At 38.1% G+C, this 144,179-nt stretch overlaps 5 protein-coding genes and 1 long non-coding RNA gene across 9 annotated transcripts in view; 4 read left to right on the forward strand and 2 right to left on the reverse strand.

The window, feature by feature from the left end:
* Window positions 1-6,515, forward strand: part of dusp8b (dual specificity phosphatase 8b) — a 10,141-nt gene extending 3,626 nt beyond the window's left edge. The window contains exons 2-5 of the mRNA XM_026914414.3: window positions 2,761-2,927; window positions 3,754-3,913; window positions 4,185-4,308; window positions 4,687-6,515. Coding sequence (XP_026770215.1) covers window positions 2,761-2,927; window positions 3,754-3,913; window positions 4,185-4,308; window positions 4,687-5,665 — 1,430 coding nt within the window. The 3' untranslated portion in view covers window positions 5,666-6,515. The remainder of the gene's footprint in view (window positions 1-2,760; window positions 2,928-3,753; window positions 3,914-4,184; window positions 4,309-4,686) is intronic.
* Window positions 6,516-17,661: 11,146 nt separating this feature from the next.
* Window positions 17,662-67,423, forward strand: mob2b (MOB kinase activator 2b). 4 transcript variants are annotated; one of them, XM_026913866.3, is made up of 6 exons: window positions 17,662-17,837; window positions 17,966-18,119; window positions 61,345-61,505; window positions 62,478-62,571; window positions 63,703-63,827; window positions 65,780-67,423. In XM_026913866.3, the coding sequence occupies exons 2-6, from the start codon at window positions 18,103-18,105 to the stop codon at window positions 66,049-66,051; spliced, it is 669 nt and encodes a 222-aa protein (XP_026769667.1). In that variant the 5' UTR covers window positions 17,662-17,837; window positions 17,966-18,102; the 3' UTR covers window positions 66,052-67,423. The 4 variants fall into 4 exon arrangements, with proteins under 4 accessions (XP_026769667.1, XP_034161082.1, XP_026769664.1 ...); XM_034305191.2 differs by having other exon boundaries at window positions 17,662-18,119; XM_026913863.3 differs by lacking the exons at window positions 17,662-17,837; window positions 17,966-18,119 and adding an exon at window positions 43,815-44,886.
* On the forward strand, window positions 34,018-41,441 carry LOC128318522 (uncharacterized). The gene is made up of 2 exons (XR_008301899.1): window positions 34,018-37,089; window positions 37,651-41,441. It is a non-coding gene; the product is annotated as an uncharacterized LOC128318522 (long non-coding RNA).
* A 47-nt stretch (window positions 67,424-67,470) lies between the features above and the next one.
* Window positions 67,471-97,100, reverse strand: abcc8b (ATP-binding cassette, sub-family C (CFTR/MRP), member 8b). The gene is made up of 39 exons (XM_053234816.1): window positions 96,975-97,100; window positions 95,555-95,714; window positions 94,566-94,707; window positions 94,116-94,237; window positions 92,908-93,074; window positions 90,853-91,095; window positions 89,624-89,812; window positions 88,568-88,732; window positions 87,839-87,994; window positions 87,297-87,431; window positions 85,497-85,659; window positions 85,021-85,061; window positions 84,752-84,903; window positions 83,706-83,814; window positions 83,463-83,597; window positions 83,303-83,375; window positions 82,856-82,961; window positions 82,698-82,730; window positions 81,996-82,034; window positions 81,797-81,895; window positions 80,072-80,318; window positions 78,660-78,797; window positions 77,694-77,807; window positions 76,757-76,838; window positions 76,093-76,319; window positions 75,321-75,487; window positions 75,124-75,193; window positions 74,133-74,290; window positions 73,120-73,212; window positions 72,913-73,015; window positions 71,812-71,925; window positions 71,592-71,712; window positions 70,725-70,855; window positions 70,550-70,628; window positions 70,364-70,472; window positions 70,070-70,173; window positions 68,924-69,057; window positions 68,778-68,840; window positions 67,471-67,819 (listed from the first exon to the last, which is right to left on the reverse strand). The coding sequence occupies exons 1-39, from the start codon at window positions 96,993-96,995 to the stop codon at window positions 67,682-67,684; spliced, it is 4,842 nt and encodes a 1,613-aa protein (XP_053090791.1). The 5' UTR covers window positions 96,996-97,100; the 3' UTR covers window positions 67,471-67,681.
* Window positions 97,101-99,229: 2,129 nt separating this feature from the next.
* scamp5b (secretory carrier membrane protein 5b) lies at window positions 99,230-104,934 on the forward strand. Its single transcript, XM_026913333.3, has 7 exons — window positions 99,230-99,373; window positions 100,208-100,260; window positions 100,358-100,477; window positions 101,072-101,228; window positions 101,979-102,080; window positions 103,914-104,031; window positions 104,266-104,934. Exons 2-7 carry the CDS (start codon window positions 100,254-100,256, stop codon window positions 104,464-104,466), a joined length of 705 nt encoding a protein of 234 aa, XP_026769134.1. The 5' UTR covers window positions 99,230-99,373; window positions 100,208-100,253; the 3' UTR covers window positions 104,467-104,934.
* An 11,987-nt stretch (window positions 104,935-116,921) lies between these two features.
* Window positions 116,922-131,947, reverse strand: loxl1 (lysyl oxidase-like 1). Its single transcript, XM_026913764.3, has 7 exons — window positions 130,443-131,947; window positions 126,991-127,099; window positions 126,621-126,758; window positions 123,597-123,753; window positions 122,188-122,283; window positions 120,396-120,511; window positions 116,922-119,113 (listed from the first exon to the last, which is right to left on the reverse strand). Exons 1-7 carry the CDS (start codon window positions 131,521-131,523, stop codon window positions 119,107-119,109), a joined length of 1,704 nt encoding a protein of 567 aa, XP_026769565.1. The 5' UTR covers window positions 131,524-131,947; the 3' UTR covers window positions 116,922-119,106.
* Between the last annotated feature and the right edge of the window lie 12,232 nt (window positions 131,948-144,179).

Below are 144,179 nucleotides of genomic sequence, written 5' to 3' on the forward strand. Positions count from 1 at the left end.
ACAGCTGGAATAATGGGTCAAGACTCTTCCACCTTACCTCAATTTACATACTTCCTTCCAGGCATCCTGTCTGCTAGTAGGTAAGCCAAGGTGACTTGTGAAGATGTTTCACACTCGTTCACATGGTTTCATCAGTTCCAGTGAGAAACTGTGAAGCACTATGGATTCCCTTTTCTGAGGAAGAACTGATGAAGCCCATGTGGATGTTTATACCAGAAACCCTGACCTTTTACATTACCTTGACATTTTAAATGATCTAGATAACTAAAACACCTCCACAGATGCAGAGTATTGATAAACTTTCTGGTTCGCCAACCACTGTGGTCTGTGGCTGGTTGTTTTCCAAATTAGGTAGCCAATCAGCAGTTTCGCTAGCCAACAAGTTAAAAAAAAAAAAAAAAAACAAGCAAAAAAAAAAAAGAGAAAAAAACAGTCTTAAAATATGCTGAAAAATATTGGGAAAAAAAAAAAATAATCAAAAATTCAAGTGGGGTTCAAATGACAGTGAACGCAGCAGTCTAGCTATACAGGAAAATCCCCTGATTTATGCCCTCATCATAAATTGTTGGTTTGACACAAAGTGGTTTGAACCTCCAACACATCCAATGTATTTTCGTGTGGAAATTTCATTAATTGAATTCAAATGTCAGTAGACACAGTAAATGATGTAATTACATTCAAGTGATTAGATCAAGACAAAAGACAAAGCCAGTTTAACAAGAAGGATCATTTTTTTGTAATGTCATATCATGGACATATTCGAATTAAACCAATCAAATGTCAATATAATTAAATCACGTTGCAATATATTGACTTGTTTACGTGTTTAAACCCGTGATCTTCCAGTGCAATGAGGATGGTTTGTTACGTCTGGATTCTTGGAAAACGTGCTTCCATTATCAAAGGACAGTACTTTTTCAAACACACTTTTCACCTTTGCACCACCTCGAGGTTTTTCACAGCAGCTTGCGAACCCGTAGCTGAAGAGTGAGTAGCTTTGTGTGTGGTGACTGAGGTTTGCGTAACACTCAGGCGCTCTGTGACAGGACCTGTCATGATGGCATTTGTGAGTCACGGCCATGAGGCTGATTATGCCTTTTGAAACTGGTGTCTTTGCTTTGTTTTGCCCGTTATCTATATTTCAGGATGGCCTTGCTGAATGATGTCATGTGAAACATCGCCGACAGAAAAGGGAACAAAAAATAATTACAGTAGCCCCCTTGATTAGGTAAAAAAGTGCATAACGGCTGATGTGTATGCTGAATCGCTAAAGAATGTGGTGAATGAAAATGTGAGGCGCAATATCAGGCTTCAGCTTGTTCTCATTTTCTCCCCCAGTCACATGTATCTGCTTACTAAACCTTACCTCATGCACATGAGCTCATCTTTTCTTTCATGCTTAATTGCTCCCTTGTCCTACTGTTTCTATCTTTCTCTTTCTTTTCTGCCTTTGTTTCATTATCCAGTCACTGTTTAAACACCTTCCCACCCAGCTGTACTCATAAGTGTGTATCTGTGTGGGCTTGTTTGGCATGAGTGTGTGTTTGTGCTTGTACATATGTCTGCAAGTGTGAGATGAATGATCAAGAGCCAGGCTGAAGCTCTTAACCTGAAGTGATGATGTCATTGCCCTTGCTTGCCAGCCTTACTTGGAAATTCAGCTAACGCTTTCCAGATTTTGCAAGATTCCAAAACATTGATAATTAAACAATGCTAACATCTTCTTGTTTTCATCCACTTATCTTCCTTGTTTCCTTACACACTAAATAAGGACATTGGAGATTTGAACGTGCACATTAGCTCAGGGCTAATTTGGTGCCGTGTTTAGATGTGATGTAATGCGTCGCTTAAGAAAGCGTGGAGGCCGAACAGGCTTTATTAGTGCTGCAAGATCCAAAAATACACCAATGTAGGTTGTGAAATTGACTGGCTCTAGGCGGATCATTGGTGTCCAAGTGCAGTCCACACATGGACTCTTGTATCTGGTGTATTTAAAGTTGTTAACTTTATCATTTTGAGATACACATCATACTAGTTTGGACGCATGTGCATAAAAGTGAAGAAAACTGTTTCTATGTACGTATGTGTGTGTGTTAGGGAGCATGCCCTTGGCCCGTGGTTGGGTGATTTGTTCTCGTGGTCCACTTCATTCCCACAGTGTGATGCTGGATACTGAGAGGAGATGAGATCATGCAGGAAGCCAGAGAGCAAGAGAGCAGAGAACCAGACACTGACACCGTATTTGGTCTCTTAAAGGGCCAGACTTCCAATTTCACCAGTCCCACCAGATTTCTCATTCCTCCTCTACGCTGTGAAAAAAATGCTGCTATCATTTCTTAAAGTACAGTCTATTGCTGACTATAAAGTTATTTTGAATTATTGCGAAAGCTCGGATGTTGACACTCTGGCAATTGATCCAAGAGCCAAGTTTACTAAAAAGAATGTAGTCTCTCATTCTCCATGGAGTTTCATGTTCTCTAACTCTGCGTCTGTTAGTCTACTTAGCGTCCCCTTGGACTGGCAGGATGCGGAAGCTCGGCTGTGTATGTGGAGCCGATACTGAGCTCTCATTTGACTTTGTGTTTTCGGATGTTAGGAAAGCCCCTCCATTGTTACTGTACAACAATAATGCTGTTTCTACTTCAGCCTACCAATACATGTACCCAAGCTGAATAGTGGATTTTATAATCACGTTAATGGATAATGTAGTTTTTTCACTTTATTTTAAGCCTCAATTTCTCTCTTTATGTCTCTTTTTAGGAGGCTTTGCAGCCTTCTCTTCATGCTTCCCGGATGTCTGTGAGAGTAAGCCGCCACCTTATCTTCCCCTCAGTCTGTCTCAGCCGTGCCTACCCGTAGCTAACCTGGGTCCGACTCGAATACTGCCTCACCTCTACCTGGGCTCACAGAAAGATGTCCTTAATAAGGTAAGATGTGGACTCTGCTCGGTTAGCAAGCAATAGATTTAACTCATCGTGCATTGCCTAGCATCACAGCATCCCTATTATTCGAAGACAGTCACATTGAAACAACACAAAAGGAAAAATGAACAATTGTTTACATCGTACCATCACATACTCCTCCCACAACTCAGTTTGTTCCAATGAGGAGCTTCACTGTACCCCTGAATGCCTGTCAACTATTTTTCTTCTTCCTGTATTTATTTCTACTTGTCAAATGGCCAGAAATTTGAACACTAATGGTAAATTCTCCAATAAACCCTGATTTAACATCCATTCACACACATACAAATAAACTCTCAAGCATTTCCAATCACAACCTATGAATGGCTTATCTAACAATTTGTGCAGTTGTCTTTTGTTGTGATTCTTTGACTTCCGTTAAAAGCTGTTTTATCTGCAGATCTCTGAACCAAATGTCAAATATCAAAGACATATTTGACATATTGGCATTTAACCTTGAGGGCGTTTTTTGCTCATCAGTAAATCATTTCAGCATTGTGAATATTCTGTTATTACCTTTGCTAAGAAACTGAGTATGAATTTGACTTGAGGCGAAAGGAAATACCATCAACCATCAAAACAAGTGTTCTTAGCTGACATCTCTAGCAAAATATTTTGTCTTGACATTCCATCATTGTGTATCATATCATACAGTGAAAGAGATAAGGGACTGTTGTATGATCCAAGATTATCTTGCCAGTTCTGATTTTCCATTCAGTCTTGCATTTTTTTCCCCTCAGGAAATATGCCGTTATGTAGAACTGATGTCGAGATCTGTTTTTTTAAACAGGAACTGATGGCGCAGAATGGGATCACTTATGTCCTGAATGCCAGCAACACCTGTCCAAAGCCAGATTTCATCAGCGAGAACCACTTCCTGCGCATTCCCGTCAATGACAGCTATTGTGAAAAGCTGCTGCCCTGGCTGGAGAAAACCAACGAATTCATTGGTAAGAATATTTTCCTCAGAATATTACCATATGGCTTGCTGATGCTGCACAGAGGGTCAGGCTTGACTGAGAATAGACTCAGAATAGCTCAACATTTCTGCTTACAGTAATGACAAAGGTTAGGATTATGTTAGACCAATTCAAGCAGCACTTTATGGGAGGTCTGACTGATGTCAGCACTCGAGCTGTGCTGAAACCATAAACCTAGTGCTGTAGTAGCATTCTGGTTCTGACTGTTTTTCCTTATCTTTCTCTTTCCTTTCTTGTCCAGACAAAGCTAAAGTGTCAAACTGTAGAGTCATCGTCCACTGTCTGGCTGGAATTTCTCGATCTGCAACCATTGCCATTGCTTACATAATGAAAACCATGGGGTTGTCATCTGATGATGCCTACAGGTAAATACAATTATGTAATGTCTTTTTTTCTTCAGTTGTGTCATTTACAGTATGTCATTCTTCATGTTTATTTAATGTTTACACACCAAATGACAGACCAAAACTAGCCAATATTTGCCGAAATTTAGAGGCATAATCCAACTATATGTATACCTGAAATATTGACATTGGAATTATGACTAATGCTGAGTATATCTGACTTGCTCTGGACTGTTTTTGGTGAAAAGGTTTCACCTCATGAAAGGCTTGCTTATGAGCCAATGAGTTGAACCAGCCACACAAAAAATATAGTGAAAGAGGTCTGGGGACTCACAATTAGGAACCACTGACTTGAAGGGAAATTAAATCCACAAATCATGTTTTCTTTACTTCCCCTAGGTTTGTGAAAGATCGTCGACCCTCGATATCTCCTAACTTCAACTTCCTTGGGCAACTCCTGGAGTTTGAGCGAGACTTAAAGCTCAAGACGCCCTTAACCTGCAACCCTCTGAGGTCAACAACTCACCATCCTGAGGTGATAGAGGTCAACACAGAGACTGTAGAACAGAGCAAAGAGAAAAGCCATTCTCATCAAAGAATGCAGGAAACTATGGTATTAAATGTCAAGCCACCATCACCTACCTCACTACGAAAAGACCTCAGCAGCCTTCATCTCTCCGCAGACCAAATTCTCCACAACAACCAGCTCAAATGTTCCTTCCAGCTCGACATCAAGTCTGTCTACTCATCAAACCAGCATCTCCGAACCTCCCCTAATAACTTGCAATCAGACTCAGAAACCATGCCCATGCTTTTCAAACTTGACAGTCCAAAAAGCACCAGCAGTATGTGTTCGTATTCTCCATCCCAAGAAAGCCCAAGGAGCCCCAAGCCAGAGTTGTGGCGATCATCAGTAAGAGAATCTACACAGAAAGACAGTGGCACCTTTGAGAGGTTATCGACCACAACTCTATCTCTTAACCTCAACCTGAATCGGCAAGTTCCAGTTGTTCAGGATCCTGTTCATAAGGCCAACGTCAAGTCGTCTTCATTCCTCAGCTTGCCCCTGACTACATCTTCTGTTTGGACCAAGCACAGAGGAGTGACTCAAGCCACGACGCCTGGCACACCCACTGAAGACCACCCGTGGTTCTTCAACTCAGATCTGGACTCTTCAGGGTCAGGTTCTGGGAGTGCTGTGAGGTTTGGAAGTGCTCCCAGCTCCGGTGTGATTCAAGTGGAGACACAGTTCAAACGAAGAAGCTGCCAGATGGAGTTTGAGGAGACCATCAGTACAACAAGAAGCAGTGAGGACTTTGGAAAGCTTGGGAAGCAGTCTAGCTTTTCAGGCAGTATGGAGGTCATTAAGGTGTTATGACAGAGAGCCTGAACTTACATTGGTCATATTAAAGCCTCTCTTGATTAAGAGATTAAGAAAGAGGACAGATAATTTATTACAGAGATTTATTTGCAAAAATCTGTACAGAGAGGTCAGTGTTTGGAGGTGAATCTCAGAAAGGACATGTTGCATGCATACTTGCATGCGTACATTAGCCCATGCATTATGTACTCCAAAGGACAGTAGACCTGAAGGCCTGAGCTCACCCTATTGTTATGATAGAAATGAAGGATGGATGACATAAGCCATACACCAAAGAATAAATATGCCTGAGGTACCCTTCACTTGAAGGATACATAGTATGAACTATTTATGTTACAGCATGGCTATTAAAAATACAAGTGAATGGGCTATTTACATAGCGCTGGATCATTTATGACCGAGAACAAGGTTGAGGTAAAATATTTGCTGTATTATATTTAGGCTCCGTTGGAAAACGACCTTTAATATTGTCAGTGGTGTTACCAACTGCCTCTGTGATTTAATATTAGTTTGTGAAAGTAGACCGCATGTGTTGAGCGGAGATGAACTCTCAGCTGTACTACTGTGCACTGGGCATGCTCAGAAATGACTGGCTACCTACAGACAGACAAGCTGCATCCTAGCAGTACAAAGCTTTATGTGTATCCAGAAGTACTTGCATATGTATATATATATATATATATATATATATATATATATATATATATATATATATATATATATGAATGTATATATATATATAAACATCAATTTCAACTGAGTATTTAATGTTTCATGCATTGTTGTTTTAACTTATTGTATCGGTTTCATTCTGGTAATGAGCAATAATATAATATTTGAAGACTTCTTCTTTGTCTCTGTTTGATTTTGTGAAAAACATGCAAATAAACCTGCACATTTATTGATTATACTATCAGGGATTCTTAGCATATCTTGCTTTTTAACCAAGGCCCAATGCCTGGAGCAAAGAATTACAAATGAACATGAACAATTAATATATAACAAATTAGGTTATGTGGATCACTTCATTTTCAGTGATAGCTCTTCTTAGTATAGTAGCTTTTACATCATTTTGTCTTCTACAGTTGGGGGTTCAGTGCCTTGCTCAAGGGTCTCACCTCAGTCGTGATATCGAGGGTGGGCATTCACTCCCCCCCACCTACAATCCCTGCTGGACCTGAGGCTCAAACCCACAACCTTCAGGTTCACCTTTGGGTTGCAAGTCCAATTCTCTATCCATTAAGCCATGACTGCCCCCTTAATGGTCTTTCAACTGGGGAGGAAACCCCAGAGCACAGGGCGGAGATTTGAGTCGAACCCCCAATGCCGGAGGTGTGAGGCAACAGTGCTAACCACTAGGCCACCGGGTCCACGCCCTAAATATGTGTATGTGTTCAGTCTTAGCCTATCTCTGCCTGGCCTTTAATAAACCCGAAATAGGTAGTATGACTAATTAGTTAGAGTTTTATTATTTTCGTTGTCTTGGACGGAAGTCGTGTTCATTTCACAGCCATAATGAAAACTGTGGTTGGTAAGAGAAATCAAGGCTGTGAGAAACTTCCAAAATTCACACTCGGAATAGACAATTGGAGCACGATGTGGGTTTTTCCTACTGTAGGTTTTCCCAATCAGATATGGTGTAATACCAGTATAAATAGTGGGGGCACTGTAGGATAGTGTGATGTCACAAACACAAGTAAGATGTTCCAGTGATGGCCAGGGATGTTTCAGCTCTACTCTGTACCCCTAATGCTCAGGTCACAATGTCCACTAGGGTGCAGGTCCTGGGGTACCACCTGTTCTGCATAATTTAGTGTTTTCTCTGCTCTAACACACCCACTCCAAGTCAGGATGGACTGTTAATTAGCTTATTAGTTGAATCAGGCATGTTAGAGCAGGTAAAATTATGTGAACAATGATGCTTGTGTAACAGCTGCATGCACTCTTATAGCATAATTGAGGTGTATTTGCAGCTTTGCAGGCGACATGCTGCTTATAGCCGCCGACCCATCATATGATTAAAATCTTTTACTAAATATCAACTTCAGCAATGTTACTTATGTTCAGGAAATATTATACTAAGAAAGTGTTTGTGATAGAATGCATAGACACGAGCTTTCATTCATTTGCTATCACCGATGTAGTGAGCACCAGATGTGTAGGTTGGGGTGTGGTATGGGTTGGTGCAAAGTGGGTCACGCTGCTTATATCTTTTCCAGAGAAATAAGAGGTTTCCCACAAATGTTGTTCATACTTATATATATAAATTTATGTGTGATGTGAGTCTGAATAGCTACCAGTTGCCAAAACAGAGGCTGAGGTAGTCAAGCTTGTAGCCCAGTTTTTTAAAAAGTATAATACATCAGTAAGCCAATTAGAAAATCTCAAATTTTGATTTATCAGTTTTGGCCAGTAATAAGAAAGCTGGAAAATAATGTATCATCTGGCCAGATAACAGTAACAACACTACAATGTGTTTAGCAGATGCAATTTTGTACAATTCACTCTCTTTCAAACACTATGGGAGACCGGTTCCCCCATATGACCCCTAAATCTACGCCTGCGCACATATAATTTAAATGTAGCAAAACACATTTAAAGATTAAAAATGATTTTTCATGTTTGATACAGAATGTGAACCGAACACATCATGTTTCAGTTTAGAATAATCCACAATGATGTCTAAGATCATCCAATCACAGGATTACTTTCTATTCTAAGAACAAAACACAAAAGAAGTGGTGAATCTGCTTTTAGTGTTTATGCCCCCAAACTGTCGAACTCTCTTCCACAAGACATACATCTTCAGATTGCAATTACAAAAACAGCTTCAAAAAGACATGATTTTCTCTCAGTTTGTTTCTTTGTGCACTTTGCCCTATTTAGTGTTCTACTCAGATCTAAGTGACACATTTTTTAAATTTTACCCAAACAAGTGCAACGCTAAAAAAAGATTGTTATTAATAATAATAATAATAATAATAATAATAATAATAGTAATAATAAATAGTATTTATACAGCGCCTTTCATACATTAAAATGCAGCTCAAAGTGCTTTTCTCTAGTTTATTTATTTAATTATTTTAATTATTATTTTTGCATTAAATTTTGTTTTCTAAACTACAATTCCCTGCTTCAGCTATTTTGTTATTACTATTATTATTTTAGCTTAATTAATTACTTAATACTTTATTATTAGTAGTAGTCGTAGTAGTAGTAATAGTAGTATAACCTTTTTTTGTTCTTTTAAAGCACTTTGAGCTGCATTTTAATTTATGAAAGTGTTTTTTCTTTCATTTTATATTATTATTATTATTATTGGGTCCCTACAGGCCTAGCAGTTAGGCCTCTGTGCTCTCACCTCTGCACACTGGGTTCGATTCCTGGCCAGGGAACCAACCCCAGCCACTGGGGTTGCAAAAGACAGTGCACTCCCAGTGCCAGTCCCAAGCCCAGATAAAATCGGGGAAGGTTGCATCAGGAAGGGCATCCGGTGTAAAAACTGTGCCAAATCAAACATGCGGGCCAATGATCTGCTGTGGCGACCCCTAACGGGAGCAGCCGAGAGAACAACAACATTATTATCGTTATTAGTATTATCATTATTATTATTATTAATTTAGCATTGCTTTATTATTGTACTATTTTGGGTACAATTTGGAAATGAATAATTTAGACAGAGAACTGAACACTGAATACTGAAGATGTATTCTAAAAGGAACAAAGTGGCCTTTTAGTCTACCTGCATGTAACTTTCTGACTCATTAGTACCTAAGAACTCCTATTCTCAAGCAAAGGTCATGTGGTGCGTGTCAATATGAGCCACTCATCCACTGCGAGACTTATTTCTGGCATTGCTCACTTGCCTGTATATTCATGCTGACTACACAGTTAACAAACACTATAACAATACCCAAACCGCTTCTAGCAGGCTGATTCAGCACCAGCCAGCAATAGATTAGCGCATGAGAGTTAATTGCTATTAACCATCTGCTACTGTTGCGATCAACATCTAAATCTAATTGTGCATAAGCGATATTTGTTGCAGTAAGTGTTAAAGTCCAGTGTGTTGTAGTGCAGACACAAAGATTTAGACTCGATGATTATGGACTTTCCATATTATTCTATACCAGTCAAATCCATGAAGCATAGCCAGGGGTCTGTGATTATTTTTGTTGTTGTTGTTGTTGTTGGTACAATGATGGAAATTATACTGCAGCATTATCAACCATCAAGGCTGTTATATTTATGATTGAGTTCTTTGAATAGATGAGGTTCATTACAAAATTACTGAGAACATCAATGGAATTAATTTTAGTCAAAGACTTAAAAAGGTTTAAAAACCCCTGCTCTATACACTTCATGTGCGTATGTGTGAGCGAGTGGGTGTGTTGATCGACCTTTGTAAGCAGAACTGAATGGAACCCTCTCTGCTAATGAGGTGATGTGTTTACGATGGATTTTTTTAGGCGTGTGCGCATCGCAACATACACATGCTTACTAATTTCAACCTGCAAAATTTACAACCATCACTGACTGGTCCAAATCTATGAGCACTAATTGTATGTTACATGCCAGATTCCTTGTTTCGTTGTAATCAGCGAGGAGACATAAAGTATGACTATGAATGTCGTAACTCAAATTTGGTCGTTCGCGGTTGGCATCAGCTGCCTAATGTACGCATTAGGTCATAATGGCATCATGCTAACAAACTCGTATAAGCACTAAACCGCTATTTACAGTAGATCTGCCATTGCAGTAGATATGATCTAATAGCTTGCTTTCACAGCAGGTCATGTGCAGTGTAAATTCTGTAATTCTGTCTGCATGTAATAAGTGTACAAGAATGAGAGAAGAGTGTGTGTGTGTGTGTGTGTGTGTGTGTGTAAGCCTGTGCGTGAGAGTGGGTGAGCAGTGGAGAATGGGAGCAGTTGATTGTAACCAGACGTGAGTGTGTAATGTGGCGGTCTGGCGCCTGGACGCAGACCTTCTATATGGAAACTGTTAAAGTCTCATTACGTCACCAGCCGAGTTGCTCTCCTTTCCATGATCCAGAGCGAGTGAGTAATGCGGCCTTAAAAATAAACAGCACTTCTCTCTCTCTCTCTCTCTCTCTCTCTCTGTCTCTCCCTGTTTTTCCTTTGCACTCCTCCGTTGAACTTATATAACCCCAAGCTCCAGAGTACTAGTTTTCTACTTGCAGCCATCAATCATAGCGAAAGGAAAATGAAGCAAGGACGTAAATGTGACAGAAAAGATTGAGCAAAGTTATCTGCAACGGATGGTGTGCTGACATTTCGGTAACACAACCTTCCCCCCTCCCACGCTCCACTTGTTAATAAGCCAGAGATATCGAGTCCTTTGCTTCATATGGAGGAATTATCATTCGCCTCGCAAACGCATTTTAGATCTGCGCTCTTGCATCACCTCTCAGTCTTCTCAAGGAAGAACGGTGCACTCATCACTTTTATGCTCCAGAATGAGTTCAGAAATTAAATTACACTGCTGCGTAGGCATGCAGCGAAACTAATATCACATTCGTTCAGCAAGTTGAAAAACAGTCTTTATCTTTATTCCAATGCTAAATCTTACTGTAACGCATATGCATACTTAGTGATACCAAGCATCAAAAGTTTTACACAATGGGGTTTTATTTTTGTCCCGTTCAAGATGCCTGGTTCCTGCTTCCTGTGCCTTTTCCTATGCCTGTCTGCCCTTTTCTGCCCTCAAAGTCACCCAAGCTTCAGGCGTCATGCCTATTTTTGCAGCCCAAGCGAACAGCGATAGCCCCCTGTCCCATTTATTATGGATGAGGGTGCAATGTAATGCTTTCTCAACCCTTACGTCCTTTAATGGGCTCTTGCATAACAGCACCATTTATGAATAAATAATGTGATTACAGTTTAGCTTTTGTCAGGCAGACAGAAGCATCAGACATGGCGTCAGTGCCATTCAGCTTCTGCAGGATTTATGGTAATCTATATACATACGTACATCTATTTGTGCAAACTGAACATAACAATGTACATAGATACATATAAAATTCATTTTTATACACGTTTGTATTCAAAATTATATATTTTTTTCTCACTGTATAGGAAATGCATAGTTATCTATATGTTTTCGTCTTTAATTATTTAATATCTCTTAAAATATTTTTGTCCAAAAGATAAATTTCCACTTTTTTTAAAATTAAAAGTAACTGAAATTCCAGATATATTTGGTGTATTAAGTTTAGTTCTTTAGCTTTTTATGCGTAGATACAAGGCTAATATAGCTAACAATTCATGAACGTTTAGCATTAGCTGCTAGTTTAGGTTTCATGCTGTAGTTATCTAATTATTTTGTCTTCCAAACCCTGATTATTAAAAATCTCTAAAAATATTTCAGACCAAAAGTGATGTTTATACAGTTTTTAAATTTACCCCAAATGTTAATGAAAGCCAAGTCATGTTTGGTGTAGCAAGTTTGCTTCTTTAGTTTTGTGCTGTAGATACAAGGCTAATACACAGTAGCTAACAATTAAGGATAGCATTAGCTGCTAGTTTAAGTTGGGGTGTTTTGCTGGATATATTTTTTTCCTCCCAAACACTAATTATTAACTATCCCTAAAAAAATGTTTCAGACCAAAAGGGAAATTTGGACATTTTTAAAATTTACTCCAAATGTGACTGAAAAAAAGCCAAGGCATGTTTGGTGTCTGAAGTTCGCTTCTTTAGTTTTGAACAGAAGCTAACATGGAGACTAATAATTGTAGCTAACAGTTAAGAAACAGCCGCTAGTTTAGCACTGTGCAAACCGCAGACCCAACTCCTTCCACACTCACTTCAAAAGACATTAAATTCAAACTTTTTATTGTATAACATGCAGTTAGATATATAAATCTATATACACTGAATGAACAGAAATGTATATAACTTAACACAGTTTAGCTAACTCCTGCTGCATGTTAGCAAAAAGCTGTTTGTCTGTGGGTCGGGGTTGAATGTTCATCATGATGTTGGACTTTTAAAATAGTATTTAAGTGTCAAATTGTCAGTTTTGCAATTTAGCGGGCTTGAGTGAACATTTTTGGTCTGGTTTGGGTTATAGGTCAAGGGTCCTCGTTTTTTTTTTTTTTTTTTTTTTTTTTTTTTAATTGCAGCCAGGGATCCCTTTGTCCATAAATTCCATCAGTACTGATTTATTTATGAACATAATCCAACTACTCAATTATTAGACTCATTACTTAATTGTCTACAATAATGTTCTGGCTATTTATTGAACCCATAGAGGTTTTGTTCCTGAACTTTTACAAAGCACTAGTTTTTAAGGTATTGAGGTTTGGATTTAACAAATTCACTTCAAGTGACCAGTCAAACAGGCTAATAAGTGTAAGAACTTAATGATAAATATAATAACTTTAATAATGGTAGATTGTGATTTTCAACACTGTAACAACAACAACATCAAATCACAGACTTCATTTTGAGAACCACTGCATCATGTATATTTGTATATTTAATCTGCCTATGTGGACTTATTCTGCTATTTTATGAAACCTTTTATATAGAAATAATCTAACTAAGGCATTTTGAAGGCAAGTGTGAGATGATTTGGAGTGCAGAATGCTAGCTATATTGTTTGGTAGCAATATTAGACTGGTAGGCGCAATGCAACACTGGACGCAAACATGTCTTGGCTGACTGACAGACTATATTTGTAAAAGGGAAAAATGTGCAAAAGTTTATTTATGGCCATACTGTGACTTTAACGACATATTTATTGACTCATAATACATACCATTACATTTCCATCCTTCTTGGAAGGTGATGCTAAGTGATGTTGCCCTGTGTGTTTGTAGAGGTTACAGAGTGCAAGTGGGTATATCCACAAACTGTAGGGCTGGAGCAAAGTGTTTGTGTGTGTTGGTCGGGGACGTCGGAAGTGAGGAGGTGAGGTCATCGCTCTGAATGAGCTGAGCTGGTAGCGCAAGCTCCGGCTGCAGGCTCGGATGTTTTGCGATCGATCGAGTCTGAGTGCCCTTCGTCTGTCCTGTAGGTGTTATTTCAGTCCCGCAGCTCGGAGACTGAAGTGTTTCAGTAAGTGCCGAGCGCCAGTCTGACACCAACGCTGCAGTGTCATCACACACACACAGAAAAACATCATGTCATCAAACTTCCAGCTTCCTTCAGTGCTTTTCTTTCAGGGGTTTAGTCTTTGTAGAAAACAGGCAGTTCAAATGGAGGTGAGCGATGCAGTGTACAGTCTTGGAGGATTGATCAGAACGCCAGTGAAGCAGAGCTGCAAGACAAGTTCTCTCTAGGTCCTGTTTCTTTTGCCCTCTTATTTTACAAGAGATTGTTTTTTCAGAATCTACATTGCAGCAAATACATTCCATACACACTATATGCAAATACAGGATAGGCAAGGTGTGAATATTATGAGCCAGTTTGACTAGTATGCAGGCCTAAACGCCAGGCTGTGTCCTGCACATACATATGCTGCATAACTATTCATCCCCCATGAACGTTTCCACATTTGTAGTGTTACAACCTGGAAGTGAAATGGACTTCACTGGGATTAGATGAAAAATTGCAGAAGAATTCAAGAGTCTCATTGCTGAGAAAGTTCTGAATTAGTTCTGGTGCAAACACTTGCCATTAGAGGTTAGATAAGTAGTTGAATGGAGTCCACGTGTGTGTAAGTGACACATGATCTCAATATAATTACAACCTGTTCTTGGAAAGCCACAGAGTTTGTCAGAGAACCTACCTGAACAAACATTTCCTGAACAAACAAAAGTGCTGCCAGTAAATCAAATGATTTATATTTGTTCTATTACATTAGCATTTATATTCAAGGATTTGCATGATGGACACATCACATTATGCAAAACTACAAATGCAGTAAATGGATTAAAAATGTGTTGAACAACGTTCACATGATGAAGCTTGTTATACGAGGAGACGTTTATTTAACATTTTTGGAATGTGTCTCCAGTGTAAGCATTTTGTACGTGTCAGAGGTAAAGCTGTAACTTTAAGTTTCCTGACACTGAGGAGGTGGCACTTTACAGTTTCTGGGAAATACGCTATTTTTTTGTCTTATGAACTTCAAGAGAAAGTCAGGGAATGACTATTTATATCCGTTATAACGAAAGTGATAAAATAACCTGTTTCACAGACATTACATGAAATTAAGCGTAACTGTAAACAGATACAAAATATCGTTCTTTAATAAAAATAATAATAATAATAATAATAATAATAATAATAATAATAATTACTGGTAAATTGCTGTAGTATAAGAAGAATAAAACACCTTAGGATGTGCTATTACAGGAAAATAATCAAGTTCGGGGTGGTAACAGTAACTCTGCTTCCCATGACGCTGTCTCACACCACCCTGATGTTGATTATTTTCTTGTAACAGCATGCCCTGCCATGTTTTATTCCTTACATATTACATTATTTTCTTTTTTTTTTCACACAGCAAATGGCTGCTATATGAGCAATTTCTGTCATGTATTTTGCAATATAAAAGAGTAATAGGCAGTAACAGGCAGTAACACTGGAATTCCCAATGCAAATAACTATAAATTAGTTTTGTACATCCAGTGTTCATCCTTACCATGCACTGTCCTGAGTTTTTACTGTCATGTGTATTTATTGTATATTGTGCACTTACACTCTTGTGTATTCACACGTTATGTAGTAGTCCTGTATTGTCATGTGCTGCACCACGGCTATGAAGAAACAACATTTGATTCCAGGGTATACAAGTTCTACAGCAGAATGACAGTAAAACTCACTTGTCTTGATTCGACTTGAATATGCTACTGTCATGCTTCTGATTATTCGCATAACTTGTGAATCCAAGCTTTCAGAGATTCAGCCTTCTGTTTACTAACATGGATGTCAGTATTTTATCAAAGCTGTGATCTAATTATTATAAGGGAAATGGAAAACTGTGATCACTAGTTTTTGAAGATTTTCGAGGCTTTTGAAGGCACACAATGAGATCCTCATGGAGTAGCTGCTTACTGTGTACGAACAGCGCCATCTGGTGTGTGATCGTGGTGTGGAAAAGCCTACCATTAACAGTTTAATAATGCTGGCTATGCTGGCTGAATGTTCGTGTTTCATTTCATGATCATTTTACCTTAGTAGGATAATTGCAGAAGATTGCACCACTTCCTCCTCATATGACCTAATGCTCCAAAAGTCCCAGAGCCTGTTAGCCCTCCCATAACCTGACTAAAGCCTGTTTTAGACTGTGTGATTACAGAGATCTTTAAGATTATTACTTGTCACACTGTATGAGATCCCAATAACATCTTGGCCAAGTTCTATAACAGACTGTGCGATAATGTGTTCTCCATGTCAGATTATGTTATGAAGATCCTCTAACAATAAACCTGTAATTAAAAAAAAAGTTACAAAAAAAAAGTTACTAAAAGTTCAGCCTGTGTCATCAACCAGTGTGATCCGGGCTCGGGCAGAAAAAAAGGGGTTGCATTGAAAGAAACATTCTTTAAAGCAAGCTTGAGGTTATAAGGATATTTGTTCTGTCCATTAGCATGTTTCGTTTATGTTTCACCATTACCACTAACATATTTGTATGGAGTCAAATTTGGGACTTTAACAGTGACAAGAAATAACAAAGGTAATAATAATAATATTAATAAATATCACAAATGTATCAGCAAGTTGCAAAAATATTTAAATGTTGCAAACAAAAGCAAGAAATTGAGACATGTTTTTGCCCTTACAACACTTTTTGGCCACTATTTATTTACAATATCATTTTTTCTTTGCATTTTGGTTTTAAATTTCTTTTTGAGTTATGCCTTTCCTTTTGCATTACTCTTCTCCTTTTGCTTTTCTTGTTTTTATTTGCATTTTTCTTTTGTCCACTCTGACATGCATGGAGTCATATTTGGGACTTATGACAAGTCGCAAAGGCAGCAAGTGAACAGTCAGTTCTCGAAGTTGATGTGTTGGAAGCAGGAAAAATGGGCAAGTGTAAGGATCTGAGGAACTTGGACAAGGGTCAAATTGTGATGGCTAGACGACTGGGTCAGAACATCTCCAAAAAGGCAGGTCTTGTGGGGTGTTCCTGGTATGCAGTGGTTAGTACCTGCTAAAAGTGCGAACCAAACACAGGGTGATGGTCACCCAAGGTTCACTGATGCGCATGAGGAGCGAAGGCTAGTCCATCTGGAACAGATCCCATGTTCATGCTGGCTATGATAGAAAGGTGTCAGAACACACAGTGCATCACAGCTTGCAGCGTATGAGGCGGCGTAGCTGCAGATCAGTCAGAGTTCCCAGGATGACCTCTGTCCACCGGTGAAAGCGCCTACAATGGGCACGTGAGCATCAGAACTGGACCATGCAGCGGTGGAAGAAGGTGGCCTGGTCTGATGAATCACGTTTTCTGTTACATCACGTGGACAGCCGGGTGTGTGTGCGTCTCTTACCAGGGGAAAAGACGGCACCAGGATGCACTATGGGAAGAAGGCAAGCCGGTGGAGGCAGTGTGATGCTCTGGGCAATGTTCTGCTGGGAAACCTTCTGTCCTGGCATTCATGTGGATGTTACTTTGACACGTACCACCTACTTAAACATTGTTGCAGACCAAGTACACCTCTTTATGGCAATGGCATTCCCTAATTCCCTAAAGTGGCCTCTTTCCCCAGGATAATGTGCCCTGCCACACTGCAAAAATTATTCATATTATTTTTATATTTACATATATATATATATATATATATATATATATATATATATATATATATATATATATATATATATATATATATGTAAAGTGCAAAACTATCAAAACTGCCAGTAGTTTTCTGAGGCATTTTCTGATAAAGTCTCAATAATAAAAACAAAACAGCACAAAATACTTGCACTATCGTTTGAAAAATACATATCCCATCAACCCCGCGCGCGCGCCGACCACAAACCCGGAAGTGCTTGCGGTTCGGCGCCGGAGCTGTGTTTACTTCCGGACTTCCTGTATATGGCAGATCTGGATAAGAGCGACGGCGACCTGAGCGAGATCTCGTGCGCTGTGAACGCACAGGCGACAGGAGCTTCTCGGAGGAAATGTAGAGTGCTTTTGTGACTCTAAGCTTCGAGACGCATCGAGACTCAGACTGGCTTTGGAGAAGAAGAAAGTAATCTCACTGCTCTCCTTTTTACGCCAAAGTCAATGCGCTCCATCATTACAGTGCTGGAGCTGCTTTACCGGCACTTTTCAAACGCATCGCATCACTAACACACACTGATCTGGGTTCAATTCAAGCCAGGGAGTTATCCAGAAGCATCTGAAGAGGGTACAAGAGAGCTTTGTGGTCGAGCTGCTTCACCTGGAGAGAGAGAAAACCCAAATAAAAGAAGGAAGGGGACGGAAGTGTGTCCATCCACCCCCTTTCCATCAGTATGGATTGGTTAATGGGGTGAGTAGCCTACTGTTTCATTTAGATAAGAATTAAAAATGGCATGTCATGCAGTCAGGAAGCCAATCAGAGTTTATCTTGAGCCTTGGGTAAACAGGAAACTGGGCAAACAAACAAACAAACAAACAGAAATGTCAGGGTTTGGGGTCCTGGTCCTGTCAGAAGAGCCAGCATACTCCTTCACCATTCTCATGATTCTTCCTAAATCTAACCGTCTGCTTATCTGCTGCAATTCTACACTGGGTTTAAATAAACAAATCCAACTCAATCTGCCACTTTGGCTTGCAAATTTTGCCCCCTGCTTGGAGAACCCAAGGCGGGTCAGAGCGTCCCACACCGGCGCATCTTCCCACAGCTATTTATACTCTACATCTCTCAGCTCTTTCTTCATGCGCCTGTCTTTTTCCCCTTCCCAGACAGACTAGTTAGCAGTCAGACGTCTCACACGTCTGTCTACTCGACTTCAGTCCACCGTTGTCATTGTACAGTTGAGTGCAAAAGTTTGCATACCCTTAGGACAAAGTGTAATTTGCACCATCGAGACATTTAGTGTGTTAGGTTATTTTGACACGTAGCAAAACTAGTCTAACGGTATATGTTAAAATGGCAACACAGACCATTTTCATCCCCGCTTATGATCTAAATGCCTTTTTAATCTGGCAGCTTTTGGAGCTTCTCAGTTGTACCTAGTTATTTGGCTCGTCCTTCTTCCTGATACAACTCTGGTGACTGAGGAGGATTTCTAACTTTTCGTTCATTTCCAATGATTCTGTTTATTTTTTGAATTGTTTTTTAAATATTATTCATCACTTACTTTTTAATCACTGTTGAGTGATTTGGGTGGGAGTGTGGGAGTGTGTGAAACCACACAGGGGTGCAGTCTAATGCTTTGACTTAACTCTGAACTCTGGGGAGAGACAACTCAGAATTATGTCATTTTCAGTTCCTGTGTTTGAGCTACAAAGCAGAAAACAAGGACGCCTGCATGTTTGTCTTTTGTTAGCACCGATCTAGCCAGCTAACGCTAGTCATATTGAGAATGTTGGCCTATATTTACCTCCTCAAAACAGCAAAACTGTATAGTCAGTGTTACAGATTTAACCAGGTGGTGTGTCTGTATGTGGATTGATCTAAAGCAAATACTGGTATATATGATATAATTTATTTAAAACTAAACAGGTGCTGTTGAGATGAAGTGAAGTGTTGAAATCTTAGTCGAGGAGATCCATCTCTCTGAGTAGGAATCCACTCTTTGTCTTTGCCTCGTTGGAGGTCGGAAATTCCGTGTTACGGGCTTTATTTATATGCAGAATAACCTTACGTTGACTCTAGCAAGGGGGAAAGTGGCAATTCAATGCACATTTTCTATGTACGTATGTGACATGGCGCTGTGATGTCAGCGAGAGACAAAGCGACGGTGCGTCAAGCGACATTTGAACTGAGATTTTCTTCATTCTGTGCAAATTCTCTGTGAAGTTATAAAGCAGTAAATCCTGAATGATCCACCACATGTGGTCCGACATTTCTTCAGTTCCCCACTCGCAACTTCCCATTTACTGTTTAAAAAATAGACGAATAACTGTGGTTTCATCTTATCTTGTCATTGACAACCTTTCCTCAAATGTATGAGAGACTTTACGAAGAAAAACTAAAACGGGAATGAAGTAACAGATTATTAGGGCTTCTGGTGAGTGTAAATAACTTGTACGGTTGCCTAGTCTGACAACAAAGCTAGTACAAAGCCAAGCAATCAACACATGAATCAAACAAACAGTTTTCATGCTGATTAGTGCATTATTTGACTCGTGTTTGACTAGCTAACTGGAGATTATACATATTTGGTTACTATCTTTTCTCAACGAGCAAGTGAACGAATGAAAGGTAACAAAATGCCCTGACTAGCCCTACGTACAAGGCTGTACTGTATATAGACAGGGTGTTAGTCTGCTTTCGCAAGTCTTCTGTGAGTTTTCCAGCTGCAGCTTTTCTCATGAACTCTTCTGGCTTGTGTGTTTAGCTCTACCGCATGCTATCATCATCATTAAACTATCTGGAGCAGTGTTGTTTACACACGCAAAAGATACGAGCGGCTGTCTGTCGATCGACTAGCCGAAGACTGACTCGACGTGATAAGAGTTAATCCTGGAGAAACGTTACTCTGATAATAGTATAGATAAACCTAATAGATTTTAACCCCTGACCTCAAACCAGTCGATAATGCAAACACATTCAGGTTTATAGAGATGCTGAAAGGGAAGGTCAGATTGAGACGTGTACAGTGTTCAAGCTTTAAGTAAGACAGGAGGTGAATAAGTGTAGCTGATTCTTAAAAAGCAGATGTAACCAAACATCTGTTTAATTTAAAAGTAAGAGCACACATGAGTATTTTTGTGAATAATCATAATTGTATTGTATAAATGTCTAGTAAAGGTAAACGTTTGGCATTGTCTTACCATAAACTTCCTATTTACTGTGTGTGTCTGTCTGTGTGTGTCTGTCTGTGTGTGTCTGTCTGTGTGTATCTGTCTGCCTGCCTGCTTTTGTGTGTCTGTCTGCCTGCCTGCTTGTGTGTGTCTGTCTGCCTGCCTGCCTGCCTGTGTGTGTCTGTCTGCCTGCCTGCCTGTGTGTGTCTGTCTGCCTGCCTGCTTGTGTGTGTCTGTCTGCCTGCCTTTCTGTCTGTGTGTGTCTGTCTGCCTGCCTTTCTGTCTGTGTGTGTCTGTCTGCCTGCCTGCTTGTGTGTGTCTGCCTGCCTGCCTTTCTGTCTGTGTGTGTCTGCCTGCCTTTCTGTCTGTGTGTGTCTGCCTGCCTTTCTGTCTGTGTGTGTCTGCCTGCCTTTCTGTCTGTGTGTGTCTGCCTGCCTTTCTGTCTGTGTGTGTCTGCCTGGCTTTCTGTCTGTGTGTGTCTGCCTGGCTTTCTGTCTGTGTGTGTCTGCCTGGCTTTCTGTGTGTCTGCCTGTGTGTGTCTGCCTGTGTGTGTCTGCCTGTGTGTGTCTGCCTTGCTCATGTCCATTCCGAGTCATAACTTCACACTCTAGTCAGGGATTAATATAATTTACCACAATGCCTTATTCTGGTGTTAATTAACCGTTTATTTTGCACAAACATACTTAATCACTACAATCTTACTGTAAGTTCCACATATAAGAGACAGCAGTGGTTTGAAATGTCTTGTAGCGTAACACAGGAATGTAACCGACCAGCATATTACAGTCATGAGACGTAAAGTTTTCATCTATCACTCAAAATCTGACGTTTGCGGTTTGTGTCTCTGCTGCAGACTGATGAGAGATAAACCAACACAAGAACGCACAAAATCTGGCTGAATATTTACATATGATTATGTATTTATGTATTCTTTTGTTAAACCCAATCAGACATCGCCAGTCATGTGTTTAATTTGACTTTACACCACACCTTATAAATAACCATACACACATTAGCCACTTCTCCATTAACCAAATAAAGATTTGTAACTTTGCATTTTAATTTGAAAGTCAGGTGATCAGGTTGAGCTCGCTTGCCATACCTGGATTGCCACATTTACACTCAGCAAGAGAGAATGAGTGTGTGTGTGTGTTTTGGCTCTGGTCATGTCCACTCTTGACCACACGCACTCCAAGAGTGACCTGTGACGCAAATGCGTCACAAATGGGATGCTCGCTTGTGTGTGTGTGTGTGTGTGTGTGTGTGTGTGTGTGTTTGTGTGTGTAAAGCAAGAGAAGTGAAGATGGCTACAAGGCAATGAGTAGCAGTTCAGTTCAGTTCAATTCTCACAAATCCGAGTTACAGAAATCCGGATGTAGATTTAGATCTTAAATGCGGTGACAGTGTTGAGGAAAAAACTTCGAGGTAACGTGAGGAAGAAACCTTGAGAGGAACCATATTCGAAAGGAACACAACCTCATCTGGGTGACACCGGATAGCGTGATAATAAATCATGATAATAAATGAGTAACTGTAGAAATAAGCAATCAGGGCGGGGGTGTCGTGGGACATTTTATTTATATATGTTTATGTTGCTGCATTTGTGCTGAGAATGGGTTTAAATAGTATCTTTAATACAGAGGGTGAAGACGGATCACCCGAGTGAGCAAGCATGGTCGTTAAAGCTGAGCGCAAGATGCCGAGAATTGCACCTTGACTCGCAAAGCGAACGAGTGGAAAGTAAAGAAGCGTGTCTCGGTGCTCAGTGCTCGCAGAACTGAAGTGCTCTCATGCATGGCGATTTCTGTGCACGCTCACTTCACTCTGGTGAGCTCTGGGTGGTTTTGCATGATTTGCATGTGATAGCTTAGTGATGCTTAATGTATGGAAATACTGATCTCACAGAAGATCAGCAGACACCTGCAGTTATGCAAGTATGCACATGGACACTTTAATAAATGTCATCGTGTTCCATGGGCAGTCTGACCATCTCCGAGATATGTTTTCTGTGCATTTTTTTTTCCATTTATAATAGTTCTCCACAATAAAAAAGGTCACAATAATGCAGGCCAATTTATAGCCATGATATCATAGGTTCAGCAGTTTGTTTTAAATATATCACATGTATTAATTGTGTGTTTTTTTTTTTTTGGTTTAAAGGTGATATTTTTAATAGTTGTTATACTGTGATGGTTTTCTACAGCCACTCCTATTCCTGGCATTAGGAGAGCTTTCACTTTCACTCTAGAGCTTAGGCGTGTCAGGACAGCCATATGGACCCCGTCTGTTAAGTTGAAGCATAGCTGCAGCTATGCTCCTAGACATAAAAACTGAAAGCACACTCCTGAGTCTCCTCCTCTTCCCAGAACTGAATATGATGATCTGATGGATTAGACGAGTGCAGGCATAGATGCAGATGCAGACAAGGTTGAGAGCAGGATGTAGTGGTTTACTCTAAACAGCAGTCATGAGACTGAAAAAACGGACACCTGCATACACGATCCAAAGAATTTTTTTTAATCTCAGCTGAATATCCCAGTTTGAGATATTCATGTGAACACACTTAGCAGTAACATGGTGCATTAAAAGTCATGAGAGATTGACAGATGGATTTCAGAGGCTTGTTATGCAAATGAGTGGTGAAGCAATGTGATGTCTACAATTCATTATTTTTTGTAAAGTCTTCTATTATTTGGTTATTCACTTTAAAGCATGTTATTTGGGAACTACAGTGAAGCTAACAGGGATTGTGTGTGAGGAAGAGTAAGGAAAGTAAGTCCGGACCCAATGATGAGTCCTCGGTGTTGAAAGGGGTTGAAGTGGTACGTAAGCGGCATTTAGTTTGGAGAAAGAGAAAAAAGCCTCAATATTCTGGGAATGTTTCTGTGTTCTGATCAGACTAAGGTTATAATAATTAAGCCAAAAATGTCTATTTCACTATTGTACTTGATACAAGTTTAAAGTTGCTTGCTTGCTTTCTTTCTTTCTTTCTGTCTGTCCATTAAAATAATAAGCTACAATTTTAAGCCAGCCAACCACGTTTTTCTTTGTTTTTTTTTAAACTGCTGCTCATGCTGCATCACAGGGTGGCGTAACACACACTGAGGAAAGTGCTATCCGCCCCCTTTCCCATGCACGAGCTCACAGACACCCACGATTGTGTTGCTGCAATTGATAGGGGTGAGACGGCATGCCATCCCTCCCACCCAGAGAGCATGGACGGGTTTGCTCTCTTGGACTCATCCTCATGCAATCTCCGGACGATAGAACGAACGCTTTTCTGTTGCGCCACTTGAGAGCCTTTATTTCACTTTTTTACTTGATTCAAATTTCAATTCATGCTTTATATCTGCCTGTCTGTCTGCCTGCCTGCCTGTCTGTGCATCTGTCCATGTATCTGCCTGTCTGTCTATATGTCTCTCTGCCTGTATATCTGTGTGTGTACCTGTCTGTGTGTGTACCTGTTTGTATGTCTGTTTTTCTATCTGTCTGTCTGCCTGCCTGTCTATCTGTCTACCCATTCATGTATCTGTCTGTCTGTCTATATGTCTATCTGTCCATATATCTCTGCACCTGTCTGTCTGTCTGCCTGTCTGTCTAGCTAACTAACTGCCTGCCTGCCTGTCTGTCTATATGTCTGTCTGTCTTAATATCTGTGTCTGTACCTGTCTCTGTCTATCTGTTTGTATATCTGTTTTTCTATCTGTCTGTCTGCCTGCCTGTCTATCTGTCTATCCATCCATGTATCTGTCTGTCTGTCTGTCTATATGTCTATCTGTCCATATATCTCTGCACCTACCTATCTCGGTCTGTCTGTCTGTCTGTCTGTCTGTCTGTCTGTCTGGCTAGCTAGCTAACTAACTAACTAACTAACTGCCTGTCTGTCTGTCTGTCTGTCTTTATATCAGTTTACCTATGTGTCTCTGTCTGTCTGTCTGCCTGTCTATCTATCCATCTATGTATCTGTCTGTCTGTCTATATGTCTCTGTCCATATATCTCTGCACCTACCTGTCTCTGTCTGTCTGTCTAGCTAACTAGCTGCCTGTCTGCCTGCCTGCCTGCCTGTCTGTCTGTGCATCTATCCATGTATCTGTCTCTCTATATGTCTGTCTGTCTTTATATCAATTTTCCTATCTGTCTCTGCCTGCCTGTCTGCCTGCCTGTCTGCCTGTCTGCCTATCTGCCTGTCTGCCTGCCTGTCTGCCTATCTATCCATGTATCTGTCTGTCTGTCTGTCTGTCTGTCTGTCTATCTAGAAAACTATCTAGCTATCTATCTGTCTGCCTGTCTGTCTGCATGCCTATATTCATTTATTTGTAATAAATCCGGTGGATAAAAGATGAGCTGTGTGTGTTTGTGGTGTACAGACTCAGCCATGCTCAGCCATGAGGTTACAAGCGGAAGAGAACATTCAAAAAAGCAAGTTTTATCTTGTAACCCATCATGACTCATGAAAATGTATGTCTACACACCTTTGTGTTGTGTCTTTCTGTTGCTCTTTGTGACAGCCGTCATGTTGTGAGCACACCCACATGATGCCTACATAGGCAGCCTTCTCCTTAATAGAACACAGGGAATGACGATGTTTTGGGGCTTCCATTAAAACAATATTGTTGACATTAATCGTTTATATTGTGATATTTTTCAGCACGTTCCCACTGACTGTAGCGGACTTGCAAATTCAGAGCCCCGGGTACTTTCTTCTATTTATGGAAAGTGCAGCAGCCACGAGAATGCTTTTGCTGTTAGGTCAGCGTGCTCCGTGTTTGCTGGGTTACATCTGAACCAGTGTTTGTCATCAGAAACTTGAGTAAAGGTCACGTCTTGGCGTTGTGACCAAATATCTGCAAGCTTCTCTCTGTCAGGGTTGTGTCAGCACCAGACATGTGCAGGCAGTGTGTTATGTTAGAAAGCGTGTTCTAGCACAGTGCTGTTGAATTCCTGTTTCTGATTGGTCAGAAGGCATTGATTGATTTTCTATAACAGCAGCTCTGACAGTAGTATCAGCTGTAATTCAAATCATATGTTTATATTAAAGAGGTTGTTGTAATACGTTAGCTTTCTATATCTTTCTAACAGAGTGACTTCTATGACAGACACTCCGAATAGTTTAAGTGTAATAATAAACATTATTTAAAAAAAAAAGTTTATTCGACAAAATGTCACATGTTATTGTATAATTGCTGACATTGTGTAGTTTTTTTTGTAGGGAGATGTTTGTTTAACATTTATGGAAGGAGTCTCCAGTGTTAGCACTTTGCAAGAGTTAGAGATAAAACTGTAACATTACGTTACGTTTTCCAACACGGGAAAGTCTTCACGACGGAGAACGTTGTGTTTTTTTAGTTCCTCAGTAAGAAGCTGCATTTTTTTTTTCTTAACTAAAAAGAGAGAGAAAAAAGAGAGGCTGGTGATGAAACGACTTCATAACTGCTGTAAGAACGTTTTGTGCAATATTTTATCATCTTGTATAAAAGGTCAGGGCTTAAATCTAATTCCATTCACTTTAGGTAGGTTGTGGTTTGCAGATGCAGAGTGTTAGTCCGTTAGCCAGCTTTTGCAAACCTGAAGTAAATCCATTATCGGTCCAAATCTGTCCATTGTCTTGATTCAGTGAAGTCGTCTGAGCCTTTATGAACAATCTAACAGCAGTTGGGAATCCGTGATTCTCTGTAGCCTGTCATTTGTCAGTCAGAAGACTCCAGCTTGTCAAGAAAACTCAAACCTTTGCACTTTGGCATCGATTCTACAAGTCTCTTGGAACTGGACTGGAGCGCTGAACAGCATTGATGATGGTGGTAGAGAGCGCTGTCTGACATGTCACTCAAAAAAAAAATCTCCCATGAGCGTCCAATTGAGTTGAGATCGGGTGAGTGTGAAGGCTGGAGCATGTTCATTGAGCCATTCAGTGGACCGTCGTGCCCTGCTTGTGGGGGCGGAGTCATCCTGGAAGAAACTATTCCCATCAGGATAGAAATGTTTCATCGTAGGATAAAGCTGATCAGTCTGAAGTTTGCAGTGATTCTTCCTGGAAAAGTGGACAAGTGGAGCCAAACCATGCCGCAAAAATAAATGCCTCGAACAGCATACCGGATTTTTCTTTAATAATGGTGTATATACTGTATAGCTATGTTTAGATTTATGCTTAACAAATCATATTGTGAGGTTTATGATTCATTTTGCAGCTGTACTATTATTCACATTTCAGAAATGGTGTTTAATTCCTATACAGTATTGCCATGTTATCCCTCAATGTTCTCTACATTTCAGCATTTTCGACCCATGTCCGAAAATGTCATATATCCTATGTGGGAAAACTTAATTATTGCTTTATCTCTGTCACAGAGTGCTTGACACTGGAGACTCCTTCCAAAAATTCTAAATGAATATCTCCTCATAGGAAACTTGGAAATGATTTTTTTTTCTTTTTTTTTTTTTTTGTTTCTTACAGAAACTATTTTCTTTCTTTTTCCTTTTTTTTTGATATATGTGAGAATTTACCATACAAGTCCCAGTGAATTAGCTGTTACTATAGAAACGATAACATAGTAGAGCAAGTGCATTAATATAAAACTGTCTTCTGACCAATCAGAATCGTGATTTCAAAATCTCTATATTATCTGACCTCCATTCACTATCGGTGCATGATTTGGAGGTACGGCTTGCATGCTGCTAGCTAGCTAACATTTCTGATACTATTAGAATGCATAGGCTTGTCGGTGTTCTTTTGTTGCCAGAAGCTGTACTTTTAGTTTAGCTAGTTAATATTAATACATGATTGGCAAGGAGTTAAATTTCTAACTGGCGTTTTTATTTTAAAAGCTAGCATTCGTTTTTTACTATTAAAAAGTAATAATGCATTGCTGAGTATTGGATGAAGCTGGGTAATGATTATGATTTGTATGGATACTGATGATTATTGTTTCTGAAAATGTTGTTGGTTTGTTGATGACTCACAAAATTTTTGATTGGCTTAAATGCTGCCAGAACAGATACACGGAGAACAGAAACATATAGGCATAGTATCTGTGTTTTTAAATAATCATAGTACAATGCTAATATTGCAAAGCAGTCGTGGCCTAATGGATAGAGAGTCGGACTTGCAACCCGAAGGTGAACCTGAAGGTTGTGGGTTTGAGTCTCAGGTCCAGCAGGGATTGTAGGTCGGGGAAGTGAATGACCAGCACTCTCTCCCACCCTCAATACCACGACTGAGGTGAGACCCTTGAGCAAGGCACCGAACCCCCAAACTGCTCCCCGGGCGCCGCAGCAAAAAAGGCTGCCCACTGCTCCGGGTGTGTGTTCACGGTGTGTGTGTGTTCACTACTGTGTGTGTGCACTTGGATGGGTTAAATGCAGAGCACAAATTCCGAGTATGGGTCACCATACTTGGCCACAAGTCACTTCACTTCACTTCACTTCATAAATTGTCATGATGTGTCATATTGTCATTTTGGCGCATGCCTACAGAGCATCAGCTCAGCTGCCCCTCATCTATCATGCAGTGGTTAAGGTTTAAAGGTGGGTTTTAGTTACTGCTCATAGACCTGCATTACTGAGAAACACCAGCTCTAATCACTCAATCCAGCCCGAGAGCTGTGGGGACACCTGATCTGAGCATATCAGTGGTGTCTGACACCAGTGAGTGCGTTAATGCTGAGCGATGATCTGGCTGAACGAGTTCTGTTTAAAAAAACATGACGAGAACTCGGACATTCCTGCGGTGCAATCTGCTGAATAAAGAAAAAAAAAATGCTGAAAAAAAAATCTGATTGCTTAAGCTGACTTTCTGTACTTGCTTCCCGTTTTGAACAAAAATAAATGTTAATGAATAGACAAGTCCTGCCTTCTAGTTCTCAATGCTGTTAATTCTCGTTAATGGTTGATCTTGTAGCATGCATGTTGCATGATTGAGTCAAACTCAGCATGGTGTCAGCTAAAGGTGATCTTTCTTTAATTAGCACAATTATAATCATACATTTAATTAACTAGCTTACAGCTTTTTGAGTGAGGGTGTTAATACTTTTGTTTTGCATACAGCATGTGGATGTTCATACTGTTCTTTAAAAGTATAGGGTTGCACACTAATAGCATATCATTTTGGCATACTAATATTTTTATTTATTTATTTATTTTGGTTTGAGACGTAGCCGTTGCAGAGTAGTGTGGTGGTATTGTAGATGCTTTGGAACAAAATCTTAGTACAGCAGTCGGGCATGTGGTTTGAGATGTTGCACTAGTACAGTAGTATGATAGGTGGTTTGAGACATATCCCTAGAACAATAGTATAGTATGTAGTTTGAGCTGTAGCCCAAGGCTGAGTATAATAGGAGGGTATGTGGGTTGGGGTATTGCTGAGTACAGTAGCAGGGCATTTGGGTTGCACTTGGCTGAGTATGGTAGGAGAGTATGGTAGGAGAGTATGTGGGTTGGGACTTGGCTGAGTATGGTAGTAGGGTATGTGGGTTGCAACTTGGCTGAGTATGGTAGTAGGGTATGTAAGTTGGGACTTGGCTGAGTGCGGTAGTAGGGTATGTGGATTGTGACTTGGCTGAGTATAGTAGTAGAATATGTGGGTTGGGACTTGGCTGAGACGGTAGGAGAGTATATGGGATGGGACTTGGCTGATATGGTAGGAGAGTTTATGGGATGGGACTTGGCTGAGATGGTAGGAGAGTATATGGGATGGGACTTGGCTGATATGGTAGGAGAGTATATGGGTTGAGACTTGGCTGAGATGGTAGGAGAGAATATGGGTTGGGACTTGGCCGAGTATAGTAATAGAATATGTGGGTTGGGGCTTGGCTGAGTACGGTAGGAGAATATATGGGTTGTGACTTGGCTGAGTATAATAGTAGAATATGTGGGTTGTGACTTGGCTGAGACGGTAAGAGAGTATATGGGTTGGGACTTGGCTGAGTAGGGTAGTAGGGTATGTGGGTTGGGACATGGCTGAGTACGGTAGTAGGGTGTGTGGGTTGGGACTTGGCTGAGTATGGTAGTAGGGTATGTGGGTTGGGACATGGCTGAGTACGGTAGTAGGGTGTGTGGGTTGGGACTTGGCTGAGTATGGTAGTAGGGTGTGTGGGTTGGGACTTGGCTGAGTACGGTAGTAGGGTGTGTGGGTTGGGACTTGGCTGAGTACGGTAGGAGAATATATGGGTTGGGACTTGGCTGAGTATGGTAGTAGGGTGTGTGGGTTGGGGCTTGGCTGAGTACGGTAGGAGAATATATGGGTTGGGACTTGGCTGAGTACGGTAGTAGGGTGTGTGGGTTGGGACTTGGCTGAGTATGGTAGTAGGGTGTGTGGGTTGGGACTTGGCTGAGTACGGTAGTAGGGTGTGTGGGTTGGGACTTGGCTGAGTACGGTAGTAGGGTGTGTGGGTTGGGACTTGGCTGAGTACGGTAGTAGGGTTTGTGGGTTGTGACTTGGCTGAGTACGGTAGTAGGGTGTGTGGGTTGGGACTTGGCTGAGTACGGTAGTAGGGTTTGTGGGTTGTGACTTGGCTGAGTACAGTAGTAGCGTGTGTGGGTTGCGACTTGGCAGAGTACGGTATGTGAGTTGGGACTTGTGGTTGATGAGGTGATTGACAGTTTTGAACATGATAGTCAAGTCTCATGAGTGTGCATGCACTTTCCAGCATGGACCTGAAGCTCTTGACTGTTCTGTATCAAAACCACACTTTTTTCTTCTGTAAACATTTGAAAGATGGCGACTCCCATTTTGACCCCAAAAAACTGCACAATGGGAGTGAATGGCGCCATGTTGTCCATTCATATATACAGTCATTGGTTGAGTCGTGGCTGAATATAGTAGTATAAGATAATAGTAATAATTAGTACTTTTGTGGTTATCAAAGTGGGGTCTGGGATTTTTTTTTTTTTTGTGTGTGTTTTCTGGCTCTTGCCACATAGTATTATGTGTCATTGAATGCTGGTATCGGATAAAATTTAAGAGCATAAGTACGAGTAAATAAGCAAGGAACCTGATTCATCCCTATTGAAAAGTATGTAGTTTTGATCGTAGCCCACTAGAATAGTTAGATATTAGACATGAATTAGAAATGTTTTTGGGCAAAGCAGTCACCATCATGCAACTCTTGTTTTCACATAGTGCATGCATTCAGAATAACTGCATTCAGTGAAAATCTCTTAATGCAAAAATGAAACCCAAAGAGAGAACTGAAGTGCTGAAGTGCTCTACTCGTCTTGGTATTCTTTTTTTTTTTTTCTTTCCAGATGTGTGAGGGAAGTTAAAGTGAGGGCTGCTATTCATACACAGAGTGGCGAGGTGAAAAAAAAAAAAAAAAAGTAGTTGAAACTATTCACATCCTTCTGCTTCCTGCCACAAGTCAAGCACCATGTCTTTTTAGAACACAGTGGAAAAACACAGCCACAACGTACTTTCACCATCAGTACACCTGCCTCTATGTCTGACTGAGGATGTGGTAACACACAAACATCCTCTACAGGGTGTGAACACTGTTTTTCACTTGGCTTTCTTATTATCAGAACAAAATGTTGCAATTCGTTACAAGATGTTAGTTGCCTGACCGATTTTACACGCGCACACACATTATTTATGTACATATATGTATATATATATATATATAATATATATGTGTGTATATGTGTGTGTATATGTGTGTGTATACGTGTAATATATATATATATATATATATATATATATATATATATATATATATATATATATATATATATATATATATATATATATATATATATACACGTATGTGTGTGTGTGCGTGTGTATAAGAAAGCCAGTTGCTCTGCATGCCATGTGATCCTTGTGATGGAAAAAGTGGGCATTAATGTTCTGATAGTGTTGGTTTTAACAGTAAGACAAGTAAGAGTAACAGTAAGAGTGATCTAGATTAACTTTTTTCAGTTTCTCAGTGACTCTGACCATGACATGTCGTTTGTGCCAGACGTGCTGGTTTGAGTATTTCAGAAACTGTAAATGTGACATTTTCACACACAACAGTCTCTAGAGTTTGCACAGAATGGTGCGGAAGATGAAAAGCATCTAGTTCTGTGGGTGGAAATGCCTTGTTGATGAGAGGTCAGAGGAGAATGGCTAGACTGGTTCAAGCTGACAGGAAGGTTACGGTAAATCAAATAACCACTCTTTACAAATGTGGTGTGTAGAAAAGCATCTCAAAAGGTACCGAATGTCAAACCTTGGGGTAGATGTGCTTCCTGTCAGCCAAGAACAGGAATCTGAGGCTACAGTAGGCACAGACTCACTGAAACTGGGCAAGTAAAGATTGGACAAACGTCACCTGATCTTTTTGAATTTTCAACCCTCCAACTGCTGTGACATGATTGGCTGATTGGATAAGCAGATGTACAGGTATTTCTAATAAAGTGGCCTGTGTGTGTGTGCATGCTGTACATGGGCACTTCTGAATCTATGAGTCAGCCACTGTCTCTCTCTGCCTCACACTTATCATTCTCTCACCATGTCTGTTTCTCTTTATATTTCTTTGTCGGTGTCTTTCACTGTTCTTTTTCCCGTGTCTCGCTGTCTTTCTTTTTCTCGGATTCTCTTTTTTTCTTACCATATGTATCTCATGTATTTCACTTTTCAGTTTCTTTGTTTATTCTCTCTCCTCTTCCCCTACCATCTACCACACTGTGAGCGCTCCATGTGTGTCTTCTTTGAGCCCTCGGCGCTTTTCGTCTGGAACATGTGTCCCCATCGCAGCTTTTTATAGAGCACAGCAGCCTCAGCTGGGGCGAGAGGCGGAGATTAGAGGAGGAATGATGGAGAATTTGGAAAGAGACGAGAGGGAGAGATTTACTCAGCATTCAGCGAGAGAAGCGCTGTTCAGCTGGTCTGCTTAGGTGTCGTAGATAAATAGAAATCATAGATATCATGCAAAGGTCATGTGGTATCGCATAGCTGCCATTCTGATGAATTGAAAATATTTTATTATTAATATTCTTATTGTTTATTAAAATATAAGCTAGCTTGCAGTGAGGGGCTGGAGATTTTGACATGGAAAGCTATAAACGCAGTTAGCAGTATGTGACCTGTAGGAGGATCAGCACAGAAGAAACGTTCCTCGTATGTGGTGTTTTTGAGTGACATGTCTGTTGGTTAGGAACGTGGAACACGAGTAAAACTCGTTTATCTGTTCCTGGAAAGGACATGCTAACCGTTTCTTTTATGTAACCTGGGAGGTATTTGCAATTGAATCAATGCCAGTGTTTCTGGTAACATCCAATACCACTCTCTCTCTCTCTCGCACACACACATGCACACACACACGCACATCATGTTTCTAATTACTCATTATTTATGAATATGACTTAACTTTCGTGCATTTATCACTCTCCTTTTATCTCTACCTAAATGTTCCCTTGTACCTGTCAGTTGCCCTGAAGTGGGTGTGACCTCTGTGCCTGTCAGTCATAATGAAGGAGGTGTGGCCTCTCTCTCCTCAAAGCTGACACTTAAGGCTGATTTATACTTGCTGTTAACTATGCGTACACATACACAAGATGGCCGCCGCACATTTCTTCCGGTCGTTTGGCACACGTCTTCAGAAATTAGCGTGACACGTCCTCAAAGTGCAATACGAACGTAAATAGTGGAGGTAGTATAGCAACGTCTGCTACTGAATAGACAAACTAATGTTCTGTCTCAAATCGCATACTTGTGTAAAATTCTAGTCCATTATTGAATACTAACAGTAATGCTTTTCCTGTTACAGTTAGTCTTTAAATTGTAAAAACCTTTTAAACCTACTGAAAGGTCTGTTCTGAGTACCAGGCTTCCGGATTTTCAAGATTAGTAAATAATTTTGAAAGTATGACCAGAGTTTTCGAAAAGTTTGAAAGAGAAACCGAGCTTATCAGTAAGTTTAACACAAAATAACTAAACGTTTGAGAAGTTTGAGAAGGACAGGGATGTTATTGCTCTGACATGCCGTTTAGTGGACATCACTTTTTATCCACCAGATGTACATACGATACGCAAGTGTGTGAACAATGCCACTCGCATACCAGCTGCGTGCACGCATGTACGCATGGTGAATGTGAGGTATGTTTGCACCTTTACAGAATGTTATCACAATACTGAATTACATCATATCATGTCATAATGCACCACATCGTATCACCATGAAACAGCTCTAAACCTTATTGTGTTGGAACTTTGGTTTGACTAGATATTCAGCTGGCTGACTCGATGCATAAAGTGCACATTATATCATCTCAGAAGGAAGGATTCACCTGTCTAGTGTAGTTTTTCATTATTTAAAAAAAAAATATTTATTTATTTATTAGATATTTATTTATTTAATAGATATTCTGATTTATTTATTTCTTTAATTAATACCGACGTCCATCTAAAGTGTTTCTATTTTGTATCCTTTTATTTATTTTTCTTTCTGTTTTATTTGCATGGTCAGTGTGTTTTTAAATGGTCACTTAATACCATAATACTAGGATTTTTATCATATGAAAATTTAGAATATGAAAGTTATCATATGAAAATTTCAAACAATATCAACTCTATTTGCTATAATACCACATTATAATAGTTTATAATAGTCTATAATAGTCACATTACACACTTGTTTGAGTTTAGTAAGGAACATTTTGCCAATCCAGTGAGTGAATTACACAGAGTGTACTTTTAAAAGGGTAACTGGATGTTCGGTACATCAAATCTATAATTATGTTTAATATTATTTTATAACATTCTTACAAAAATCTATATAAAAGCTACTTAAAATATATACTAGCTAGAAGTCTAAAAGTTGCTGTATATTTAAAAGCCCGATTTCATATGGCATCGTGGTGTTTTTGAGTCTGTTTGTTAAGCTAATACACATTCTTGATTAGTTTTTCAGCAGCCAATAAGGCTAAAGTGACGCAAATCACACATCCAGTCTTTTTAAATCAGACCTGAGCCACTTTGACACATGGTCCTAGAAATTCATTGGAATTTAAATGACTTTTCCGCAACACGCATGGACATTTTACTGTCGTCTTCACCATCCGGCGTCAGCAGCGCAGCAGAACAACAACAGAGGACAGCAATGACAGTGACTATACTCAGTGGAAGGATGTGGAAATTGGTGATCTACTTGAAATTTGGGGAATCGATTCAAGCAAAACCGGAAGGAACCAAGAAGCATGTAATGTGAGCGTAGCCTTTGAAACGTTGTGATTATTTTGACTTCCCTTTTCTGAACCTTGCACAGGATGTTCTAACAAAGTCGTAGCTATAAAAATGCAGGTAATATATTTCCAGAACTTTTCTTTCCTAAACCGCGCTCCTCTCCTGTGTGTTCTCTGTAAGGACCTGATAGCATCTCTGCACTGTCACAAATCACTTGTGCTGTTGTGTAATGTCTGAACCGACTTGTACTTTTGATGAAGGTGTGCTGTTGTGTAATGTCTGAACCGACGAGTGCTTTCAGAGAAGTAGGTCTGCGAATCCCGCCGGCCCTCAGCAGTCTCCATCCACTGACTTCAGCAGGAAGATAGGATTGCGAGTGTTTGGCAGGATGCAGTTTTATTTCTATAGCACTTTAACAATAGACATAGCAGCTTTACAGAAATCTGAATGTAAATGAACAATGAGCAAGCCAGAGGTCAGAGTGGCATGAGGAAAAACTCCCTGAGACGACATGAAGAAGAAACGTTGAGAGACTCAACAGGGAACCCATCCTCTTCTGTCCTCGTCTGAGTGACACTGGATAGTGCGATTATAAATCATTGCAGTATTCAGGTGTAGAAGAGTAAAGACAAGCACTATGTACTAAACGTGTGAAAGGATGTTAAGTATGAGCAGATTGCGAATAAGAGTTCTGGGATGAGATTATCCACTGAAGCCAGGGGATCTTCAGTAGCAGAAGGTGAGTCACAAGTGCAGAAGTAGAGCATCATGATAAATCATGCAGGTCACACGTGATGTGTGTGTTGATTTTTTATTTATTTTTTTTTTTGTGAACTGTGTTCATTTGATGCCTTTCAGCTGTGCAGCACATAAGCCGGTGTGTGCATACTGAAGCTCCTTTGGCCTTTTGCCCCGTGATATGTGTGTGTGTGTGTGTTTCAGAAGTCTGAGCCAGTTGTGGAATGCACTCTGCTTAATGCGAGTGTAATCCTGCAGTGCAGCTATTGTGGACACGGATAGATGGATAGATGACGGATGGACTAATTGAGGAGTCCTTATCTCATTCTGACTTTGCACTCACTCACCTTTTTTTTTTTTCTTTTTTTTTTTTTTCCCTCAAAAGCATGTACCTGGTATTAAGGGTATTTCTCCAACAACAGTCATCATGATAAGAAAGATTCATCATTATATCAAACTGCAATACATTTTGTTTAGATAAAAGAAAACTGTTCTTCCGTCTGTCACATAGCTCACATTGTGGTTTCGTGTTTAGATTCAGTTTGTTAGTAATGTAGAAGTGGGAGCTTTAGATGCATTTCAGCATCTTGTGTTCGCGCCTCAACCAGTAAGAAGTTATTATTTAGAAGTGCGAAACTCGCAGACGTGTTTGATCGGCTGTGGCAGGGGAAACACTGAATCGGCGTTTTCTGACTAACAGAAGAATAAAAAAAAAAACTGCCGTTTGATTGTGTGATTCTATCTGCAACTGACACCCAAGTTTCAGGGTTGGTAACTTCTGGTTTAAGTGGTTAAAAGGTGTTGCCATGACGATACCTTGTTTGCTTTTATTTTTATCATCTAATGTTGAGCATGAGACGGAAATAATGATCTTGACTGAGCTACTGCAGAAGATTTTGCATAAAACAAAGGTAACCTATCCTCTTCCGAGTGATAGTGGGATTATAAAATATTACAGTGTAGAAGAGTAAAGTCAAACAGTGCTAAATGATTACAGGATATTCAGTATGAGCAGATTGTGAATAAGTATCCTGCGATAAACACAGGACAGTCTTTATGAATACAGCAGCAGTTCTTAGGTACAAAGCTACAGGTGAAGCAAGGGTAAGTCTGAACTGTTTTTAGGAAAGTGTGATCTTTAGGGTATCCATGTAGGATCATTCACAGCAGCAGAAGGTGAGTTACAAGTGCAGAAAAGAAGAAGTATGACGATGAATCAGGCAGGTATGGAGAGGAGCCACAGCAGGAGACATGTGTCAGGATCATGCCAGGATCACATCAGGCAGCAGGGGAACATGTACAGCTTGAGACAGAGAGAGGGACAGAGAGGGACAGAGAGGGACAGAGAGGGACAGAGAGGGAGAGAGAGAGAAGCAAGCAGATTATTAGGTATGTTCTTATCTTACAGTGTTTTAAAATGGTGCACAGTGGCAACACAGGCATGAGAGAAACAAACCTGAGAGATGACAAGAGAAAGGGTGGAGACAGCATCAAAATATCCCACATTACAACATTTGTGACCAACTAAAAGCTGCAGTGCTATTTTTTGCTAAATAAGGCCTCATATGTAATTATCAGCAGGGAAGCATCTGCATTTCAGGTCGGTGCACATAAGCTGTGAAACGATGACACCCACAGACTCTTACTGATGAGGTGAGTTTTATTCGGCTTGTTTTATCATCTCAAAAATATTCATTTGGTCCATTTAAAAAAAATTCACTATATTCAGCTGACCTTCATGCATTTTGCAAAGGATCTCTTCACTCAGACATGTGCCAAAAGAGCTTTTTGTTTTTGCTCCAATAAAAGCCAATCGATATATAAATCTGGAATGATTGACAGTTTTGTCTCCGGTATTAATGCAGCATTTGACTTATCTTGGAAGTTGGAAGTCAAAGCTCGAAATGTTGTCATTTTCTACCTCCGTGCAAATGAGGTACAAAATGGAAATAAAAAAAAAAAACACACAAAAAAAAAAAACAAAGACGCCTGAGTGTTTTATCTTTCGTTAGGAACAAGCTAGTCAGCTATCTGTGATGAGTAACGTCCAATATATTTACCTTCTCAAACCAGGGAACTGTATATTCAGTGTTATAGATTTAACGAGCGAATATGTCTGTATGGTGATTGATCTAAAGCAAATGCTTGTATATGCAGTATAACTCATTTAAAGGTAAGAAGTGCTAGTTTGTTTACTTCTGATGCTGTGTGCAGCCATGTTGACTGGACGTCATTCCCTGACCTCAGAGGAACTCGGAGTCTTGGAGAAGACTACTCCGAGTTCATGAGAAGGAATTTCGAGTTGAGGGAGCATTTTCTTTGGCTTTTCCTGGTCAGAGATCAAGAATTACAAGTTATGACCTCTAGGCAGACAAAGCACAACCAACTCTCTGGAAGCCCCGCCCACATCCCCCTGTCTCTCCCGAGTAATCTTTTGGCTGGCGTTCTTTCTCAACTCTGTTTTCCTGCATGAAAGATGCACTGATGAGATGGCCTTGCTATCTGTCTGTAAAGGTTTTGAGTTCATTAACATGAAATAAAATCTATCAGTGTATGTTCAACTTCAAAATTTCAGCCACCGTACAAGAAGAAAAGATAGAAAAGTCTTGAATCTGACACTTTACAAAAAAAATGTAGTGGTAATGATAATTACAAAGTGATTAAAAACTAAAAAAGTACATAGTGAGTAAAAAATCCTGGTTTTGTTTACTAGTACATGACCTCGATTGATAAGCCGTCACTACGCAATGACAGTTTTACAATAACAATTTGACACTTCAAACCCTGCGACTGCCAGACAGCCGCTGTGGAGCGGTGAACCCTGTCCTTAACGCTCGGCTATGGAATTGCTGATCCTGTACTATGATCCTGGCTTCTTTTCAAGTGGGACAAGGTCGAAAAATGAGTCACCATCAGGTGTCGTCCAGCCAATTTTATTATCGACAAGTCACCATAGCAGCATAATTCAGCCTGTTAAACATGAAGTGCTGTTAAATGATGTCCATTAGAGGGAGCCAGAGCTTTGAATTAAAGTCAAGGCACACGTCCTCAGATTTCATCCTCGCATATGGATAGAAATATCCTCTCATTTGCTTTATTTGCTTAATTCAGTTTACCTGCTGAAGCTCTACATTTTGCACATTCAAAAAAGAGACAATTTTTCTGTTTATTTTAATTATTATTTTTTCCTCAATTCATCTCTCTAGCTCATAGTTTTAATCATAGCTGTGGTGTACGCCAGTCCCAGCTGCACTCTCGAGTTCCTGTCTAATGACTTGAAAGTGAGCGTGTCTGCCATCTTGGCTAGCGCAGGAGACAGGAAGTGGGTGAGACTGCGAGGAAGCAATGGGCAGAGGAGCTCAGGAGGTTTACAGTCTTTACAAACGTCTTTTAAGGAACAGCAGTACACCTACTTTGCTGTCGGGAACTGTTGCCAATTGCAGGTCATAATTTATCACTGTGTTAAGAGTAACTATAAATGGGAGAGCAGGAGTCATTTGGATTGCAAACATGAATCGCAGATTATACTGTTTCGACAGTTTATAGCAATAATCATCAAATTTTACAGTGTAGGTATAAAATATTTTAGATGAATACATCCATATAACAGAAAGAGTAATAAATAGGACCATGTGAGATGCTCCTGTCCAAATGAGACCAGAGATTAAGGAACAAAACACTTGTAGCATGCTGTTATAGAAAAATAATCAACGATGGCATGGTGTGTATGGTCTGACGTGAATCAGAGGTAGGGTTATCAATTTAATTCCCTTGACACCCGACCATTAGAGTTTCACAAAATTTTATATTGAAGTTGTTTGCAATTGAAATTAAACATTACAGCATAATCTGTGCATAAAACTACAATAATTTATGAGTTACGATTTGAAAATTTTGATCAGTCAAAATTTGCAGTAGTCAGTGTAAATTTACACAATCTCAGGAACTCTTATAGGAAACAAATGGTTTTCTGAACGAACTGGATTTTCGTGAATGCCACATTTCTTGTGTAAATGCTCCTACAAATAATTCCCGAAAAAATTCCTTTCTATCCAGCCTCACAATTGAGGTCCATTGTCTTTACTTCCTAATATCTGGATAAAGGTATTTTTATTTCAAAAGATTTTTTTTTTTTTTTCGGTAATGGTGGTAGGATACGTTATGGACACTGATTTAAACCTTTGACTGTTTTGAAATGTCTATTATCGTAACGGCAAAAGTCTTACCCTTTCTGAAGAACTGCTAGCAGAAGCTGTGTGCTGTATGGATGACAGAGGAGTGTACGTGGTTAATCTGAATCCTCCCTGTTGTTTTGCAGGGTGTGGAAGTCATTAGCTCGGCTCTATATTTGGATTGGGTGTCATGGTAAATGTGTAGTGTAAGAGACGAGCTTTAAAGCGGATGATTGCAACCGACATGGCTGCACATACTTATTAAAATATACAGCTGTGCTCTTTACATTGCAGTCTTACACAAGTGTTTGGGTGTATTTACACTTTACAGGTGATGATGTGTGTGTTTCTGATATAGCAGCCTGGATCTTTCTAACCTCGGCACAGTAGCTCTGGAAGAGTAGCTCTCCCTCTCTCCCTCTCTCTCGCTCACTCCAGTGTGTGCTTAGTCACTGCCGAGGCTAAATTTTGCTGTTTTTGGCTTTATAGCGCTGGCTGCTTTTGGGTGGAGTTGTGTATAAAAGCCACACCTCTAAACCAAACCTCAGCCTCTGTGTTCAGGCAAACAAAGTCTTCAGTGTGAGGGAACAAAGTCACAGTATGTGCATGCAGACGGAATTTGATTTAAACTCTGACTGTAGCAAATATGTTCTAAAATAAATCAAATTTGCCTTTGTGTGTGTGTGTGTGAGTGTGTGAGAAAGCAAAGCACTTGTTTTTGTGGTGTAGGCATGCAGAGAGAACGCTCAGGGGTTAAAACATGGCCGCTGCTATTCTTAGTCTGTGCTGTGTATGTGCATGTGATTTTTTTTCAGGCCTAAAGAATAACACATATAGACTAAACATATAGTGCATAACAAGTTATGCACTTTAGGGGAAAAACATAAAAACCTGGACATGCATTCAGAAATAGTCAAGTGTTCTGGATAGACACTCAGATTAATTATCTTAATTGGATTGTACTGCGTGTGTGTCCTTGTCTGTACGTGTGTCTCCACTGTCCATTCCATTGTTGTATTACTATAGAAATAGTCATTTTCTTGCTTTCGAGATCTCTCCGGCTCGCCAGACTGCCACTTGAAATGAAAAAGACGTCTCTTTCATGCCCATATTCTTTCTACTTTTCTTGGGCAGCTAGATTACCTGCTAATTCTGGATTATTTAATTCAAATCCTCTCTGCAGGAATGCGGTTTAGAAGGACTGGCTCCTGCTCTCTGAATAGGTGAGGTTTTTCTTTTTACTTCTTAGCCTGTGACTTCATGGAGGACTAGATAACTTTCCATAGGTCCGTGTTGTATTAAAATTGTTCGGGATACTATTCAAACCTTTCAAGAGTTAACTAGGTTAATGTTTTGGTTCAAGGGTTTTCATACGTCGACTTCCACCCTCGTTTGTTTGAATTTGCGCAAATTTTTCTTGAAAGCAAGTATTGCATAATTAGAGAGATATTATAGCACCTATTATTTTTTTTCATTTCCATAGTTTTTTTTCTTACCATGGTATTGTTTTTTCTTAAAATGATATTGCCAACAATTTGTTTTTAATCCATACTAAAACTTTAAGGTATAACTTTAATAAATAAATAAATAAATAGATAAATACAGTTCAATGCAAAAGTCTTAGGCACTTTTTTTAGTGCAAATCTTGTTATAGATTTTTTTTTTTTTTTTTGTGACTATGGCATTACTGAATCAGTACAAAAACATTATTTGTTCCAACTAAAAATTAAATGTTACAGAAAAATGTTTGAATGTCAGTAAAGAAAGCTGCATATTATGTAACAGGCCACTTTTCAGACCCCAAAAAAAAAAAAAAAAAAAAAAAAAACATAATGAAGGCTGCTGGGTTTTGCATGCAAAAAAAAAGAAAGAAGTGTGACAGTCAAAGTGTCCAGAAGAGCTGTAACAGATTGTCCAACATGCTCAGTAACACTTGCCAGCTCATGTCCTTATAAAACTGCACAAATTGTACCTGAGACTACTCATTTAGAAAAAAAAAATCAAAGGGTTGTCACAGATAATATTTATAAATGCTTAATTTCATTATTTCTGAAGGCCCAGAGAAATGTACAGGGAAATGTGTTGAAGTTATTGTTAGCAGCAATACACTACAAATGCCAGTAGATTAAGATTAGGTTGAAAAATCTCTGCAGTATTCCTTTAATGTGCTATCAGTATGATCAAAATGTTGGTATCGTGACAACACGACTCGGAGCTAAGGGTCTTTGGGAGATACGGCAGTGTTACATAACCGTAAGATAAGATCTCAGCTGATTAGTCTCCTCAGTGGAATGCCAAACGGAAAACAAAGACAAAACGTCCTAGGTAGTTTGTCTCTGTGTCTGGTTTGTCTCTGGTTTGAAATTATTCAGGTCTTCACTTGGACAACAAATGAGCTCCAGTTTCAGTAGACTAAGCATTTTTACTAATTCATTTGTTTTAGGAGGATTGGCACGCTGCCATGTGCTGGCTGTGTGGATTGACCTGATTTTACCATTTTTTGTTAAATGATATTTTACCAAAATCTTAGGAATGATAAATGCTCACATTTTAGGCTGCACTAAAATCTAAAATTATAATCATAATTAATTTACTCAATATTGAACTCACAATTATTTATATTGTATTATTAAAAAAAAAAAAAGACAGCATATATACATACAGTGTGGTCCAAAAGTCTGGGACCACATTAAGCACTGAAAATCTGGGATTTTTATTTTATTTTATTTTTTTAATTTAAAACTGGAAATAAACAAAGTTTTAGAATTTTGAAAATTCTTAAACAAAAAAAGGAACTGTGCAACATCTTGACTATTCAATTTTAAAAATATTGCACAATTTCTATACTATTTCAATGTAAGCAAATTTGTGATATTGACAAAGTTAACCCCTCTGTAGAAAATGTCAGATTTTCCGTGAGTCTTATCCCTTCCATTGAAGTACATGTTCAGACACGCCGATGGATATGATCTATCATGGATCATCAGGTTTTACACAGACTTGTGGTGTCTGTGTCAGCTAAAGTGCACACTCATTAAAGCAAAAAAAAAAAAAAAAAAAAGGGACATAAAAAATACTAAGAAATTCTGAAATTCATGTAAATACATCTAGGATTTTCCTTTTCACTCATTGAAAAAGAATGCCAAACAGAAACATTTTCCACTGGTGCTCTCAGACTTTTGGACCCCACTGTATATACAGACAAATATATATTTAAAAGCTTGGGCTTTAAGGCCTGTAAACCACAAACCTGGAAAAAAAAAAAAAAACCTAGAAAGAAGTATTCGATGAATGTTAGAGTTCAGAATCAGAAGTGGCTTTTTTTTTTATTTTTAATTGATGAGCAGATTACACAAAAAAAAAAAAAAAAAAAATGTAAAACCTATGCAGCACCTAAAGTTCAACTCCTTAATGGTCATTATGCATATACAGTAGTGAAAAGTGTAATAAAATAATTATTATGTTATTTAGTCCATGTGCAGAACATACAAATACCTAAACATATCCATGTGCAGAACATACAAATACCTAAACATATCCATGTGCAGAACTTGCAAATACCTATGCAATGATTCAGATGATTTATGTATAAATTTAGTGCATCCGGTTCATTGGGTTTTTTGTTGTTGTTGTTTTAACTTTATCTTTAAAAAATAAAAGTGTTCAAGACATCTGGTGTTTTGCTGGTAATAAATATGCGAGCAGTGACACAGGTGCACCACATGGACTCCGTCTCCTCCTCAAAGCCATTCTTTTCTCAGGAAGCCCACGGCTCTCTCTTTTTTGCAATAGTATTTGAGGAAGGTGCTCTGGCGGTTTCCCATCGAGCGCACAGCCAATGCAGAGCCTTATCGAGGCTGTGCATAAACACAGGAAAACTGTGTGTGAACATGCAGACGTCTCAGAAGAGGAAGCAGTTCTGAGGAGCACACAATACAGTAAAGCTTCCTGCATCTTTCATTTATTTTCATTAAGCGACAGGAATTGGTGAAAGTACTGACCTCCAAGGGTCAACGTTTAACCCGTAATTGTTCACTCAGCACTAAATAGCATTATATAACATTATGCTACCTTTCTTTTTCAATATTGGAGTACACATACAGAAGAAACGACTGCATGAGGTACATGCATATTATATTAAAAAAAAAAAAATAGCAATATAATGGGTGAGATTATGAAGGTTTTTCATTTAGCATTAATACTTCCTTGCTTGAAATACCAGAACGTGTTATAATAATTTAGCATTTCCTTAGCTCTAACATCTCTAATTGCGTTAATTAGCATGATGCACCTGCGCTGAATTAGTTTAAATTGCCTTAAGGAAAAAGAAAAAAAAAAAAAAAAGAAACATGGAGACATACATTTCCATGTGAGTCAGGGTAGAAGTGTCCACGAGTACAGACTAGTCTTGAATGCTGAAACAGACCTCACAAGTACTTTTTTAATGTTTTTTTTCCACCAATCAGGAAGAATGCTAAACGGTAACGAATCCAAACCCAGGACTATCCGTGTCCTGGCCAGGTCTCTAGGTCAGGTTCCTCGTTACATAACGCTATCGGTGAAAGTTTATCTGGAGCTTACTGGGTGGTGACTAGTGGCAGGCACGAGGAGTAAAATGCTACTCGAAATTTTTCAAGATAATTACGCATCTCATTTACATCTCATCTTGTTAAAGTCAAAATCCACCCTGAACAACTTATGTATTCATCTTTATAATTAATTAATTGATCTTTAGTGACTCCCAAGATTTATTTTGTCAAACAATTTTGTTTAAAAAAACTTCTTTCGTTGATATGTTGGGCTGTTTCCACCTTGGTAAAAAAGAGAGCAATGCAGCAGCGCTTTAGTTCTTCAGTCTGTCCAGCTCTCTCACCTCCTCATCAATACACTCTGCTCAAACAGCTCCCAAAGCTTCAACTTTCATGCTAATATCACCATCAACAGAAGATTTTAGCAGTAGGCAGTTTCGTCACTCCCTGGATACTCCAAGGCGACAATGACTAATCAGTAACTTCTAGGCCTCCTTATCAGCAAACGAGTGACTTATCCATGCACCGCAGATCCAGCTGAACTCTCAGAGCGTTTGTTAGTTTGCACTGTGCATGAGCGTGTGTGTTGATTGCTCTCAGACTGTTGGAGAAGTATGGAGAGGAACCTGTTTGTCAAACTTTGAGTTATGCGTCGGGAATAACGACATGGCAGAGGCGGACAGAGATCCAGCGCCTGATGAGAGCGGTCATGAGCAGTCTCTGCGTATTCTCAGAACACTGATTCACAGGTACTCTGTGTGTGAATTGCAGCTTGTGTGTATGTGGCCTGTGAACCGAAGCTTCAATAGCTGTATCTTGAGATCTCAGCATATGTCTTGGGCACACAATGTAGACAGTGTTCAGCAGAGGAAAAATTTTATTTTGTACTCTTCAGAGTGACCACCTTTATGGCTAAGTTCTAAGCAGGTGCCAATATTAATACGTTTAATATGTAGTTTTTATGTTGATTATAGGGAAATAATCAACGATGACACGTAGCAGATTACAGCACGTCCTGAAGTGTTTTATTTCTCTAATACCTGTAGTCACAATAATCAATGAGGCTGATTGGCTGAAGTACTTCAGCCAATCAGAAACACGGTCTGACACAAACAGGAAATGGTACATCCATGATCAAGGCACAGGGAAGCAGTTAGTCTTTCTCAATATCTCTTGAGTCATTTCAACCATATCCAAATAGATTGTGTTTTGCAATACAGTGGCTCTCGCGCAACACCACCATTTTAGAAACGAACAGCAGTGAAAGACAATCAAACAGCTGCAAACTTAATCTTCATTTGAATTAACGAGAACAATTTTCAAAAATGTTTTGTAATGTAAGTTGCCAATAATCTCAATTACTGAGACCTACTATGATATTTTGTGCTGGCCACATAAAAAAAATTATATATATATATATATATATATAAATAGCTGAATTATAGTTTGGCCCTGGTCATAGACCACAAAACGATGTCCCACATAAAGAACTCGTGTTTATTTACTAAGTATTTCCGAGTAGTTTTGTTTAAGTAATTTGTAATTAGAGTAATTGGAGCAACTAACTAATTGGTGAAACCAGTCCTTTTTCTGTAGACCATAAACTGGAACGTAGTAACCACTAGACTACGACAAAGCTTACCATCTACTGGTGAGACTATCTGCTGCTTTTGGTTCGAAAGTCTGGCGTGATTTCAGTTTTAGACAGATCTGGATGGATGACTGGATGGCACACTCTAGTTCAGGAGCACAAATGCTGCCTACATAGGCAGCCTTCTCTGGACTAGAACTAGTGGACTAATGGAGATAAAAAGATAATAAATGCTCACTATTGTACATCATGGTATGTACATTGTATACCTTATTATTAGCACATGCCCTCTTGATTGTTTTATTCTTAGTCTATGTTTCATTGTGTGTTTTTTTTCCCTTCTTTTTGTCAGAGCTCTAAACATTTGCAGATGTCTCCGTCAGCGTGTATCTAATTCAGCCTGCTGTAAGCCTGTATCTAATTCCGACAGCTGCTGTGGTTTTGGAGTTTTGGGGTTTTTTTAGAGGCAGGATATTTAGCAGTGAGTATTTTTGGAAAGAATGAAGTACTAGACGTGCTAGAAAGAATTCTGCTTGCAAAGAAAACACACAACGCCCTCCATCCTTCGTCACTGCTTTCGTAGGCTGGCTCCTTATTTTCTTTTACCTGGAGTTGCAGTGAAAGAGGCTTCTGTTCTGCCTCGTCTCTTCAGCAGGCCCTGTTCTCGCACCCTCAGCAAACATGTTTAACCTTTCTGACCAGAATTGGATGCCTTTCTTTTTCTTTTCCATTCCGTACCTCCTTCTACCTCAGACTTAAAGATGGTTGTGGGAAAAAAAAAAAAGGAGCCAGGAGTTAATTAGAAGGTCATCTCTAATGTAGACTTGTGCAGAGGTCTGATCTGACATCACCATTAAGGCAGCTTTATGAGCCAGCTGTGCACAACTGTGCAGATGATTCAGGCTCATTTCTAATTCGTCTGGTTTTAGGATGACGAGCTTTACCAGACAGCCATGCTGATGTCATGCTCCTCCGAGTGAGACAAGTAAAATAGCTGGACGGTATATTTTCTTAAAACTTGACCACTTCCTTAAGTTAGAGTTCTTATTTTAAAAGAGGGGAATATTTAACTTGCTTACTCAGGGATATTTATAGCTCATGGCCATTGCAGCCTATAGTCAGGTTTAAGACTGACCAGAATAGCACTGGGGAGTGAACACACATGAGGGTGTGAGTGTTGTGCATTCAGCACACATTACAAAGGGTTCACTAGCTTAATGATTTGCTTTTAGTCCTTTAAATAAATGCTAGGATATGGATTGATATCGCTTTTCAATGTGTAGTGGGTTACTATTACCACCCTGATCATTTTCCTATAACGCCACATCTACAGTCATCTTATACTACAGTAATTTTTGAGTGCTATTTTTTTATTTATTAAAGAACAACACATCATACTTTTTGTCCATTTATAGTTACTTTTAATGTTGTGGAATGTTCACAAGACAAGTTAGTTCCTGTTATCGCTTGCGTTATAGCAGCTGTAAAGAGTCGTTCCCTCACATGTGCCTCTATATTTTTCGTAACATTTTACGTTAATAACACGCAAACATCATGTTCCCAAGAAACCGGAAAGCGCAAACCCATCTGTCCTGAACACTTTCCATTGGAGGGAAACCTACTGACTGTTACAAAGCAGTAACACTGGAGACTTCTTCCACAAATGTTAAATCAACATCATCTTACAGATTACAGAAAGCTTTACCATATCAATGAGTTTGCTTTGTTAAATAACAGTTTGCTTTGTTAAATAACAGTTTGCTTTGTTAAATAACAGTACATTTTTTAAATGTTAATTATTAGTCTTCAATTCTGTGGCGGATTCACCATACAAATCCTTGTGAATTATCTGTTACTATAGAAACAATATGTAATGGCATTATCATGTTGGTACTGTTTTAAACTTCATTGTTACTCACTGTATCAGGTAATTGATTGGACATTAAAATATTTTTTCTTTTTACCAGTACTTTAAATTTAGCTGCTTTTCTTGTTTGAATACCTCACATTCTTGTAAAAGGTAAAGTCGCTTGTTTTTTCATAATCTAGCGCCGCTGTTTTGTCTAGGCGTCTGCTAACAAAATCTCAGCAAAGCTAAACACTGTGAAACATCTTGTCCATGTGTGGAAAAGGCCTTCAAGTATCCTGAGTTGATACGTTTGCCATTTCGACTATTCCTAACTTTACTCAGACGTCATCACTAAACCATATAGCTGTGACGGATATGTCGTGTTTTTGCCATAATACACTATGGTTACATGGTTTATTCTTCATTATACCACAGCGCTGCTGAGTTCTCGATTTTAACTGGTCAAAGCTGTAACTTGAAGATTTCCACCATGGACAAGTCTTCTGGATGGAGGCCTTTGCAGTTTTTCATAACAAGACAACCTGTATGTTTTGTGTTATTAACTTTAAGAGAGAGAATAAAAAGAGGCAGTTAAGAGAATGACTGTTGTAGTAGGAGCTAACTTCATGGACGTTCCACAGCAATAAACGTAACTGTAAATGGACAAAAATGTATGATACTGTTCTTTAATAACTTTAAGTCCATTGCAATTGTTGGCAAATTACTTTGGGATAAGTGGAGTAAACCACTACAGGGTGTGCTGTTATAGGAAAATAATCAAATCAGTAACTCCACTTCACATCAGGCCACCCTGTTTTTGATTATTTTCCTGTAACAGCATCTCCCAAGTGTTTTATTCCTCACATAACCCCCTTGTGCATTTCATTAATACCCTATATGGCCAGAAGTTTGTGGATCATAACACCATCATAACACTCATATGTGCTTGAACATCCTATTCCAGACTTAGTCCCCTCTTTGCTCTTATAATAATCTCCAATCTTCTGGGAAGGATTTCTACTAGATTTTGGAGCATGGCTGTGAGAACATTAGAGAAGAACGCTAGTGAGTCAGGCATTGATGTTGGGTGAGGTGAGGTCTGGGGCTCAGTCTGAGTTTCAACTGTTGTGTACATTTGTGTACTTCTAACTTTGTAGCTACGGTTTGGAGATGGGCCTCATATGGGTGTGAGGGTCGGGAACCTAGCGATTCTCAGCACTATTCAGAAAGAAGCTTGAGCACAGTTTCAAAGATCCATCATGTTGGACAGCTTTGATCTCTTTGGTAGAGGAATAAAAATTGGAAAAATGATGATACAATACTATGCAGTGTTCATGTTGTGAAAGTATACTGTACACCCATGCTTACTGCCTCCAAGCTATAATGCAGGAACCGAAACCTGGTTTTTAAAGAATTATTTTCTTGTCAGCGTTGTGTAATGACTCAGCTTGTGTAACAGAGGCTTTGCCTATACAAGAACACAGAGTTCCTTTAAACATACAATATGCAAGCGAGGCAGTAGATCTTCGTTGTGTGTGTTTGACTGTTAGGATGAGAATCCATTTCCCCAGGGTAGAAGCGTTCAGTGTCAAGTCTGGACGTGCCTGCCGGGAAATTCCAGTCAGTTGTACATTCACATTGTGATAACAGGTCTGCGCAGTCAAAACACAAAGTAGCACTGAGTACACTTCGGGGGGTTAGTGGGAATATTGCGCTCCTGCTGGATGGATCTTTGACCCCTTGAATGGAGGGGAAAAAGCATTGAATTTTCCTGCAGGAAGTAGTAGATAGCTGAGCTTGAACTTTAGTATTAATATGTCACCAAAATAAACTGCCATGAAGGGAAGTGTGTCATAGGGTAGAGGGGTGTTTGTGGGATGGATTAAAAAAATCACTTTTTTTATGCAGTGCTATTAATAATATATTATTGCAGCATTATATTATGCTACTTTAATATAGTTCCGTACTTTAAATGATATGATAAAGCCACGGGCGAACATTTTATACGTACGTGTGCAACACAAAGCCACTGTTTCAGTGACAGACAGGGTTGCCAGGTCTCAACAAACTTTCATCTCAAAAAGCACACAAAAAGACCCGAGAATAGGCCAGACAATTCTGCGATTGGAAAAGGGAGATTTTGTGTGTGTGCGTGTTTGTGTGTGCGTGTTTGTGTGTGCTGTGTGTGCGCATGTTTGTGTCTGTGCATGCGTGTTTGCGTGTGTTTGTGTATGTTTGAGTGTATTTATGTGTGGTTGCATGCTTCTGTGTGTGTCTGTCTGTGTGTTTGCTTGTGTCTGTGTGTGTGTCTGTGTGTGTGTGTGTGTGTGTCTGTGTGTGTTTTGTGTGTGTGGGGCAGTGTAACTTTTATGAACATGACCCTATTTATCCAGGGCAGCATGTGTTTATGCACTGTAGTAATATTGTAGTGATAAGAGATATGTGTTAATCTTTTAAAGCTTGTTGTGTTGCAGTAATAAAGTAGTAAAGTGTAATGAACCAACGCAATCTGCCAGCCTCCTGAGGCCACGCTTCAGCTCTGTGTTTAGCTTTTATCCTGTAACTGTTAACTGACGCCAAAGCGGAGCTGAATAACAAAATTAAACATCTAGTGCACTACATTCTAGCGCACTACTAGTGCGTGGAAGCCTCATCTCCTAGCGCATGCAGTGCGCGTGTGTAGGGAACAGCGCGCTTTTTGGAATGTTTTGCGTTTGTCTTCCGGGCGCTGCGCCTTGGCTCCGCCTCCTACCTCTCTTCTGATTGGTCTGAAGTTAGCCACCAGATCCAGCGAGCGCGTGCACGGAGAGAAGCAGATGAAAAGTAGCAGGACCAATCTGATCTCTTTCAATGTGAATGCGGGATCGGAGCCGGATCTGCTGATCACATTGCGAAAGAAAGAGAGGCACAGAAACAAACAAACAAACGAAACAAAAGCAGCTGGAGTTTGTGTGCAATGGTCGGAGATCACAGCATTTCCGGTGACAGCGCGCTCACTCAGCGGTCTAAAAGCGGATTAAGCTGTAAGATGGTCCTGCAGGCGGTCGGTAAAGTGCTCAGGTGAATGATCACACTTGTGTTTTGCCTGTAATAAGTGTTACACGTTGCATTAAGTCTGCTGTCCGTGAGCTGTGCATGGCTTTGCTGCTTTCTAATTTCCCACTAATGACATTAGAAGTTGTACAGAGTTTACAGCTGATGTCTGATTTGCACTAATGGCTTTGAAAGTGTCTTACTGTAACTGAGCCTGTGTTTATAGTGTGTATAAATGTCCAGTAATCTTCAGTGGGTTTACTGTATGCAAAAAAGTAGAAAGTGAGTTAATTGCTTTTTACATAAAGGTGCAATTAAAGCCAAAGGTGTGTGTTGATCTCTTATCTATGCACTTGATCTGTGTTCAGATCTTCTTGTTTAAACACATCTGTCCTGTCTTGGAATTACCCTGAGGATTTCACTGGAGTTTTAGGATACAGACCTGCTTCGTCTTGTGTGTTTCTGATTGTGTTAACCAACTGAAGTCCTGTCAGTGCATGAAAAAATGTGATGGTACAGTAATTACAGTAATTAACACACACATTTGTGGCCTAAAGCAAAAAGAAGGACGTGGATAATATTGTTACTGCTGACTTGATCTGGACTTTTAATGTCTTAAAATTAATGCATGTTCGTATGAAATTTTTGATACTTTTCAGTGTTACACAATACACCACTGTTACACAATACACAATATTAGTATTACATTACGACTACAATTACAATATTACTACAACTAAGATATATATATAGATATATATATATATATATATATATATATATATATATATATATATATATATGTATGTGTGTGTGTGTGTGTGTGTTAGTTTTTCAGCTACTCAGTAGATTTACCTTATTCAGTGCTGGCAAATCTTTTCAGGGGAAAGTAGCAAATCCATGCTCACCAAGTCACTAGAAATCACCAGTTGATGTCATGCTCATTTGCATATAAACCATTTACACGAAGAAGGAAGATTTACTGACGACACACAGAGTAGAATAGATTATAGAGTAAAATAGAGTAGAGTAGAATATAGAATAGACGAGAATAAAGTGTAGAATAGAATAAGGAATAGAGTAGAATATATTAAAGAACAGAATTGAATAGAGTTTTATCACAGTAGGACATATAATACAGAATAGAATATAATGTAGAGTAGAATAAAGTAGCATAGAATTACAAGTAGAATAGAAAATGAGTAAGGAATAAAACACATTGTGTGGTTGTAGGAAAATAATCCATGCTTGGGCAGTGGGCCACCCTGAAGTGGACTATTCTCCTATAACAGCATGTCCCAAAGTGTTTTATTTCTCTTACACCTCACAAATTTGCCAGTGATTACATTTTATTATCTAATGATAAACAACACATCATCCTTTTTACCCATTTATAATGTTAAGGTTAATGTTGTGGAATGCCAGTGCAACAATTATATAACTTAAAAACATGTTATAAACATGTTATAAAACAATATTACGATACCAACAATATCTCGCAATATCAATATTATATCATTATACTGTCCATCTCTAGTTATAACGTGATAATATCAGAGGGTTAAGGGTTTCTGATGTAATGTGCCACAGGATTATTTGGCTGTATTCACATTTACTGGAACTGATTTTCTTTTTAACTGAAAATGAAAAGTAGAGATACAATAAATTGATATTTAAAAGTACCTCTATTCAGTCATTTAAAAATGCCAATGTTGAGATGAAAGCTCTCTGTTCTTAAATGATTTAAATTGACTATATATTCTTAAAACTTTCATTTTAAGTATTTGCTAATTTCATTTTAGGTATTAACTAAACCTCTAAAATGGTGAAAATGAAGTGAAATATCATGCTACCACTACACAACTTGGCTAACAATCAGGATTTCTAAAATATATTGCTGATGCCAAGGATTATTAATTATCGCATCCCAATTTGAGTACAAACTCTAACCAGCTTACTGATTGTAGAGAAACTGTAATGACTGAAAGATGATGTGGAGCGGGCGTTGTGATCTTTAACCAGGTAAAACACGAGATAAAAGCAGTTAACACCGGATCCACTGACTTGATTGACTGTTTGTTTAGGTAAAAATGAAAGCCCTGATAAGTGAAAATGAAAATTGTACACAACAGCACTTTGCCTGATCTATATACTGCAGCATGTTTCAAACACAGCCCTTTTTCTTTCTTCAGCTTGGTTGCATAGTTGATTAGAAGACAGATATCCCAACTTATCTGAAAGCCCAAGTAATTAACCTCAATTAAATCTAAAGGCATTTTTGTGGTACAGAATAAGGCAATTAAAGATAATAACCGCAGAAAATAATGTAGTCTGTCTCAGTAATATCCCAAACATTTTGTTAAAAGTATTCTGGGTAATGCTTCTCTTTTTCCCCCTCTAAATAACAGTACTGGCATTGCTGTAGGCGAAGCATTCCCACACATTGTGGCTTTTCGGAGAAAGGCCTGATTTGGTACTTCTATAATGGGATTTTAAATGGCGGTTTGAAGGCCCCAGAGCGCTCATGGCAGCCACACTGGAGTCAGAGCCACTAAACGACACTCTGAGTAATGACTACAGCTGAAACACATCTGATGGATTTCTCATTTCAGCATATGGTTAGAGGACCAGGTTTGTTTGGACATCTTTTGATTGGCAGCTAAATCACATCCACTTTTGTTTTGGCAAGTCCAAAGCACAAGGCCAAAATTATATATTATATAACTGGCTTTTTGTGTATGTATGATCATTTAATGTAAAGATGTCTTAAACGGTCACTTAGTACACACATATGGCTAATGTGTTATTCAGACCCGCTGGGTTTTTATTAAGGGTCTTGCTCGTATTTCATATTTTGCCCATGTTTTGAAAGATGAAGGTTAGTCAGTGCGTAGGAGGCTTGTCTTTTGAGATTGTTGAAATAGTTAACATTCTGGCAAAGGAAAAAATTTAGATTAGTGTGCAATCTGTATTGCTTATAAAGACCTTAGAAGACATTGTTGATCACTAATAATAACAATACTGCCTTCACGAGAGCTAGCATACTTCTCCTTATTGGTGCACCTCCTTTCTTGTACATTGTAGGTTTTTTCTTTGTAGGTTACATAATGCATCAATAAAGGAAGGAATGCTTTTTATCATGGCTCTTGACGTCAGCAAAGGCCTGAGGAATGTTTCTTAGCATGTCTGGCCCATAGTTCTGCTAGTTTAAGGGAAGTATGATTATTTTCCAGAGTACATGATACAACAATGTAGTTTTGCAAGAGATGAGCCAAAAAAAAAATATTTTAAAATAATTTAATTATTAGTCATATCCTTTTGCTTCCATAGCCTTAAGCATTCACACACATTCATGGATGGAAAAATAAAGGGCTACTATTGCTCTCACTGTCCTGGCATCGCAGCAGTCCTATCATATGATCAGCATTTGGTTTATGATCAGCGTGCTCATCTTTCTGTACAAATGCAGCCACGAGACTCGGCATGGAGACCAGAATAGCTCCTGCATTCCCACCACCTTCGTCCATTCTACTTCTCTCTAGTATTTCTACTTCCCTCAAAGGGTAGCAGCTTTTCCCATGGAGGAACTTCACCTAACTTCAATGGCTGACGTATGGGCAGACAATCACTCTGAAACCCTTCAGGCTGCCTCTATTCCCAATCATATTTAACTTTTGTCTAAGAAAAGGAAACAGCGCTATTAAGTAGAACATTCATTGCTGCATTGTGCATCCCAAAACCCATTCCAGCTTTGATTGTGGTTTTATTTTAAGGAAAAGAAAACTTCCCCAGTGCCAGGAGTCATCCTGTTTTCTGTCCTCCACCCACTATTTCAACGATTAGCCATAAATGGAGCTGAATGTGGCCAGGTCAGGCAATAGAAAGCAGTCCTGCATGAGCTGAGGCCACAGGCATCTGAAACCGTGGTTAGATGGGCTTCAGTAACTTTTAACTAGAGGAAACATATCATGAAAAATAGTGATATGAACGAAGGACTATGATTAAGGGATTCTAAACACAGTCTTGGGTTTAGTATAATTTTTGACTTGGAGGTCTGAAAACTGGATTGAATTTGTATGTATTTGGTACACGTCCAGCATTGGTAATTTTAAGGGGTATGGAAAGTATGCCTCATTGCTATGAATCACATCACTGCTGCATTTTTACTAAATTTCTGAAATCTGCTCAGTGTGGTTCCTTTGACCTTGTGATCCAGGCTCACAAAGATCAAAGTTTTTTTTTTTTTTTAAACTTGCTCGATTCGTGCACAAGATATGAATCAACATCATGTCTTATCACCGCAAGTCTCCCATTTTGTTCTTTCTTGTTAAGCTTTGAAGTTCCACCCCAAAGAATAGGAAATGGCTAGACAGATCTGGGAGTGCCTATGATCGAGAAGGCACAGGATTGAACATGCACGAGAAAGCCGTTCTTAATCTCGCAGGAATGCGAGCAACTTTTGTGCAGGATACTGTGAACGCAGGGAACCGCTGAGGCTGTATAGAACTAGGTTATAACATATAGCAAGCAGTTCTTCTCTATTTGGATATAATTCCTTCTCAGTGCTTTAGATATCTCTTGTACCAGGCAAATCATTCATGCATGAGCTTTGCCGTAATATTTCGAGCTTTTTTCCTACCCTAATTCATACTGTAGTGCATTTATTAAAGAAGAAGAAAAAGAAGAAGGGTTCGTTGAGTAGTGAGATGACGCATCGATAGATTTGTTAGTGATGGGTGTTGTGGTTAATGAATAAATTGCAAACACGGCAATCACCATTTTGGACAGTTTTTGGATATATTTTCTTATTTCAAAGTTATAGTGACTAGTTCTGCCCATTCTGTCTCGCATTCTTATAGCATATTATAGTCCATAATGGATGGTGGATAATACAGTATCAATTAATCAGTTAAGGACCAGTAGCTTGGTAGTTCAAGTCCCAGGACTGCCAAAGAAACACTGTTGAGACCCCCTTGAGTTAGAGCTTAACTGTATGCTGGCGTAGATTTGGTTTATTCACCTGGGGAGCTCTTGAAGGTTCCATGTTGAACCTTCACAACAAACTGTTTCATTTTCAGAGAGGGTTCCAAGTAGAGTCCCTCTAGAAAGTTAACTGCGTTAAACTATCCAAAGACCCCTCAAGCAACCCTTTCCCACCTGAGGAGGGTTCTAAGTGGAGTCCCTTTAGACAGTTAACTATCCAAAGAAACCTCTAGCAGCCCTTGAGCGTGTAGGTTGTAGTCTCTTTTGTTTTGAAGTTGCTTTGGATCAAAGGATCTGCCAGATGAGTAAAGGGAAAACATAATTTTTTTGTATATATGTTTGAAGGTGTTTCCTTGATGGTAGTGGTAGGAGTCAACCAGCCCTGAATCAATAAGGACCAAGCGATCCTGTCTCTTGTTGTCTACCATTTTTGGGTTTGTGCAGTGGCTGTCCAGTTGGCAAATGTTTTTTTGGACCAGGTTGTGTAATTTGTTTGTCTCCACCTTGTACACCCATCTGAGAGAGTCTGTCCTTTACAGTCCTCATGTTTTCCAGCAGACCCATGTGCTTGGCACGGGGCAACATTTTTCCCTTTAGTGACCTACCAGCTGTGTCTTCATCTGTCACCTGCCTCATCATCTCAGCGAAGAATTTGGGGCATAGTTTGTTTTACTTCAATGCGATCATCCTCTTGAAATCCACTGGAATTGTCTGCATGTACATGGCGGATCTTACAGCCTTACTTTTTTTGTCTAATGTATCAAAAGCTTGGCCTTGACTTTTCATCTAAAGTCCTGCTGGCTTCTGATTCTGATTGTTGCATCGTCCAAGTCGACAACACAAAGCTTGAAAAAGTACACTCTTAGCCTACAGGCTAACTGTGTGCTTTTCCAGGCTTGGCATTGTCTTTTTTTAAGGCCAGGATCAGTGGCCTCTTCTTGGCTGGAGTACCGCACTTTTCCAGGAACCAGAAACTGTTTGTCTGAATGAGCAGAAAAGGGAGAGGAGCAAGCCCAAAAATGCACTGTAGGGGGTTGCAGCTTTGTTTTTGAACAGAATGATCCTTCATGGAAGCCAAAAAAAACAGGCCTTAAAAAAGACACACATTCTGTAAATTAAAGCCAGCTTCTGCTGCTCGTCCTTGCCGTCCTCAGACAACCCTATCTAAACCTAGTAATTTTTAAATTCTTAATTGAAGTCTTAAATGAAACAAGGATGGGGTGACTGTCTTCTAATTGTAGCCATGTTGTACTCTAGCCAGCAAAATCCAGATTTTATTGTGTCCCATACTGATTGAGAAAGTTGTGAGCTGGGGTTTGCCAGCTAGTTACATTTAAATAAGAACATGAAACAAAACCAAGACTTATGTTGAGACCACATGAGACTGTCTGAAGATTGTGAGTGGTGTTAAGATGTAAATGTATACATCTGAAATAGTAAAATTGAAATAAGTTTAACTGAACATATTTTGTGAAGGGCTTGAAGTTTTACTAAATAATATTAACATTCTTTGATTCTCTGTAATTAGATTTTATGAGGTTTCATTCCACAATGAATGGTCCTTTCATGTATTCATGTTTTTTTTTCTTTTACAAAAAAGACAATGCAAATAGACAGCACAACATTTATAATAATTGTTTCTAGCTTTATGATAGTATTTTGATAGATTAACTTACTAGCTGTTAAACAGTAAACGGAGCCTTTTAAATTGGGTTATGAATTATCAGCATTTCCCTCAGTGTAAAGAAATTATGACGGAAACACTGTTAATGGCTAATGACACTGGATTTACACTTTGCATAAAAGACTAACAAACTCCAAATTTTAAACTCTAAATAAAGTACAGGAATATCAACAATATCTTCAGATGTGTCAAGAAAATATGAAAAAAAACTAGATGACTAGTCATGACTAGAATTACAGTGTAATTACCGTTAGCATTAACAGCTAACACAACATCCAACTTTTAAATAAGCCTTTTAAATTGTGTTAGTGCTTCAAAACATCAGGAATATAAACATTTTCCTCAGATGTGTTGCTGAAGTAATAGAAAAAGATAATTAATGACTAGACTATTACACTGTATTTTACACTTAGCACTGAATGCTAACCTAACTCCAATTTTAAATGTTAAACAAGGCCCTTTAAATTGTGTTACTGATTCAAACTATCCGGAATATCAACATTTCACTTAGACGTGTTGAGAAACTACTAAGAAAAGATTGTTAATGACTAGAACTTACTCTTCTTACACTTAGCTTCAAAGCTAACCAACATTCCAGTGGGTAGTCTTGTAAACAAGGCCAACTGTGTTAGTGCTTGTTTTCGAAAGAGCTTCTTGAATTAAAACACACGAGTAATGATGATATTGAGCGTGCTGAATATTATCCTGTCTTAGCAGCAAAGTTGAGTTTAGAAACCGCTCGAAGCTGCAAATGCTCAGCTCTCTTCAGTTTGCGCAGATGGTGTTTGGACTGCTTGTGGACGGCGGTGGTTAGTGCTCGAGGTGGAGGAGAGGCTCCAGTGCCTTAGGCCCGTGTGTGTGTGTGTGTGTGTGTGGCAAATCATCCAGCCTAAGAGCAACAAGGCCACGCTGTATGTGCGGACCAGAGCCCAAGCAGGATAACATGGGAACAGCTGCTTAAAGTGCAGGGGCACACTGCCTACACACACATACAGAGCTTTATACAGTAGCTCTGCTGTTATTGGCCAATCAATTGCAATATAGAAGCCAGCGACTTGAGGCCAATATGGCATAAAATCAAGTTTTTCTCTTTTCACTAAAAGGGTCATTGAGTCAGTGAAAAGCTCTTTAGTCAGGCTTGACAAGAGCACAGAAGTAATCGCGACAGATGCTGTTACAGCGATGGCCTGTTGAACACAGATGCTTCTCAGATTACCCTCTAGAGAAATTGGTTTTATTGGTATACTCACCTGCTTCATCACATAATTGACCACAGTAATGAGGTATTTGTGTGCAGAGACAGAACTGAGGAATTGTAGAGGTGTCAAAACGACAATTTGGGTTTAAGTGTCAGTAAGCATAGAGTTTATTGCAGAGAAGAAGTACTCTGATGGATTTAGAGCTCCTTTGGTGCAGTACAGTGTTATATAGTCTGGAGTCTTCACCCATAAAAAGACAGTAAAAACTTGTGTCTTTATTTCAATTAAATTATATAATTTGACTACAGTACTGGCTTCACTCTTATTTTGGCATTATATCATATTTGGCACAGAGCAAAGATTGACAAAGACCAAACATTATCAGGTTAATTGTATTTTCTTTCACGAAAGTACAAGTGGACAGGACTGATATACTGATTTACATACACAAAACGAGGAGAATAAAATGTTTAAACGCTATGAATGTTTGATTTTTTGCACTAACTAAACAAATTCACTATTGTCAGGGTAAAGGCTCTCTGAGAACATTGTTGCGACACAACTGGGAAACGTGAACACAGTATAGCCAGCTAGCATATAGCTATCACGTCTTTAATACAGACAGTGTAATGTAGTTACTGTGGAAACCAAACAAAAGCATCAGGAATAGCAACATTTCACTCAGATGTGTTGATAAATTAATAAAAAAGGACTGTTACTGACTAGAATTACACGGTAATTACACTTAGCGTTGAATGCTAACCCAACTGCCAACTTAAAAACACTAACTGAAGCCGTTTAAATTTTGTTAGTTCTTCAGAACATCAGGAATATCAACATTTCCCTCAGAGGTGTTGATAAATTTATCAGAAAAGACTGCTAATGACTAGAATTACACTGTAATTATACTTAGCATCACACATAAACCCAACTACCATGGATTCTGCTATATCAAGAAAAGCCAAACTGTAAAATCTGGAGCTGTCAGAAAATTTGGACTTGTAAATATCACTAGTGGCCATTTATATGAAATCTTATAATAATGTGTTTTTGAGTGTTGCAACTGTTAATCCTTGGTTATATCGTTTTAATACAGAACATCATTGGGCTGCTGTATGCTAGTTATATTGTCTTATATCATACATTCTACATTTCAATCTGATTGCAAGAGTGTTATATTTATGTAGCACAATAAACCTATAAAAGTAGGTATTAACCATATGCCTCATTCTCCAGCAAAATGGAACAGTGCAACCACAGATATCTAAAAAGAGGGAATGAGGTAATTGGCAAAAGTAGCCGCCTCTGTTCCACATAATCTGCTTGTCTGTGGCTTTGATAAATTGTACCATGACGTACAGTTGACGCCCCAAACCTCCTGAACCAGTCGACCCCCTTTTGCAAGGGGCTGAAGTGGAACGTTTGATGTTCTGGGTGTGGTGTAGTGAAAGTCGGGTGGAGGTCTGCTTGTAATATGACCCTCCAGCACTAAAAATAGCTCAAGCCGGAAAAGTCTGCATGTCTGGGGACCTCATTGGTTAATTACAAGCCAAGGTTAAGAGTGTTCGCAAGTATGCACACTACTCGGCCTGTGTAGCTCATTTGGCTACTGGAGAGTTTGTGCAAGTCTGGTAAAAAAGCATTGAGTTTTAATTTAAGGTGCTGATTTTTAGATCTAGGAAAGTATGGAAAATGATAGCTTTCTTTTGATACAAGAAAGGATATTCTGTTTTTAAATAAGACTTGAGACAGTAAGATTTTAAATTTGTAACATTTAGACATTCCCTAATTTTCTACACTAGTATGATTTCTCCCTTAATATATCACGTTTGTTTACCTCTTTTCCTCATACATTTAATAACACTTAAAATGGCCAAGGACACGGAAAATGGAAAATAGAAAATCTGGAAAGCTTAAAAATCAGCCTACAAGGACAAGACACCAACCCTGATGTAGACCTTGGCCTCTTTATGCTGCATTTTGCTGTTAAGGAGCAAAGCACTGTACATAAATGTAGATAGGAGCCAAATAGAAAGTGGTACATAAGTACAAAGTAGATGGGTTCAAGGGACTAGGGGCTTTATGCTTTTTTTTTTTTTTTTTTTTTTTTTTTAAATGCACTCCCAATTTTTTGTACGCACAATTCCGTCCCAATTCTAATGAACTTAGTTGGTTCTATTTCCCAAAATATTTGTATAATTTGTAGATTATTCATTTAACCACAGCAATCCTGACCCAAAACCCCAGAACAAAGCATTTATTGAAGATGAATGGATGAATGTGGTAAAAACCCATATGTCCAATTTGCTCCAATGTTAATGAACATGGCCAGTTTTAAATTTTTTTTCCTGCAAGCTTCATATCTGACTGCCTAGTCCCGTCTGCATGAAAGTCCCATGGGAGCCCAGTCTCAATGCACACAACTAGTACAGTAATTAAACCATAGCACAAGAAGTCACCATGTAGATGGAGTTAAGATTAGGGGATACTACTACTGACCTATCCACCTTTTTTGCATCCTTCAAAGGAATCCTAATAAAATGCAGAGACTAAAAATAAGGCAAAGTTGGGTTACAGGAGACCAGAGATGGGAAAGGAAGGCTAAGGAAACTTGCTTCTAGGGATACTACTCTCTTAAACCATTAACAAGACATTTAAGATGAAGCGAAATGAAGAGCAAAGACAAAAAAAATTTGAAATTTAGGCTAAAGGAGACTAGAAAAGAGAAGGGTGGGCTTAGGGAACTTTTGGCCTTTACCGAAAGTCTCAAATGAAGTGCAATGGAAAGACAAGACCAAAAAATGAGAAAGTATGTCAAAGGGAACTTGCTTGTAGGGACAGTACTCATCTATCTGTCTGCCTTTACAGGAAGAATAAGACGAAGCCAAATGGAAAGAAGCCGCCCACAGAGGAGAAGAAGCCGTACCTAGAGCCAGAATGCACCAAAGTAAGGGTCGTTGACTTCGACCTTAAGGAGCTGGTGGTGTTGCCACCCGAGATCGACCTGAACGAATGGCTCGCCAGTAACAGTAAGTGTATTGAGTTACTTTTGCTCGTCTTCATTGTCTCTGAGCAGATCCTCCTCGTTGCTTTTGTTACTATGGTGCCTGGGTTAACCGTGCGTGTTTCCGTTCCAAATAAATCCCAAATAGGAATGCTTACAGTGTTGAATAATGGCCAGTTTTGGAGCCAAAGCCACAGGAAAGTTGATTGGTCTTGTTATGTCTAGCATTACCAGATATTTTAAAAACACCCAGCATTTGTTGGATGTCTGTCCATCACAGGAAAAAGCAGCACATTATTTCAGGCTTATGTAACGTATGCAAGTTGTCGAAAGACTGAACTTCGATTAACATTCCAGCACCAAAGTACATAGACCATTGTTTGCGTTTCCTGCGATTTTTATCTTTCTGGCAGATCTTTCATTAGAGCCATGGAGAAACATAAAACAGGGGCTTATTTTTGGGGAATTGAATGTTTTCTTTTCTTTTTTTTTTTCTTTTTAAACAAGATTAAATCGACACAGTGTGTCTCTATCAGACCCTTTTATGGTTAATGGAGGTAGTTAGTCCACGCCCACTGGGCGGTTTGTAGTGTGTATCTGCTAAAGGGTGGTAATTATTCTGGAATCTTTTCAGCGGTTTTCTTTAAACATTTACTCTGAATGTCGTTAGAACCTGAGGCAGATATATGTTAAAGTCTAAGTGTGCGACACTGTAGATATTTTTCCAGCTATGCATTAAGGTTGTAAATGTGAGCCTGCACAATATCGCTGTTACACTGTATCGTGCCACACTGTGATTACAATATGCTTTGCATTATTTTAAAATTAAATGATGAGCATGATTCAGCTGTTCTGTGAATGCGCGTGGTGATTTATAGGTGATTGGCATTTATCAACATACGCACAAGTACGAAGACAGTCAGCATAACAAAAATTTTGTAACATTTACACACAACTTTAAAGTACAAAACAATTTTCCTCCTTTTCTGCTCCACAGCCACAACGTTCTTCAATCTGATCAACCTGCAGTACAGCACTGTGTCCGAGTTCTGCACAGGAGATACGTGTCCCGTCATGTCGGCCTGCAACACGTAAGAACACTCTCTCCTACATTATTCACTCTCACTTCACTTCAACTTATTGATCCTGCAGCCACTCTGGCAACTCAACACTCGCTCTGTGACGGGTGACTGCTCGAAGTCATGACCTTGGACGTGAGGTCACCCTTTGCCCTATCAGTGGGCTTCACCTCTGGGAAGCAGAGTGTGAAGTGTTGTGTTTTAGCCTTGCTGATTAAAGATGATACGGGGAGATTAAAGTGCCCCGAGCACCAAGGACACACATAACTGATATCCAGGAGTGTAGATGGGTAAAATCTGACCTTTTAACAGCACTTATTACTCAAAAAACATATATAAAACCCATAGAAACGTAAATTCATGGCCGGGTTTTGGGAATCTCTTTGCTGAATGCTAAACACTGAAACTGAGCTAACAGTTTTGTTTGTTTGTTTTTTTCCCATTTGTTAATTTGATATTGATGATAGTAGAAAAATGTGTCCTTTTAAGGGAAAACTGAAATCATCAAAACAGAAGAGCGCTTACAGAGTCTGTACAGATGACAGTGGACAACGTTTCAAAATGTTTAAATGACCTAATAAAAAGACATTTTTGAAATTTTGTGCTTAGAATGTATTTCAGTTCAGAGAAACGTATTTCAGTTCAGAAAACCCTGTAATTCTCAGAACTATAAAAGGGAGAAGGGTTTTCCCAGCCTGCCACACTTACACCTTAACATATCCGCAGCCCAGGTTAAAGGTAATTTATTAAAAAGGCTGGAAATACACACAAGTGCTAATTTGGTCAAAACCCATTTCTCGTCCTCAGTCAGGATGTGCACACAGAAGCCCTTTTGTTTATGAAGGTGACGCCCAAAAACCCTGCAGCTGCTCTTGCACTGTAAGTGGGTCACCTGCCAGGAGATAAACTGAAAGAAGAAAAGCGGAGGCTGATCAAACACACGTTCAGCCCCATATACAGATGGTCAGCTAGACGGTTTAGTTAATGATCCACCAGCATGTCGGATTATGAGCTTGTTGGATCATGTTTTCCTGTAATACGAGATGATTTGCAGTGTCTTTGCTGTAGGGTTATTCTGATAATGGAAATTTTAGGAAAATCATGTGTCCCGAGATATCAGGTCTCTCTTTCTTTCTCTCTCAGGACGTACTGCTGGCAAGATGAGAGAGGGAAGAAGACAAAATGCACGGCGCCACAGTACGTAGACTTTGTCATGAGTTCAGTCCAGAAGCTCGTCACTGATGAAGACATCTTTCCCACAAAGTATGGTGAGTATGATCCTCTACTGCCACCTAGTGGTGCCACAGAGACACTGATTTAGCTTCTGCAGAAAAAAGGCAGCAGCAACAACAAGCGAGTTTACTTATAAATGTAGGTCCATGAACAAAAAAAAAAAAAAATACAGTGGGGTCTAAAAGTGTGAGACCTCTAGTAAAAATGCTTCTGTTTTGCATTCTTTTCTAATTTAATACAACAATTTTCGTTACAAATCATATTATTGACAACAACTTGAGTGAAAAGTAGAATCTTTGAAATATTTACATGAATTTCAGAGTTTCTTAGTATTCCGTATGTCCCATTTTTGCTTTAATGACAGTGTGCACTCGAGCTGGCATGGACTCCACACACAGTTTATGTAAAACCTTATGATCCATTTTAGATCAAACCAATCAGAGTGTCATCTGAACACGTGCTTCAATAGAAGAGATTAGATATGAGGGAAATCTGGTCTTTTGTACAAAGCAGTTAACATGGTCAGTATCACGGATTTGCTTACATTTAAATAGGGACCTAGAAATAGTGCAGAATCTTGAATATTAACTATTTAAGATATTAAACATTTACTTTCTTTATTTTAAATTCTACAACCTGTTTATTTCCAATTGTATATGAAAATAAAACAGCAGAATATAAAGCTGCAGTAGATAAGCTCTTTCATAAAGGTTTGAGGTTTTTATTTTACTTTACCTCAGGTGTATTTTTGTTTAAATCAGACAGTGAGCAGTAAACTGTTGACAGCCAGAGCAATATTTTCACTGCGTAGTCCATCTGTTCATTATTAACTTGTTCTTGTTTACATTCGTCTCAGGGATTACGTGATGATAAAATACCGGTTTGAGAAATGTGTTCCAGTTGGCCGTTAGTCATAAACCATATGCAGGAAACTTCAGAGTTGTTACTGTAAAAGGTGGAGCCTTCAGAGGGTGGAGGGTGGTTACGGCAAGACTACAGGTAGAATAGGTTTAGTTTTTTTAACAGGAAATATCACAATCAGTCGTTGCCAGTCAATTGCTGAAATTCTTAAAAGTACCTTTTGTATTGGAACTTTATCAAAATTGACATTTATGTAAATGACGCTTTGTCTAATTAATTATGCATACAAATGCATGGATGCTAAAACCAAAAATCTCGTATTTTGATTTTGTTATGGTGTTAGTCTCACTGTGAAGAGAGAATTTTACAGAAAAGTTTGTTGAAAAATTATTTCTTTATTGTTAATAGTCAAGAAATTATCATGTGCTTATGTAAAAAATATTTAATAAAATTGTTTGAGTTTTATTTGTGTAGCACAATGAGTACAATTCTTATGCTTCAGGACCTCAACCCAGGAGTGTATATATTTAAAAAAAAAAAAAAAAATCAGTATACAATATAACCTAAATTCAACAATAATCAACACTTTGGAAAATTCCTCTTTAATATCATTCTGGTTAGGGACAGAGTTGAACTTAAAATTTCATTACTTCTAAGGTTTTTGCTTCTGAATATTGACAAGCTTTCCTGTGATATATGAGCTGCGTGATTGTTCCATGTGGGCGGAGCTTAAAGCCTCCATCGAAGTTGCTATATTTCAGATAATGTGGTGGTTGTGTGTGGACAAATACAGAGAATTTTTTTTTCTGTTGAGTTTTAATAGATTATTACTAGACTGTAAGATGCATTTTATCCAAAAAGCCAAAAATTGTTTCTACCTGTAATGTATTGCCTTAAGCAAACAGTCAAAAATATAAAGAAACAGTGCTAATCTAAGCACATGACAGTTGTTTTGGTGTCATTCCAGTTATTACTAGATCCAGATCCCAGAGTTCCATTGATTTCCTATTGGTTCTTGTGGAAAAATGTCCTTTATGTAGCAGGTGTAGAGGTTAAATCTGTAAATTTTTAGGATCAATTATTAATTATATATCCACTGCTAACTTGTAGCTCTATCTCTCTCCAGGCAAAGAGTTCCCAAACACCTTCGATTCGCTGGTGAAGAAGATCTGCCGCTACCTGTTCCACGTGTTGTCGCACATCTTCTGGGCTCACTACAAGGAGACGGTGGCCATGGAGCTGCACGGACACTTAAACACACTCTACACGCACTTCATCATCTTTATACGGGAATTCAACCTGATGGACCCCAAGGAGACGTCCATAATGGACGACCTGACCGAGGCCCTGTGCACCCCTCTGCCCCCTCCTCCACAGAACCACGTGACGGAGAGATGAGGCTCGCACTTGTCTACCCTCCATCCCACTGCTCAGGGGAGGACAGAAGGACCGCCCTTTCGCCTCCCACAAACTTCGCTCTCTTTTTTACGACCCGGTCAGGGTGGGTCAGCCTGGCCTGCGGGTGGCAGCACTCGCCGAAATCCCCCCTTCCAGAGGCTGTACTGTTCTGCGAGCCCTTTAACCAGGAAGCATTCACACTTTCACCCTCTTCCCTTTTTTTTTTTTTTTTTTTTTTTTTTTTTTTTTTTTTTTTTAAAGTTGGTTTGGTTTTCTCATGCCTGTGTACTAATGAGTTTGGGTTCGGAATATGGGACACTAAGTTTGGTTCGTCTCTTCCTCCTGACATTAGCGCCATCTATCCATCCATGTTAGAATGAGAAGAAGTGAGGAAGATACTAGTGGCACTGTTTTTCTGTACAGTTTAAGAAGACTGAACTGTAGTCCTGGTCGTCTACAGAGTCTTCTCAATCATATAAGATGTTTTTGTTTTTTTTGTGGAGGCATAACGAGTGTGAAATTTAGACCTTCAGGACCAGACTGTTTACCCATAATCCTTTTAGTCTGACTACTTTCCACCCAAGATGCTCTTTATCCCAGCGTCTTAGACAATGGTTGCACCTTTTCTTTTCTTTTTTTTTCCTATTTTTTCTTTGTTTTCCAAACTACTAGATAATCTGGTCAGACCTTATGCCCCCTCAGCGCTCCTCCAGCGCCGGAGCGTACCACAGGCGGCCATATTGGATCCATCTAGAAAGCAGCACCAGTCCGAAGGCTTCGCTTCCTGGTGCTTTTCCATAATGCAGCACAATGACAAAGACATTTTGTCTGCTACATTTGATTGTTCCATATCCCCTGTAAAGGTACATCAAAATACCCCTCCATGTTTCATTAAAAAATGCCTAAGGGAACAATTAGATTGGAGTCGTGTCAGAATCGAGGTATCGCCCAGGCTCGCTTTGCAAGGACACTTTCGAAACAGAAAAGTGGCAAAAGAATGTAAAACTAGTCTTTATGTATTTAACTGTTTGAGAAAATTATCCTGAGTGAGTGAGAGAGAGAGAACGAAAGAAAAAAAAAAAAAGAGGTGTATGTAAGCATGAAAGAGAAAGATATTTTAAAGTCCTCCCTTCATCACTGTTCAGAGAGTTCTCTTAGGTTGAGGTTCTCTCATTAGAGGGTTGGATATTCTTCATTTTAATTTATTTATCTTTTTTTTTTCCCCATTTGGTTTAGTTTTGGCTTTTTTTTTTTTTCAGGACGCAGTTCTGGCTTTCATTTTTATGTATTTTAATAATACTTAAGTTAAAAGCGATTTAATATTTTAAGCTCTGCAAATTATACCCTAATAAAATATTTAAAATGTCACTAATTCCTGTGTTGTTCACGTCATTTCTACTAGCAATTCATAGCGTCAGTAACAGTAACAGTGAAGTAATGATTAAAGAGTTCTTTATTGGAGAGTTTTGTAGGAAACTGGTTTTATATTGGAACCGTTTGAAAGGTTTATTATTGGTTCCAAGGTTCATATTATCTGTCAGTAATTAAACATTTACAAATTATATACAGATCATAGTAAAATCCCTTTGTCCTGCCCTGCTCATGACATGCACACTCCTCCTTGCCTTTCTCACTTGTCTGCTCTGACGAAAGAATAGAAGACGCTGTCTTTCTGCTCCAGCAGGACGTCGGGTCTGTCGTATTCCAGAATGGCTCCACGCTTCATCACGATGACCACGTCTGAGCCCAGGATGGTGTGCACACGATGCTGCAGCGTCATACACAATATATTATATACACCCACGTGCATACTGTGCATAGTCACAAACCTCTTACAAAATTGTTTGATCTGGTATGAAAATCAGAATTTTATCCACACACATTTAACAAATATGATTCCATTCTGAAAAACTGCATAGTCTTACTGACAAAAAGAGTCAGTATCAGGTGATAGTTGTTAAGAATCAACAGCAATTAACACTGTGTGAATAGTGTACAGGTATTACTATGTAATATTGATTCTTAGCTTGAATGATTCTTAGATTCTTCAATAGATTCTTTTTTAGATGCATTTTTTAGCTTGATTGATTGATTCTTCAATTCTTCAATAGATTGTTTCCTTGAATGATTCTTAGATTGACTGATTCTTAGATTGATTATCTTGACTGATTCTTCGATTCTTGAATAGAGTGTTTCCCAGAATGATTCTTTGATTCAATTCAATAAATGTGATTATCTTGACTGATTCTTAGATTCTTGAATAGGTTGTTTCTTAAAGTGAGTCTTAGATTGATTGTTATAAAGATTCATAGATTCACTGACTCGTACAATGACTCTTTATTGAGTGATTCTTAGGTTCTTGAAAACAAGATTATTGTTTCTTGGCGTGATGCTTAGATTGTTTCCTAGGATGGTTCTTAGTCTGATTGATCCATAGAATGATTTTTTTAATCCTCAGATTCATCAACAAATTGATTCTTATAATGAATCTTAGCTTGATAAATTCTTAGAATCTTTGATAGATTTATTGTTGTTTTTTTTTTTTTAATTCTTAAAAAGACTGTTTCCTATTGATTGTTGAATGTTGATTGTTTGGTAGAGTGATTCTTTGATTAATTCATAGATAGAGTTGAGGGAAAGTAAAGCACAGTGTTTGGTGGTGGTGGATGAGGACTAATGATCTCTTTGTACTGCACATTTAAGCTGATGTTTTAGCAGATACTTACAGCAATGTTTACAACCGTCCGATCTGCAAAAGCAGTCATAACCACTTTTTGTAGAATGTTCTCCTGTTCAGAAGAAGGGTGTCGAAGGTTAGAGCACTTTCAGTGATGTGTATTATGAGATATGTATTGTATATATGATCTCTCACAGTGGCCATGTCGATAGACGCTGTGGCTTCATCCATGATCAGGATGCTGCTCTTCCTCACAAACGCTCGGGCCAGACAGAAGAGCTGCCGCTGCCCCTGGCTGAAGTTTTCTCCTCCCTCCGTCACCATGGCATCTAAGACATGGACAGAACAAGCTTATTAGGCTTTATTAGGTAGCCAGGTTCTCTCTAATGGCTAGAAATCCTGACAATTAGTCACAAAATCACAGGATGTCTGAACAAAGCCAAAAACATAATCAATACTGAATGTTTATTGAACTATGGATGATCAGAAAATACTGCTACAGGCATTATTTATACTTATACGGGCATTTCTTGTGCATAAATAGATTTTACTCTATTAGGTAAGTTGCTGAATTTACAAAAATAGACTGAAAAAAAAAACATTCAAAATGCGGTTTAATGCTCTTTACAGTATGTGCAAAAATCATGAAAAAAATCCCCAAATAAAATAATAGTAACGAAAATAATGAAAAAGTAAAAAGAAAAAAAGTCAGAGACATTCTCATTTAGATTTTTTTTAAATACATTATTTTATTCTCATGACTCATTCATTCCTGGAAAAAGTATAAATAAAATGTAAAATTGTGCAAATTACAGTTATAATGCAATCTATTTAAAATGTGATCAAGCAACTATAATGATTAAATGCTAATCTTCATTCTAATGCTTCATTCTTAGATTCTTTAACAGATTCACTCATTGAATGATTCTCTGATTCTTACAATGATTATTTGATTCGTTAAGTCGTAGAAAAAGTAAAAATTAAAAACGTAAAATTGACTAAATTCCTGCAAAATAGTGATGTAAACTTACAGTACAAATGCTCCAGCTCTCCCAAAACCAAATTTCAATAAAATATACAATTTAGTGTGTGGCTTAATAGTTGTACTGTAGATTCTGTTATACAGTCAATCCAGCATGACTAACTGACTAACTTATTGTCATCAATAAGTGAATTGACGTAAGTCACTTTAAAGTGACACTTCAGTGAGCGAGGATGTCTAACGTGGCAATTAGTTTTGTCTGTGTTTCCCCCTGTCCTTTTTTTTTTCCTTGTATCCTCAGAGAGAAGAGCTAACAAGCAAGGAGATGAGTGAAGAACGAGAAGTACCCAAGGTCTCACCTAGTCCTCCAGGTAAAGCTTCCACCACGGGTGTGAGCTGAGCGATATTCAGAGCTTCCCACAGCATCCGGTCAGTGGCCTTTCTCTCTGGATCCAGATTAAATCTAAACAAACCATAAACGTTAGCAATAAAAGTAAAAGAGCATTCACTGACAAATTATTCCAAATAATCCTACAAGATTTTTATGAGATTATCTGATAATGGTCTAGCTCTGATACTGTAGCTTTACTGTAGCAAAACCACAGGGAGATAGCAGTATTCAATGGCACGGTTATAAGATCCATAAGACTTACCGAATTGTTCCACTGAATACAATGGGGTCCTGAAGAATGATGGAAAATTTGGAGCGCAGGGTTTGAAGAGGCAATTTAGCAATATCAATCCCATCAATAATAATTCGACCTTGAAGAAAATAACAGAATGTCACCAAACCTAGACGATGACGGTGTAATGCTGAGAAATAGAAAAGAAAAGTTTACCCTCGCACGTGTTAACCATTCGGAAAAGAGCCAAGGAGAAGGAAGACTTTCCACTTCCTGTTCGTCCACATATCCCCACCTGTATAAATACAGAATTACAGAACATAACTGATGGGAATGTCTCTGAGTGTGTGAGAAAGCCAGTTACGCCTCAAGTGGATTATAACGGTGTTGCCTTTTGTCCAGGTTTGATGTGAGCATTGACACGCTTTAGGACGGGTTTTAAGCTGCTATCATATCTCACGCTCAGGTTCTTTATTTGGATCTCGCCATATTTGGGCCAACCTGCTGGAACCTGGGCTGGAGCTGCAACATCAAAACAAACAAATAAACAGTGAGTTATTTGTACATTGCATCTAATTAGCTGAATCAAATTTATTTAAATAAACAAATAAAGTGACAAATATTGTATTATGTGCTATCACGACATGCAATATGATCAATAGTGCCCTATAATCAATAGTGCCCAGGTTAATTCCTGGAGCTCTGTCACATATTATATATATCATATGATATATCTTTCAAATATAAGATATGTAAGCTATTAAATTACATAATAACTTTCATTTTTGGTGGTAACACTGGGGGAAAAGAAAGGGGAATAGAATAATGATGGCTAAACTATAACTAAACAATGATATTTTAAAAAAAAAAGTATTTGAATAACTGAATCTAGTGCATTATATGCAAGCATTCACCAGTATTTTAAAACTAGATTTTTTTTTTCTTTTTTTAAATATACAGTTGTTTTCACATGACATCAGCTATATAATATCTCCTTAGAGGATTCTGCTATGTTGAAAAAACATATGATGTGGACCACTGATATCCAGCCAATCAGGAGAAGGAAGAGACTCTATCTGCATCTCAATCATTTTGATTCTCAATACAAAGGCCCACTGGTTGTTTAGCCAAAGCTGATTCAGTTTTCTTTAGAAAAGTTTAAGGGGGTGAATACTTATGCAAGGCACTGTATATCTTCCATCAAACCTTTGCGTTTAGGATACACTCAATATATGACTTTCATTTGTCATCTACGCACTCATTTCTCCATTGTAGTTCTCAGACTCTGTGGTGAGCAGACTGCTGATCCTCTTCACACAGCCGAGCTGCACCTCCATATCAGCCAGGTTACGCACCATCCAGTTCAGGTAGTTCGACACCTGGAATATCAGGTACAGAACTATGTTTTAGAATTTGCAGAAAACTATGTGATTATGTGAGAGTATTGTTTAATGTGTGTGATGGACAGGAAGTTTTACCATGAGAGCATATGTGAGGCCCAGACCCACTAATCCAGCGGAGAGCTCACTGTACAGGGCATTGCTGATGGACGCCACGGCAGCTATCAGCACCACAAACGCCCCGATGTACTCCTGATGAGTCGAAATTAAATCTGTTACTACAGTCATGCCATGAGAAGCGTCTTTGGGTTGTAGACATGGACTGCAGTCTTTAGTTCAGTCCACAGTATTTCAGTAGCGTTCATATCCATTGCAAAACACTGATTTTGGGTCAGGCAAGTATTTCTGTTTTGATTTGTTTGGATGTTTGTTAGGGGTCATTTTCTTGTTGAACATTCCATTTATGGTCAAGCCTTAACCTTGTGGCAGATGCAGCCAGGTTTTCAGTTAATACATTCCTTCTGCGTAACTATTTATAGATCCAAATGAAAACCAAAATATTTGTCAAATGTACACAAGTTAATTTAGCAAGTCTCTGTAAGACATGAGTGCAACATGTACCAAGTGTCCAGTTTGTACACACACAAGTGACTAAAGAAGTAGTTGAGAAATTGAAGGTTCGAATTCCGTCGATGTCACACCCATCCGTGACCAGCTGTCCAAGAGAACGATATTTATCATACTCTCTGTCCACTGTCAATGACAGTGACACTAGCCAATCATGTGAGTCTGTGATCTCATGTATGTGGAAGAGGGTAGAGAGCACTTTCCTCAGAATGTGTAAAGCTGCCCTGTCACATAGGATAAGCAGCAGGTCGGGGAAAAAAAAGTGGAGGAAGCACATGCTAAAGGCTGGAAACTCTTGATTGATAGCAGAGAGCTAAGGAGAACTGACCAAAATGGAAGAAACAAAAACATAGTGTAGTCCAGTATAGGTTAATATTTCATCTTATTTCTGTATTTCTTCACTGACTAAGCAAAATTTAAATATATATGTATCCTAGCATATATCTTACTGAAGCAATAGTATGGTCAACTGACAAAGATCAAAACATTACTGAGCATCATCATCATCATCATCATCATATACTGTATATCAATATTAACTGGCTGTAGTGTGATATGTGCTATTATTAATTATTATTTGTCTTTATTTGTTGACATATTGATTGATTTTACCATGCGAACTTCGAGCCAGCGATTGGCTGCTGTGAGAAAGAGTGAGGCGATGTTATTGGCATCTGTGTATTCCAAAAGTCTCTTCTTAAATCTTTGTTCGTGTCTGCAACCAAACAGGAATCAAGTAATTGTCTAGATAAACTATGAAAATAATCTGGATAACACTCTGTAATTCTTCTTTTTAACCTTTAAGTGTGTGTAGTGTACCTGAAGGCTCTGATGGTGGTGAGACCCTCTACAGTCACTGAGTAGTGGGACAGCAGGGGGATCTGGGTGCTGTCCTCTAACTGCTGCAGATCCCTACAATCACACACACACACACACACACACACACACACATACACTCGAAATGCTGATTTTATATAGTGTTGCAAATGTTGATAAATGCCAATCTGCTGTAAATTACATTCATGGTCCAGCTTTTTTACTGTATATTAAATGACACCTACAAAACTCCATAAAAGGCAAAGCTCACAGAGATCTGAAAACAACAAAATGACAACTAAACAGTGTCAGAGTGCCAATGAATTGAGGCATTTCAGTAATGCAGCTTAGACACTGCAGTGTGTCAGCTACCACAGACACACAATAACTCTTCCTCCTTTTATAGGGTGGCATTTCTTTTGTCCTACGCGAAAGGCTAGTCTTATTTGCCTTCTTTTATGGATTTGTTTTGGATTGATATGTTTCAATTCATTATTATGAAACAGTCATGTTTCACAGCATTTCATTAAATCTGTGAATGCATTTGAAATAAATAAACAATTTAACCTTGACAGAATAATCCATTTATAAAATTGCAGTGATTTGAAACAGATCAATCTTTATATTAGTGAGACTTCTATGCAAATTTATACAAACTCATGAGCTCTCTTAGGATACTAACTTTTTTTTCTGAAGTAAACTGATTTTTCATGAATACCACATTTCTTGTGTAAAGGCCCCTGCAAACGATTTATACACAAATTCATTCTTATATATAGTAGCTTGATAAATTAGGGCTACTGTTACCATTATTAGCAACCGCTAAAAATGAACATTCATGCAGTTGGTGGTGGATAGCACGGTTAGTGGATAGCCCTTTTGGTACTAACTTTATTTTCCTAAATGCAGCAAGTGTTATCACAAAAATGACGAACCATTTAAGCTCAAATTCAAATTCTGACACCTGTCATAAATCATAAACTGATGAGGCATGGACTAGCCAGTGGAGAACCCACCTGGATGCCACCCGGAAGTACTTCTGAATGAAGTAGCAGATGATGGCCAGTGGGAGCAGAGCGATGAGGAAGACTGGGGTGATGTAGGATATAACACCCACCGCCGACACACACAGCAGAGTGGAGCGGATCAAACACTCCATGGTAACCGGGATATGCTAGATTTAATTCAATTCAGCTTATTAATGTAGTGAGTTTAAAGAAATACACAAACATTTTTCAATAAAACTTCTATCCATGTGTCTTCAAGACAGAAGAGCGGTCGCTCGATAACATGACAAGCTTAATTTTTTTTGTCTTATTTATTTTTGTCAAAGTTAGAAGAAAAAGAGAGGGTGGTGATGGAATGACTGTTTATAGTTGCTATAAATGATAACAGGAGACTCTCGTGAACTTGTCTCATGAATGTTTCACGACATTAAATGTAACTATAAACGATGAAAATTAGTGTTTTGTTCATAAATTAAAAAATTATATTCACTTGACTGACAAATTGCTGTGGGCTAAGAGGAATAAAACACTTCAGGATGTGCTGTTATTGAAAAATAATCAATTTAAGGGTGGTAAAAATTATCCCACTTCACAGCAGGACACATCACACCACTCCGTCACTGATTAATTTTCCTATAACAGTATGTCCTGAAGTGGTTTATTCCTTACTTAATGCTTCATTTACAAATAACTTTTGAAGAACCGACGTATAAACATTCATAGACTCTCTGAACAAGTACCCTTAGATGGCCATTATAAGCAAGTTGTATTATAAAATATAATAAATAAGTTCTCTTTCTTTTCTGTCTATAATTTTTGTCAATTATTGTTAATGGTAATTGCACACACTACACATGTGGTAGCTAGAGATTAGTATGAAAAATGCTAGAGAATTCCTTTAATAACATAAATGACAAAATGTGAACACCTTCCCACGGAGGGATACTAGTTGTTGATAAAAATTTGCATATGAAAAAATTACAAATATGACCTTAATTACCTGATCAATGATGTTGATGTCACCAGAGAATCGGTTAAGAATATTCCCAAGAGGAGTCGTTTCAAACAACCTGAAATGTTACTTGAATAATAAACATCTAGATAATAACTGCAGAATTTTGTATTGAATCTCTAAATCATTACTCAGTACTATTAGCCTAAACAAAATTTTCTGTTGTTTCTTGGGGAAACCAGCACCTCATCGGAGCGAGGATGATGATACGGAGAAGACTGCAGTGGAGCTCCTGAGCGACCCGGAGTCCCGTCCACTCCACGGCCAGAGAGGTGATCAAACATAACACGATACCCAGAAAACACAAGATACAGAACACCCGCGGGTACAGAGAATGACTCTGCACACAGTCCTGGGGCCAGGCGGAAGGAGAGAGAGAGAAACCAGTGGATACAATATCATCTTTAAAGTAATATTTCAGCAAAAAAATGATACTTCTGTAGTTTTGCACTAGATCTATGAGGCTAATGTAGCTTGTAAGTCATAGTTTAGCATTATAAACTGCGTGTCTGAATTTTTACACACTTGCCTCATACCATGTTGAGTTGTTCAGTACCTCAAACATATTAGCCACAAGCATCAAATGTGTAGGTCCTGGGATCATTGATATTCCATTGATCACTGATCACTGTAGGGATCTTGAGTACTTTTCAACAAGGCTATGTTCAATCTGTGTGGTTAAGTGTAAGAAGTGAGTCTAGGTGACTAGGGTTTTATTATTTTGATGATGTTATGCCACTCATCCAACAGACTTATTCTGATCTACTGAATGGTAGAATGGAATGGAAGAAATTCCTCTACATTCATTATGTGATTTCATGACACTCCGATGAGTTTTGCACCATTCAAAAGAACTAGAAATGATGAAATCCATAACCAACAAGAACGTATTCTTGACCAAGATTTTCAAACTCATCTGGTTGACTGAAAACCTTTACAGACATCGATTGTCCTGACCTGTGCAGATGTGCAGTTCCGAGCTGTGATGGCCTGAGACGTCCAGTGGGCGAGCCAGTAGTCTATCGCCAGCATGAGTGAGTGTTTGGTGAGCTGTGACAGGATGAGCAGTGGAAGCAGCAGGAGGCCAGCTGTTCGCAGGTATGTCCCCAATGAGCCCCATAGCATTGTGTTCCTCTGATGCAATTCAACTGTCAGGCTGTCCTCATCTGTACACAGGGAACCATCTGTGGGGACCAAACACTGCAGTCAGACTGGCGTTTTTCACTTCACAGGGTTTAGTGTAGCTCATGAAAAGGTGGCAGAAATTTTTAAAACATCTTCATCTATTGAATAAACAAGGTGAAAATCATGGTATGAATTGATTCTAGAAGATTTCCAAAACAAATAATGTAATACCTGTACAATGCAGAATATCTGCAGTGTTTTATGATATTTCAAATGCCTAGACTGGAACTTATTCAGTTATTCAGACTCATTTCTGAATTTTGCCAGTTAACAACCACAAACATCATTAAGATGTTGGTTCATGTTGCTCACTGTGGGCTTCATTTTATTCACTGATAAATAGTATTGACTATCTGACAAAATCAGTATAGTGTTTTTATTTGAGTGGGTAATCTATTCATCATTTCTGATGTGAATACACATGTTAAGACTTTACCTTCATCCTCATCCTCTGTAGCAAGTGTGTCTCTGGAGTACATCCTCCGGAAACTCTTCCTCTTCAGCTCCACAGCGTTCTCCTGTCAGAGAAAAACAGAGCAGAGTCCATAGTAAACCTTTCTGAGTAAACCTGACATCTGGCTACGAGGGAATTAACTAGGAATTAAACCTGAAAAATTACTTCTTTTTTCATTCCATTCAGGGTTCAAATTTTCTAAACTCCTCACACAGTTAGCACAACAGCTCTCTGTATGGACCAAACATTCAGTGCTTTGACAGAAAAATGCATGAAAAGTGAATATAATTTTGAAAATGCCTGCATTTGTTTCACATTCAAGCTCTACAGTATTTTTAGCAACAACAACAACAACAACAACAAAAAAGTATCCTCAAGCGTTATTTGGATAGGTAAGGGCTTTTAGCCTCCCGAATGAGTTTTATTCAGAACTCCTTCTTAACGGGAAAACTTCTGCTATAGGGGTTGTTAGGATTCTTACAGAGGGACAAATCAACCCTCTAGGGTGTTAGATTTTTTTCTTTTTCTTTTTTTTTTTTTTTCTAAAAATGTACCACTGGCATAACCCCACGTTCATGTAGCCCAATCTGTAAATGTCTATTTCAAGTTCAAAACAAAATGTATAACAAATATTACATTGAACTACTAAAAAAGAGCAACAGTGTAGTTACTATATACAATGGCTTGCTATTACACCAGTCCAAAATAAAGCCCTACAATACAATGTCTACGTTCATTTTCTGATGATCTCTGTGGAAGGATTAAAACTTAATGTGAAAAAAGGCCAAACAGTGAGGCACTTCACTGTCCTCATGTTGTCACACTGATCTGTAGTCCACTTTTCCTCTCATCAAATTCACTATTCCTTAACCTCGTGGTATTCCTTAACCTTGAGGTGGAAAGTTTATCATTTCTTCACCTTGTCTTGTCTGTTCATCAGGGTTTTCCAGTGTTCAAACAGTTCAGGCTCAGCACACTGGATATCCTTTAAGGTGCCTTGTGTCTGGACTGTCCCATCCTTCATGGCTATGATCTTAGGGATCATAGAAAGAAAATATAAGTTATGTATGGAACATTATAATAACTTCATAGTATGAAACCAAATAAAAAAAAAAAAACAGCAGAAGGTAGAGAAAGCTAGACTAAGTCAATTTTACAGTCAGCTGCATAAGTCTACACTTGAAAAAGTATTTTTTTTTTATTTATTTTGCCGTAATAGAGTGGTAATATTTTGATATCACTTTGCATGAAGTGGACGAGTGTTCATGAGCTCCCAATCAGCTAGTTTAGAGTCAGATCATTGGCACATGGAACCTCAAAGAGACAGATCCAGACTTGTTTTTTTGGATGCTCCTGAGGCCAGAGTTGGACATGGTGTTAAAACCTCCCAAACAATGCTGTAGATTTTGCATCTTCAATCCATCATTAAGCTAAGATTTTATCATTATTAAGCAATAAGCATCACTCTGTGATTCTGCATCACTCTATGCTTTCAGTTAATCAGCGATTTCATTTGAGCTGCCAGTTCATCCACACAAGTGCATTTTAAGAATTAGTATGGCTATAAATAGACTAATATGTTAAACAAATTTATGCACTAATTTATTTACTTTATTTGTTAACAGTGTAGCATTGTGTTAAAAATATTGAACCTGGACGTTTACTTTATCGCCTGTATGTGACTGTTAAGTGAAGTGCAGTTTGACACGTTCTTTGTTGCACTAATATACTTTTAAAAAAAAATTTTTATTATTATTATTTTTTTTTACTTTAAGTTGACTATTTTTTTGTAAATTACTGGCCAACTACTAAAAATTAGCATTAACCTTTAATGCAGAGCCATAGTTAATAGTGTATGAATATATAACAGATGTGTGGTTCTCACCCAGTCTGCATGTGGTAAGTACTGCAGTTTATGTGTGACCAGAACCACCGTCCTTCTCTCCTGTCTGAGGAACTTCAGAATTCCTTCCAGCATCAGGTGGTCACTCAAGTGGATGTCCAGAGCTGAGAATGGGTCATCCTAAAGGTAATAGACAAGTTTATCTGTTTGTACACACAAGGGATGTGACCAAATATGAATACAGTTCATTTGAATTGAACAGATAATGTGTTCTAAACGGATACAGACAGAAGGCGCACAAGTGGGAGGTGTTTACTTTCATGAGGGCTGTCAGATATAAAGATCACAAGACAAAAAAGCTGGCATTACCATTAGTGTGTGCCTCTGCATTCATTCATTTATCCTTAGTAACTGCCTGGTCTGGGCCTCTGTGGTTTAGGCTATCCGTTTTTTTATATCCAGTTTAGGCCATGCCCACTTTCCATTTACATTTGAATACAGATACAGCTATGGATATTTGGAGCAATATAAATCTAATCAACCAGGCATAGATGTTTATCATTATCACTGAATAAGTGAAATCATTGCTACTAAGGTCTGGAAGAATTTGAGATTTTGTGACTTTCTAAACATACTATGTTTCTTTTTTCCCCCAGAGCAGAGCTAATATGAGACGCACTGTATCGTTGGTCTTGTTGTTTTGTAGCAATTGTTTCTGTTGTATTGCACACATTTTCCTTTCTGTTTCCTCTTTTTGAAGATTTATGTGAGAACTTGTGGGGGTTGTTTGGGGCAATTACTAATCCCCATCTGCCATCCACAGATGGCTATAACATGGCCAGGATTCAAACTCACATTTCCTGACAATATGGGGAATGCTTAAACTACTGAGCCACAAGGGACCCTATACCTCATTTTTTTTAAAGTATACACTGATCTCAGTACAGCCTAAAGCTGGTTTTAGACTGTGTGATTACAGCGGTCTTTCAAGATTATTACTTGTCATACTATACAAGATGATCCCAGTAAAATCATGGGTGAATTCTGTAACAGACTGTGTTATGTAAAGGTGCTCGGCATGTCTAGACCTGCAATTAAAGAAAATGTTACGTTCTTACGTGACCAATCAGTACGACCTGGTCTCAAGCAGAAAACGGGGTCACACAATCAGAAACATTTTTTTGTCCATTAGTATGTTTCATTTATGTTTCTTCATTGCCACTACTTGTGGGTTTCCTGTGAGTGTAATCCTATGCTGCCGCCCGATTGGTGGATTTATAAGATCATCGTAGCGGCAGTCGCACTTTTTTTAATTACAAAATATTGGACACTGCCAGAACTTTGTCACCAGTTGTCTTTGGTTACAGTGGCACTAAATCAGGTGCCAGTCAGAGTCTCATAATGAACTCAGATTAAGGAGGTAAGTGGGATTTTGTAAAATGAACTGCACTTACCAGAAACACCACTTTAGTTTGCTGATAAAGAGCTCTGGCTACACTGATGCGCTGCCGCTGCCCGCCAGACAGAATAATGCCCTGAGAAAGAGACAGAGAAACCTGAACAAATACACACGCATACACATATATATACACACAAACACACACACAAACACATACCCTTTCTCCAACCACGGTTTGGTCTCCTTGGGGAAGTGTGTCGATATCAGGCTGGAGCTGGCATGCCTCGATCACTTCTGCATACCTGAAGACAAAATATATTTAAATTGCCATATAAATTTGCTGTCTCCTGATCCATACCTTCATGAATATCATTTTTACTTGCAATATTTACTCCCCTGTCTTCTACATATAATTAATTCATTCAGCTCTACCTCCATCTCCACTCCTATAAGAAGGGTGAAATGGAGCCATCAAATACTTGCCTGCAGCAAAACTTACTTAAGCTTCAGCACACTTCTAAATGATTTTGCTGGACATGTAGGGCACTTAATAAAGAAGTCTGGTGGAGGATTTAATATGGCAGGTCTTCCGTCTTGCTAAGGGGCTTTAAAGCCCTATTCAAACAGCATTAGTTTCACATGTGTAGGCAAGGCAATACAAATGTACACACCATATTCACACTTCGTACTTCGCTGTTTTAATATACTGACGTATAATAATATAATGCATCTACGCAAGACAACAGGTAAAGACAACTAACAAGTAAATATGGAGAAGAAGCTTCAACTAGCTAATGACTGAGGCTAGCAATTTACATAGCCACAATTTAAATAAGCAATTTACATAAATGTTGTTATGTCAAATATGTTAGTAAATTATTCAGAAAACTTTTTTTTTTTTTTTAGAAAACTAAAATTACACTGTAAATACATTTAGCATTGACTGCAAACTGTGCTCTGCTATACTGACGTCAAATGACAAAACTGTGTCATAACTCACAAACTCGTAGCTATAAGAAAATTCTGCTTCCAAAGTGATTAATATCACAAATGTGGGCTGATCATATGGAATCTTCTTGTGAGCATGCATTAATCTCAGTTTTTGCTTCTATCAAGTGTCTGTTGCTAGTCTTGGCTTTTGAGATATTTGGACTTATATTTGGACAATTTGGACAAAGAAAACTGGAATAAAGAAGGACTAGACAAAAGAGTAGATGAATGTCAGCCATTATTAGCAAGTAACATTGATATCAGCTGTAATCTTTTGCCCATCACATTTCTGACATTAGCATTGTCTTGTCAGATATATATATATATATATATATATATATATATATATATATATATATATATATATATATATATATATATATTTATATTCCAATCTTCGTTACTGGCTGATATTGACAACACAACAAAACCATAAAGATTGGAAAACTTTTAGAAAAAGTGATTGAAGTGAGAAATGAAGTTTGTGTTTATTGGGTTCTAATGGTTAAGATGCCACAAGAGTGTCTGAAAAGGCAAAGGTTTTTTTTTCCTCACTTCCCACAAGGCAATTTGCTAAGTAGACAAAGACGTTTCAATTTGTTTTCAGGGTCGAGATGAAACCCGGCAGAATGAGGTATTGTGTTTGTGCAGAGAAGTGTGCTTGCTCCGCTGAAGCACAGTGCACATTTCTATCTATCAGCAGCCCTGGCTTTTCACATGACTAACCATGAAGAGAAGAAAACACGAAGAACACTGGTAACTGCTCAATCAGAGCTGTACCGCTCTGTACCTTTTCTTGTTAGGGGCCATGTCGAACAAGATGTTCTCCTCCACTGTGGCATTGAGGAGCCATGGCCTCTGAGAAGCGTAGGCCACCGAAGCTCTCTTCCTACAAATCAGTGCCATGGTGTCATGTAGGAATGGTAATGTAGGTGTACTGAAACTGAATCTATAATTTGCTTGCACTGATCAGTATATACATTACGTACTCGGGTGCTTTTGGACCAGTAACGTGATTAACAAGCAACCTGGAGACAAGAGGAAAGGAAGATAATTCATTATGTAAATTAAAGGAGGGGGTGATTAATTGATTTTTAATGTATTTCTTTTTCTTCTGTAAACAGAAAGATAATAGATAATGGCAAGATGTTAAAAAAAAAAAAAAAGACAGACACTACTAGTATTATATATGTAATGTGCCTAGGGTTAGGGTTCGAGTTAGGTTAAAGTTATAAAGAAATTTTATTATAATAGAGCTAGATAATTAAAATAAGAATGATAAATAAATAAATAAATAAATAAATTCTGCAAACAGCTTCATGAGATAAAGAAAATGTAAAAATGAAATTCTATAATATTTTTGCATATTAAAATGAAAAGTCGTTTGACATAAACACCAAAAAATACATGTCCTTTTCTTCAACCCATAACTATCTACGAGCAAAGCACAGTCCTGATATACAAACATTCCAAAAAAAATTCATTTGTAGTAGTATTTTTTTAAACTGATAACTTTCTGCTTTCTTTCTTCTTTAGTATATTTTCCCCTCTGTTACCAACTTTTAGGGCAGAGAAGTACTGTCACATTAGAAAGATATTTATTCATATCTAATCATTTTCTGTAAAATGGGTGTCTTTCAAATACAAATATATTCTCAGGTTGGAACCATATACAAAATCCTGTACTGTACCTGTTATTCTCTTCCTCTTCCTGATCTGGTAATCTGTTGGGTGCCGATACACAATATATAGAATTATCTTAACTCAAATGAAAGTAATATATAAATAATAATTAATAAGTGTTAATAAACACGGAAAAGCAATGGGTGATGCGTGATCTGTGTGTTACTTGTTCCATGTGACACTTCCTGAGATCTTCTGCATTTCTCCCAGAGCAGCTAACAGTAGGGAGGATTTTCCACATCCTACCTGTCCTACAATCATAGTCAACGCACCTATAACACACACACACACACACACACACACAGTAAGAAATTACCTAGCAAAATGTATCATTCATCTTCAGTAAGTGCTTTATTCTGGGTTGTGGTGAACCCAAAGTCCTGGGAAGACTGGAAGCAAGACAGGAATACACCCTGGATAGGAGGACAGTCCATCACAGGGCACTTTGCCTGGACACCTCGCCTTGCCATCCACCTATTGCCATGTTTTTGGAAGGTGGGAGGAAACCAGGGAACCCAGAGAAAACGCACACAGACCCAGAGAGAACATGGAAAACTCTACTCAAACAGGAACCCTGGAGATGTTAGGCTTAATAAAATAATGCACAACTTACCAAAAGGAACCTTTATGTCAATGTTGGTCAGAGTGGGACATCCCTGAGTCCAGGTGAAGTAGCCATTCACGATCTACAGTATATAGTATAGTCATGATTTAACATTTATTTGAGTAAAACCAACAGCCCTAGCTGGAAATAACCTGGAAATGATTGCTACCTTGAGACAGATATTCTCCTCATTTACAATAGACATGTTCAGGTTCGGATCCTGCTGTGGTATCTTACTGTTCTTGTCCTGTTTGGCTTTGTTCTTCCGGTTAACCAGCTTTGAGGCCTGGAGCTGCAGCATGTACTGGGAAAGGACAAACAGTAACCTTAGTCCTGTTAGTGCAGATTTGGTGTTTGCCTTCATATGTGAACATTCTCTTGAAAATTGAAGATAGTAGTAGCATGTACTCACAACTGAATTTATGTTACTGTGGTTGCTTGTATCAGTTGGGGTGGGGGTCTTGGGTTCTTGATCAAGTTCAATCTCTTCACTAGCAAAGAATTCGCTAAGTTTCTGCACACTGAAACAGACAGAGATGAAGCTAAATAGCATAAACACTTTGTCTTATTCTGGAATATTCCAGAATATTTATCTAATGTGCAACATATTTCCTGGAAAGTATCTTTCTGTCAGTATAAAGTGATGTATGAAGCTTTGTATGTTATTATAAAAAGCTTGACATGTAAGGATAAAAACTGCTAGTAAATGCTGAAGTACCAAACTTACCATAAAAACACTAACAAACATACAAATTATAATTAGATATGACTAATTAATAATATATATATAATAAATATATAATAACAATTTATATGGCATGACACTTTGCCAAGGTGTCTCTTGAATGCTCCCATCATTATACCTGATAATAATCCATACCATGTCTGGTATTCTAGGTTTACTCCTAATTAGTATAAGAAAACTTGCATAATGTGTGTACTGGTGAAAAGGAAGTCCCAAACCTTAAGCTTACGCATAAACTAAGTATAAATATTCCATGAATTATCTTCTATAATACTTTGCTCTTATGCATTACAAATTATTCACATATTCTTATATAATCTAAACTTAAAAAAAACAATTTTAATAGTTTTTAATTAATTATGTCATGTGAGTTTTCAGATAAGGAGATGAGCAAACGTGTGTACTGTTAGAGGAAAATGATCAATGACTAGCTGGTGTTTTATATATATATATATATATATATATATATATATATGATCTGTTATCACCCTGAAGTTAATTATTTTCTATAACAGCACAACTTTGTATAGTATTTATATAGTATAGCATATAAATTCCTGAGTTGTTGTGTTCCACTTACACCACATCTGACCACCTTTTTTCACTCTCATAAAGCTAACACGACAAAACATTTCAAGAATTCAACAGTGCTGTGGTATAACAGATTGGAACACACAGGGAAATTGTGATTATGTCCAGAGATGGTCAGTCACCTTACAAGTGCCTTAACAGTTGAGTGTAGTACACTAGAAAGCAGGAAGAGGGGCGTGACCAAGATGTGAAAGAGTGAGAGAGAAGCAAACGCCACAGCAGGAGAGAGAGGAGTGTCTGTAGAGCTGTGTACATAGGCATGTACTACAAACGTCTGAGGAGACACAGCAAAATGCAAACAGTTCATATATTAGACATTATGTGATACAAATTGGGACATATAGCCTGCAGTCAGGAGAGATGTGAGGTTTGGAAAGAGAAGCATACTCACTGTAAGAACCGCTGCGATGGGAATGGCTGCATTAATGAAAACTGGAAGGAAAAAATGCACAAAGTTAAAAACTTTGTATTTAAAGAGCATCCTGTTGGCTCGGAAATGGATTTTGCAAATTGCAAAAACGTTGATAAGTGATCCTCTTCCTCAAAACAATCTCACTCACAAGATGCACTTTTATGGAGAAATAGCAGAGCTCGGCATCTCTGTTTCAGATAGGGGCGGGGCTAATTTCCAGGTCAATTTTTAAAAAAATAGAAACTTGTAATAAACAAACTAACCAGATCCACTGCATAAAATTTCGCAACTTACCATTTTTATAATGTGTCTTTTGAATTATATGATTATTATAGCTCTAGAAACACTTTGAAACATTACAATCTGCACATTTAAAGAAAGAAAAAAAGTGGTTTTTTTGGCTTCTAACTTAGAAACATCTAGATTTCAGTTGAGTTTATCAGAGGATGTCCTACTTGAGAGTGATGTGTACAGGGCGAAGGCTCGGAGGCTGGTCAGCTCTTTTTTTCTCGTCTCCTCCACACTGGATCTAAAGATGTGCTCCCAGGCATATAATTTCAGCAGCTTAATGCCTCTCAACATCTCATTAGTCTTCTTCAGTCTCTCACTGGAGTACTCCTGCAACACACACACACACACACACACACGCACACACACACACTATGTCTATGTGTGTTTCATGGTCAGCTGTTGCAAAGAACCCTTGCTTCAGTGTATAATTGCACCTGAATAAAGTAAAAATAATGAATAAATTATTTTAAAAAATTATAATCCCACTGTCCAGTGTCACTCAGAAGATGATGAGTTCCCATTTGAGTCTTGAATCTCTCAAGGTTTCATCATTATGTAGTTTCAGAGAGTTTTGTTTTACTTACCATTGTTGCTTATTACTTGCTCATTAGGGATCTACATCTACATCTGAATTTCTCTAAAGCTGCTTTGTGACAATGTCTAATGTTAAAAATGCTATATAAATAAAAATTGGATTGAATTGAATTTTGATGCCCCACCTCTTTTGATCATTTTTGCTGGTGAGTTAATCTACTGTGAGTCTTCTTTGTAAGATTTTGTCATTCATGTCTTGCAATCATGTTCGAAGTACCAGCACTAACTCCAAACTTTGGCTTTTTCTGTGCTTTAAACAAATTTGGCTGTGTTCACTTAACAAAGTGGAATTGCACAAATATTGTCACTTCTCATTTTTTTGAGATGTAAACACAAAAATCAGATTTTTTATCCACACTGAGCCAAGCTAGCTTTTTTCACACAGCAGAACAAATCGGATTTATTCGTTAAATCCAATTTTTAGACCGAGCATTGCAAATTACAAGTGACCATGTCTAACCTGATTGTTCAGATTGTAATTACATTGACTTGCATTTGCCCAAAGGTTGTTATAGCAACATGGTGGGTGAACATACACTGAATAGTGCAAGGTTAAGCCTTGTTTATCAAGCTGGATAAAAACATATTTCTTTGCAGATTGTTCCAGGGAACATTTTCACCAGAAATGTGGCATTCATGAAAATTCTGTTAGTTCAGAAAAATGTTCATATCCTACAAGAGCTCCTGAGTTCACTAATGTGTACCTTGACCAGTTGCTTTCATATTCATTGGTGATTATTTACTCCAATTTGTATTATTACTCTGTCACATTTGATTGCTTATTTATTTCAGTTGCATACACAATCGAACAATTTATTCTTAAACTTTTGTGAAACTGTCATTTCATATTAATGACCTGAATAAAAGCAAAGAAAAGCAAATCCATCAATGAAGGTAAACAAAACTACTTAGACTTCAATTAGGACAAACAAAATGGAACCCAATAAAAGTAGGAAGTGTTAATGTGTGTGCGCGCTGCACTGGCTGAGCTGCATTACTGGAAGATTTGGTGCATGCCAAATTTTGGCACTCTTTCACTCTTTAGTTGTCATTTTTTGTTGTTTTCAGCTCACTGTGAGCAGTTTGTGGTCATCACTGTATGTAAATCAAGTGTGCTGTAGACATACTTGGTAATTTATGAAGAAAATCCCCATTTTGTAAAACTGGTGGAACTCTTTAGTTCAGTATAAGCTATGCCAACTTTATTAATGAGGCCCAATGTTCAGTCACAATTTTGAATGTATTTGGTGCAGAGAAGAGTGACAGATGAGGTTAGACAAGATCCTGTTCTAAGCTACCTTCATGTTAGTTCTAGTCCATATTCTTGTGGCAAAGATGAGTTTGATGAGTTTGATGACTTTGATTCTCACCAGTGTGCTTTTCTGAGTTCGTGAAAGCTGTGTGGCCACGAAGTATTGCATCGGGGCGAGAATGGCGATCACTGCAGCTCCAATCAGAGCACTGATCCCCAGTAAGTAGTATAGCAAGATCACGCCAATAGTGATCTGTTAAGAAAGATACCATATTGGTTAACTAAATCAGATGTATGTAACCTTCGCCATCATTTTTTTGCTAATTTGACCCAGAACCACATTTTGTGGAAACTCTCAGCTGGTGATACCAATGTAAGCTTGGTACATTGAATATTAAATGAGATAAAATCTGAATATCCTGTTCATATTCATTCAATTGTTCTGATGCCGTTTACTCCATTAGAATGATGGAAATACTGTATAAGGTTCTACCTGATATTCATTATGATGAACACAGAACTATATAACTCTACAGTAATGATATGTCATTTTTTTATTTATTATTTGTTTTGTTAAGTGTATCTGTCAATATTGGATGATATAACATTCTAACAATCTATGCTACTGACAGTATAAATTTATAAATGCATGTCTTTCACCTGCACTGGCATGGCACACAGGTTGGGACACAGAAAGAAGAACCACATGAGCTGCTCCGTGTCTCTGGCCACCAGATTACAGATCTGAGAGATGGTCATGTCTCCCATGGACATGTTGGAGGTACTCAGGCACATGATCTTATTGTAGATCTTACACTGAAAACATGAAACATAGATGACAGACCTCATACCACCATGGAACAGCATTCATAATGTCATGAATCTGGCAGGCTGAGGGCAAATGTTACATTTGGGACAAATTATGATCCAAAATTTAAATGCCAAACAAGCATTAAAAACTGCTGATTGAATTTGGCTCAGATTCCAAAGCTACACAGTTGGGCTAATTTTAAGCCACAATACATTTTACCTTGTTATAACTGACTTTATGTGGATAAACTATGTGCGAAAACCAGATCTGACTTACTTTTATAAAACTTTTCATTAATTTAAGTAGTAAGTAAAATTTGGGCTTGAATAAAAAATCTCCATAAATATCTTTACATTTTTAAAAAAATGTTTTTAATGTATTCTGAATTTATATGTTACTGAATTTAGTATTTAATCCAGTTGTATTTTAAAAATGCATTTCAATAAAAACACTGCAACTTATTATTCATACATTATATGTATGTATGTATGTATGTATATATATATATATATATATATATATATATATATATATATGCTATTCTATGTACTAAAAATTTGAATGGCTGATATAAACACCTGGATGGCTCCCCTGATTTTAATGCCGGTCTCCATGGCGGCGTAGTAGGAAGCCTGTAGGAATGTCCTTTGAAGGAGCAGAGCTAGGAAAAACAGCACTGCCAACACATAGGCATTCGCTAAAAATGCCTGAGAGGAAATGAAGTGGATGCCTAGCAGCTTGACCTGTAACACACACAAACAATGTGATGTGACAGCCTGCATGCACAGCAGGACAATTTGGATATCACATATATTTTGATCACAGACCCGATTCCAATATTAATAACTGTGATAATAGTATGAAGAAGAAATCAGTTCTTGAATTGTGATCTAAACAAATGTGCATTTTAGTTCAAAATGCTCAACAGTACTGTTTGTGCTGAATGCTGTACTGCGTATAAAAAGAAAATAAAAGACAAATAAGAGCCCTGGAGACCAAATACTACACATATCAAATGCTCCATCACTGCCTAAAGCAGCAAAATATTGAGCGTATGCTAAATTTCATCCTAGAATAACTAGTACTTAATATATTATATTGATTTTTTCTGTGGTAAAGCGTGAGCATGCTTTAAGGCCATTCTTGTTAATACGTGTACATACATGCAGCCGTGCACACCCTTCATATACTCGTAATTAAACACACGTGTAATTGTTCTGAGTACGTGATCTCTACATGGTGTTCGGAATTGACAGATTATATGCAAAGTGTGTCACGCTGACATCTTGCTTTAATCCTCTCGCTCTCTTTGCTAAAACAGATATCTCACTGATGCAGGCCATGTCTTGGATTTCATCTCAGACGATTAGGAAATGTCACAAATTGTTCAGTGTATCTTATCTTCTGCTAAATTAATCAGTATTTCAGAATAAAGACACTCTGTATCAAGCTCACTTTTTCGTATTAGCTTTAGGAGGAAGTTAGGGATGACTGTTTATGGCTTCTACAATGTAAGTGATGAGCATATGGTTTGTGGCTGTTCGACAACATTAGATGTAATGTTGTAATTTAGATGTAATTTCTTTGCAATATGTAACATTTTTCTTTAAACTGGATGATAAGAATGTGGTTACCGGTGGCTTGATGGTGTGATTATCTCGGCTGATGTGGTGGACGATGCCGGAGATGCAGAGTGGCCCAGTGAAGCCCAGCAGGTCGGCCAGGAAGCGGTGAGTGATGCTGAGGAGCAGAGGGCCTCCAAACGCCTGCCTCAGAGCGTACCAAATCGATCGTGGGCTTCGTGCAGGGATCATGCCTCGCTCCTACAACACACACACACAATAAAGCTCATGAAACACAAGTTACACTGAAAATGCAAATTTTGTAATGGTAACACTGTATTAAAATAGGAATGGAACTTTATGAGCATTATAGTAAATACAGTACTGTGCAGGCACATGCAAAGAAACTTCTACATGTCAATATGCAGTGTGACAACCCTTTGCTTTTTTTTTTTTAAATAAGTAGACTCAGGTACAATTTGTGCAGTTTTTTAAGGACTTTAGCTGGTAAGTTTTACTGTGCATTGTGGAGAATCTGCCACAGTTTCCCTGGAGACTCTTACTGTCACACTTCCATTTTTTTAGCATGCAAAACTCTTTGTTATTTTTTTGTCTGAAAAAATGGTCTGTTGTGTAATACGTTGCTTTCTTTAATAATAAAAAGTTATAACAACATGCTCTCATACCACATTTTCTGGTCTCATTGTTATTTTTCAAATATAAAAGCACATGTGAAGCACATAACCAAACACAGAACTGTCTTGAAAGAGCTTCATATGCTAACCATCTTGGACATTTCCTGGTCACTCTTATCCTAACTTTGATTATGTGGTTAAGGTTCTGTGCTACTACTGTGAAGGTTGTGAGTTCAAATCATATGCCTACTAGAGAATTTCTCAACACTCGCCTGTTCAGCTATTAGTTTGGATTGAATTCTGCCTTACATGCAAGTCACGGTGGATAAATATGCCTTGTGAATTAAGAAATGTACATTTTTAAATTAGGTAAACATGCAAAATAGAGGTATTCTAGTGGGACTAGTATATTTATTAACTTGCAAATTAATTGCCACTGCTCCTCATTTCTCTGTTCACCACTGATAGGGGCTTCTATGATGTTCCTTTCCTGAATCCTTCACTTGAATAGCTAAAAGCAATGAAGTAGACGCACTCATTGTGTATTTGTAGAGATACAATATTTCTGCATTATAAGGCAGTTTTGGCTTCTCAAATTTTAGATCCTTAACCACAGGACTTGACATTATTTTTTAAATAACGATAAGTACTCTTGTCTTTGTGTACCTTCTGTGCACTGAAGGCTTTGCGTAGCTTCTGGTAGTTGGTGAGCGCTCTCATAGCTATGGGCAGCTTGCCGATGGTTTTCAGGTGGATGGGCCGTTTGTGAGCCGATGTGATAAATGTGTTCATCCACCAATATGTGCTCTTGGACAGCAGGTTGACGAATGGCTGAAGGAAACGCACACCAAGGTCCTGCAGGTCCTCAGGAGGCTTCACTTCAGTCGGGTGTGGGAAGAATATGTAGCGCTGGAAAACAAGAGCACCAGATGGAGAACAGTAAAAGATTTCTTTAGCGCTACTCTCATACCATTTAAAGTAACTGTGGATATAGATAACAGAAATAGCAATGCATTGGGTACCTTTCTGGTACAGAACCTAAAAATAATAATTTAAAAAAAGCATTACCAACAGAACATGGATCAGTATTCTCCTTTATCAGATAACTGCACTGTTATTTGACCCAAGAAGACCTTTCTCTTCTCTTCTCTTCTTTTGATTGGATATAGATGGAGCAATTCTCAAATCTGATTCTCAAAATCAGGATCGGTAGGTCCATAGCTTCTAGGCACTTGCATTTTGTTTCGCTTGAGTGGCTAGGACTGTCTGAAAGAGGAATGTTAATTAAGCATGCTTGTTAGTACATTCATCATTCATTTGTTCATCTTTAGCAGCCACTTTTTCACGGTCACAGTGGATCCAGATGTGAGATGGGAATACACCCTGGATGGGACACCAGTCCATAACAGGGCTCCACATACACTCAGGTACACCTCAGGGCTATTCAGTGTAGCCAATCCTCCAACTGGTTTTTTTTTTGGGAGGTGGGAGGAAACCCATGGAAACACAGGGCGAACATCCAAAGGAACTGTACACAGACAATACCCCGAGCTCAGCATTGAACCAAGACCCCTGGAGCTGTGAAGCAGCAATGTTAGCCCACTAGTATAGTAAGCCATGTCCAAATGAACAGTTCTGATAATCGAACTCAAAACTCTTCAGATGTGGCAAAATATGTGGGCAAGGCTTTCACTGTACACCAATGTAGCTGCCCAGGAACAGGGAACTAGGACTTATTATCAACTACTTTGGTGGACATTGCATAATTTCCAACAGAGAGGCAGATATGGTGGCAGTGGTAGCTTGTCACTAAGCAGTAAAGCTTTGTTAAAAAAACAGATCCCAAAGCTGCCCAAAGTTCTTCACCCTCAAATGATTGGAAAGTCATTTTGGTTAAAATCATCTGTCAACTTAAAATACATAAGGTTTCTCTTTATAAACCATAAATCAACATTGCTTACTTTCTGTAAATAGTAGAAATGTTCTTTTTTTCTTTCCTTTTTTAAAGAATTTATTCTTCAGTACAAAATGGTCTGTCTTCCCTGCAAAGGTTATGGAGAGATCCCAAGACCATGACTTAACCTCTGTTCACCTCATCCTGATAAACAGCTTAAAACAGGCTAAAAGTGATGGGTTTATTATCCACCCCCACCCCTGGAGGGGAGGACAGATGGACAGATGTACGGTTTGAAACATTAGTCTTTCAGGAACAAATAGTCAGAGTTCATTCTGTACTGCAATGCCATGTGACTGAAAGATATTACACAGCTAGTGTAATGCCTTTCTTTTCTTAATCCTGCATAGACTGAAAGGACTTTCTGTGGATTAATTTATATAATAGAGAGAGAGAGAGAGAGAGAGAGAGAGAGGGGATCATCATGGACATCACGGGTAAGTGTCCCTGCTATTTAATTTGATGTGTGAAAGAGTAGCTTATCATAATTCATATGAAAAGGGTGACTGGGAGGCATTTTTATGTCAGTGTTAGCTTTACACCAAATATATACCAAATATGCCAAATATATAAAGTTCACATTTATTTCTATTTCCTTTCTAGATCAGAATGACCCAGATTCAGTTTAACTTTGTCCCTTTTTGTACTTTGGGCTATTAATGGCATTAAAGCAATTTTTAAATAGCTGGGTAATTTTTCAGCAATAATATTCACACCCAAACACACACACACACTCAATTGCCTACAGTTTCCTAGTCTTTTCTCACCCTGCGCAGTATAACGCTGATCTCCACGGTCAGCAGCAGGCCGTAGATTAAAGCCAGCAAGCCTGTGATGCAGAAGCTCAGCTGCCCCAGGCCGATTCCGTGTTCATCGTACTTAGTGAACTTGATGGTTTTGGTGACAAAGGCCAAAATCCAGTAGATGAGCAGAGCTTCATATAAATGGAAATCACAAAGTGATTACATAGGAAAACAGTTAAAATATGTACAGAAGCATTTCCTAAACAATCCACATAATGAAAAACAATTTCCAGTGGTCACAAAATCCAAAATTGGGATGTGGAGCTTAAAGCTGGGCCACTTTTGGCCCAACAGTGAATATACAAGTGTTGGTTGGAATACACAAGTATTTCTGGCCTAATAAATATGGCTGCTTGCAGTTGGGAGACTGTTGCCCCACAATATTCATTAGGAGTGTAATGCAATGCTAGTATGTCTGTGTGTGTCTGTTTAGTGTGCCAAATATCTGTATCTATATCTATTTTCACTTTAAAACCTGAAATCCCAGACTCGGTGTGGCCTAAACCAGAAGCGTTCTTTTCGGTGTGGTGTGTGCATTCTGGCTCTGACAGTTCCTCAAACCTTAGCCATATCACATAGTTCATAATTGGTCTCAACTAGAGATGGGAGTGCATGGGACTGTTTATTTTTTTCCCACTCTTGCAGTTATTATATGTTTGTTCCAACTTCTAATCATGCTGCATCACAGGGCAGGCTAACACACTTGGAAGTGCTGTCCACCGTCTTCCGCATACATGAGTTCAGAGACACACAATTGGCTAGAATGTTCAATTTGCTTCCTTGGCACCAGACCACAGACGGCTGTGGAATCAGTGTGATTCAAACTTGCAATCTCCTAACAACAGGGTGGATGCTTTTCTGCTGTACCACTCAGGAGCCATTAGTGGCCTAATTCAAAACACAGTGACCCTGACAAGGCAGTTACTAAGGATGACTGAAAGAGCACCTGAACTACAACATATATAAATTCAATAACACTTCTTATTTGATCTCCTTTTTTTACTTTTTGTCTTTTTTTATTTGTCTTTATTTTCTTTTCCTTGTGTGTGAGCAGTAATTTGATTGGAAACCATACGATCCAGTTTAGGAAATGCAGGTGAAATTATTTAGTATTAACAACAAGAACACTTTTGTAAGCTTTGTTAAGTTTTGTGATAATGTTCTGTACACACCTAACAGAAGTTTGGGAAAGTTGGAGGTCTCTATGTTGTGGTAGTAGACTATGGAGGTTATAGCTGCCAGAATGCCAAGTCCAGCAGGCATATAAAGATGAAGATGGCGGGACTGGTTAAACCTAGAAGAATATAACAGGTCATATTAAGGAGCAACACTCTGTTACGATTTTAGCATTCTATCATCATTTTCTTTCCTATAATACAGTTTTTTTTATAAGACCATACTGAATATCCAGCCCTTGCTCATTATTGTACGCAGAAACTGTTTTAGTAATGAGTTAAAAAAATTAAGCTTTTACAAATAATTTGATTATTAATTTTGTTAGTCATTATTAAAGTCAATTTATTATTATCTGTTAGTGATGGTTCATGAAAGCTATTGCTCTAAAACTAATAATACTCTTTGATGTAGTATTTAACTGTATGGATTACATAACATACACTCACCCATCTGAGACAATCCCCTCAGCGACCTCACACACCAGCACAAACAACAGAGCAGCTGTGAGCAACCAGCGCAGGTTATGGCCAGGGAAATGCAGCCATGTGCTGTGATGGATATGAACCTTAGAGCTCTGGCTGCCCCAACCTACATGACAAACACTGTTAAGCATGCCAGCTAATGACAGAGTGAGAATTAATTGAGCACACTCTTAAAAACATGTAGAACCCTCTTCGGTTGTCCCTCTGGATTCTACAACAAAATGTTTTCAAGTGTTTTCCTATCAAAAATGATTCCAAGGGGAACCTTTTTTGGAAGAGAAGAACCCTTAATTATCTAATTAACCCTTTAAGAACCCTTTAAAGAATGTTTTTTTGTAAGAGTGTATGTATTTAAATGGGAAAATTGTATGGTACAAATTCCAAATTATTAGCAGTTATTTTCATCTTAATACCTAGAATCTGTCCTATTATTTTCATCTTAATACCTAGAATCTGTCAGATATTTACAAGTTAGCTAAACTGTCTTGGTACTTGGTGTAAAAAGGGTTTTTGAAGTGTTCATTAGATAATTACTTGGAACCTCTTCAGATAGGGAAAGACTCCAGAGGGACAACTTAGATAATGCATAACTATCTTCAAACCATTCATTCATTCATTCATTCATCTTTGAATGCGTTATCTTGGTCAGGGTTGCAGTGGATCAGGAGCCTGTCCCAGGAACACTGGCTGCAAGGTGGGAATACACCTTGCATGTGTGACCCCAGTCACACCTGAGGGCTATTTCCTGTAGCCAATTCACCTTCTGGCATGTTTTTGGGAGATGGGAGGAAACCAGAGAACCCAGAGCTCAGAATCGAGCTGTGAACCCTTTGAGGTAGTGATGCTATCTGCTGCAACACCATCCCATCCAACCTTCAAAGTAGACCAATACAAAGTTCTATCATCTTATCCAATGGCAGTGATCTGTCTGTTTTCAGGATAAAGCCACTGACCAATGAAGAGGATGGGGAAAGTGCTGAAGAGGAGGAAGACGTGTGGCACAAGCCCCAGAGCATCCAGGAAACAGCCGTTATTCAGAAGCCCATTATCCACCTTATAGGCAGAGGAGTTATCAGTACCACAGAAAGACAGGGTACTGTTGGAGACTGGAGTCTAAGAGAGAAAGAAAAAGAAGGCGAGAGAGGCTAAATCTATTATAAAGCTACCAAATAGTATAATTTGTTAAGAAATCTAAAAGAAATAGAAGTCCTGCAGGCAGTGAGTGGAAACCATGAAGCAGTGAGGATTAAATAATCTGTCTTAATTAGATCAGAATGCACAGAATACCATTATACTGTTTAGTGGACACAAAGTGTGTATTATGTAAGGAATAAAACACAATGGGGCATGAAGTTATAGGAAAATAATCAATGATAGGGTAGTGTAATGTGGCCTGATGTGAGGCGGAGTTACTGTTATAACTCCAGAGCAGATTCATTTCCTATAACAGGATGTCTCAAAGTATTTTATTCCTCTTAGACCACAACAATATATCAATGATTACAATTTTCATTTTTTTAATAAATGACACATCAAACTTTTAAACTTTTAATGTAATATTGAGGAATGTCCACAAAACAAGTTATAAATTTATCACATTATAGCATTATAGTAACCACAAAGCATAAAGTTCTCTGTCTTGAAGACTTCCCCATGATGGAAAACGTACTGTTACTGGACACTCATGAAGTATAAATGTTAAATAAACAGCTCCTGAGAGAAATCTTCATTATATCAATGGTTATTTAAAATTTGTTTATTATTATAACCTTTGATAATGTAAAGTCCGCCATACAAGTCCATGTGTAAGATGTTATTATAGAAATGATAATATATTAGAAAGAGTACATTAATATAAACCTGTGATTTAGACCTGTGTCAGAGCTGCCTTTATAGAAAATTAATCAACACCTTCTGAACAATCAGAATGGAGAATTCAACAGGAAGATAGACAGATAGATAGATAGATAGATAGATAGATAGATAGATAGATAGATAGATAGATTCTGGAAGATGAGTGAGAATTCACAAAAAAATCCAAATTAGGCCTTATTCCCAACAGTTTATGAATCATAAAAAAAGCTAATGCAGCATGAGGAGAATTACAGCATTAAAATAAACTTTACAGAGGGAGTGTATAGTTCACATTTTATTTATTTATTTATTTATTTATTTATTATCTGATATGTATTTTATAACTCGTATATAATCAGTTTCTTCTAACAGAATTTCTTGAAATGAAGGCAACTTTTTAAGTTACATTTTAAATAGTTTTAAGATATTTTAGTACTGTATATCAGGCTACTGTGGGATTCCTTTTGCTAATAAATGTTTCGCAGTTGGATTTCTTTGAAAAATGCAAGGCAGACTCACCGCTCTGTATCCGTGCATCATGTTGGAGAGAAGCTCCGCGCGCTGCGCTTCCCCAACTCCACCATGGACTGAAGTACATCCAACCACCTACAGCACTGCTGGAGCTCCTAATCCCCGCGGATTATACAGCAGTTGGAACGTCTCTGAAAACCCTCAACTGCTGGGGCTAAATGTAATATGTGTGTGTGTGTGTGTGTGTGTGTGTGTGTGTGCGTGCGCGCGCGCACGCCTGTGTTACGGAGCCACCTCCGCTCCGTATCTTTTTGTATATAATAATAATAATAATAATAATAATAATAAATGTTTTTTAGTATTAATAATGGTCAATTCATAATAAATTATTATAATAAATTATAAAAAAAAAAGTTTATTAATAACAATATAAATATAATAATAATAATAATAATAATAATAATAATGATGATGATGATGATGTTGGTGGTGGGGCTGGGGGTGTTTGAGTTGGTGGTGGTGGTGCTGGTGATGGGGATGGTGTCATTGTTGTTGATGGTGGGGATGGTGTTGGTCTTGTTTTTGTTGGTGTTGTTGGTGGTGTTCTTGGTGTTGTTGGTGGTGGTGGGGGTAGTGTTTTTGTTGGTGTTGTTGGTGGTGGTGGGGGTAGTGTTGTTGTTGGTGTTGTTGGTGTTGTTGGTGGTGGTGGGGGTAGTGTTGTTGTTGGTGTTGTTGTTGTTGGTGGTGGGGGTGGGGGATTTTGTTGTTGGTGGTAGTTTGTGAATGCAGCACACTACACTGCTGATAAAAAGTTCTTGAACTCTCGGTATTTTATCATTTTCAGTTAAATAAGCATGGGCTAATTTCCCACTACCTAAAAATGGTAAAAATCTAAGTCTAGGTTTAATTGAACATTTGCGAGTTTTTATGTTATTGGAAACGACCTAGTTCTAATAGTACATGTCTGAGATCTTGTCCCACACAACTTTCCTACACATTCCTACACAGGACACTAGCACTGGCTATAAGTTTTATTTTATAGGCTCCACATAGTTCACTCCCCACGTCCAGCTCCAAGTTTACCATAAAACCAACATTTATTAGCCAAAGGAATCACACATAAATCTTAATAAGTCTTTAACTATAAAAATTTAGTTATTTGCTGCAGTGATAGATTCATTTCTGTTTAAACTGTCTGAGAACATAAAACATCAGAAACTCCCCAGGGATTGGAAAACTTCTGACTGACAGGGAACACCTCTGTATTATTACTGTAAAATCCAGACAGATGACAAACTAGCAAACAATGTGACATATGGAAAGACCTGTCACTATAATTTTGCTATTATTATTATTATTATTATTATTCCATGGATCCTCTCAGGTTGCCTTTCTTCTCAATGGTCAAGAACTAAATGTAGGACAGACACTGCCCTCTGGTGGTTACATCATACGTTGAATAAACAGTTATATAAGATCATGAGGCATTTGTGAAAATTTGAAGAAGAAAGAAAGATTATAGATACACACTCTAAAATTTAAAAAAGGTAAATAAGAGTTCTTAGGTTTGTTTCTTGAAGATCTTATGTAGGATCCTACAACAGAGTGCTTCTCTATCAGATAGAGTCCCAAGCAATACCACTTCAGGAAGCTAGGAGACCTTAAATATCCAAAGAACCCTTTTTCCAAAAGTATAGACACCCAGTGACTTATACCTTATGTCTTACTGCAGAACTTGTTTGGAGTGGAATCCTCTACTGCAAAGTTACAATGCTTGGTTTATAACTGAGTTTAAATAAAGCATCATACAATGCCTTTATACAGTATTCAGACAAGGTTCTTTAGACTGATGCCACAGAATAGTTTAGGTTCTCTAAAGAACCATTCTAGCCTTCAATGTGCAAAATGATAGGCGTGGTTCATGGTCTCGTTTTCCTAGAATGGAATCCATATACATATTAATAATGATGATACAATGAATTATTTATGCGTCCACACAAACTGCAGTGTACTTTTTCGAAACCTCATCCTACCACGCTGTTGTGTTACACAATACAGTCGGATAGAATGACTCCTGACCAATCACAGCGCACAGGACTCGGCAGGGGGCGTGGCGAGTGCGCGAGAGCATAATGTGGGAGCGTGTGGAGGATTCAGCACCACGGAGAGCTACCGCGATGCGCACACGTGATTGGCTCAGCTGGCTAAAGAAGGGGCGGGGCACTACTATCATGCAGCTCAGCTATTGGATAGTAAAAGTGGGTAGGCGGGCTTGATTACTGTCACTCTGGATGTTAGATGAGATAAGTCGGAAAATATCCCGTGCCGGAAATCTAACTATTTTCCCCTCAGTAGTGTTTAATTAAAGTGGACCACAGTTTAATGAGAGGAATGAGCAGTATAAAGTGCACTTCAAGGGATTCAGGGTGTTGAGCGCGCATGAAAAGGTAAGAGGATTATTGGATATCCGGTTAAAGTCTCTAAATGCTCGCTTGTTTGGTATGTTTCTTATGAGGAACTATTTTTAATAGGACACCATTCATTCATTCATTCATTCATAATTGAAATACAGGAGTACCTAACACTTGTCTAATTTGGTTAAAAGTGTGAATAAACCCATAACACAAAGATCCAGGTCTGTAAATATCTATAAGTCTCCTGCTTGAAGTCATGGAAATTCCAAAAGACTCCCTAGTATGTGCACAAAATACACTAGGATGTAGCATTATTTTTAGGCCTACCCTATGTAGGGCACCTTTATAGTGAGGAGCAAGCATCTGGGGTTCGGTGTTTATTTTTTGGAAGTGCATAAATTAACTTTTTCACTGGAGCCATATCTGATCTTTAGGCAACAATAGCTCTTGGAACTATAGATCATAATGACTGAAACCTAAATTGCTTGCTGGTGGAACTTCAGTGCACTAGATAGGAAGTAAAAGCCTTTGTTTCCTAACCCATGTACTGCACTAATCAAGGGAAATGAGCTCAATTTGGGATTAAACCCTTAAATTCCCAGTGCTGACTTCCTGTCACAGTACTATTTTACTTTTATTGTCTACAAGCCCTGTTTTTCAGCCTATGCATAAAACATTTACGCACACATACTCTGTTCTTGAATGTTAAGCTGAGGGAACTTTGTTCAACTTCAAAAATCAAACATCTAAGAAAAGCAGAGTGACTGAGTTTACCAGGGTTACCTGAGTTTCCCTTTTTGAAAAAGTTTTATTTTATTTAATAACCTACATATATTAATAACCTACATATATTTGATCTCTTTTTAGACTATATTTAGACAAGCAGCAGTCATAGACGACAGCATATTTCCCAATGGCTGGTATTATTATTATTATTATTATTATTATTATTATTATTATTATTATTATGTTTTGTTTTATTCTATTTTATTTAATTTTATTTTTCTTGTCCAATAGAGAATAATTTCCCTCCTTTGCCGCCATTTATCCCCCTGAAGCCATGTTTCTACCAGGACTTTGAGGAGATCCCAGAGCAGCACCGCAACATGTGCAAAAGACTTTACTACCTCTGGATGTGTGGGTATTTGATTTAAGGAAGCATCCGTCTCTTGAATAAATACTAGTAGAATAAAGGTCTTATAGAAATTGTCCTCCCAAATGCAGATCTAAAAATTTGCAAGCCTTTTTTGTTCTACTGCTTACAGTACTGCATGGCTGTTTGACTAAAAAAAAAAAAATCCTTCCTTCCTTCCTTCCTCTCTCTCTTCCTTCCTTCCTTCCTTCCTCCCATTTTTTTTTTACTTTAACCCACTGAATCTTTTCATGGGCATGAGCTCAAAAAAGAGTTGAAAAAAGCTGAAAGTTTCTTCTGTATAAATATTCCAGTTTCTTTCCTTCCTAAATTCTCTCTCTCTCACTCTTTTTTTTTACTTTCACTCAATAAATATTTTCCAGAGCATAAGCTGTAAAATGAATCTTCTGTATCCTTACAAAATATTCCTGTTGCCTTCTTTCTTTCTTTCTTTCTTTCTTTCTTTCTTGTTTCCTTCCTTCAATCCTTTCTTTCTTCTCCTATTTTCCTTCCTCCGCAACTCAAAATCGTATTCATCTTCTCTACGAGGAATATACATGAATCTGTTTCCAGACTAACATGAATGTGTTACTCTTCAGTGTACAGTGCCACTCTGGTGGTGAATTTCATAGGCTGTATGGCTTGGATGTTTGGTGGAGGAGGAGTGACGAACTTTGGCATGTCCATCATGTGGTTGATCCTCTTCACTCCTTGTTCCTACGTGTGTTGGTTCAGACCCGTCTACAAGGCCTTCAAGTGAGTCTCATTAGTGCCACAGCCGAGCAGCTATGCATAGTGTGTCACATTTTTTCCTGCTCTTACACTATTATTTTAACCTAATGAAGGAGTTTTAAAAGATCTCATGACAAGTAGAGAATATAGAAAAAAATCATGCTAGGATAACTGTTGAATTACAATATCAAACAGCTACATGCTTTTAGGTATAACACTGCAGCAGCTAAGTTAATAATTATTTGGTTAGGAAAACAGCTGGAATATTATAAAGACAGACTTGTTAAAAGAGGGTAGTTTATCTAATATTATTATTCTTTTTTGCTTTTGCTTCTTTAATCGTGTAAGATATTTTAAGGCATGCATGTCACCTTTTTTCTTTCTATTAGGGACAGTGGGACACGTCTGGAACAGTGGCTTAATTAGTGCACTCTTTGGTCTCTGATGTGTATTTTATTGCATATAAAAGTAAAAAAAAACAAACCCTAATAATATTGTGTTTCCGAGTGAGTTGACTGCCATAATTAATAACTAACTGACATTATACATGAATTTATTTATACTTGAAGCCTCACTTTATTTTAGTGCGATGGATGAGTTGAACTGGTTGACACCGTTGTCATGCGAGCTCATAGGCTGTCCACCTCCTGACAGTCTTCAACACTGTTATTTATAGGACAGCAAATAAGGCCTGTGGGTTTGACAGTTTGAGACAGAATTCAGTTTTCACCATCTATCTGCTGTCCTCTCCTACTGTCCATCTGTTACCTTTAGGACAGACAGCTCCTTCAACTTCATGGCTTTCTTCTTCATCTTCATGGCTCAGGTTGTTATCTGCATCATCCAAGCCATCGGGATTCCAGGATGGGGGGTTTGGTAAGCAGCTCAGATTGTTCCATTACTTTAAACAGTACATTTTCAATCATTTTCAATGATCCTATAATAGTCTCTTTCCATTGATTTTGTGTTTAACAAATTGTACATAGCATTAATTATACGCTTACAAAGTGCAACTATATGGTACCTGATAAAATGGCCAGTGATTGTACAATAGTCCTTAGTATAGTTGGTCTATGTTTCTATTTCTATTTATTTTAATTTTTCTATTTATTTTTCTATTTATTTTTATATAGGGCCGTATTCAGAGTTGGCAAAGTCCAAAATTTAAGTCAATATTTCAGCAGAGAAAGTTACACACATTCAGAGATGGGTTACGCAACAGGTTTAGTCAATTTTCTGGGTGCACCATTCATATTATTCACATTATTCACATTCCTATCATTCATATTATTCACATTCATATCATTCATATTATTCAAAAGTAAATGATGTGTACCTGCTTTGAATGATAAACTCACCGAACATACTGCTGTGCTAGCTTTAAGTTCACTTTAAATTAATTCATAACATCACACTGGAAAAAAAAGATATCTTAGCAGTGTAAATATCTTGAATAAGGGCACATTTATCTATTTTTTTTTATTATGAGATTATTATAAATCAAATATAAGGTTATCCAACCTGTTTTTAGATACTTTTACTTATTTCAGGCTTTAAATTTTGTTATTCTATCGATAGATCAGCATCACACTACAACTCCCAGAACACAACGTGGCCTACAGACATGGCCGCCGCAAACTACAACACCCAACACACACACCACACATTCTCGAACTCTGTCACATTCACAGTCGCCATCATTCTGATCACCTACACCTGTACACAATCACAATCACAGCATTTAAGCACTTCCAAACTGCAATCTCTCTGTGAAGTAGACGCTCTGTGTCACTGTCACCAGTCATCATCAAGCCTTGTATTTATGTTGTGCTGACACTTTGGAATTTTGATCTTGTTTCTGGTTAAACAAAACAAGATATTTTTTGGTTTTTGGTTCTTATTTTGCCCTATCTATGCTGTTTAGCAATCGCCTGACCATTGCTGCCCCCTTGTTCCTGCTATTGTCTTACAATTTGGATTTGTCTGCAAGCTTTTTAAGCAAGGCTTTGGTGTACTTGCACTTGCATCCACCCCTGCTGCCTGATATCTGCCAACAGAACAAGTCTATTTCAAGCTTGAAATTAGTACAACAATATCTAGAAATAGGTCATATATTTGGTTTATTGTGATCTTATAATAAGGAAGTCCTAGATACATTTGACTAACTTCAATACATTTTCACTTGTCATTTGTTTTTTTTCAGTGTAGCCATAAAAATAGCTTTTTGTGGACTTTAAAGGGACAATACTATTAACAGTGTTATATTTATGTACAGTATTTTATATTGGTCTCTAATATTTCCTATTAATATTGGCCTATTCCACAGTTTTTCCATCGTATTGATAGAACAGGACATATTGTGGTTATATCAAACTGTCAGACAGTGGAGCTGGACTTATCACTGCTCCTCGCTTGAGCTGAGATCGTGCAAGAAAAATGGGTGGAAGTCGATGTTCTGAATCGAGTGTAACTCAGACACGCCTCTGTTCTAGGCAAACTCCCTCCTGCATGTGTAACTCTCATGTAAATTCAGAGTAACGCTTAAGTCTGTTGCTGCATCTGAAGCCTGAATACAAATGTGTGCAATTTTAGATTAAATTCTGTTGACTCTTCACTACTAACAGAATACATCACTCTGTCTGTCTATTCATATACTGAATCAAAATATAATAATAAATATAAATAATGTTCTGCTCTGTGTTTTCCAAGTGGCTGGTTAGGCACTATTGTCTTCTTTGGCACAAGCATCTTTGCTGCCATCATCATGCTCATTCCCACCATCATGTTTACGGCTGTAGCGGTTTTGTCCTTCATCGCTCTCACTACGGTAACAAACTCTGGGGTGGTAATGGTAACGCCGCTTTGCATTAGGGCGCATCACACCACACCACCCCACTGTTGATTATTTTCTTATAACAACATATCATGTCATGTTTTATGCCTTACATTTTATTTATTCAATTTTTTTTTTACTACTGTATTGTTATAAAATGTCAATAGAGCATCTATTGTTAGATACTGAACAGATAGTCATGATGTTTGTGTGTGTCCGGTCCACCAGGTTCATAACCTGTACCGGGGCAGTGGAGGCAGCATGAGTAAGGCTCAGGAGGAGTGGGCTACGGGAGCCTGGAAAAACCCACACGTTCAGGAAGCCGCCCAGCAGGCTGCCCTCGGAGCTGCCCATGGAGCCATGCAGGCACATGAGCCATCCAACACACCCACCTACAGCAATCAGATGTTAATACAGAATGAAATATAAGGCAAGCACCAGTGAAGAAACTTGCCAAAAAGCAGGCCAGGAATGTTGGCCATTGCATCTGACCGATAGGTCAAGACAGCTTTGGGCAGAGCTCTTCTGGAATAAATGTAGATTGGTGTATTTAGTTGGAAAAACTAGTCTGATTTCTGGTTTTCTTTAGTAGGAAAAACTGCAATGGTTTGTAATTGTGTGGTTCTTTAACTCCTTTGTATTTGGATGGAAAAGCAGACAGATTTGTAATTTTCTCTTTCTTTGACTTCTTTGTATGTAGTAAGCTGGGTTTATTTCATCTTGTAAGAGTTTTAGAGGGGAAAAAAAACCTACACAAACCTACACAATGTCATTGTAAGCCTAACTTCATATGACTACTGGATAAGTTTTGAAATGGATTCATCAACACAATATTTCATAAAACAATTAAGGTACTAAATTACTAATTACACCAAATGTTTCACTGAGCACACACACACACGCATATATATATATATATATATATATATATATATATATATATATATATATATATATATAATATGTAGTTCTTTTAACTGCATTCATTGTATATTTATTACAGTTTTAGGTGCTAACTATTATACCAACAATAACTGTTTAAATATTTATTATTTAGTTGTTAAATACTTATTGAGGTTATCATCCTAAACTCTTCCCCATTTCAACTATACATTAAATTTTATGTATCTCATACTATGTTTATTAAATCTTAAACTTGATGTTTAAAACTGTCTGTACAGTTTACTATATTATATTCAGAGTTATCATATCACGTTACAATGTAAGTATAAATCTGATCTGTTTAAAACTACTGAAGTTTTTTTTAACACAATCCAATTTGTCTTAAATATATCAATTTATCTAATATTTCTCATTCTCATATTATTATAAAATAGGTGCAAGATCATGAAACCTATTTCTATACACATATTTTAATGTTGAGTCTGAAACTGTTATTCAATTGACAGATAATTTTTAATAAAAGTATAGAATAATGCTCAAAAAAATCCTACTAATTGAATACGACCAATTCAATCGACACAGTCTTTAAATTAATAAAACTATTTTTTTTGTAAAATTATTATTTGATGATAGAAAATACAAATAATATTATTATTTTGAAACCATTATCCAATTGGCAGATAATTTTTAAGAAATGTATAGAATAATGCTTAAAAAAAAGAAAATCACCTAAACTGAATGAGATCACTTCAGGCAACAAGGTTACTTCACATTAATAAAACATTTTTGTAACACTAATATTTAATGATAGAAAATACAAATGACATTATTTGTTTACAAATGTGCCTAGTGTTATTATTATTATTATTATTATTATTATTATTATTGTTATATCTACCTATTACTAAACTTCACCAGAAGGGGGCAGTCTTATTCCAAAAAGCAAATTGTACAGTTTCTTCATTTCTCTAAACCACAGAGGGCTAGAGATTTTTTTTATGTCCTTTGCAAATCCCTGATTTCCCAGATGCTTCTCTGAAAGAGAGCGGGCAACCACTTTCCTGTTGGCACAGCAGCCATAACACCATCGTGTCCTCCATCAGCTTCTCTGAGCAATAAATTCACCCTTAGTAAAAACACAAATCTAACCACGTGCGCTCTCACCTCGGATGTCCTCTGAGACCAGCCTCTCAAAGTCCGGATTAGATTGGAAAGCTCTTTAAACAGATTTATTTGCCTCACTTTTTTTATTACTTTATTACTTCCTTTATTAGTGATGCGCTTGGAGCTCATAAAGCAACCAAAGTCTCGACCCCCTTTAGCAGCCTGAGATGTAAATATAGCATTGAATTAAAGAGAAATCACACTGAAACTTTTAAACAGTGTGTAAAAGACACCCAATAACGTCCTGCATCTGTTGCTCCACCAGAGTGCACTTGAGTCGTTACTTAAACATATGGCATGCTAAAATTTCCAGTGTTGAATCAAAACCCACAATGTAATCCAAGCAGAAATGTCTGTGTATGAGGCTTTGTGTGCTCGAACCCTGCTGAAGGTCAGTTATGCACACAGTGTGGTATTTTTAGTGGTGGCACCGAGTTTTGATAAAGTAACGGTCATTAAGGCGTGATCTCATTTCTCAGTGGTGGTATTTGGGTCAGTGCTGCAGTGTGAGAGCTCAGAGGAAAATCTTTAACTGTTACAGTTCCAGGAATGAAACCCAAATGTTAGAAAGATTTCTAATAAGAATTATTCTATACAAGTAAACATCCTCCTGAAACCATGTACCCACATGTTTGGAATGGTGTACAAGTACTACCTTTAATTTAGGTTCATGTTTATTGCGAGGAAGATCCCACAAGTACAACCCACTTTTCCTGTATTCACCGCATTAAAAAAAAAATCTAATTTTCTAATAGCACTTAGATATGACACAACCAAAGTTTGTTTTTTGTGATCAAGACTAATTACTGTGTACTTTTAGGAAAATATTGTCCTTTCTTCCAATTTTCTCTTTCTTGTTTCCACTGTCACTGTATATTTACATTATCCATACAAAAGACTTAACAGCTACATGTTAGCTAGCTAAATCATTAAGAACAGTCATTAGATAGCATCCATAGTCGGCGTTTTCCATGTGTTGACCCTCTCAAATACAGCTGACGAGACTTTGCAATGATAGTTTGGCGCAACAGAGTATAAATAGACTATTCATTACTTAACACTGAACAGGTGACCACAATCTGGTAACAAACTAATGATAGGACAGGGGCAGAGACATGATTAGAACAGAAATGGCAGTAAACATGAAACATGTAGGTATAAGCTGGCTAATCTTACACTGTGTCTTTGCACAACTAAAAAGAAAATTCTAATCTTCTAACTTTACCCTATATCTTATCAAACTAATATTTCTGTGTTTAAATTGAGATTTACTTGTAGTGCATTATGTGAATAGTGATGCCACAGGTGCTGATACTACATCTCTGTTTGAAAACATACCCAGTTCTCTATAACTTAAAGCATATCAGTAAAAGCAACAGTAACCTTACCTTCACACTAGAAAGTGACAAAGTGACAGTGCCCTTTAATTTTCTACATACATTTACATGCACAACATGGAGCCACAACTTCAGTGACAATAGCAAGCGACATTTGAATTGAGACTTCTCAATTGAGAAGTGTGGCTATTTTCCAACTGGCTCGAAGGATTACTTGGACCAATCCTATTGCATGTGTGGTCCGATGTTTCTTCAGTTCCCCACTCAGAACTTCAGTTCCTACCTGCAGTTAGTTCCCATTTACTGCTTGGCATACAAAAAAGGAAGAAAAACTTTTAACATAGATCTCTTTTTTCCTATTTATTCTGCTTTTGTTTTGGGGTCCCAACAGGACTAGTGGTTAGGCCTTGGCACTCTCACCGCCGTGGCCAGGGTTCAATTCCCGGCCAAAGAACCAACCCCAGACACTGGGGTTACACAAGACAGTGCACTTCCCGTCCCTGTCCCAAGCCTGAATAAACTTGAGGAGGATTCTATTTTTGTTTAGTTTCATTATTACTATTAGCGCTATTTCATCTCTTAGCTTTTTTGTGCCCTCTCTGTATTTTTAGTCTCAATTTTATTCTCATTTATGCAAGCACTTTGGGCAACTATTGTTATTGTAAATGTGCTTTTATAAATAAAATTTACCTACTTACTTACTTACTTACTTACTTAGCTTCAGGAGCATTTACATTTTGGTAATGAAGTATCCAGGATCAGGGAATATGATTGTCCACCAAAGTCCAGATAATACTGTAAAACTACTGACACCCAAAAGAGCACACTATATGGTAAATAAGGAATGAGTTCAGACACAGCGTATGTGCACGCCTATCATGAAATCCTGATCCTATGTTTGACACATTTCTTAAAAATGGCTGCCAGTCTAGTTGGAAAACTATCAAGAATTTTAGCAGTTCAGACATTTCTCAACTTCATTCCACTCCCACCCCCATGACCTTCCAGCCTTATCAATATTATAAATAAGGTCTCTACCAATTCCTGACAGGGGATTCTGGGAGAGCAAACACATTGTGGGCCTTGATGTGGTTCTCGGGTGGGAGTAGATCACAGGGGACGAGGGAGGGAGTTACGGATGGAGTGAGCCCTGAGCACACACAGGAGGCCACTGTCTGAAAGCATAGAGGCCACGAAACACACAAGGAGCTTTATGTGATTCCTCACTGGGGGGAGAGAAGGGCACTGACATGGTGAACAAACCCACACATGCAATTTCTTTTCACTTTATGCTGTTTATTCGGTGTCACCTTCCATCTTTCTCTTTTTCTCTGTCTCCATTTCTCTCTCCTCTCACCCATTCGCTCTCACCCTCTCTCATTCTACCTACCTTTTTCTTTTTCCTCATATTCTCTTCCCTGTCTTTTTCTTTCTATGTCTCCTGCCTCTCTCTTCTTTTCCTTCTCTTCACTTCTGTCTCTCCTGTACGCCCCTCACTCCAACCCCATCCCTTTTTCTCTCACATGCATACCAGGAATTTACAGCATTTACAGCATTTCAGACTGGAGTCCATGTAATGTTACCCAGGCATATAAACAACACGTAACTATGCTGAATCCTTTTGTACTGTGAAATTATGTAATTCTGTATATTAAGTAACATATTATGTATATATTGTAATGGATCCAAAATTCTGAATGCTATTCTCTCTATGTGATTCTTTCTTTCTTTTTCAGCCTCTGCAAATTTCATTCCTACTATCTCGAGTTTGGTACACTCGAATTATTTCTGTTAGCTAAAAACGCTCAGTAACCTACAGTAAATGTTGGTTTATACAGGTATAAATGAAATGGCAATACTCCACGATACCTTTATAAACTTTTTCCCTTCCTTTACTCCTCAAAAGGAGTATCTATGAAAAACTTTCTCTCTCTCTCTCTCTCTCTTTTTTTTTTTGCTTGGAGAGATTATTCGCAGTTTTTTTTTTAAGGCTTCACTTTCCATGGACAAATCACATCCTCAAAGTAATACACATTGATCAACAATATACATAGAATTATTTATACTATAAAATATGTACTGCATATCACAACCTAAATACATGCTGTTCTTCATACAACAACGTAACTAAGTGCTATTTGAAAATATCTTGTGAGCCAGGTCGGTTTTCCAGCTTTAACTTGTTTTTCCAGCCACATCTGGTAAAGCTGCACTTATCCAACAATCAAAAGTGTTTATTCTCTGATGACGATTCATGATTTTATCACTAGCTGCTGGTCAAAACATGTTTTGCACTGGCTCTGTCATTACTCTTGCACTAATAACCACTTGCTAATAGTGAAAGTCATTCTAGCAGTCAAACAGGAAAAGGCTCGTTAACACCTTGCTAATGCATGTGAATTTTTATGAGTTCTGCTGTGAATCTCATAATCTCATGTGGCCATAATGAGGCACATATGTGTATATCAGACTTTCATCCTGATGTTTTCATTTGGTTGGTAAAAAATGCAGTAATGAATAATACAGTGATGTCCTGCATTCTTTTTCCCCCTTCTGAATCATTTGCCTAATTTTCTCCCAATTTAGTTAAAGCCAATTTCCACATGCTAGCTCTTCTTTTGCATGTCAGCTACTAATCAAGGAAGGTGAAAGCTAACACATGCTTCCTCTGAAACACGTGAAGAAGGCCAGTGCATCTTTTTCGATCATCTGCCACTCATTCAAAAACACAAGGCAGCTGAACACATTTGGAGGAGAACACTAAACTGTCCTATTTTGTATACATGAGCTAACAGATGCTTCTAACTGGCTAACGTTGTTCTGATCAACAGAAAGACTGGATGCTATTCTTCCCACCCAAAAAGTTGTTGTTTAGCTAGCTAGGTAATGAATTAGATAAACTTGCTAATCAGATTTTCAGTTCAACAATTTAGGATATGTTTATTAAGAATTCAGTGAAATATGGATAAACAGCTATCAAAGAAGTGTTTGTTTTGCCAGTTAAAAGGCTTTAGTGTATCAGAAATAAACCATTTCTATGCCAAAAAAGACGAAAAAAAAAAAAAAACGTAGTGAAAACCTAAGGCCTGGCCACTTAGTTGTAGCTAGTTACATTAAGCCCTTACTTAAGACGTAATGAGATATATCACTCACTCACTTTGATCCTCTTTCCATATTATTAACCTCATATAATAACCATATAATAACCATAATTAACCAGCAGTGTTCCCACTTTAGCATATACATATTAGTTTTCCTCTCAATAACATGCTGGTGGGTGGATTGACTATTTTACATTGCCTCTAGTTTTGATTGAGTGTGTGCATGTGTGTGTGTGTGTGTGTGTGTGTGTGCGCATAGTGCCCTGTGATGGTCTGGCATCTGATCCAGGATGTATTCCCACCTCATAGTAAGTGTTCCCGGGTTAAGCTCCAAGATCCACCAGCACCCTGACCAGGATAAATTTGTTAGTGAAGATAGATGAATGAATGAATGAATGAATGAATAAATAAATGTTTCCACATGGTTAGAATCCAAAGAAAACCCTCCTAAATCCCATTTAAACCAAACGAAGATGATTGGACAGTTTGGTGTAGTCCTGAAGGCACTACAGTGATTTGTATTGCTCAGAAACACTCAATGTAATGCTATCACCATCATGCTTCACAGTAGGAATGGTAGGTTTTTTTCATAAATAATTTTGCAACCTATATTGATTTACTATGCCACTTCAATAGTTTGTGCTATTGTTTGTAAAGTCATGACATAAAACATGAAACAAAAAACAAAAAATGGACAAAAAAGTCCATTTTAGTTCCAAGTTTTAACACTACAAAATGTAGAAAAGTTCAAGGGGATACTCATAAGCTGTTTTTTTTTGAGAACAAAACACTTTACTTGTGGAATAATGTGTGATTCTGCATAAATCTGAGGCCTTTTGTGTGAAAAAAGTGATCATTAAGTAGGAATGCCAATTCACTCTCAACCCACATACCAACCAGTCATTTGTTCCAATTGTCTCAGACTATAAACAGGAACATCCCTGCCTTGGTTCCAGCCTCTTGAAGCAGGCCAGACGTAATGAGAATTTATTGGCCCGTTGTGCCTGCCGTATGGACTCCCACAGCGCCGAGGGAACAGGGAATTTGCATATGTCCTACGATTGATGGCTGCTTGTGGACAGATGAGCTGTTGCTTCAAATGGGACAGATGCTGCAGAGGACACACAAGAGCGAGATATAAGTTGGATTAGTCCAACCACTCAGTGCCATTCAGCTTTAATGGGATAGAGAAATGTGCAAGATGAAACTGTCATTGACTCAGCCAATCAGGTGCTGCCTTCCGTCGTTAAACGCATGCAGGTCCATGAGGGATGCAAAATTACTGTGTTTTTTGTTACTTTTTGTTATTTTGTCTTTATTTCTTAAGTGATGCTGAAAACCGTGCGGCCGCAAGCTCTCAAGACTGCTCTCTCTCTCTCTTTCTCTCTTTCTCTCTCTCTCTCTCTTCACTGTTAAAGTTAATCTCCCATGGAGTGTGTTCCACGGAGTGAGTCATTAGTCATTTGATTAAATGGCGAAGCCGAGCTCTGCTCTGTAGACAAATCGCCTCTGCTTGCGTCTCGATATTGTGCTGTGGAGTGGCACTGGCACACAGAGAGATCGTTGTGAACTCCCAAACTAGCAAAACAGTTGCAGGGTGGTTTTTCTGAGTATTTCTAGGGGAGGCATTTGTAATACCTGTAAATCTTTACATCACAGTTTAGCCTTATTTGAAAAAAAAAACATTTTGAAGGTAGTTACTGTTTGTTAAAAATAATACACTGTTGGAACTGTGTCGATATACTGTATAGAATGTAAGAATGTGAAATATCAAGGTTCAAGGTTGAAATATCAATCTCAAGGTTAAGGTTCTGTGCTAGTGACTTGTAGGCTGAAATCCCAGGACTGCCAGAAAACCAATGTTAGACCCTTGAGCAAAACCCTAAACCCTCAGACAGATGCCAGATTATGCCTCACTTGAAAGTCACTTTGGATAAAACTGTGTTTGGATAAAAATGCTGCAGACATCATCCACTATATCTGTCTAATAGGCACGGAATCTCAGAAGCGAGGCAGTGGGTGTGTTTCCTTTTAAACTGAATCACACTTGAAGCTGTCTCAGAGCTCTTGGCTGAATTTGGCTTCCCACCCTGTTTCAATCCTGATGTCATGGCAGTGGAATTCACCGATCGGGTGCTGCCTCTTGGCCCTCCGTTTTACAGACCTTGGTGGTTGTGGGTGTATTAACATGGAGAGAAAATGTTCAGTGTCCTCAAATAATAGTAGACATGTCAGATGATAAATGCAGTGTGTGTATGTGTGTATTGTGTACATATTTTAACTACAGGGAAATACATATTTCTCTCAGCAGGTTTTCACAGTGTGTTCTGAAAAAAATGTTGAGGATTTGATGGCCTATGATGACAATAGTCCCATCCAGGGTGTATTTCTGTCTTCTGCCTGATGTTCACTGTCCACTTAATGAACAAATTCAAAGTTCCTTTGCTAAAAAATGCCTTACAATATGTCTAATTGAAATTAAAGGCATTCTTCACCTAATTAAAAGGTTGCCATCATCTTCTCAATTCTTAAACATTTGCTAGTAAAACTGCACTTTTGTTCCTGTCAGTGTAATCTGTTCTTTTCCTCTTCACATATACTCACCTCATTTATTATTAGTAGTATTAGTATTAGTACTATTTTAATTGTAACACTAATAATTATTATTACAAACAGTCTGTTTCTTTTCTGCTTCACCAAATTCATGGATATTACAGTACTAGACAGTTATGACTTCTGTTGTTTGACTTGGAAGAGATTGGAAATTTCAATAAATTCAGCTAAGGCCAGCAAGCTTCAGGGTGAAATTAGCATTCTTGGCATTACAGTATGCTTTCAACCTCATACTGTAGAATTAGAGTTACTTGCATTACTGCTTGCCTTTCTTTGAAAGCTAAAGTCCTCTCCATTCTAGGTAAAAAAATGCGTGTAAGTACAATGATTATTAATAGTAGCTGTAAATGTATATTTAACCATGATCATTCCAACTACCAATTTCCAGGTTATGATGTCAGGTGTGTCTGTATGTAGTGATGAAACCATCAAATTTATCATTTGTTTTAGAGAACAAGAAGCATAAAAAATCCCATAGATTCCTACAAAATTGTCAGTCTTGATGTTATATCAAATGAAATAACTACAGAGAAGTGAGGAGGCAGGGTTAGACAGAATGAGACTTTTTCTTTTCTTTCTTTTTTTCATTTTTCTGTGTTGTATGCATCAGCGTTTGTAGGTATGATGTTTGTTTTCGGTTTTAATGTTTTGCCATTTTTGTCCCTTTGTCTGATCATTCTGAGTGGTCTTGGGACTGTTCAGCACTCTGTGAGGTGATGTGATTGTGCTGATTTTGTGGATCCATGGCACGGCGTTCTGAGCAATGTTGCCTCGTGGCATTGGGGCTGGACAGGCTGTGTGGGACGTACCTGTGCAGTCCTTCAGTAGGACAATGAGCAGCTACGCCAATGAAACTAGATCCTGGCAGCTTTTGGAGGACTCTGTGTTTTTGTTTTTTCTGTGTTTGTTTAATTGTAAAGCAACCTTCGGTATGATAAAGGTGCTATATATTCAACTTAATAGGGAAATCCTGACTAAGCAATAGTCAAAACTGAAATCAAAATGATTCCAGATGATTCTCTTCAAGATTAAGTCATTATAATCTTCCTGCACATAGTTTTTTGCTACTAATAACCACATACAATTCTCAAAGTAGTGGTACTGACTCCATCTGAAAGCAATCTCCATTGGCCCTTCTCCATCAAATTCTGCCCATTGCCCACAAACTAAAAACACATTCTGATCAGCTGCAAGTCAAGACTAACAAGGCTGATACATCTGGTGGCCCAATAAGGTGCTCGCAGCAGTGTTGGAAACATGGCAGAAAAACAACAGCGCACTACCTACCCCTGCATCCTGTAAACCACCTCCTTCAACATTTGTCAGAATCATTCCAAGCTCTTCACACCTATACCAAAGGCCAGATAACTGGGCAGAGCAAAGGGTTTGGAAGACTCTTTACAATCTGGGCCAGAAGTTTTCCAGAAACAAGATTTCACTAACAAACTTCAGGCCAAACCTTGTACCCTGGTCCTCCTCTAGAGCTTACAGTGCCCTAGGAAGATACCATCGATAAGGCCTATAAATGCAAGAGACCTTGCAGCCTTGTTAACATTCAGGCTTCTAAAAGAGATGGGAGTATGAGGCCAAGCCCATCGTCAAGCCATCTAAACCCTCTTTGAAGAACAGCTGATCTAGGAAGATGAGCTTGGCCTCTGTCATTAAAGGGAGTGAACATGGGAAGCCAGAACTCCCTGCTGAACCCTCTGGAGAAGTAGTGAGCTCATCAGTGTAACTTTGAGAATGCAGAGAGTCCACTTGATAACCCTGAAGATGCCTTCATTATCCCTCCAGAAGCTTCGATGCAGTAATTTTCAAGGGCTTGCAAACACTACAGAGATTGTATTCCTATATAACAAATGTGATTAACATCTTTATATAAGAGCCATCATACGAAATTAATGTCTGTAGGCATTAACAATGTAATGCATTTTACTAAGCCATTCTCATTTTTAACAGAAACTGAAATCATTAAAAATCTCAGGGACTGGATTTTTATTAAGAATTTATTAATACTTGAGAGGTGCTAACAATAAATGAAGGTCAAAACCAACATTGCTTTCAAATATCAGGATATAGTGATTGATTTGGGTGAAATCCCTTCGTGCTTTTTTTCCCCCACTGGAGCATTTTTGTCACTATCATAAGGGATGTTCCCATACTTAATCAGCTCAAGTGAAATTCGAAAGATGAGCCCTGGATGATTTATGGACTGAGAAAACATCAGGGAAAAAAATTACAGACATCAGTGCAAGTGGTTACCTTCAAACTGGGGTTTCTGTAACAAACTACTCAGTCTATACGGCACAGCAGACATGTGAGTTGTGTGTTGAGGCTTTGCCCATTTAACCTCAGATCATACAAGTTCCCTTTTATAATAGTTGTATTTTGTCAGAGCCTCCAACAGGTTCATGTCTGGAATTCATTTAAGAGCTGCAAGACCAGGGTCATACCTGGCTGCACCTTCATCCAAGATAATTCAAGATAATATAGCAAGTTTATTTATTTAAGTTTCAAGAGCTTCTTTGCTTTTTGGTTACCCCTCTGGTGCAATACCAGCCACATATGTATGTTTCTACTCACTCAGCGCTGATCTGTTAGATAATAGAATTATCAGTTTAAATGAATCAATTCAAACTTGCCAATTGGCTTCAAGGCTGTCATTGCTAGCCTACTCACAAGCAAGGAATCTATCAGGCATCGTTTTTGAAAAGCTATGACAGGAACACTGGGCATGAGGCAGGAATACACACTGGATGGGATGCCAGTTCATTTAAGGGCACCATGCACATGCACACACACACACACACACACGCATACTCTCATTAACAGCTAGGTGCAATTTAGAGTAGCCAATCCACCTACTGGCATGTTTCTGGGAGGTGGGAGAAAACTGGAGAATATGGAGGAAACCCACACAGACATGGAAAGAACATGTGAGACTCCAGACAGAGAGTAACCAGAGCTCAGGATCAAACTAGAGACCCTGGAGCTGTGCGGTGGCCATGCTACCCACTGCTCAAAGCTAAAACCACTGTGCTTGAAAGTAGTAGTGTTGCTTTAGGCATTGGAAAATAAGAAGAAATTAGAACACTGCTATTCCAAGCAATTGGGCCACACCTCATCTCATTGGATCAGGTTTTGAACCATGTGCATAGATGTCAGCAATTTAATAGGTGAGTCTGGATGTAAGTGTTAGTGGATATAAACTGGCTGACTGTGGTTTCTTTGCCTGTCAGTAAGAAGCCCAAAAATGATGAAAAGCTGTGCTTGCTTCAAAAAGTAATGTCTTTCAGTACAATTTGAACAGGACCATGTTATGAACAGAGTCCAAATGCAGGTCTGATATTATCAAGATAGGAGTAGAGGAAATGGTTGCCCCTTAGTGTCTAGAGAACCTGCCATGCTGTAATTGCTGTGTGTGACTGCTCACATATAAGAAGTTCATTATTTAACTAAGTAGTTAGTGAGAAATTTTGTTGATTAAGTACCTGGAAGCCAGTTAGCAAAACAACATAAACCAAAAGAAACAATCTGTACAAACTGGCAAGAAAAAATAGCATGTAGTAAGAAAACTTTAAGCTTGCTACCAAAGGTAGGTGCTGAAAAATCTGTTCGTCACTACTCCGTCCTCCTCTTGGCTGCAAGTGGCTACATGTGGTACATGTTAAACTTGAAGTAAATAAAAGCACAGTAAAAATATTAATGTAGAACAAGGCAAGGAAAAGCTTCAAACATTCAAGAACATCTTTTCACACTTTGGAAGTGGTTGTATTACTCTTTCATCTTTATTTGAAGATCCAGTATACAGTCTTAAAACAAATGTTCAGAAGCAAAGAAAACAACCAACAAACTTGAGTAAAGAAATGTGCAAATCTCCACACTGTCTTCTAAATTTGGTAAGAAACTGAAGAAAGATCAATCCTTGTTACCAGTTAGAAGAAATGCAGGAATGAAATACAAGAATTCATTTGTTTATATGATGAAAATTAATGTAATGCACAAGATCTGCCCTGGGTTTAGTTGCACATACCCCCACCCCATCCCCTACTTCTGATCATTTTCATCCATCGGTAATATAGCTACATAGAGAGTTGTGTTACTTTGTTTAACACATTCAGAAGGCATTTAATAATAATGTACAATACCTATAAGAAAACATGTCACATGGGATGTTGTTCCAAATAAGCATTTATGAATGATTACACATCATATATTGAGTTGCGATGCATTTAGTGTGTCTTGTAAATACAATTAGAGTTCCTTCAAGTGTAGCAATAAAGGTAAATTCTCTCTACTGCAGATCTTTAACTGGAAAAAAAATAGCTAACTCTATCTCAGAGGTAGGTTGAGATGGCATTGAGCTTGTAAGCAATATCAAGCTTTGCGATGTTAGCTTTGCAACAGTAGTATCATCTTAGTTACATTCTGCTGCAGCACAGCTATTACATGAAGGTAGGAATCAGATGTGATAATCAAGGAAGAAGAAATGCCTACAATGTAACAATTACAGCAATTAATGTTCTAAAACAGTACTTGAGACTTTCTTTTAAGAAAAAAAAATAATCAGAGAAAAAATAATGCAGTTAAAATAATCTTTTCGAGCTAACGCCTTTTAATAGTGGAGTAACAGTCACATGTAAAGATTATGATGACCTATGGCATCGGACCAGTGTTGGTAGCTTTCGAAAACAATATACGTATACAACCCACAACTGCTCACATGATACAAGTCTATCTTAAAAGGTAACAGACACAAAAAACTTTTGATCTACAAGAATCACTGAGCAAAAAAGCTGCCAATTTATCAGATGCACGCAAACGTTTGTCATTCGTCACCCACGTGTTTTCTTGTAAGAGGTGACTACTCGATTGCTAAATTACACATTATCTGTAAACCATCACGATAACAAGAAAGCCAATTTCAAAAGGAAACAGTTAACGGGGGAATATAAACCTTTTAGCCAGCACTTGGATATAAGGCTTTCATTCAAAATTGTCTAATCCCCTCCGGCATGTTCAGAACGAGAATCTGTTCAAGGCTCCCTCAGTCAAACTAAAGTGAATTTCCTGAACAAACTGGCTATGATAGTAGATGATTCATGCACGCAAAATTCTCTGATGTCCCTTTCAACCACATTTCATTATTTCACCTTCATTTCAGTGGAGAGGGAGAAAAAAAAGACTTTTCAAGAGCATGATTGCTTCCAGTTGTACGGGTCTATATATCCTCTTCTCCTGACACTGAAAATGAGGGTTTCAGGGACTTTTCCTGATCTGAAGTGGTGATTTACAGTTTACTCGTGCCCTTTTGGGGCTCAGTTGTTTGCATTTCAGCACCTGTCTCTATTTGATCTAATGTTTTTAATCTAATCAAATGGTTTTGCTAAATATAACCATTCTTAGAAATGAATGGTGCAAATAAGCCAGTGTTTCTAATGGACTAAAAGCTATTCTTACATCTAAAGCCAGGCAAACATTGTACAAGTTTATATGTTCTTTGTTAACACATTGTGTATCAAGAGATCCTATGATTTATTGTGAGGTTGCAGGAATGTGCATCCTATGGTTTGTCTGTTTTGCAGAGATTTTGACTCTAATATGGCTGAAATTTGGCCCGATTCTGAATAACTCAAATCATACAGTGTCTATCTGGCTTTAAGGATGACTGTGTGTTCTGGTGTGAGTTTAATACATTGAAAAGGGTATGTTGGTAATATGGTAAATATAAAATAGCCCCATTTTGGTACCCCACTGTGTGGTGTAATTGGTGTGTCAGTATGTATCTTGAGTATATAAGTAGTACACACTGACCTTCATGTTACAATCAACTTATGAGACCAGAACAACACATAAACAACAACATGAGCAAAAACAACAACTAGTATTCCATTCACATTTCAATGGAACAGCTTCATTCCCAGGATATCATCTTTTGATGAGTCTGGTAATCAGGACCTACGAAGAAAATAAATAAATAAATAAGTGCCTGAGATTGTGTCTGATTAGCTAGTGAATTACAGCTCTTTATTAGATGTAACAATTTCTTAAAGCAGCTCTTGAAAGTCCTCAGTCCATTAATTTTGCCGTTCGGTTGCATTCTCATGGAATACACTTCTTAGAAACTACGCTAGCGAGCTAACATTAACCGCATTCCTATCCTTTTGACCGTACACATCCATGTGGCATGCGGTTGAGGTTTGGCTACTTGTAGGATTTTAATAAAACAACTTTTGTTATCTGGGTGATTTCATGATTGGGGTGTTATTTAGCCATTTTAACTTTTGCCCAGCTCAGGTAATGCTAATGGTAGCTACATTTTGCTGTTGAATGGTTGAAAGTAACAAGGTTGTGTTTTATTTATTTTTCAGCATAGAATAAGCAAATATGCAAAATATGGTGAACTAGCATCATGCTAATGGAATGGGACATCAATGATGTAGTTGAAATGTCAGTAATTAATACATTACTGTCAATCAATAATTTTGCTAATAGGGTTGTACTTTCAAAGTGACCTTGTCAGTCAGTTTTGCAATATCATTAAAAATAAAGGGAAAAAAAGAATGAGAGAAGTTTTTTTTTTCTTTTTGTCATCTTCAGAAAATTCAGAGCATGCAACTCGCTGTTGAACATCTGACTTGTGGAATATTCAGAATATTTCATAGGGGTGAATGTGTTCAGGTAACAGGGTAGAGTGAATGTTGTAGGACTAAAATGTACATTTTTCATAACCTATAATGGATAAGTCTTGGGAAAGGGTCTTTCATGCATGAGCTGCTAAATGGATTCACACATTAAGGCAAATATAAAAAAGTATTTTAATGATTATATTTCAAGGTAATACAAATTTAATAGGAGTGGACATGAATGGCACCTAAATCATGGGATTGCTCATCTCTATATGAGATTTTGAGAAAAAAAGACTTTGTTCATGTCACAAGTAGCATGCTTTGACAAATAAAAGGACAAAACTGACAAGAAAAACACAACCTATTAAGCTAACATCAGCTTAATCCACTTACCAGGACTGGGAAAAAATGATATAATCTCTTGGAAAATTTTAAATCAAATTTCCAACCTTTCTTTTGTACAATTTATAATAATTTGTAAAAGCTGAATAGATAGCTTGAGACAATGAGGCAGCCACTGCTATGTATTATACAGAAAATGATGCTTAAATAAAGCAAAGTAAACTACACTTAAACTAATTTAGCCAGCACAGTAAAGTGTGTTAACTCACTGGGAGATCTTGCAGTTCGTTGCTCGGACAAGGCGCCCTGTGTAGTGGATGTTACACCTGACAATGTTGTTGGTGAAGTCCGACTCAAGCACAAAGTATTTGGGGTTCACCTGAACCTGGAGTTGAGAAAAGGATGAAGAAATATATTATTATATTATTACTTCATAGTATTAGTTTAGATCTGATAAGAGATTATCTGAGATTATTCACTCACAAGTGGAAAAAAAAAAAGGTCTCAGATCAGGAATCTGGAGTTAAGTAAAGCCTTTGTCAATAGCATTCCTGATATCATTGTTTTTCCAGAGACACAAGGCAGGCTCATATTTGCCTGCATTATATTAGCACTGACAGTACTGACAGATCAGAAATAGGGGCATACCAAACACATTGCAGCAGCATCGTTCACATTGTTGGAGGACTCTCCTCTAGCAGCTGCATTTGATATAAAATGAAGGGCTCCTTCAGTTAAATATCCATCAAGTTCTTTCAGTTGTACATACAGAATATGTATTTTTATGTAGAGAGAAATGATAAGTGTGTTATTCTAAGTAAGAGATTTACTTTCAATCCAATTTAGTGTTGCTACCCATGCCAAAATCAGATACTATTATTACCTCAACATACATTTAAGGTCAAACTCATGTGAAGTCAAGTCAAGTCAAGTCAAATCAAGTGTGTCCTTATTGTCATTTCAAACATATACAGTTAGTAGACTCATTGCTAATGTTCATTTGAGCTGAATTTTGTATTAAACCTTGCAACTACTAGCAATGGGTTCTTCAAAACAATCGTTCGTACAATCTAAAATGAAATCGAATGCCTCTGCGTCATTTTGTTTCTTTCTTTTTTGCTTCTTTTTAGGGACTTTCTTCTTTTTAGACGGATGTTGTGACTTGTGGCAGCTTGTTATATGATTGGCTGTTGCTTTAAAAAAAAAAACACTATTTTAAATGACCCAATTGGCCTAAAACTCTGCCAGTGTGAATGGGGAAGTGGGGAGTGCCAAATAAACTGGCCGACCTCATTATATTGTTTTTTTTTCCCCAAAAAAGAACTTATTTGAAGAACATTATAAAAAAAACAGACAAATGACAGTTAAAGCTAGACACACAGACACAGCCTGAAAACTGAACTGTCTGGGTGAAAACTGCACAGGTGACAACCCTTATCCAATCCCATTTATAATTTCTGAGTGAAACTGTAACATCTTCAGCATATACTAGCATTCATTTGGGCTTGGATCTGCTTGTGATTGTCACAGGACTGACTTGTTTGCTTCCTATTTCTCACTTCCTGTTTTCCATAGCCCCTGCTAAACCCTGACCATTCCCTTGATTGTTAACATCTGTGTTTAATTTGTTTTCACCTAGTAAACAATGTATGAACACAACTTTCTTTGTCTGTGCCATTAGTGAGGCTTTGTGTGTTTCTGTCAAACTTTCTGTCTGTGGTCTCTTTGTTAAGCTGATTTACTGAGTTTGTAATTCTCTAGCTTTGCCAGTTATACTAAGTTGTCTTTTTGCTGGTTTCTGACTAGCTCGTAGAACCAAACTATTAGTACAGATGTACCTCTCCTTAACTGTGTGCCAACCCCTTTTATGGAAACATTGGAATACCCCAAATAAAGAGACTTTCTGTTAGCATTTAGCTGCTTCTGGATTCCATATGTTACCGTCATTAGCATGCTTTGAATTAGCAGTGTTGAAATGGTCCAAGAAATGGAACAAACTGGCAAGTGAAAGACAAAGTGAAAGAGTTCTGGATTGTATTAAGCTCATATGAATGTTATTACCTTCAGTATGTAGTTTCCTGGCTTGATATCTGTAATATCAATCCACTGGCAGTCAATATCTGCATTGTATGTGTCATAGCAACCTGGACTGAGACCCTGGAGGAGCATTTGAAAACAAGATTAAAAGAGAATGAGTTTTCCAGCATACACACCAGCAGTTGGACATTTCAATTCAATTCAGTTGTATTTGTATAGTGCTTTTAAAAATACATATTGCCTCAAAACAGCTTTCAAAAATCCAGATGTAAGTTTATATTCCTAATAAGCAAGCCAGAGGTGACATGAGCAAGAAACCTTGAGGAACAAACCACTTCTACTAGTCTATACTCCATAAAGTAAGGTTGTAATGCAATGTCATTATCTGTATCTGTTTAGTGCTCCAAACATTGATATCTATATCTGTATTTAGATTTAAACCTGAAGTGGGTGTGCCCTAAACAGCAAGTTTTTTTTCCTTTTCTTTTAATTTTTTTTCTTTTTAAATTATATATGAACCCTATAAGAATAAGATAATCCTATGAGAACCCTATAATAACCCTATAAGAATCTGTCACTTTTCTGTGGGATCCAACACACCATCTTTTACCATCTTTTTCTGCTTTTTAAGAAAGAAAAAATAGCGCACCTCCGATTTGTATCAATTGCTGCATTTGACTAAATTAACTTGTAATTTGGAGTTTTTCAACCTCCAACTAAGAAAAATCTAAGAAACCCCCCCTCAACTCGGAGTTCCTACTCAGAAATGTGGGAAGGTCTCCTCAACCCCAAGTTCAGCAAGTGACATCAAATCAACATGGCTGCTCACAGCATCAACAGTAAGCAAAGTAGCACTTCTTTACTTTTAAATGAGTAATATTGTATATACTAGTATTTCCTGTAGATCAATCAACATACAATCATATTCACTTGTTAAATCTATAACATTTTTGAGGATGTGAGGAAGTAAATATACATCACTCATTACAGTTAGCTGGCTAGATTGTTGCTAACAAAAGACTAACATGGAGACATCCATGACAAATTTGTAACTCAAAAAATAAATTTCATAATTCTGATTTCCATCTTCCCACTTAAAAGTAAATAGAACACCGAATAATGTAGTCACATTCAGTTCAGTTAAAGTGAAACAGTACTAAGTGTGTTGAAAGGATATTCAGTATGAGCAGATTGTGAATAAGTCCTGGGATGAGCACAGGACAGTCTTTACAATTACAGCAGCAGTTTTTTGAGACAAATCTACTGTACTACTGAAATAAGGGTGAGACTTGGCTCGATTTTTACTCATATATATCATATATTATCATATATTCAGGATGTTGCCTTTATTTTGGTAAAGGATACTGTAAAATATTGTCGAAATTGAGCCTGATTCAGGACTAAATTTGTCTACAGGAAACTATGGGCCGTACCTGGGTATGGGAAGTGCAGGCATAGCGTTTAAGATGGCCGAAGTCACACGTGGTGTCCTCCAGACAGAAACTGGCCTTGTGTCCTTCTGCTACTTTCCTTCCTGTGCTCACCTCCAGTAGGTCATAGTGACTGAATTCGTCCATGCTGTGGTAATGTCTGCAAGGGGAAGAGTGTGTGAAAGAGAGTGATTTATTCATTCAGTCAACATAATCTAATAAAAGCAACAACGCAAGCAATTCTCTTTCATTTGCACTTGTTCATTTTGCCTGTCAGCTCACAGCACTTTGAGAGCGCTGTGTTCGTTGGTAATGTTGGGTTCGAGTGCCACGGGGGCAATTCAATCAGTCACAGACTACTGCAAGAGCTGTTCAACAAGCAGTGACTAGTGTTAAGAACCTCAATTCAGACTCACCTCACACCTTTTGTTGCATGCTTTCCAAACCACATTTGGCAGTGATGTAGCAATTGGAACTCAAGGGAATTTCAATCAGCCTGACAAAGCGCAGATTCAAATGTTTGGCTTTGAATGCAACAATATGAAGCATCAATGAAGGCAATATTTCAACACTGCACCTTTTGCGAAATTAGAGACTTTCCCAGTGTATGAGTTAAGTGTTTAGCTAAGGCGTGTTTTAGTAGGAGTCTGGCAGGTGATGTAATAAATGCTGGAGCATACTGAATCAGAAAGGAATTAAGTCTCACGTTTCGTGTTACAGCATAAGAACGAAAATAGCTGAGAGCTTTCTGAGCATTACTTTCCACCAGAAAGGCCCTGACAGGGAGCAAGACTCAGAGTTTCCATCAGGATAGAATGTTATCCATGGTATGCCAAAAAAAAAGAAAAACAAAACCCTCAATCCTTCAGGATGAGAAGGTGACAGACACAGTACAGGTAGACATACCCCATAAATACATTTTTAGCATTGTGAATGATAGATGGAATTCAAACTTATTTAACAATGAATGAATGTAACTGAGTAAAACAACTATATACCACTTTGACCACTTTGTTATATATTTAATGTCAATTCTTAGCTCCTAGTTATCCTTGTTTTCTTACTTCTAGCTGCTTAGTTATTCTAGTTTCCAAGCTCTTACTAGTCCCATTCGCAAGTCATCTTTCTGCTGCCTCCTGTTTTTTCACCCTAGCTAGTTTTCTGTCTTAACTGAGCAGTTTTATGTTACATATTCATAGTGCCAATAGAATACAGGTTTTTATTTGCATAGACCTTATTAACAAAATGCATAAACCTTATTAACAGAATACACACACATTTCCACTCAATTTTGTATCCTTATGAAAGTTTTCAATGTACCATAAGTAGTCATATGTGCGACAAATATAAGTGTCAGCGCCGCAATAAAAGTCATAATTTCAAGAAATTTTCTCATTATTTTAGGATGCTAAATCAGAATTCTGAGAAAACTCATTAAAATGATAATATGTTGCTTTATATTTTTTTTTCATTAAATGCTACAATAGAGATTAGATTTTTCTAAACTACACTGGAATTTTGAAAATGTTTAATATTATTAATATTATTATTATTATTAGGCAATCTTTATCAATTTATTTTAACTAATCTCATGCAGGCTTAAAGTCCACTTTATGTTTCTGTGAGATCTCTTTGAGATCTTGAATGTCTGTATTTGTCAGTTATATTTAGCATGCACAGAAACATACATATTTGTGTATAGATTTCTCCCCTTAATTTTCATGGGATGTCATTCATGAATTAGAATTTTGACTTATTATTACTGTGATAAAGTTTCCTTACACCTCCAATTCCAACAGCATTTAAAGCCTCTGTAAAGGCTTTATTTCACATATGGTTTATAACCACAACACAGGTACTCATGTGCATTATTTGCATTCATTATTTAGGATATAAATTAACACTTCTATTTGAAATCTTAGTAAATCAATTCATAAATATGGAACATTGCTAAAATAAGTGTATGCTTGAGTAAAAATACAAAGCTGTCACATGACACTGTCACTTGTCACACAGTTTAACTTGACTATAGATTTATAATTTGGCTTGAGCTTCTCTATAGAGCATCTCTGTATCAGCTTTCTTCTGAGACTTTAGCATAGTGGTTACAAAAAGTTATTCATCAATGTACATCAACCTTACTGACGTCATGCAATAAAGAATACGCCCTTAAACAAACAGACAGGGTTGAAATATTTCACTAAGGGTCTCCGTTCATGCGTGGCAGCCATTGAGGGATCTGGAAACTCAGACACTGCACCTGCACAAACAGCAGTGACCTCTGACCTCACTTCTGCCTGTCCAGTGCTGATGTAGGACAACAACGGAAAGTAATAAAGAGTTGAAGGTCAAATAAGGACAGAACATTTTGACCACCTGGTCATGGAAGTGGAATTTGACCATCATCTGTTTCCTTTAAAACCATCTTTTTGTTATTTATTCTTCTTGCTCCCAAATGAGAATGAGGCAAGTTCTAACGTTTTAATCATGAGAATGAGGATCCACTGTGTACATTTTTACAGAGATAAATTACAACTAGCCTTAATGTAATCCATATAGTTATCAGGGAATTTTTTTATATGCACTGCATAGGCTGCTGTTCTAGAGCCCTCAGGGGTAAAACTCAGCTCCATGCAGATAATATTGGCAGACAGAGACAGAATTTAATTTATTTTTGATTAAGCTCAGTTAAGGTTAGATACAGAGTTGTCTGTGGAATTTAGACTCAGGATAATGGCCAACAGCTAAATAAGCCTGCAGTCTAATCCCCCATCCAAAGAGAAAATCCTATTAAATGCTGCGACAAATGAGAAAACAATGACATTAGAAGTGGTATTTCAGACCAGGTGGTACAGAATTATCAGACTGGCATAAATATCCATTACTTGCCCATTTCATTTATTAAAAATCAATTATTGGTATCATTGACGTCTTGTTTTCTATTTGTCGACCCATGTAGGTCAGTATAAGACCTGAACCTGCCACTACAGAGACTCATAGGAAATAGGATAATTGGATTGGACTCACTGGTGACAGCTGTGCCACTCCCAGGTATGCCGCGGTCGGTTGGGCATGAAATCAGCAGTTCCCTGGTTCTTAACCCGCTGAGGGAAGCGTAGCAGGACCCTGACATCATAGTCTGTGATGTCAGAGCTGTAGGCTGTACTGTGGAAAAGACAAACATTTCCCCAGATCATTAAGTACAAAAAAGCAATATACTGTAAGCAGTGATATATTACAGCCACAGTTAATTAGGACTGTCACACTTGACTTGTGTATTATTCAGCTTCGTTTATAAAGCAAGTGTACTGGTACTGAAAAAAAAGCTTTTGCAGAGTATAATAAATCCAAAGTTAAATCTTTAAAACCTCTAGATGGTCAAGAAACAAATATTTACCTAGAGAGGCACTTTTCTTCAGCGGCACAGCGAAGGGAGTACATGTGGGATCTTTGGATGTATGTGGAGGCCTGGATGTAGTTAGGGTCAGGCACCAGGTCAGGCAGCCCTACTCACAAAAGGCAACTTTGATCAATCTGTGCTCAATACATGAATTAAATGCTGTTAAAACTTAATCTTGCTATTTTTTTCTATTTGTTTTATGGTGCTTTAACGCCTATCATCCATTTGCTGAGTACAAATCAGAGCAAAATTAATACTTTTGGTTTGTTTGCTATTTGGTATGGTTTGGTTTCACTCTGCAATTAAATTAAACAAATCAAAAAGCAAAAAAATAAAAAATAAAAAATAGGCTGAGGGCCATGTAGGGCTAAAAACATACTCGTAAAACTCTTTAATCTAATGGTCAGAAATACTGCAATGGAAAAAGGTAAACAAATATAAAAACAAAGTACACACGGAAGATGCAAAATTCACCCAAACACAGAGAACATAGAGCTGGCACTCAATAAATTACTAGATTATTACGTAAAATACATTGTATTGCATATACTTTTTTATCTTTTTGTTCATTGTTCCAAATCTGCAGAACACTTGACATTTCTGCAGCACTACAGCTCTGTACTTTATCTCAGTTTGCACCTTACAGCTTAGTTTAACAGCTTGTCTACGAAGACATTAATGCCACCCACAACCCACAATACATGACGTCTAGCATTTGGGTTGATTTGGGCTGACTTGCTTTCTTCACTGAAACCAGACTGAGACCAACTCATTCAGAAACTCTTCAAATGGTTGTTTTGGGCCACATCCGAGTGTGATTGCTGGGTCCTCACCTGTCTAAATGAACCACACTAAGGGGAAAATGCACCTGGGTTCGATTCAAATGGACTAAACACTGCATAGCACCCTTATGCTCATTATGCTAGTAAGGTTTCATCAATCACTCTTAAGAGTTTTTTGGTTTTCCTTCTGGGGGAACTCTTAAAAGTTCTGTGTAAAAAATTACAACAAAAGGTTTCCTTTCAAAAAAGGTTCACAAAAGAACTGTTTTAGAACCCCTTTTTTTCTAAGGGTCCAGCTTTAAACTTGATGTCATAATGATAAACATGAAATCTTTGATAATCCCTTAAACCAAAGCCTCTTATATTGAAGCATAATTTGAACTGCACATACCCACCACGAATAGTACAAACTCTAATTTTAAGAAACACAACCCAAATATATAGAAAGTCAGTGCACGATAGGGAGATAAAGCAAGCATGGACAGTAGAACAACAATGATCTCACTTCCCTGCTGGTTCCACACTGAGCCCAAAACCAACTCTGTTATAAAAATAAATAGATAGAAGGAAAAAAAAAACATGGTGGCTGTCAGAGCTAATATCTTTAACACTTTCAGAGAGATATATATCAAAAAGCACCAAGGAACCAGCCTTTTAGCTCTTCTTATGGCAAAAGAATGAGGCAAGGCAAGGGCAGCTTTAAACCAGTAAAAATGCTGCACAGAGAACACCTAAGCACTAAACTTTTATGGCTTTAGAGCTTTTAAGACTTGATTGCTACACATTTCTACAATGAGTGCTTCAACTATGTGCTCGGGCAGTCTCAGCTCTGAGTACACATCCGATTTGTCATCTCTCTCTGAACCAGACTTTGAGGCTTCCTGGGTCAGGTCTAGTAAATAGTGTAACAGCAGTGTGAAAAGGAGAGGTTGAAGTTTCTTCTTACTGCCCCCACTTCACACAGTTTGATGTGCTTACAGTATATGATGTTATTTTATCTCTTATATAATAACATGTATACTGTTAACTGCAAAATGCAAATCCATACTGTGTTCAGAATTTTCTATTGAAGCTTGATTAACTGATAAGAACACTGAGCATTTTTTTCCACTTTAGTTGTGGGTCATCATAAGTATTCAATCAAACCAAAATTTGGATGCATACACTATAAGATATGCACCATAAGCAGCTATCCCAGGCATATGCATAACACTAACAATAAAAAAGTGCTTTTCAAAACCCAGTGGTGCAAGCGATTAAAACAAATAAAATGGATGGTTAAGGATGGCAGATGTGGAATCTGGCATGATGTTGAGATATGAAGGCTCACTGAAGGAAATCTTTGCAGGTTGTTTGCTATTTTGATAATATGACAAACAAGCAAACTGGTAAAAGAATATCTTACACTTACAGTAACATCCAAAACACATGTAGATTTTTTTTTATACTTTTGTAACTTCTCATAAACAGAGTGTCCACCCTTTTCTGTCAGCCCTATGACTGTTGCTTTAGAAACTGAGATCACTTGTATGAAAAAGAGTTCCACATTATGAAATAAGCCTTTTGGCCTCAGCTATGAATGGGTCTCATATGGCCTCCCTGATTCACCTCTTCTCTTCAGTCAACACACACGCATACACACACACACGCTTTTGGAACCAGAAAAAAAAAATCTGTTTCTTGTGGCAACCCTATGTATTGGGAGAACATTCTATACCTATGTTCAAGTAACATATTGGTCCTATTTTCACCTCCACACCCAAATGCTATAATCCTTATGTACATCACCGCACCCTTTGTTGCACATACTGGGATCATTCACCCTGTAAATACCCTGCACCCCCACCACAACCCCGCCCCACCCCTTAGCCACCCTTTGGCTTGATGAAGTCACTGCCAACCCTCCAGAAACAATGAGAACATTTAATGCAGAATGCCTGGCCATATGCTACACATACACTTTTCACAACACCTGGTTCCAATAACATGGCCACTTGTGGAGATGAGATAAGCTTGTAGTTCCTTTTGTTTGTAAATTGAAATACAGCACAAAGAGAATGAGAAATGCACCATGTCAAAGAAGAATGTCAGTGTTCAAAGACAAAAACATGGAAATCTAGTGGAATATAATGTCTCTTCCCAGCTGCACAAGCAAATAACTTCGGAATCAAACAGTGTAGTTTGAGTCCCCGGGGCTTTAAGTTTTGTCCGACCCAAAGGAGCTATGCTTGCCAGGAAACACATTGAGATGGCAAGAGAGCTACATTTTTTAGATCTCACTATTTTTTTCTCACTTCCTTTTCCATCAAAGAGAGAGAGGGAAAGATTTTGAAGCATACTCCACAAGAGCATCTATTTCACATTACCACCAGCTGCGCAACTGCATTACAATACAACTCCTCTATGGTGTCCTAAACCATGGTGTAGTTCATAGTGAATAAGCTACAGCTGCAGAGAATATATATCTCTCATGGTGTTCAGACTAAATATAACAACTGGGAATTAGGGGACTGATAAAAAAGTAGGACTACAACTATTTTTGCTGCTAGTTTTATTTGCACATAAAACTGAAAGTTACTGAAAGGAATTTTGAATCTTTTAAGCTATGCAGCACATACAAAATTGGATTTCTTGAACAAATGGTGCAGTGTGTGGATGTGACTATACCTCTTTGCTGAGGTCGGTAGACACTTCCTACATTGCTGGCAGGGTTCTCTGCGAAGTTGGAGTTGAGAGGGTTACGTGCAGGTTGCTGAACGAATGGAGGCAGAGGCTGTGGTCTTCCAAATGGTGGAAACTGCTCATATTGGGGGCTTTGCAGGGCAGGTTGGCCTACACCAGTTGAAACTGATTCTGCAGCATTACTTGTATCAGGAAGACCTGCTGTTTCATCATTGTACAAGCTGTGTGTGTACCGGCGGTCCAAACCATCTGAGAATGGAGGTTGCGCAGGTTGGGCAGGGGCAGCAGGAAATGGTGGACCATATGGTGCATAGTAGCGGTAACTGTCATCCCTACTTTCTGACCTAGGAGCCACAGGAGCCAATCCTCCTCCTGTAAATACACCACCACCAAAACTTCCAACAGAATAACCACCACCACCTCCACCACCACCACCACCATACCTTACTCCTGTAAAACCTCCACTAGGGTCTGCTGAATACCCTGTTCCTTGGAATGGTGGTTCAAGAGGTTCATATGGGGCATAATAGGGAGGCTGTTGTTGGAAAGGATACTGTGGGTAAGATGGCACACTGAAGGATGAAGAGGAAGAGGATGATGAGGAAGAAGAACCAGAGGAAGTTCTGTAACGTGTGCTTTGGGATGACTGAAACCGACTTGATTCACCTGTACCAGTACCAGCACTACCTTGACGCCAATTTTCTGGCACTTGTCCAAATCCAAAGGGGTGTCTGGCCTGGCCCCTGATGGTTTCTGAGTTACCTCTGGAAGGTGCCTGTCTCCGCACATTTCCTCCATTTGGTCTGGACCTTCTGTTAGGGCTGTTAGCTAAAAGTACTCTGTGACTTCTGTCCCTTTCCTGTGCTTGAGCAGGGATGTACTCAGCTCCACTGTTGAGCAGGCTAAACACCTGTCCATTGTTCTCCCATTGGATCACTTGCCTCCAGGGATTTGATGGGGAATCTTGCCCCTGACTAGGAGATTGAGCCTGTGACTGAGCTTGTGACTGTACTCCAACAATGCCCAGCAACATCCACACCCACCAAGATATGAGAACAGGCTGCATCTTCACAAGTTTTACATGGAAAGCAACAATCTTTAGAACCAAAATGAATTTCCGTAAGTCCAGATTACAGAAAAATAATCCTTGACTCTTGATCCAAAGTGCACAACACAACCAAAGAGATGGAGATTGCAGTGTCCATATGTAGCCCTTACAGTTAAAAAGCAGTGCTAAAATTTAGTCCTTTGAATTGTCCTTGGTGCAGACATACCTGTGAGGAGGAGAGGGTACTTCTAATATCCCAGAGCAGGCAACTGTATAACAATCCTTCTTCTTCCTGATGGTTTGGGTGTGGAATTGTCAGTGGACAGAGCATTGCTCTCAAAGCTTGTCTAGTGAGAACTATCTACGGCTTCTCAACTCCAGCTCTCTATTTGCCTCTCTGATTGCTTGCAACCTCTCCCAAAATTTCCCCCTCTTCTGCACTCACTCTCTTTCCCTCTACAGTTCCCTCCCACATGGCCCTAGTGCTAGAACTGTTCCCCTATAACCATAGTAAAGCCAGATCTCTGTACAGGTTTCCAGAGTCAACACCACCATCTGTGGAGACATTTGGATTGCCAGCATGACTTGTTCTGTCCAGAGCACAGATTCTTTTGATCAAGGGGACAAGAAGGGATGTCTGGTGCAAGGCCTGGGTTCAGCAATACATGAGCATCATTTTTTTCCACACAAACAACATTATAATGGTTCGCATGAGTAACAGGGAAAAAATATGAAAGGCAAGTTCTAAGAATAACAACCAGGTACAAATTCTCCTTAAAATGTAGATAGAAGAAAAGAAACAGAGGTCCTTTTGTGTTTAGGTTATTTAACTGCAAGTGCATTAACTAGCATTAACCACTAGGCCCCCTGGACTTCCTCTAGTGTTATGCAGTAGGCTTTACAAAAGTTGTAGTCTTCTATAGCCTTATTGATGTGTTTCCTCCTTGACTACTTGGATACACACAACCTACAAAAGACATAATTTGTGAGCGATGCTGACTAGGTTTGGTGCAGTGCTTGAGGTCACCAGATTCTTTTTCATATAAGTAGGTGTATAGAAAGCTACCAAAGCCACTAATAAGACACTGGCAAAATAATTTAAGGAATTTAAAGAATTTATTATTACAAGCTTAATTGTCGAGAATAAAGAGATGATTATTTTGAAGCAGGAGGTTATGTTTGACAGAATAGGAAGAAAGAGCTACAGAACATAATTATATAAGTGATTCTGAAAAATACAATTATAGTGGGAAGGCAGTAAAAGAGATATCTCAGAGAGACTTTACTGGATATCATCTGTGTGTACTGATTGCAATGTAATCTTCTTAGGTATTCATAGATTAATGGATTTAGTCGATCCACTACTTGCATTACAGAATTTATTTACTTTGAAGAACTATTCAGCAAATGTCCTGAATTATCCTTCTTATTTACATTAACCATTTTAATGGCAATTTCTTTAAAGGACAGTTGTACACAGTTTTGGTTAGAAGCTATCAGAGTGGGTCTTACACAAACATTGCAGGCATCAAATGTCCCTATTTTGTTATCAAAGTCAGCATTATACTTGGTGTTTGTGTTGGCTCACCTAATCAGTAATGTTCAGAGTGTGCCAGCGAGTGAGGCATGACTGCATTCCTCTTGAGATTATGTATTTAAACTGAACAGCTGTGAACAACCATTTTCAGGCAGCTTATTTAAAACGGGACCCTCTATGGATAAAAGTAACTGGTTTTCACAGCACATTCTTGGCGGACACCGAGCAAAGTGCTTCAAAGCAAAGCTTTTGGGCTAGAGAAAATAAAGAAAAGGTGGAGTTGCCTTAGGGATTGGGCCAGGCATCCACTTACATCAATTCAAGCGTTGATATGTATGTTATAATCTTTATCATCATAGCTAGTGATGTTAAAATCTGTGTTCTGACTAAAATAAATAAAGTTCTCTGGTTTCTTAAAGCTCCTTCCTAACAATCTGAATTACTAGAAACAACAGTCAAAGTGAAACTAGCATCATATGGTGTTTCTACACAAGAGCTCTTACAGGAAAGTCATCTTTAGCTGTCTGGAAACTTTAAGTGGATGCAAACATCAGGAGGAGGGGTGCAGATTATGTAAGATGCTAACCATGCTTGGGACTTTTAAAACATCCCGTGAACATTCCATTGAAGCCTACAGGAAGAAAAGATAACAGGATGAAGAAAAGGGGAAAGAAAATGAGAAGTCAAAAGAATGTACCGTAAACATCCTCTCATGTCCCGATGTCCTGACGTCCTGTAGTCTGTAATGTGCCCTTTGTTGAAATATCCTTCAGCAATGCATTGTAAAAGGTCAGAAAAACAAGTACTGAGCCAAAAACTGAGAAACAAAACAATTTAAAAAGTGTTTTTCACATTCTTGTATTCCTGAATTTCCTCTAAAGCCAATATATTTGATTAAGAAACCACAGGAATGCTTCTTCCTCACCAGCTCTAGCAGTTCATCTCATACTGCATTCAATGTGTAGCTCATTAATTTTTGTAAGTAAAATGTCATCTGCCTTTCACTCACCCGGAGAAATAACAAAAGGTCAGATACAATTACTCTCATTTTTGCATGCTATTTGGAGTCTACTAAAGTGCTCATTTAAAGCAGAGAGTTGAAAGGATTGGACATTCTGCTTGTTCTTGAAATGACAGTACCTACTATGTCCTTCCTGATTTGCAATGCCAGACATGAACACAATGACACACACAAATGATCCAGAGCTTTATTATATGCTTCCATAAGGCTTTAGTGACTTTGTGTCAGGGACCACACGGGCCCCGAGGCTGCCCTCTGAACATCAGAGACATTTAAAGGAGTTAGTTTAGGTGCATATTAGACCCCATGAAGGCTTATCTGATCTGGCCTTTTGCTTTGCTGTCATGTTTTCCAGACCTCTGCCATGGCCTTGAGGCCTGGGCCATATCTTGAATCTCACCTTTAGGCAGCCTCATGTGTTTTAACCCAAGAAAAAAGGGCAAGGATTCTAAATATAACAGAAGCATATTTTTGGGTTCAGACCACATTTTCTGGTATAAAATAGAACACATGAATACTAATAACTTATGTTATGTTAACAATGTTAATCTGTGACTAGAATGCTATTACAATAATAATGTTATTATTATTATTATTATTATTATTATTAGTAGTAGTAGTAGTAGTAGTATAGCATTAAATATTTTGTTTATTTATTTAATTTATTAATTCATTCTTTCAACTTCTGAAACTGATTTATCCTAGTCAGATCTGGATCCTATCCTGAGAACACTGGCCACAAGGCACGAATACATCATTTATGGGATGCAACCCATGCACAATGCAAATTCTCATTCACACCAAGGGAGCAATTTAGCATAGTCAATCCACCTACCAGCATATCTTTGGGAGGTGAGAGAAAAACAGAGAACCCATAGGAAACCCACACATGCACGGGATGAACATATGAACTCCACACAGACATTAAACCGAAATCACAGCCAAACTGGGGATCCTGAAGCTGTGATGCTACCTGCTGTGCCACCGTGACACACTCATTCCAAATTGGTCAAATTTGTAGTAATGGTCAAGCTTCATGAAAAGACTGACCCTCAAGTCTGTGTCCTGCATTACTCCAAGTGAAGCAGTCTCTTATGTTGGTGGATGTTTTTTGCTTTTCGCACCATTCTGTGTAAACTCTAGAGACTGTTGTGTGTGAAAATCTCAGGATTTTTAGAAACATGTTATATTAGTGGTGGTTTCCGAAATACACAAACCCGCACTATGTCTGGCACCAGCAACCACGCCATGCTCAAAGTCACTGAGCTCACACTTTTTTGTCTTTGTAGCTATTTGCTACCATGGTAAAAAATGGGTTTAAAAAATGATATCATACCTTCTACTACTAGGCTCTCAAAAATAATAAAACAAGGAATGATTTTTTTGCTCTCTCTCACTAGCTGTTGTCAGTTAGACAAGTGTCTTTGTGGTGAATAGTGAGTGCAAGGAGTGCAAAGATTTTTATCTTGATAATAAATTAAAAAGTGTCTAAATTAAATCACTTCCTCTAGTTCAAAATGATATCATGGTATGAACTAGTTCAAGATGATATCATGGTATCATATCAACTTTTTTGGAAAATATCCTATTTAGCGAACATTACTCTTGTTTAAATTCAGACATGATCAAAGGATGTTTTAAGATGTTTTTCTTAGGTTTCTTTATAAAAATTGATCTTTAGGGAATCCCATGCACTTCACGCAGGTGTTCCGGTGTAGAAGATGTCAGTGTTTGAAGCATAAACTTTAAATTGAGCCTTTTTAAATAAGATAATTAATAAGATAATTGATAAGATAATTAGATGATTTAATCTTGTAATACTGCACCATTTATGAGCTGCTAGAACTATAAGGAAATAAAAATGTGTCTGGAAAAAAAATAGCTTGTGCCAATCTGCCAAGTGAGCATTTTTTTTTAATTTATCAGTTCAAATGCAAGTTGTAAATTAACATGTTTTCAAAAACAAATGAGCATATATTGCCTTAATTCCCACTTGTATACATTTCCTTGAAACGACAATGAATATCCACTGCTTGTTGAAAATATGTATAAATATTTGAAAATATTGGCTCATCTTTCTTTGCCCTTCTCTGCTTCCTAATGCATGTGGTGCATTCCAGCACACAGTGAGAAACTCAGTCTCAGGACAGAGGCAGAACAGAAATGAATTACTTTCAGAAAGATCAGAAAGGAAAGAGAGAGAGAGAGAGAGAGAGAGATAGATGAGAAAAAAAAGACAAAACCCAGTGTTTTGGCATGAACAAGCTTAACTATCTGATTACATGGCCTGGATGTCTGGATTAATCATTGCAGATACTGACATCATTACCCATGAGGTTCTATTATTCTTGTGGTGTGGCAACAAGTTACTACCAGAGCTTCATCAAATGTTTGTCCTGTGCCTGAGAATCCCTTTCCCATTGGTGTTTGTCCTTTGCCTTCCCATTATTCCAGGGTTCACCTGCCGAGGAGATTAATGCTGTTGGAATAAACAGCAGGGATACTCAAAGGTAAAAGGTTGTGCTGCTCATATATCATTGAAACATCAAGCACAAGAGATCCAACAGCTTTACTTTGGGGATGTAACTGAATACAAATACATTATTTGGATTGAACAGATAATGTGTTTTAAACAGATACAGATACAAATACAGAAACAGGTAAGAGGCACTCTATTGTTGGTGTTTCCTTTTTTATTTTATAAAATTTTTATTTATTTTATTATTTTTAGGAGGTGTGCATCAGGAGTGGGGTCCTGCAGGATGCAACAAAAAATTGGGAAAGTGGGAAATTTTTACTTTCATGTAGCCATGAATGAGGCTAGTGGGACAAATCTTCCTTCCTCCTTAGTGTCTGCCTGTTCAGGGTTGTAGTGTTTTAAATGATGCTACTTTTTTGCTTATATTTTGGTAAATAGAACCACCTAAATTCCTTAGAAAATATAGTGGGCAGGTACAAACAAAAATAGTAAACAAAAATAGTTATGAGCTCGAGTGATGTAGTTGAGGCTGAAGAACCTTCAGAGCTAGATTTCACATACCATGCTGACACTACTTGTATTTCTACCTTTTTCAGTGTTTTCCAGTGTCAGTATAGTGGTAGGGTTCACACACACTTCAGGTTTAAATCTAAATAATATGCAGATACGGATATTTGGAGTACTAAACAGATACAAAAACAAATACAGTTAGTGGCATACACACACCAACCTACTCACTTGTATGTAGTACAAAATAAATAGTAGTAAAAAGTCAGTAAAAAGTCTTGTAAAATTGTTATGACGTATCAAATCAAACCATTGTCATGATTGCCCCCCTTTTATAACACACATGCAGTGTCGCCATCTAGTGCTACCTCCTTTTGGTTTCTAGCCCCATCCTCAGCACACTCAGGGGTTCTCAAATTTTTGGCCGGTGACCCCATTTTAAGGGCTTAGAATTCTCTGTAAATATTATAAACGTGCATTAACACCGTAAATTATCATATAAAATCTGTTAATCTATTGAGATTTTCACTACACTTTGTGGCAGTTAGAACTTTACCAAACAAAGACTACAGTTTGAAAAATCTGCATACGCTGCAAGACATAGCATGGATATTATATTTTGTAGTATTTCTAGCTAGAATCCCTAACCGTGCTACACACACACACACACACACACACAAAATGCTTATTTTCATTTATTTAAATGTGTAATAAAGGCAACTTTTATTAACATGACAGAATGTTGGATGCAGCATCCCTCTGGTCTGGTGGAAAATGGATGTATAAGTGACCTCTAAATTAATTGATGACTAATGTAACATTATTATGAAGGCAAGTGCATAAAATCAATGTGGGTTTTATCTGAGTGAGTTTGCGAGTTCTTATCTCGACGATGACACAGCCATCCATGGCCGGGAGCCAAAGAAGCCGTGCTATCCAGGTGGGAGGGATGGCATACTTTCTCTCTCATCAGTCACAGTGAAACTAGCCAGTCATGGATGTCTGTGAGCTGATGTATGCAGAAGTGGGTAGATAGTGCTTTCCTCTGTGTGTGTTACATCGTCCTGTGACACAACATGAGCAGCAGTTTTAAAAGATGCTTCACATGTCTCAAAGGAAGTACATTTTAGCTTTCACCCTTCCAGATTGGTAGCTGTCGCATGATAGGAGAGAGCTGGCTGGTGGGAGGTAATTGACAGGTGACCAAATTGAGAAGAAAATGGGACAAAGATGTGATGGGGAATTTGAGACAGGTAATCAAATTTTAATAATGATCTAACAGTTTTAATTATTATTAAATAATTCATAAATCATATGCATTGTTTGGTAAAATGTCATGACTCCAAGGTTGACAATGTATAGCCATGAAATTATAAAATGTTTGCCAGTATCTTTAGTTGTAGCTTTTAACACGAACACCATAGTGTCATGAATGTTCATTTAATAATCATTTTACAGCTGCATTTGTCATAATTCCTCCAAAATGTTTTGATGACAGGCTAAATACATTAAAACTATGTGAGTGAGAATAATGCTAGCTAACATGGCACCAATACACATTTGCTTAACACCCAATTTGTAATGGCTCAACAGAATTTCATTAATGCATGGTTGCATTGTTTTGCAAGGATTTAACAGTAAAATAATGATATGGCATTATATGTTATACATAAGCTTAGGCTGTATTCAAAGTTGGCGAATTAAGTTCAGACATCAATATTAATGCAGGGAAGGTTCTCTGTATTCAGACTCGGCTTATGCAGGTGCTTAACTTCAGATTAATGAAATTGGAATCCTTTCTTATTTCTTATCTCTTATCTCAATTGTTGACATTAACAATCTTATGAGAGAAAGGAATTCAACACCCTGAAGCGATGAAAAAGCTTTTTACTGTGCTTTGTTTTTATAGTCACAGCTTGCAATTAGCATTCAACTAGATTTATTTATCATGCTAGCTAACATTTGAGAGATTAGCACTAATATACCATCAGTAACTAAAATCTCTGCGTGCTTTGAGATTTTTTTAATTTTGTGAATCATTTTAGTACTTGAAAATACTGAGTTTATACTTTTCTACTTTAACTTAATTTAAAGCTGTACTTCAACTTTTACCAGAATATTTATTTAGATGAATAATTTTACTTAAATGTATAAGAATTTCAATTCAAATATTCAAATTCAAATTATTGGTCTGTTTTTGTGTTCTTATGTCTCTTGTCAACAAAAGGCTTACAGTCTGTGCTCATAAATAAATGTGTAGAAGGTGCTTACTTTGCTGTTCCTCCCTTCAGAAAATAAAACTATATGGACAGTAAACAGAGATTAACACGACACTACAGTGCTGTAAAACGGCCAGTCTTTGCATGTTAATTAACTCTTCGATGAGTCTCCTGCGCCCAGGCCTTCTGTCTCACATGAGCCATGTTCATAGACATGCTGCGAATTAGCTGACGAACCAGCAGATTAATTAGGTCCATATGCTTGCCTGTCGTTTTTTTTCCTAATGCTACTTTTCTCCTTACAGTGCAGATAGCTTTGGCACGACACATCCCTGACATGGTGATGTGGCAGGAACACCTAGAACACTTTCTATCGCAAAACTCCGGATCTCCTTTTCTCTTTTGTGTTATCTGAAAAGTCAAGTCATAAATCATTGCCATATGCTGAGCTGTCTTTTAATCTGGAGTGCAGTTCCAGCAGTGGAACGGTACATTCACAGCTCGATGGATTTACATGTCCCGCATCACTTTGTTTACAAGAGTGTTTGAAAAGTCTGAATGGACTTTATGGGAAAAAAAAATCTCTAACTTTTACACTTGATTTTAACTTAGGTCAATTTAACTTTTACACTGGCTTTTTTTTTTTTATTGGTCTGTGTTTTCATCACAAATATGTTCAAATTACAATTCCTGAACACTGTAGCAGTAATGATTTTGCAATATGTGTGTGTGTGTGTGTTTGCTTAAACATATGCAGCACTCTGCTTGTGTTATTAGAAAGAGCTCTTTTGCACTTAAAATTCCACTCGCCTCTTCGATGTACCCTTTAACTAAGAGTGTACAAGTGAGAGTGAGAGAGAAAGAAAGACAGAGAGAGAGAGAGAGAGAGCAAGGAAGAGCGATAATTTAGCAAAGGACATTATTTTTCACGCGCTTTATTCCAATGTACTTAATACACACAGCTCTCTTGGATGTGGAGGAAAGCCCATTCCAAACCTGATAACACACTCAGCCATGCCCATTACACACTCTGGATTCAGTTCTCGTCCTGGAAAGAGAAGAATGAGTCATGAGGAAAAAAGAAAGGTGAGCGATAGATGAAGGAGCTGCAAAAGGTAAATGAAAAAGAGAAGAGAGCCGCAGCAAGAGGGGATGGATAGCGACATGACACACTCATAGACGAGTCTGCTTCCTCATACACAGCCAGCGGCATAGTGGGGGACGAGGAGATAAAAGAAGGAAGTAAAAGGAAAAAAAAAAACAACAGAGAAACAAATAAATTAAACCAGAGTGAAGAGATAGTGAGACACCCATTTTCAGAGCTCCTCAAGGGAATAAGAAAGGAGAGATACTTCAGAAGTGTGAACAACAAAAAAGAAGCGATAAAGAGAGTAAGGGAAAGGAGAGGGCAAAAAAGGTTAAGCAATAGAGAGATAGAGATAGATAAAGAGCGGACGATGCACTCATGGTCTCCGTCTCTCTCTCTCCTGCTGCCTGCTGCGGCTGAAATGTGACTAAGGCCCGAGCCATAAATCACCAAGCTCTCGGATGTGTTTACTTATTACAGTGAAGTTCATCTCTGTCATCTGCAGCCCTATTTACTCCTCCAGACCCGAGAGGCCTGAGGCCTGGCGCCATTAAACAACAGATCTTATCCCTGTGCCGCCTTGGCCAAGATAACAAAACAAACAAAAAAAATGTGTATCCACATTACTTAACACAGCATGCATCCTTAGATTAGAGGAAAGTGGCAAAGTCGAGGGCATTGCTTGGCTCATTGCTTGTTTATGGCAGTGTTTAATTACACAAAAGTGTAATTTCATTCATGCTTACGAAATGTCAGATCAAAATGAACAGTAAAAAATGAGAAAAATTGCAATAAATCCAAGTATCTGTCATCTTGCACATAGTTATTAAATTTGCAATGATCCCAGAGAAAAACAATAAGGTCTCTCTCTCTCTCTCTTTTTGTAATTCACTGGGGTTTTTTTTGTATATGGGGTGTAACAATATCACAGTGCACGGCCTGAACTTATAAACTTACAATACAATTCAAGACCAAAGGCTTTAAAGAGATATCTTTAGTCTCTCCTAGACAACAATGAGATCAAATGGAAAGAAAGAGACATCTGCTTAAGTCTCATGTCTCTCAGATTTTGCTCCTGAGACAAAAGACTGCAGTAGTCTTGCATACGTCTCCTCCTGAGCCTCAAGAAAGATCTCAACACAGTTATATGTGTTAAAGTTAATGATGTGTCAAGTTAATTCCATTATACTGCCAAACTTACGAAAAGCTATAAGTGTAACTCAGTGCCTCTATCTGTTTAATATATTTCCCAAATATTTATATCTGTATTTAGAGTTAAATCCGAAGTGGGCGTGGCCTAAACTGGAATTTTATTTATTTTTTTAATTAAATATAAACCCTTTCACTGTGTCCTGAGAGCACTGGAGAATACTGGGGAAAAAAACAAAAAAAAAAACGAAAAAAAAAAAAAACCCTAAGAAATATCTCAGTTTCTCAGTTCTGTCAGTTGCTCAACCTCAGCTACGTCACTCGAGTTCATAATTGGTTTCAAGGAGACATGAGTGATAATTTATGCGTCATATTTGTATTTGTATTTAGAACACATTATCTGTTTAATCTGAATAATGTATTCATATTCTGTTACATCCTTACTACAAGCATACTAATGTATATTTGCTAGAGACGTATACTAGTGTACTTTTTAGTATATAGTAGCATTTGTAAGTACACTTGAAAAGAAGTACGCTAGGTGTCAGGTGTTCTGTTACAACTCTTATCTCTTATTTTAGTTGTAGATGTTGTCATACAGATAAACAAATATTTGAGTATACTCAATAATATATATATTGTTCTGTGCATAGCTTCTGAAGGATTTAAAATTGAAAGTAGTACAAATTTCCCAAGCTCCCAAAGCCAGAGGTACGACTCATAAAAACTCCACATTTATTACATTTTATTATTTTATGCAGTAACTCCCACATCTGGCAATCAACACAGGTTATTTTTATGAGCCATAAAATAAAAAAAGAGGTAAACACCACTGGGGTTTTAAAGATTACTGTTGTAAAAATGAAAAAAAAAATTATAATAATAAATCTGTAAGCAAACTGGTTCTAACCACACAACACAATAATTAGCTTAAAGTTAGCGGATTTTCTAATGGTTTTAATTACATGTGTAATAAAAAATAAATGTTGTGATACTTAATATTCATTAATATTGGTGCAGGATGGGAACTTCTCCTTCCGACGTTCCTAGTGTCCACAAGTCCATTTCATACACACACACACAGAATCAGGCAGGTGCAAAATATTTATCATGCATTCATCACTCATCATTAGTAAGTGCTTTATCCTGGTCAAGACTGCGGTAGATCTGGAGCCTATCCCGGGAACACTGGGAGCGAGGCGGGAATACACCCTTGATGGGATTGTGGACTATTCACATATAATGTATCAGGATACTAGTCTTGATATTTTTTGTTGTTGGTTCAAAAAGAAAATCAGTTGTATCACTCATCCTTACTAATTATTTAATTCATTCACTCGTGTTCAGTTACCATTTTTTATCCCGATCAGGGCGTGGTGGATCCAGAGCCTATCCTGGGAACACTAGGTGCAAGACAGGGACACACTTTGGATGGGACTCCAGTTCATAGCATGGCACTATGCATACTCACATCACACACTCATTAACTCTTAGGGGAAATTTTTTTACATAGCCGATGCATCACCAACATGTTTTTGGAAGAAAACCAGAAAACCCAGAGGAAACCAGCAAGGACAACATGGAAGAACAAATTCTGGACTATGGTTTTGATAGTAAAATGGTAATAGGAAAGGGGTTTTAACTACATTCTTCAAACAGATCAAACCAGTAAAAAGGATACACACCTCAAAATGGTGCTTCTGTTTAAATATTAACTCACACACCAATAGATGGTATCCCAAACGTCTCCATATATTGGGACACTTTGTAAGATATCTTCCAAACTTTTTTATTTTTCATATTTAGTTTATATTATATATTTTTTTCAGATAGCTTTTAAGAATGCCTTTGACAAAAGAAGAACATATTGAAATCATTCCCATGGCTGGCTCAGGAAGCTGTCCCAAGGTTGTGATGGACTTTAACAGGAAACGTGGCAAGCACATCAGACACAACACTATTGCCAAACTTATCAATAAATTCAAAAAAGAGTAGAAGTGTTGCGGACCAACTGAGAAGTGGACGTCCACGAACATCCGCTGATGAAGGCACAACCGAAGTGGACGTCCCCTATGTATGGAGACTTTTGGGACACCCTGTAGTTCTGTAACTCTGATACGTAGTAAAGAAATTTCCCTCACCAGTGACTTATTTTCATCTTATCATGGCCAACAAAACTTTCAGTGACTTATCCTAATGGATACGTAACACCCATGACATAGTACATTAGTGTTAATTTCAGATAGATAAGTAACATGTTTATAGCTAACTAATACTTTATAAACTTGCGTCTGTACCAGGACTCTCAAAAACTTCCATTAAATTTAGCCTTAGTCAGAGTTTTGCATTGAAATGTTCTGAAATTAATCACAGTTTCTCTTGTCTCTTTTCCTGTGCAAGGGAAAAAGGATGATACAGTAAATCTGTCAGAATAAATGATCGTAATTCATCTTTGGAGTGAAGAACACAAAGTCAGCTCCCAGACAGGAAAGTATGCGGTGTTGAATTAATGCTTACAGTGTTGAATTAATCCCCAAAACATTAATATATATCATAGTGTTGAGTTAACTCCTACAGTGCTGCATCAGGTCTTATAGTGAAAATGAAATGAACCAACTTCGGACCAGTTTCCCAACAGCATTGGAAAGTTCGGAAAGGTTACAACTTTTCTATTT

Source organism: Pangasianodon hypophthalmus, chromosome 6 (genome assembly GCF_027358585.1).
Source record: "Pangasianodon hypophthalmus isolate fPanHyp1 chromosome 6, fPanHyp1.pri, whole genome shotgun sequence".
Taxonomy (NCBI): domain Eukaryota; kingdom Metazoa; phylum Chordata; class Actinopteri; order Siluriformes; family Pangasiidae; genus Pangasianodon; species Pangasianodon hypophthalmus.

Excerpts from the sequence above, each read along its gene's own strand:
- abcc8b (XM_053234816.1), bottom strand. The coding sequence starts at position 96,995 with ATGATGCACGGATACAGAGCG. Across the intron at positions 84,904-85,020 it reads CCATCGCAGCGGTTCTTACA|ACGTTTGTAGTACATGCCTA; the intron begins GTGAGTATGCTT and ends GTGTCTCCTCAG. Across the intron at positions 70,473-70,549 it reads AATGGTTAACACGTGCGAGG|GTCGAATTATTATTGATGGG; the intron begins GTAAACTTTTCT and ends ATTTTCTTCAAG.
- scamp5b (XM_026913333.3), top strand. Across the intron at positions 102,081-103,913 it reads ATTCCAGGATGGGGGGTTTG|TGGCTGGTTAGGCACTATTG; the intron begins GTAAGCAGCTCA and ends GTGTTTTCCAAG. Across the intron at positions 104,032-104,265 it reads CCTTCATCGCTCTCACTACG|GTTCATAACCTGTACCGGGG; the intron begins GTAACAAACTCT and ends CCGGTCCACCAG.
- mob2b (XM_026913863.3), top strand. The coding sequence starts at position 44,711 with ATGAGCGTGTGTGTTGATTGCTCTCAGACTGTTGGAGAAGTATGGAGA. Across the intron at positions 61,506-62,477 it reads CGAATGGCTCGCCAGTAACA|CCACAACGTTCTTCAATCTG; the intron begins GTAAGTGTATTG and ends TCTGCTCCACAG. Across the intron at positions 62,572-63,702 it reads GTCATGTCGGCCTGCAACAC|GACGTACTGCTGGCAAGATG; the intron begins GTAAGAACACTC and ends TTTCTCTCTCAG.
- loxl1 (XM_026913764.3), bottom strand. The coding sequence starts at position 131,523 with ATGCAGCCTGTTCTCATATCTTGGTGGGTGTGGATGTTGCTGGGCATT. Across the intron at positions 127,100-130,442 it reads CTACCGACCTCAGCAAAGAG|GGCTGCCTGACCTGGTGCCT; the intron begins GTATAGTCACAT and ends TTTTGTGAGTAG. Across the intron at positions 126,759-126,990 it reads GAAGAAAAGTGCCTCTCTAG|TACAGCCTACAGCTCTGACA; the intron begins GTAAATATTTGT and ends TCTTTTCCACAG.